Genomic DNA, 144,179 nt, shown 5'->3' with positions numbered 1-144,179 from the left:
CACCTCCCTTCCACCCACAGTTACTTTCTGATAACCCTCTGCCTATTAACTCAGAAAATGGGCATTTTGATTTGACAAATTTTGGCTCCCATTGACCTCAATACGGATTGGGTTTGGCATCCAAACTCCTTTGAAGTTGAACCGAACACAGGACAGTTAAGATCATCTCTAGTGCTCCATAGTCACTACAATATTTTGTACACTTTAATACACTTTAATATTAGGTTTTTTTTGTCTTAAATGCTAGCTGATGCCGGTCTTGTTGAAAAAGTGTCCATGTCAAAGATTTTAAAGACTATGCATGTTCAGTGTTCAGTGAATAATTACACTCTAATGCTGATTGTCAACAAGATCCACACTAGCTAGCAATCGATATGAAAAAAAACCCGAAGTGTCCTAGTAGAAATGTTTAAGAACTGCACATGTACTCACTATAATATTTTGGAAGTCTTTTCCAGTGAAGTAAATATATTTTAATTTTTTTTTATCAAAAGTTGGCCATTGTGTATCCTTTTGAAAAAGTGGCCTAGTCAATGTATTTAAAGACTGTGCACATACCCAGTACAACATTTAAGAGTCTTTATTCAGTCTTCAATAAATAAATTTAAATATTTATGTTTTTATTGAAAGCAGGCCGGTGTAGGTCCTGTTTAATAAGCCGCCTAGTGAATGTGTTTAACTGCCTCCCACCCGCCATATAGTACAATGACCGGCTCAAGGCGGTTCTCTTGTTCTGGGAGGACGTCATATGACGTCCTCCCATTCTAACTGCACATGCGCGGCTCCAGGAGCTCGCGGCTCCGGGAGCGTGCAGCGCGGCGATCTGCGGTGTGCTGTGTCCCACACAGCGGATCACTGGTCAAAGAAAAGAGCCGAAGATGTTGGCTCATTCGCATGTAAATAGGGAAATGCCGGTTATTGGCATTTCTCTCCTCACGATTTGTTTTGCTCATGAGAGGAGAGCCGGTAATCGGCATCCCTCAGAGGAGACATGTACACTGATCATCAGGGCACTGATGATCAGTGTGCCCTGATGATCTGTGTAGCCCCAGCAGTGTCACCTGTCAGTGTCCATCAGTGCTCATCCATGCCACCTGCCAGTGCCCATCAGTGCCACATCAATGCCACATTTCAGTGCCTACCAGTGCACATCAATGCCACATATCAGTGCCCATCTGAACTGCCTTTCAGTGTCACCCATCAGTGCCAGTCAGTGCCACCTATCAATGCCAGTCAGTGCCACCTATCAGTGCTGCCAATCAGTGCCACCTATCAGTGCCTGTCAGTGCCGCCTATCAGCGACAGTCAGTGCCACCTATCAGTGTGCATCAGTGCCGCATATCAGTGCCCGTCAGTGTTGCCTATCAGTGGCGCCTAACAGTGCCAGTCAGTGCCACCTATCAGTGCCATATATGAGTGCTGCCTTTCAGTGCCCCTCAGTGATGTCTGTCAATGCCCATCAGTGCCACCTACCAGTGCCTCCTCACCAGTGCCCATCAGTGCCGCCTATCAGTGTCCATCAGTGCAGCCTATCAGTGTCCATCACTGCAGCCTCATTAGCGCACATCAGTGAACGAGAAAAATCACTTATTTACAAACGTTTATAACAAAAACTAAGAAAAACCTTTTTTTTTCAAAATTTTCAGTGGTTTTTGGTTTGTTTAAGAAAAAATAAAAAACCCAGAGGTGATTAAATACCACCAAAATAAAGCTCTATCTGTCATAAAAAAGATGATAAAAAGTTCATATGGGTACAGTGTTGCATGACCGGGCAATTGTCATTCAAAGTGCAAAAGCGCTGAAAGCTGGAAATTGGCCTGGGCAGAAATGGGGTATAAGTGCCCTGTAGGCTAGTGGTTAAAGACTGGGCATACAGTCACTACAATATTTTAAATACATTCAAATGTTGTTTTTTTACATTAAAAGCTGGCTAGTGTCTACACTGTTAAAAATTGTAAAAGTGATGAAATGCTGTGCATGTACTCACTACAGGATTTTTTTTAATTAAGTAAATATATTCTGATGTTGATTTTTTATTAAAAGTTTGCTGATCTGGGTCCTGAAAGTGGTTTAGTCAAAGTGTTTTAAACTCCCTGGAGGTATTCCCGAGTGTAGCTCGGGGTAAAGTTTCAGCACTACAAGCGGTAACCCCGAGCTACACTCGGGAATACCTTGCAGCGCTGCTCCAGGATCTCTTCAGCACTTACCTTGTCCTGCAATCCCGCGATGTCCCTCCTGCAGTGTCCCCTGCAATGTCCTCCGGCCGATGCCGGCATCTGTCTTCTGGATTCCATTCCCTGTGACGTCACGACGTACGGGGACAGAACGGAGGGAAAAAAAAAATGTGAAAAAGTGACATTCACTAAATACACTAAAATCACATAGTAAACCATTATTGTATCAAACCATTTCACATACATTTTGTCCCGAGTGCCCTGCCTGCATTTTTTTACTGTTCTTTCTGCCTGGAAACTGAGAAATGTCCATGGCGTTCAAAAAGCATCCCTTTAGTTCAAAAGCGGTTTTAAACCAGCTAAAGAACAGCGATAGTAAATTAGAACTACTTGCAGAATTGAGTGATAATGATTTGTGGGGAAATTCATCATCAGAGACTGAAAACGATTTTGGGACTTTGCTCAGTGATGTGCGAACTTGGTGCTATATTTCAAATTTCAGTGTTTTTGGTTTGATTATATTATTGAATTAAATTTATTATTATATTATTAATTTGTATGATTATTTATTAAATTATAAGTTATTATTTCGTTTTTCAAATTTTAACATACCCAGGATGTTTACTAGACTCTTGTTCGGACAGATTTCAGTGAGTTATTCCTAAAAATTACAGGCCTACAATAAAAAAAATACATATTTCCATGCAAAAAAATTTACTGCTTTGAGCACAGAAATACTGACATAATCAGAGCACTAGGGGGGCTACGACTATGCATGTACTCTATGCAACATTTTTTGTGGGGCTCTTGTTATTAAAATAAATACACTCTAATGCAGATTTTTTTAAATTTTTTTTTATAAAAACTGGTTTAGGTCTATTTGGCTATTTGGCCTTATAAGGGTTCCTGTTGGGTAACAATGTGTTCTTGTTAATGTTCATATATTCACAACAGGAACAACCTCCACATGTAAATGTACCAGAGTTTAAACTTGCCAAGAAACTCACTTATACAGTATCTATGTGGCATTGGTTGGGGGACAGATGATACATGCTCTCCCCATATTGTTGATAATTCCATACTTTAAGCTTCCTACACTGACTTTTTTTCTTGGTATATTCGACTCACAGATATACTGTACATTTAACGCTTGAATCTTGTGGTTTTATAATATATTGATTTGGAAGTGGGTCCCTTTCTTCACAGAATAATCTGCCTTATTTGTAAATGGATAATGTTTAGTATTTTTAAAATCCTATACATTTTGATTGTATGTTCCCTTTTTTAAGGCATTTAATATCCCTTGTCTTTTGAGTAGGATTATGCCTCTGATAATATTGTGCTTTAATGTACCTCTGGAAATATTGTATATTTAATTTCATTAACACTACTACAAGACAGTCCTGTGTCTATACTTTAATTGTTCTTTTTGTTTTTTTACCCCATAGTGGGTTGGGATCCTTTTCCCCCTTGCTTGCTCTAACATTCTATCTGATATGGCTGCACCTGATCCAAATGTATATAATCCATAATACATTTTGCTCTTTCTATGCAAACTAGTATATGTATGTGCTAATGCCTTATTTATGTACACTTATAATATGTATTCACATTATAGAGCATACCATCCTCCAAAATAGTGAACCCTGATGAGCAATCTGAAACGCATCGGGTATTTTACTGATGATATTCCATTAAGATAAATAGGACTTCTTATCCTTAATAGGCTGGTTATACTGGATCTTTCTAACAATTGTAGACATGCAATATGATATCATTTTGTCTTTTGATTGTTATCAATGACAACATTGTGTGTCTTTTAGATATTGTAATAAATGTTTGTCATATTTTACCTTAGTAATCTGTTTTTGAGGTACACTTACTATAGTGCTTGGGGATGTAGGTAACAATCTGGAGGCTTCGGATGTATTATATTTAGTGCTTGTATTCCTATGCTGCTGCTTGGTGTTAGCATCTCTGCTGCTATAGCTACTGGTCTCTAAGCCTGACACCTGACCATGACAACCCCCTGAACCATACCAGGCCACATGACCCCAACATAGGGAAGGTACCTTGCCCAGGGGGAAACCCCCTAGAAAAGCATCTTGTCCCCATGTTGATGAGTACAAGAGCCTCTCCCCCAATACCCTGGCCTGAGATTTGTGGGATCTGCAGGTGGTAGTTTATCAGAATTTGTAAGCCCCTTTTTCAAAAATATCGTGGCTATATTTGGTCAATGGCATCACCTGGAAGAACCTGCCTCTTTACTTTAACCCCAGGACCAGATACTATTTGGTGGGAATGAAGCCAAGGGATTGACAGTCTGTGGGTTTCTTTCTACTGGAAACAGCAGCATGGATCTGAACTGGACAACATGAATGATGATTGATTTACATTTTTAATAACTTGTCAAAAACAGTGCATGTGTGCTTATTTACAAAAGTAATTTAGTTAGATTGAAAAAAAAAGACAAAAGACCACCTAGTTTAACCAATAAAAATAATAAATAAAAACCTCCATCCTATAGCCACAACTTACTTTTTTACATTTTTGGGGGAATGAGTAAGGATACTATTTACCTTTTATTAATTTAGTAGGGGGGGATCTAGGGGCCCTATTATTTTTAAAGTGGGCTTTGAGATTTCAATAAGCTCCCTGCTGCAGATCCCCACAACCACTGGGCCAGAGTTGTGGGGAAGAGACCCTTGTCCTCCGCAACACAAGGTGCTTTGCAAAGGTGGTCCCCTCTGGCAAAGTACCCCCCCACCCCATTTGAGAGCATATGGTCTGGTATAGTTCAGAAAAGGGGAATGAGTGCACACTTGTCCACCCTTGCTGCGTGCTTGGATATGGGTTTGGTATATATAATAGATGGATGAACGAGCGCAACCCAATATAAATTATATAGAGATAAATGAAAACGATGGGGAGCTGCTAGCATATAAAGGCAATCCTCAACACTTCAGAAGCAAATGGTAAAATCCTTCAATTTGACGCCCTAGAATCTATATGAGCCTGTGAGGAAAGCCTGATGGCCATTCATTTTATATTCATGTGAGTGCAATATAGTATATTTTGGATACTTTACTTTCAATAAAGCAATACTACACTATTGGTACTATTTTGCCCCCTGGCTCGTTACTTTGCGAGCCTTTCAAGGTGGAGCACTTTGAAGAGCATCATCAGGAGTCTGGACGGCGCTGGACCTGCCGGTGAATCTGAGGTGACCCCCAAGTGTGGATCACATCATTCCTGAGAGTCTGCCAAAACACCGGATGTCACCATAACCGATGACCAGACCCGGATGCCACTATGGATTATATATACATACAACGCTCAGATTGTATGTACTTCTGGTAAGTGCATTATTGTACTACAACTTCACACCAGCAATTTTTCATCACGGAACATCAAGTGCTATTTTGCATTACTTGGTCCTTTGACTGTCGCAACACTGTCAGTTTTGGAGTAACAAGCACATTATCAACTCTTACCTTTTTGTGGACATCATTACGTTATTTGGCATTTGTATCAGTCAACATTCATAGTTTTCATTTATCTATATCTAGCGCTGCATATCTGTTTTTACCATGGGTTTGGTATATATGTTTCTTTTTTTTATTTCAAATGTTTTTATTGAAAGATTTTAATACAATACAAAACAATATATATCAATGCGGTTCACAATTGGGTACATCAATACTTCATATGAAAAGGATTCCCCACCATTTGGCTGGGGGTTATATGAACAAATATCAGGTGTCTCAAAAGGTATTGATTGTTTAATGTGAACCAGTTAGGTGTGAAACGTTGTATAAGGTGGTGCGGAACGGGGGGGGGGGGGGCACCAGTCTAGGACATAGGGTTGCAGTATTGTTTATTTATATATATATATTATCATTTTATAGAGCAGTTGGGGTTTTGTAGCCATTGAGACTATTGGTTATTGAATTTGTGATGGGAAGATTTGTTAAGGGCTGATCTTCTTTCCATGTCGCATTGGAAATTGAGGTCCGTTATAAGGGCAGAGAGAGAAGGAGTTTTGGAAGATTTCCATAATTTAGTGATGTTAATTTTTGCAGCTGCTAATATGTGGATAATGAGGGTGCGGGATTCGTTAGTGAATTTGTCGATTCCTATATGGAGAAGTGCGAGAGCTGGATTTGGAGCCACTTGGGCTCCAACAACTGATGAGATCAACTGGAAGATGCTGTTCCAGTACGATCTTTGAGATTTGCAGGTCCAAAGTATATGTAGGGTTGATCCTGTTTCTCCGCATTGTCTTCAGCAAGCAGATGAGTGGTGAGGGTAATATAAAGAGAGTATTGTATTGGTTGTGAGAGAAGTTTCTCCCAGTTAGATAGAGAGGTGGATTGTAGGGTAAACAGTGACCTGGTTATAAGCGTGTAAAAGGTCGAAATCCCTTTCTTGGGGTATTGCGCTTTATTAAGAAAGTGGTATGCGGCTGTAGGAACCTTCAAAAGATGCGGAACATTCATCTCTTGTAGGGAGTGAGCTATCCTTATGTATGTGAAGATTTCACTATCAGGGAGATGAAATTTCTCTTGGAGGGATGGGAAGGAATCTAGTTTGCAGTTTGTATAGAGGTCTTGTATACAGAATATACCTTGATTTTCCCAATGTAGGAGGTTCAAAGAAGGAGTAAGAAAGTGTAGGACGGTGATCGGGGTAGGTATTGTTTTGGAGTCTGGTGGGTTAGATGATAAAAGGTCATACCAGGCTTGTAGGGAAACCCGGATGCAAGGATGTTTGGGTAGGTTTCTGGGTTGAAAAGGTTGTGGTAGGAACAGAATGTCACATAGTGTTGGCGGAAGGTGAGGGAGTGTTTCCATGGTAGTCCACATTTTTGTCGATAGTTGGGTGCCACCAAAAGTAGAGTTGGTCTATAAGTACGGCATTATAGTATGATTTTAAGTGCGGGAGACCTGCCCCTCCTCTAGAGGTTGGGCGTATGAGGAGGTTTGTAGTACATCTGGGTTTCTTTGAGTTCCAGAGGAATTTGGCAAGTATAGCTTGTAGTTTGGAGAAGAAAGCATTGGGGATGGGGAGTGTGCGGAAGAAATAAAGGATTTTGGGTAGTATGCACATTTTTATAGCAGCTACTCTTCCCAATTTTGATAATGTAGACGTGCGTAGGTTTTTAAGTTCTTTAGGGATGGATTCGAGTAATTGTTTATGATTTGAGACGTAAAGTTGATCTGTTGAGGTGGTGAGTTTAATTCCCAGATAAGGGATGCTGTGGTGTTCACAGGAGAAGGGAAAGCATTTGAGAAGTATTTCCTGGAGCTTAGTAGGTATATTAAGATTTAAGATAGAGGATTTGGGCGCATTGAGTTTGTAGTATGATACTTCTGAATATTTTTGAAGATGTGTCTGGATCGTTTGGAGCGACTTGTGTGGATTGGTAATCATTAGTATGATGTCATCTGCAAATAGGCTAATTTTGTGTTCTCTTTTGAGATGGGTGATTCCTGTGAATGCTGGGCCAGCTCTGAGTTTTGAGGCTAATGGTTCAATGAGTAGAGTGAAAATTATGGGGGATAGGGGACAGCCTTGTCTGGTACCGTTGGAGATGTGGAAAATCTGTGAGAGAGTGCCGTTGGTTAGCACGCTCGCCGAGGGGTTGGAATAAAGGGCAAGGATTGTCGATAGCATCCAGTCTGTGATTCCAAACCTTTGAAGCATGCCAATGTATTCGGTCAAATGCTTTTTCAGCGTCAAGGGATAAGAGTAGGGAGGGTTGTTTAGTGGTTTCTAATGTGTGTAAGAGGGAAATGAGTCTTCTAGTTGCATCCGGCGCTTGGCGACCAGGGACAAATCCTACTTGGTCTGGGTGGATTAGAGTAGGTAGGTGGGGAAGCAATCTTTGGTCTATTAATTTGGAGTAAAGTTTTATATCTGTATTTAGTAGTGAAATCGGTCTGTAATTCTGTGATCTTGTTTTTGAACTTGGTAGTAATTTGGGCAAGTGATGATGTTAGGTCGCTGTGCAGCGTCTGCCTGAGTGAGAGAAGCATGTTTTTCATGCAGATTTCGGAGATAGGTTGGTCAGAGACAGGGAACGACTCTATCACTGGAAAATCATTGGCATGTTGAGGGGATGAATGGATGAGGGTCTGGTAGGCAGATGTAGTGTCTGTGTCCAGACATGGTCTGGATTTGGCTGGGCTACTTGTTGTGGGGGACAGGGGAGGAGATGACTCACCAGGGTCCCCTGGGTAGAGCTGGTACTGCAGCCTGGGATCCGTTTGCTGGATTGTGTCATCCTCCTCAGATCTGCTTGCTCTGTTATTACAGATAGCGCCATCTTGGATCCCTGCATGAACAGCAGGGAAGAAATGGGTTAATTTCCCTGGCTGTCCAGGGGTTTTGCAGCGGCGGGGCATCGCTGGGGAGGGTTGTAGACCTCTTCCCTTGCTGACTGCGTTGTTTAGATCCCTTGGGGCCGGTGTGTGCTGTGTCTGGTCTGGCTGGAGCGGGATTCACTGCACGTGCATTCAGGAGCAGGCCGCACATGCAACCCCCTCTTTCTTTTTTTTACATGTGGTTCACCATTAAAATCCAAAACAGAGCTGAAAGGCCAGACCTGAAAGAGAGAAAATGTGCCAGGTGAGGATAAGTCATCATTTTTAAGATCCTGGAGGGTGTCATCTCCCTCATAACAAGGAGCCCTAAGCAGTATACTGTCACATTTAAGCAGATATAGTAATACCCCTGTTAAATGTTTCACTTAGCACTGCAGCTGGAGAATCATTCTCACACAAACCTCATATTATTCCCTCTTTCTGGTCAAATGTTCTTGGTCTTAGTCTATTTTCAGTTAAATGTTCTTTAACTCCTCTGGTCAAGTGTTCTTAAGCAGTATTAAACCCAAAAACAAACATTTACTTTATGGCAGCTTACCATTTTTAAATGTGATTCCTGAATTAAAATTTACAAGGCTTTCTTTTTTTTTTCTATTTTCACCTGGTGATCCAGCCAGTAAGCCTGTTGTTTTTAAAAAGAACCAGCTCTCCTGCAGGATATACCAGTTACAGAAAGAAGACAAACTACTTAACACTGGCAGGGGTGATTACAATGATCAGCTTTTATTTATTTATGTAAAACCATTATACCTTTTTTATCCCAAAAGCAAAAAAAAGTTTTTGTAATGGTTTATAAAGTGTGAGTTGGAGTTTTGCGTCAATTTGTTAGTGTATTTACTTCTGCTAGTACACCTAACACTCCCCTTCCTCCAGACTAACAATGTTGCTGTTCAAAGGTACCCATGAGCGCCTTCATCCAGAGTGAGGGCACTCTAATACAACAGTTGGGTTACTGGCATCATTGAAAAGTAGTTAAACATTTTACAGTATCAGTGATTAAGACTGTTGCAACTTTGTGCAAAATTCCTACAAGAAGGTGTTTCTTCTAAAGGGGGAATACCCTCTTTTGAGGCCAAGGGTGATATTTTTTTTGCACAGCACACTATTACATCTAACCTGAATTTGAAAAAAAAAATAATAAAAAAATAAATAAATTATCCTTGTGTGTTTATTGAAATATATCTCCTCTATCAATGAGCCTTGAGTCAAGATCTAATTGTTCAAATATGTTAAAAAAGTCAGCATTTCTCAATGGTATACTGTTTAATTTTTTCATGGAATCTTACAAGCTTAATTACTTACTTTTGGTTCACACTGTGCATCCTGGTTGTGGATATCATTGCAGTTTCCGAAACCGCAACCACCTGCAGCCGAATCATGCTACTCTTGCGATACACGTAGGGCTGTCTTTCATTCTGAATGGCAACTCCGCACATCTCAGCCCGCAGTGAGATCGTGGATGTGGGACCCACAGGGAAACCACATGGTCAAAAATACCATGTGGGTTTCCTGTGTCTGTGTTTTTAAAATGGTGCATGCACCTTTTTTGTGCGGTTTATGCAGCACAGCAGCCCATTCAAATGAATGCCCCAGTAAACACAGGCTGCACAGCCCACACTAGTGTAAACCAGGCCTAAAACCTAACTCTGGGCTTTGGACTGCCACCCTTACTTTTATGCAAAAAAACAGGTGCACATGCCCTAAATAATTAAATAAATACAGTGGAGGAAATAATTATTTGATCCCTTGCTGAGTTTGAATGTTTTTCCACTCACAAAGAAATGATCAGTCTAAAATTCGAATGGTAGGTGTATTGTAACACTGAGAGATCGAATAGCAACAACAATTTCAAAAGAAATACATGTCTAACAAATTATGCACTGATTTGCATGTTCATGAGGGAAATAAGTATTTGATCCCCTTCACAAAACACAACTTAGTACTTGGTGGCAAATCCCTTCTTGGCAATCACAGAGGTCAGACGTTTTCTGTAGTTGGCCACCAGGTTTGCACACATCTCAGGAGGGATTTTGGCCCACTCCTCTTGGCAGATCCTCTCCAAGTCATTAAGGTTTGGTGGCTGACGTTTGGCAACTTGAACTTTCAGCTCCCTCCACAGATTTTCAATCAGATTAAGGTCTGGAGACTGACTAGGCCACTCCAGGACCTTAATGTGCTTCTTCTTGGGCCACTCCTTTGTTGCCTTGGCCGTGTGTTTTGGGTCATTGTCATGCTGGAACACCCATCCATGACCCATTTTCAATGCCCTGGCTGAGGGAAGAAGGTTCTCAGCCAAGATTTGACAGTACATTGCCCCGTCCATGGTCCCTTTAATGCGGTGCAGTTGTCCTGTCCCAGTAGCAGAAAAACACCCCCAAAGCAGAATGTTTCTACCACCATGTTTGACAGTTGGGATGGTGTTCTTGGGGTCATAGGCAGCATTCCTCCTCCTCCAAACACGGCGAGTTGAGTTGATGCCAAAGAGCTCGATTTTGGTCTCATCTGACCACAACACTTTCAACCAGTCCTCCTCTGCATCATTCAGATGTTCAGTGGCAAACTTCAGATGGGCCTGGACATGTGCTTTCTTGAGCAGAGGGACCTTGCGGGCACTGCAGGATTTTGATCCTTGTCGGCGTAGTGTGTTACCAACTGTTTTCTTGGTAACTGTGGTCCCAGCTGCCTGGAGATCATTGACAAGATTCTCACTTGTAGTTCTGGGATAACTCCTCACTGTTCTCATGATCATTGACACACCACGAGGTGAGATCTTGCATGGTACACCAGACCTAGGGAGACTGACAGTTGTTTTGTGTTTCTTCCATTTGCAAATGATTGCACCAACTGTTGTCACCTTCTCACAAAGCTGCTTGGCGATAATTTGGTAGCCCAGTCCAGCCTTATGTAGGTCTACAATCTTGTCCCTGACATCCTTGGACAGCTCTTTGAACTTTGCCATGGTGGAGAGTTTGGAATCTGATTGTTTTATTGCTCCTGTGGACAGGTGTCTTTTAAACAGGTAACAAAATGAGATTAGCAGCACTCCCTTTAAGAGACTACTTCTAATCTCAGTTTGTTACCTGTATGAAATACACTTGGTAGCCAGAAATCCTGCTTAATGAAAGGGGATCAAATACTTATTTCCCTCATGAACATGCAAATCAGTGCATAATTTGTTAGATATGCATTTCTTTAGAATTTTTTGTTGCTATTCTGTCTCTCAGTGTTACAGTACACCTACCATTCGATTTTTGACTGATCATTTTTTTGTGAGTAGGCAAACATTCAAAATCAGCAGGGGATCAAATACTTATTTCCTTCACTGTACATTTATTTAATCAGTGTTGCCCAATTAATGTATTTTTACAAAAAAAGGGCCATGTGATCAGTAAACATAAATAAATAAGAACAGTCCAAACTTCATGTATTGCTTAATGAATAATTCCAATTCTATCAGCAATATTCCACCTGGTGAGATAAATATACTCAATTTATCCATGTGACCTAATAGATGTACTGTATATCTGCAGCCACAAAATTAATATATTAAATGAACATAAAAATAAATAAATAAATCCACAATTCATGTGTAGCTTAACAAATAGTCCCAATTCTGTCAGCAATATGGCACCAGGTGACAAAAGAGCTTTCAGTGACACCAGAAATCAACCACAAAGTACTCCAGTGATCACTGCTGACCCACATGCCAAGCCTCTTACTGAGCCATGAGATCTCAAACTAAGAAGATGTGAAAGTACTTTAGGTAGATATGCAAATGTCATCATCAGCCGTATTCAGAATTACCATCAAATAAAACACAGGAGAAGCCTCATAGTGCAGTAAAATATTAAATAATTTAATAAAAGAATTATGCACTTACAAGCAGAGAGAGATCAAACTTTGTTTGCAATGCTGTGGGACTGCCGGTGTGCGTGATGAAGACACAGAACAGCTCCATACATACTTTTATACTTACTTTTTCTGATGTCTTTAGGTCAGTCACATGATGCCACAGGGTTTATCTTCACCTCTTCTTTGGGCTGGGTGGTCTGATTCCACGAGATTCTGGTGATCCCCCCTAACGAAGGTTATGTGGCATAATTCCACCTGGAAGAGAACATCTTATGGTCAGGAAGAGTTACTGGGAGAAACAGCTGTGTATTAAAGGTAAGTGTTGCAGCCAGATCATTTTTGGCCGTGGACCATTTTTAAAAATGAAAAGTTTAGCTTGAGTTGGGCTACAAGGTGATTAATAAACCAAAGTTGTTCACCAAAAGTGACTCTCTAGAAATAGAATGATCCTGCCAGATTACAAATATGGGAGCTGGCATTACTGACATTTTTAGAGCTGCTTGCTCCAGGGATGTTCCCCACTTTATTTAGTTACTGACCTGGGCCATAGGTTTGCATATCTGAAGTTGTAAAGTAAAGATAAAGGTGACATACACCTTCAAGCACAAATAAGCAAAGGCATATCCCCCCCCCCTATATTTTTATCCTAGCAGGGTTCCTTTAACCACTTCCGTCCAGCCAATGTATATATAATGGCCAGATGGGAGCAGTGCCAATGCAGGTGGACGTACCCGTACATCTCCCCACATCAGAGGCTTGTATGCAGCTCCCAAAGTGTGCACCTGCGAGCCTGGTGATTGATGTGTCCCCCAGACACAGTGGATCACATGACCTGGTACATGACAAATAAAATTGGTCCTGTCCCATGTGATTGCTGTGTCATAGTGATCACGTTTATAAACATAGAAAGTGAAAGTAAAGATCAATTCTCTCTCCTCCCACAGAGATTGCCTGAGAGAGAAACAGCCTTTGAGTGTAATCAGCCTGTCACACTACATGTAACACACCAAACACCAGTGCCAGTCTGCCCACAGTTTCCCTGATCAATAGCTCCCAGTGTAATGTAAATAAACAGTGCATCCATCACCTGTCACACCAGTCCCAGTGTCCCCAGTCCTGCCAGTAACAGTGTACCTTATTACTAGCTACACCGTCACTGTCAGTAGAACATTGCTGCCAACCAGTGTCCTTGATTGCAGTGATGCCAGACTGCTATACCTCATAACAGCATTCTGATCACCGCTATACCTCATACCAGTGTCCTGATCACTGCCATACACCACAAAAGCAACCTGATCACCCCCTGTTTGCTTTCCAAAATGTGGTAATTTTTCCTCTGTCCTAGTGCTCCAGGACCTGAAAAAATGTCATTGAATTTTGGACCTCTCTATGTGGCTAGGCTGTAAGAAAGTCCCACATATGTGATATCGCCAGACTCAGGAGGAGTAGCAAAATGTGTTTTGGGGTGTAATTACTGTATAGGTAAGCCTATGCTGTATGTGAGATTTAATTTTGTGAAAAGAAAACACATTTTACGTACTTTATTTATTTTTCAAAGAATTTTGGCAAAAAAATTACAACTTAAAAAAACTCACAATTTCTCTTATTAAATACCTCAGACTGTGTACTTTCCAAAAAGTGGTTCTTTGGGGGGTATTTGTACTGACCTTAAATTTGAGGGCCTCAAGAAATGAGCTAGGCAGTCAGAATATAAGGCTTGATCAATTTTCAAATACAGATACCATGGTTTATAGACACTGTATCTTTCACACAGACTAAATTATTCACACCTGCTTGTTTTTTCATCAAAGTAATGTAGAATACTTTCTGGCCTAAATTTGTGAAGAAATATTATTTATTTGCAAAGTTGTATAACAGAAACTAAGAAAAATGTGTTTTTTAAAAATTTTCTGTATTTTTCTGCTTATATAACAACATTACAAAAGATAAAAAACCTAGTGATGATTAACTCCTTCCTACCTGTACAATGATCGGGAACCCTATTATCCTGGGAGGATGTCATATGACGTCCTCCCAGGATCGGGCCATGCTCCTGTGCGATCCGTCACCGGCTGTGTCCACGTTGCCAGAGTCATGTGAACGCTGTGACTAATCACAGCAGATCACATGACAATTGTAAACAATGAATAGCTTCCTTTAATGCCATTCACTGATTACAACTGTCCTGTGATAGGTCACAGTGATCACATGTACAGACAGGGTCAATCACAGCCCATCTGTAGTATGTGATCAGCTATGGCCAATCACAGCTGATCAAAATAAAAACTACTGAATAAATCAGTTTCATTCAGTAAAAATGATTGCTTATACCAATGCAATTTGCTGATATAAGCAATCATAATATGTAAAAAAAAAAAAAAAAACAATCTTGATCACTTGCTCAGAGTAGTACAATGTTACTATGGTAACATTGTATTGCTAAGGTCACAGGAGCAGTAAAAATGTTAATAAATGGAATAAGATATATATTTTTTTAATTATAAATAATATATTATTTTTACATACTGTCTCCAGTCAGTGTCCCTGATCACTGCCACATCAGTTTTATGATGATGCTGTGCTACATTGGTGACAGTATGTAAAAACAAATTGTGAAAAAATGTTATCATGTCTTCATTTTCCATAAAATTATTACAAAAAATGACAACTTCAAAAAACTAGCCATGCCTCTTACTAAATACCTCAGACTGTTTACTTTCTGAAAAGTGGTCATTTTGAGGGTATTTGTACTGTCTAGCCTAGCCATTGATATTTTTGGGCCTCAAGAAATTGGATCAGCCGTTCATCAGGATTTATTAATTTTTAGATATATACCATAGTTTGTGGACTCTATAACTTTCCTACCAACTAAATAATAAATACTGATTTGGGTTATTTTCACCGAAGACATGTAGTAGAATATATTTTGGCCTAAATTTGTGTAGAAAGATTATTTATTTGCAAAATGTTATAACAGAAACGAAAAAAAATGCATTTTTTTCAAAAATGTTTTAATTCATAGCGCAAAAAATTAAAAACTCTGTGGTGAATAAATACCACCAAAAGAAATCTCTACTTGTGTGAAAAAATGTATAAAAATGTCATATGGGTGCAGTGTTGCATAACAGCGCATTTAAAGTGCAACAGCGCTAAACGATGAAAATTGGCCTGCGCAGGAAGGGGGTAAAAGTGACCTGTAGGCAAGTGGTTAAATACCACCAAAAGCAAACCCTGTCTCAAAAAATGGCATAAAATTCATTTGGGTACAGAGTTGTATGGTTGAGTAATTGTCATTCAAAGTGTGATAGTGCTGAAATCTGAAAGTGGCCTGGGCAGGAAAGGGCTGAATGTGTCTGGACTTGAAATGGTTAATAAACAGGCTTTCAACCACCATGCAAGTAGAGGGGATAGCAATTTTTGGTGGAAACTTGATGCTTTTGTGATTTGCACATGAACAAACATAGCATTACAAAGGGATAATACCCTAATTGTAGCTTTACAATTTTGTAGACTCTTTATCTTTAATCAATAATTAGGTCATCTCCAGTAGAGATGAGCGAAGAAATGAAAAATTCGATTCGACTGATTCGGCGAATTCGTGGACAATATTCGATTCGAGTCGAATAAATTTGCTGTGAATTTAACTTAAAAAAGGGTGTTTCTAGGCTTCAGAGAGACTTAATATTAGTGCAGAACACTGTACCTTTAATTTAAATGCCCTTGGAGTCTGCTGGGGAAGAGAAATAATACTGTCACTCAGTATGACATGCAGATGAGTGCCGTCGATCTTAGAATCACCGCACACTTCACTCATTTGGCCAGTCACGGGGCCAAAACCAGTGTTTGGAGCCACAGTGTGGCGGTGGAGGCAGCAGCAATGGGAGGCCATACAGCAACCTATGACAAAATGGAAACCAGCAGGAGTGTGAGGAGACCTGAAAGTGGCACATGGCAGAGTGGGAGCAATGGGAGGCGGTACAGGGACCCAGGTCACACTGTGGGCCCAGCAGCAGCGTGACCAGGCGGTTCGGGGGTCCATGGCAGATTTGGGGCCTGGCAGCACCTATGGGAGGCCTGTAATCTGCCAGCACCCTATGACAAAATGGAACCCTGGGCTGGGGCAGGCAGAACCGCCGTATCTTTATCACGGTTTTCCCAGGCCACCGAATGGCGACGCTGCATATGCTGACGCAACGCTGTAGTCCCAACATGGGCCCCCTGGCCACGCTTGACTTTCTGGCCACATAGTCGACATACGGCTACGTTTACTTCCTCGGGCGGCTTGACGAAAAATTGCCACACCGCAGAGTAGGAAACTTTGCCTCCTCTACTCCTCACTGGCTGACTGCTACTTCCTCCGTGCACACCGGCACCACTACTGGCCGTGGTGGTAGGCTGCAGTGGAGCTGTTGCTCTACTCCGTGGCCGTTTGCCTCCACTGACACTGCTGCGACCCTGCTGCCTCCTGGCAGCAGCAATGGGAGGCCGTACAGGGACCCATGAGAGACTCTGGACTTGGCAGCAGCATGAGGAGGCGGTATATAGGTGCCCATGGCAGATTAGGGGCCTGGCAGCAGCTATGGGAGGCCCGTAATCTGCAAGCACCCTATGTCAAAAAATTCAACACACCAGCAGTGTGAAAAGACCTGAATGTGGCACATGGCAGAGTGTGGCGATGGAAACAGCAGCAATGGGAGGCCGTACAGGGACCCATGAGAGACTCTGGACTTGGCAGCAGCATGAGGAGGCGGTATATAGGGGCCCATGGCAGATTAGGGGCCTGGCAGTAGCTATGGGAGGCCCGTAATCTGCCAGCACCCTATGTCAAAAAATTCAACACAACAGCAGTGTGTGAGGAGACCTGAAAGTGGCACATGGCAGAGTGTGGCGATGGAGACAGCAGCAATGGGAGGCCGTACAGGGACCCATGAGAGACTCTGGACTTGGCAGCAGCATGAGGAGGCGGTATATAGGGGCCCATGGCAGATTAGGGGCCTGGCAGCAGCTATGGGAGGCCCGTAATCTGCCAGCACCCTATGTCAAAAAATTCAACACACCAGCAGTGTGAAGAGACCTGAATGTGGCACATGGCAGAGTGTGGCGATGGAAACAGCAGCAATGGGAGGCCGTACAGGGACCCATGAGAGACTCTGGACTTGGCAGCAGCATGAGGAGGCGGTATATAGGGGCCCATGGCAGATTAGGGGCCTGGCAGCAGCTATGTAAGGCCCGTAATCTGCCAGCACCCTATGTCAAAAAATTCAACACAACAGCAGTGTGTGAGGAGACCTGAAAGTGGCACATGGCAGAGTGTGGCGATGGAGACAGCAGCAATGGGAGGCCGTACAGGGACCCATGAGAGACTCTGGACTTGGCAGCAGCATGAGGAGGTGGTATATAGGGGCCCATGGCAGATTAGGGGCCTGGCAGCAGCTATGGGAAGCCCGTAATCTGCCAGCACCCTATGTCAAAAAATTGAAAACACAAGCAGTGTGAAGAGACCTGAATGTGGCACATGGCAGAGTGTGGCGATGGAGAGAGCAGCAATGGGAGGCCGTACAGGGACCCATGAGAGACTCTGGACTTGGCAGCAGCATGAGGAGGCGGTATATAGGGGCCCATGGCAGATTAGGGGCCTGGCAGCAGCTATGGGAGGCCCGTAATCTGCCAGCACCCTATGTCAAAAAATTCAACACAACAGCAGTGTGTGAGGAGACCTGAAAGTGGCACATGGCAGAGTGTGGCGATGGAGACAGCAGCAATGGGAGGCCGTACAGGGACCCATGAGAGACTCTGGACTTGGCAGCAGCATGAGGAGGCGGTATATAGGGGCCCATGGCAGATTAGGGGCCTGGCAGCAGCTATGGGAGGCCCGTAATCTGCCAGCACCCTATGTCAAAAAATTGAAAACACAAGCAGTGTGAAGAGACCTGAATGTGGCACATGGCAGAGTGTGGCGATGGAGACAGCAGCAATGGGAGGCCGTACAGGGACCCATGAGAGACTCTGGACTTGGCAGCAGCATGAGGAGGCGGTATATAGGGGCCCATGGCAGATTAGGGGCCTGGCAGCAGCTATGGGAGGCCCGTAATCTGCCAGCACCCTATGTCAAAAAATTCAACACAACAGCAGTGTGTGAGGAGACCTGAAAGTGGCACATGGCAGAGTGTGGCGATGGAGACAGCAGCAATGGGAGGCCGTACAGGGACCCATGAGAGACTCTGGACTTGGCAGCAGCATGAGGAGGCGGTATATAGGGGCCCATGGCAGATTAGGGGCCTGGCAGCAGCTATGGGAGGCCCGTAATCTGCCAGCACCCTATGTCAAAAAATTGAAAACACAAGCAGTGTGAAGAGACCTGAATGTGGCACATGGCAGAGTGTGGCGATGGAGACAGCAGCAATGGGAGGCCGTACAGGGACCCATGAGAGACTCTGGACTTGGCAGCAGCATGAGGAGGCGGTATATAGGGGCCCATGGCAGATTAGGGGCCTGGCAGCAGCTATGGGAGGCCCGTAATCTGCCAGCACCCTATGTCAAAAAATTGAAAACACAAGCAGTGTGAAGAGACCTGAATGTGGCACATGGCAGAGTGTGGCGATGGAGACAGCAGCAATGGGAGGCCGTACAGGGACCCATGAGAGACTCTGGACTTGGCAGCAGCATGAGGAGGCGGTATATAGGGGCCCATGGCAGATTAGGGGCCTGGCAGCAGCTATGGGAGGCCCGTAATCTGCCAGCACCCTATGTCAAAAAATTGAAAACACAAGCAGTGTGAAGAGACCTGAATGTGGCACATGGCAGAGTGTGGCGATGGAGACAGCAGCAATGGGAGGCCGTACAGGGACCCATGAGAGACTCTGGACTTGGCAGCAGCATGAGGAGGTGGTATATAGGGGCCCATGGCAGATTAGGGGCCTGGCAGCAGCTATGGGAGGCCCGTAATCTGCCAGCACCCTATGTCAAAAAATTGAAAACACAAGCAGTGTGAAGAGACCTGAATGTGGCACATGGCAGAGTGTGGCGATGGAGACAGCAGCAATGGGAGGCCGTACAGGGACCCATGAGAGACTCTGGACTTGGCAGCAGCATGAGGAGGCGGTATATAGGGGCCCATGGCAGATTAGGGGCCTGGCAGCAGCTATGGGAGGCCCGTAATCTGCCAGCACCCTATGTCAAAAAATTGAAAACACAAGCAGTGTGAAGAGACCTGAATGTGGCACATGGCAGAGTGTGGCGATGGAGACAGCAGCAATGGGAGGCCGTACAGGGACCCATGAGAGCCTCTGGACTTGGCAGCAGCATGAGGAGGCGGTATATAGGGGCCCATGGCAGATTAGGGGCCTGGCAGCAGCTATGGGAGGCCCGTAATCTGCCAGCACCCTATGTCAAAAAATTCAACACAACAGCAGTGTGTGAGGAGACCTGAAAGTGGCACATGGCAGAGTGTGGCGATGGAGACAGCAGCAATGGGAGGCCGTACAGGGACCCATGAGAGACTCTGGACTTGGCAGCAGCATGAGGAGGCGGTATATAGGGGCCCATGGCAGATTAGGGGCCTGGCAGCAGCTATGGGAGGCCCGTAATCTGCCAGCACCCTATGTCAAAAAATTGAAAACACAAGCAGTGTGAAGAGACCTGAATGTGGCACATGGCAGAGTGTGGCGATGGAGACAGCAGCAATGGGAGGCTGTACAGGGACCCATGAGAGACTCTGGACTTGGCAGCAGCATGAAGAGGCGGTATATAGGGGCCCATGGCAGATTAGGGGCCTGGCAGCAGCTATGGGAGGCCCGTAATCTGCCAGCACCCTATGTCAAAAAATTCAACACACCAGCAGTGTGTGAGGAGACCTGAAAGTGGCACATGGCAGAGTGTGGCGATGGAGACAGCAGCAATGGGAGGCCGTACAGGGACCCATGAGAGACTCTGGACTTGGCAGCAGCATGAGGAGGCGGTATATAGGGGCCCATGGCAGATTAGGGGCCTGGCAGCAGCTATGGGAGGCCCGTAATCTGCCAGCACCCTATGTCAAAAAATTGAAAACACAAGCAGTGTGAAGAGACCTGAATGTGGCACATGGCAGAGTGTGGCGATGGAGACAGCAGCAATGGGAGGATGTACAGGGACCCATGAGAGACTCTGGACTTGGCAGCAGCATGAGGAGGCGGTATATAGGGGCCCATGGCAGATTAGGGGCCTGGCAGCAGCTATGGGAGGCCCGTAATCTGCCAGCACCCTATGTCAAAAAATTCAACACACCAGCAGTGTGTGAGGAGACCTGAAAGTGGCACATGGCAGAGTGTGGCGATGGAGACAGCAGCAATGGGAGGCCGTACAGGGACCCATGAGAGACTCTGGACTTGGCAGCAGCATGAGGAGGCGGTATATAGGGGCCCATGGCAGATTAGGGGCCTGGCAGCAGCTATGGGAGGCCCGTAATCTGCCAGCACCCTATGTCAAAAAATTCAACACAACAGCAGTGTGTGAGGAGACCTGAAAGTGGCACATGGCAGAGTGTGGCGATGGAGACAGCAGCAATGGGAGGCCGTACAGGGACCCATGAGAGACTCTGGACTTGGCAGCAGCATGAGGAGGCGGTATATAGGAGCCCATGGCAGATTAGGGGCCTGGCAGCAGCTATAGGAGGCCCGTAATCTGCCAGCACCCTATGTCAAAAAATTGAAAACACAAGCAGTGTGAAGAGACCTGAATGTGGCACATGGCAGAGTGTGGCGATGGAGACAGCAGCAATGGGAGGCTGTACAGGGACCCATGAGAGACTCTGGACTTGGCAGCAGCATGAGGAGGCGGTATATAGGGGCCCATGGCAGATTAGGGGCCTGGCAGCAGCTATAGGAGGCCCGTAATCTGCCAGCACCCTATGTCAAAAAATTCAACACACCAGCAGTGTGTGAGGAGACCTGAAAGTGGCACATGGCAGAGTGTGGCGATGGAGACAGCAGCAATGGGAGGCCGTACAAGGACCCATGAGAGACTCTGGACTTGGCAGCAGCATGAGGAGGCGGTATATAGGGGCCCATGGCAGATTAGGGGCCTGGCAGCAGCTATAGGAGGCCCGTAATCTGCCAGCACCCTATGTCAAAAAATTCAACACACCAGCAGTGTGTGAGGAGACCTGAAAGTGGCACATGGCAGAGTGTGGCGATGGAGACAGCAGCAATGGGAGGCCGTACAGGGACCCATGAGAGACTCTGGACTTGGCAGCAGCATGAGGAGGTGGTATATAGGGGCCCATGGCAGATTAGGGGCCTGGCAGCAGCTATGGGAAGCCCGTAATCTGCCAGCACCCTATGTCAAAAAATTGAAAACACAAGCAGTGTGAAGAGACCTGAATGTGGCACATGGCAGAGTGTGGCGATGGAGACAGCAGCAATGGGAGGCCGTACAGGGATCCATGAGAGACTCTGGACTTGGCAGCAGCATGAGGAGGCGGTATATAGGGGCCCATGGCAGATTAGGGGCCTGGCAGCAGCTATGGGAGGCCCGTAATCTGCCAGCACCCTATGTCAAAAAATTCAACACAACAGCAGTGTGTGAGGAGACCTGAAAGTGGCACATGGCAGAGTGTGGCGATGGAGACAGCAGCAATGGGAGGCCGTACAGGGACCCATGAGAGACTCTGGACTTGGCAGCAGCATGAGGAGGCGGTATATAGGGGCCCATGGCAGATTAGGGGCCTGGCAGCAGCTATGGGAGGCCCGTAATCTGCCAGCACCCTATGTCAAAAAATTGAAAACACAAGCAGTGTGAAGAGACCTGAATGTGGCACATGGCAGAGTGTGGCGATGGAGACAGCAGCAATGGGAGGCCGTACAGGGACCCATGAGAGACTCTGGACTTGGCAGCAGCATGAGGAGGCGGTATATAGGGGCCCATGGCAGATTAGGGGCCTGGCAGCAGCTATGGGAGGCCCGTAATCTGCCAGCACCCTATGTCAAAAAATTCAACACAACAGCAGTGTGTGAGGAGACCTGAAAGTGGCACATGGCAGAGTGTGGCGATGGAGACAGCAGCAATGGGAGGCCGTACAGGGACCCATGAGAGACTCTGGACTTGGCAGCAGCATGAGGAGGCGGTATATAGGGGCCCATGGCAGATTAGGGGCCTGGCAGCAGCTATGGGAGGCCCGTAATCTGCCAGCACCCTATGTCAAAAAATTGAAAACACAAGCAGTGTGAAGAGACCTGAATGTGGCACATGGCAGAGTGTGGCGATGGAGACAGCAGCAATGGGAGGCCGTACAGGGACCCATGAGAGACTCTGGACTTGGCAGCAGCATGAGGAGGCGGTATATAGGGGCCCATGGCAGATTAGGGGCCTGGCAGCAGCTATGGGAGGCCCGTAATCTGCCAGCACCCTATGTCAAAAAATTGAAAACACAAGCAGTGTGAAGAGACCTGAATGTGGCACATGGCAGAGTGTGGCGATGGAGACAGCAGCAATGGGAGGCCGTACAGGGACCCATGAGAGACTCTGGACTTGGCAGCAGCATGAGGAGGCGGTATATAGGGGCCCATGGCAGATTAGGGGCCTGGCAGCAGCTATGGGAGGCCCGTAATCTGCCAGCACCCTATGTCAAAAAATTGAAAACACAAGCAGTGTGAAGAGACCTGAATGTGGCACATGGCAGAGTGTGGCGATGGAGACAGCAGCAATGGGAGGCCGTACAGGGACCCATGAGAGACTCTGGACTTGGCAGCAGCATGAGGAGGTGGTATATAGGGGCCCATGGCAGATTAGGGGCCTGGCAGCAGCTATGGGAGGCCCGTAATCTGCCAGCACCCTATGTCAAAAAATTGAAAACACAAGCAGTGTGAAGAGACCTGAATGTGGCACATGGCAGAGTGTGGCGATGGAGACAGCAGCAATGGGAGGCCGTACAGGGACCCATGAGAGACTCTGGACTTGGCAGCAGCATGAGGAGGCGGTATATAGGGGCCCATGGCAGATTAGGGGCCTGGCAGCAGCTATGGGAGGCCCGTAATCTGCCAGCACCCTATGTCAAAAAATTGAAAACACAAGCAGTGTGAAGAGACCTGAATGTGGCACATGGCAGAGTGTGGCGATGGAGACAGCAGCAATGGGAGGCCGTACAGGGACCCATGAGAGACTCTGGACTTGGCAGCAGCATGAGGAGGCGGTATATAGGGGCCCATGGCAGATTAGGGGCCTGGCAGCAGCTATGGGAGGCCCGTAATCTGCCAGCACCCTATGTCAAAAAATTCAACACAACAGCAGTGTGTGAGGAGACCTGAAAGTGGCACATGGCAGAGTGTGGCGATGGAGACAGCAGCAATGGGAGGCCGTACAGGGACCCATGAGAGACTCTGGACTTGGCAGCAGCATGAGGAGGCGGTATATAGGGGCCCATGGCAGATTAGGGGCCTGGCAGCAGCTATGGGAGGCCCGTAATCTGCCAGCACCCTATGTCAAAAAATTGAAAACACAAGCAGTGTGAAGAGACCTGAATGTGGCACATGGCAGAGTGTGGCGATGGAGACAGCAGCAATGGGAGGCTGTACAGGGACCCATGAGAGACTCTGGACTTGGCAGCAGCATGAAGAGGCGGTATATAGGGGCCCATGGCAGATTAGGGGCCTGGCAGCAGCTATGGGAGGCCCGTAATCTGCCAGCACCCTATGTCAAAAAATTCAACACACCAGCAGTGTGTGAGGAGACCTGAAAGTGGCACATGGCAGAGTGTGGCGATGGAGACAGCAGCAATGGGAGGCCGTACAGGGACCCATGAGAGACTCTGGACTTGGCAGCAGCATGAGGAGGCGGTATATAGGGGCCCATGGCAGATTAGGGGCCTGGCAGCAGCTATGGGAGGCCCGTAATCTGCCAGCACCCTATGTCAAAAAATTGAAAACACAAGCAGTGTGAAGAGACCTGAATGTGGCACATGGCAGAGTGTGGCGATGGAGACAGCAGCAATGGGAGGCTGTACAGGGACCCATGAGAGACTCTGGACTTGGCAGCAGCATGAGGAGGCGGTATATAGGGGCCCATGGCAGATTAGGGGCCTGGCAGCAGCTATGGGAGGCCCGTAATCTGCCAGCACCCTATGTCAAAAAATTCAACACACCAGCAGTGTGTGAGGAGACCTGAAAGTGGCACATGGCAGAGTGTGGCGATGGAGACAGCAGCAATGGGAGGCCGTACAGGGACCCATGAGAGACTCTGGACTTGGCAGCAGCATGAGGAGGCGGTATATAGGGGCCCATGGCAGATTAGGGGCCTGGCAGCAGCTATGGGAGGCCCGTAATCTGCCAGCACCCTATGTCAAAAAATTCAACACAACAGCAGTGTGTGAGGAGACCTGAAAGTGGCACATGGCAGAGTGTGGCGATGGAGACAGCAGCAATGGGAGGCCGTACAGGGACCCATGAGAGACTCTGGACTTGGCAGCAGCATGAGGAGGCGGTATATAGGGGCCCATGGCAGATTAGGGGCCTGGCAGCAGCTATAGGAGGCCCGTAATCTGCCAGCACCCTATGTCAAAAAATTCAACACACCAGCAGTGTGTGAGGAGACCTGAAAGTGGCACATGGCAGAGTGTGGCGATGGAGACAGCAGCAATGGGAGGCCGTACAAGGACCCATGAGAGACTCTGGACTTGGCAGCAGCATGAGGAGGCGGTATATAGGGGCCCATGGCAGATTAGGGGCCTGGCAGCAGCTATGGGAGGCCCGTAATCTGCCAGCACCCTATGTCAAAAAATTGAAAACACAAGCAGTGTGAAGAGACCTGAATGTGGCACATGGCAGAGTGTGGCGATGGAGACAGCAGCAATGGGAGGCTGTACAGGGACCCATGAGAGACTCTGGACTTGGCAGCAGCATGAGGAGGCGGTATATAGGGGCCCATGGCAGATTAGGGGCCTGGCAGCAGCTATAGGAGGCCCGTAATCTGCCAGCACCCTATGTCAAAAAATTCAACACACCAGCAGTGTGTGAGGAGACCTGAAAGTGGCACATGGCAGAGTGTGGCGATGGAGACAGCAGCAATGGGAGGCCGTACAAGGACCCATGAGAGACTCTGGACTTGGCAGCAGCATGAGGAGGCGGTATATAGGGGCCCATGGCAGATTAGGGGCCTGGCAGCAGCTATAGGAGGCCCGTAATCTGCCAGCACCCTATGTCAAAAAATTCAACACACCAGCAGTGTGTGAGGAGACCTGAAAGTGGCACATGGCAGAGTGTGGCGATGGAGACAGCAGCAATGGGAGGCCGTACAAGGACCCATGAGAGACTCTGGACTTGGCAGCAGCATGAGGAGGCGGTATATAGGGGCCCATGGCAGATTAGGGGCCTGGCAGCAGCTATGGGAGGCCCGTAATCTGCCAGCACCCTATGTCAAAAAATTCAACACAACAGCAGTGTGTGAGGAGACCTGAAAGTGGCACATGGCAGAGTGTGGCGATGGAGACAGCAGCAATGGGAGGCCATACAGGGACCCATGAGAGACTCTGGACTTGGCAGCAGCATGAGGAGGCGGTATATAGGGGCCCATGGCAGATTAGGGGCCTGGCAGCAGCTATGGGAGGCCCGTAATCTGCCAGCACCCTATGTCAAAAAATTGAAAACACAAGCAGTGTGAAGAGACCTGAATGTGGCACATGGCAGAGTGTGGCGATGGAGACAGCAGCAATGGGAGGCCGTACAGGGACCCATGAGAGACTCTGGACTTGGCAGCAGCATGAGGAGGCGGTATATAGGGGCCCATGGCAGATTAGGGGCCTGGCAGCAGCTATGGGAGGCCCGTAGTCTGCCAGCACCCTATGTCAAAAAATTGAAAACACAAGCAGTGTGAAGAGACATGAATGTGGCACATGGCAGAGTGTGGCGATGGAAACAGCAGCAATGGGAGGCTGTACAGGGACCCATGAGAGACTCTGGACTTGGCAGCAGCATGAGGAGGCGGTATATAGGGGCCTATGGCAGATTAGGGGCCTGGCAGCAGCTATAGGAGGCCCGTAATCTGCCAGCACCCTATGTCAAAAAATTCTACACACCAGCAGTGTGAAGAGACCTGAATGTGGCACATGGCAGAGTGTGGCGATGGAAACAGCAGCAATGGGAGGCCGTACAGGGACCCATGAGAGACTCTGGACCTAGCAGCAGCATGAGGAGGCGGTATATAGGGGCCTATGGCAGATTAGGGGCCTGGCAGCAGCTATAGGAGGCCCGTAATCTGCCAGCACCCTATGTCAAAAAATTCAACACACCAGCAGTGTGTGAGGAGACCTGAAAGTGGCACATGTTTGAGGTATGATTCATGGCGGATTTAGTCAGTTGTGTCAGGAACTGGTGGTTTGAAATCCAGACTAATCCACGCCTGATTCATTTTCACAAACGTGAGTCTCTCCACACTTTGGGTGGACAGTCGTGTCCTCCGCGGAGTTGCAATACCTCCTGCCGCACTAAACACGCGCTCCGATGCCACGCTACTGGCCGGGCATGACAGCCTTTCAAGGGCAAATTCAGCTAGTTGGGGCCAAAGGTCAAGTTTCGTTGCCCAGTAGTCAAGGGGATTGTCTACCTCGGTTGGCAGGGTGCTGTCCAAGTAGGCCCAAGCCTGTTGTTTGAGCTCCTGCTCCAGGTCCACCTGATGCTGCTGCTGCTGCTGCGGCTGGTTAGTAGTTTCCTCACTGCGCTGGTGAAGAAAGCTACTCATCATCGACTGCAGACTGAGGCAGCCGCTGCTGGTGGAGCTGCCACTGCTCCTACCACCCCACCCCTCCCCTGCTGCCATGCCAGCGGAACGCGAGCGCACAGGGCCCACAGTGTCTGAGGATGGACGTTGGCGCACAAAGGCAGAGACCAACTGACTACATAGGTGGTTTTTATAGTACGTAATTTTGGCCTCCCTCTCAGCAGGTGTGAAAAAGGCCACCATTTTGGACCGGTAGCGAGGGTCCAACAAGGTGGACAGCCAAAAGTCATCCCTCTGTCTGATGGTTATTATTCGGCTGTCGCTACGCAAGCAAGCGAGCATGCTATGGGCCATTTGTGCCAAGGAATGCGAGGGACTCCCTGCCTCCATCTCCACAGCATACTGCCACGGTGCGTCTGGGTCCTCTGTCTCCTCCTCCTCCTCCTCTACCAGATGCTCCTGCTCCTCCACTCCTGTCCGCTGAGTGGAAAAACCACCCATTTCACTCAATAATTCCTGAGCACCAATGTCCTCCTCTACCTCCTCCTCTTCTTCCTGTCCTGCCCCCACAGGGGTCATGTGGCGTTGAGATCTGTGCGCCACGTCTACCGCACCCTGACCAGCCATTGTTAACAGCATTTGTTCCAGGACGTGCAACAGAGGAATGACGTCGTTCATCCCATAGTCCTGCCGACTCACGAATAGCGTGGCCTCCTCAAAGGGCCTGAGCAAGCGGCAGGTGTCACGCATGAGCTGCCAATGGCTGACATCTAAGTTACACAGGGAGTACCTTTATCCGCTTTTAACATCAGGAAATCTGTGATGGCCTTTCGCTGTTCGTAAAGGCGGTCTAACATATGTAGGGTTGAATTCCACCTTGTTGCAACGTCACAGCATGAGGAGTCGGTACGGGGGCCCATGGCAGATTACGTGCCTGGCAGCAGCAATGGGAGGCCCGTAATCTGGCAGCACCCTATGTCAAAAAATTGAACACACCAGCAGTGTGAGGAGACCTGAAAGTGGCACATGGCAGAGTGTGGCGATGGAGACAGCAGCAATGGGAGGCCGTACAGGGACCCATGAGAGACTCTGGACTTGGCAGCAGCATGAGGAGGCGGTATATAGGGGCCCATGGCAGATTAGGGGCCTGGCAGCAGCTATGGGAGGCCCGTAATCTGCCAGCACCCTATGTCAAAAAATTCAACACAACAGCAGTGTGTGAGGAGACCTGAAAGTGGCACATGGCAGAGTGTGGCGATGGAGACAGCAGCAATGGGAGGCCGTACAGGGACCCATGAGAGACTCTGGACTTGGCAGCAGCATGAGGAGGCGGTATATAGGGGCCCATGGCAGATTAGGGGCCTGGCAGCAGCTATAGGAGGCCCGTAATCTGCCAGCACCCTATGTCAAAAAATTCAACACACCAGCAGTGTGTGAGGAGACCTGAAAGTGGCACATGGCAGAGTGTGGCGATGGAGACAGCAGCAATGGGAGGCCGTACAGGGACCCATGAGAGACTCTGGACTTGGCAGCAGCATGAGGAGGCGGTATATAGGGGCCCATGGCAGATTAGGGGCCTGGCAGCAGCTATAGGGGGCCCGTAATCTGCCAGCACCCTATGTCAAAAAATTCTACACACCAGCAGTGTGTGAGGAGACCTGAAAGTGGCACATGGCAGAGTGTGGCGATGGAGACAGCAGCAATGGGAGGCCGTACAGGGACCCATGAGAGACTCTGGAACTGGCAGCAGCATGAGGAGGCGGTATATAGGGGCCCATGGCAGATTAGGGGCCTGGCAGCAGCTATAGGGGGCCCGTAATCTGCCAGCACCCTATGTCAAAAAATTCTGCACACCAGCAGTGTGTGAGGAGACCTGAAAGTGGCACATGGCAGAGTGTGGCGATGGAGACAGCAGCAATGGGAGGCCGTACAGGGACCCATGAGAGACTCTGGACTTGGCAGCAGCATGAGGAGGCGGTATATAGGGGCCCATGGCAGATTAGGGGCCTGGCAGCAGCTATGGGAGGCCCGTAATCTGCCAGCACCCTATGTCACTCTCCTCGCCAGTACTTCTTCGCCTGGCACCTGAAAAGGCCGATGTCTCCCCCCGTTCCTGACCGCCCTCTGTTAGCTCTTCCTCACTGTACAGTGGGGCTGAGCCCACAGCATGCGATACTTCGCTTGGTGAGGGAACAGCAAAGGACAGGGGCAGGTAGAGGACATGTGATTTCAGTGGGCTTGCTCCCGGGCCATGCCAACTAACGGTTGTGTCTGACGTACCCACCGACCGTTGGCTGTAGGTGTCAGAGGTGACCTGGGAAGAGGAAGACGACCGAGCCAACCAATCAATGACGGCAGGGTTGTCGGTGGAGACACGACCGCTGGATGACACCGGAAGCACTGGCCTCTGGCTGCGAATAGTGCTGCCTCGACCCCTTCCTCTGCTGCCACGTCTGCTCGCTCCTAAAAAATTGCCTCCTCTGCCACTCCTCTGCATGTTGTCTGACATACTCTTTAATTCAACGATTATGTGTCCCTGAGTAACAATTCTCTGGCACTCAGTAACAATTCTGTCTGTCCCTGAGTAAAAATTCTGTGGCCCTAATTAAAGTTTCTGTGGCCCTGAGTAACAATTCTCTGGCACTCCGTAACAATTCTGTCTGTCCCTGAGTAAAAATTCTGTGGCCCTAAGTAAAGTTTCTGTGGCCCTGAGTAACAATTCTCTGGCACTCAGTAACAATTCTGTCTGTCCCTGAGTAACAATTCTCTGGCACTCAGTAACAATTCTGTCTGTCCCTGAGTAAAAATTCTGTGGCCCTAAGTAAAGTTTCTGTGGCCCTGAGTAACAATTCTCTGGCACTCCGTAACAATTCTGTCTGTCCCTGAGTAAAAATTCTGTGGCCCTAATTAAAGTTTCTGTGGCCCTGAGTAGCAATTCTCTGGCACTCCGTAACAATTCTGTCTGTCCCTGAGTATGAATTCTGTGGCCCTAACTAGCGTTTCTTTGTCCCTAAGTAACAGTTCTGTGGCCCTGAGTAACAATTCTGTGTCTGTGCGAGTAACAATTCTGTGGCCCTAAGTAACAGTTCTGTGGCCCTCAGTAACAGTTCTGTGTCTGTGCGAGTAACAATTCTGTGTCTGTGCGAGTAACAATTCTGTGGCCCTAAGTAAAAGTTCTGTGGCCTTCAGTAACAATTCTGTGTCTGTGCGAGTAACAATTCTGTGTCTGTGCGAGTAACAATTCTGTGGCCCTAAGTAAAGTTTCTGTGGCCCTAAGTAACAATTCTCTGGCACTCAGTAACAATTCTGTCTGTCCCTGAGTAACAATTCTCTGGCACTCAGTAACAATTCTGTCTGTCCCTGAGTAAAAATTCTGTGGCCCTAAGTAAAGTTTCTGGGGCCCTGAGTAACAATTCTCTGGCACTCAGTAACAATTCTGTCTGTCCCTGAGTAAAAATTCTGTGGCCCTAAGTAAAGTTTCTGTGGCCCTGAGTAACAATTCTCTGGCACTCCGTAACAATTGTGTCTGTCCCTGAGTAACAATTCTCTGGCACTCAGTAACAATTCTGTCTGTCCCTGAGTAAAAATTCTGTGGCCCTAAGTAAAGTTTCTGTGGCCCTGAGTAACAATTCTCTGGCACTCCGTAACAATTCTGTCTGTCCCTGAGTATGAATTCTGTGGCCCTAACTAGCGTTTCTTTGTCCCTAAGTAACAGTTCTGTGGCCCTGAGTAACAATTCTGTGTCTGTGCGAGTAACAATTCTGTGGCCCTAAGTAACAGTTCTGTGGCCCTCAGTAACAGTTCTGTGTCTGTGCGAGTAACAATTCTGTGTCTGTGCGAGTAACAATTCTGTGGCCCTAAGTAACAGTTCTGTGGCCTTCAGTAACAATTCTGTGTCTGTGCGAGTAACAATTCTGTGTCTGTGCGAGTAACAATTCTGTGGCCCTAAGTAAAGTTTCTGTGGCCCTAAGTAACAATTCTCTGGCACTCAGTAACAATTCTGTCTGTCCCTGAGTAACAATTCTCTGGCACTCAGTAACAATTCTGTCTGTCCCTGAGTAAAAATTCTGTGGCCCTAAGTAAAGTTTCTGTGGCCCTGAGTAACAATTCTCTGGCACTCCGTAACAATTGTGTCTGTCCCTGAGTAACAATTCTCTGGCACTCAGTAACAATTCTGTCTGTCCCTGAGTAAAAATTCTGTGGCCCTAATTAAAGTTTCTGTGGCCCTAAGTAACAATTCTCTGGCACTCCGTAACAATTCTGTCTGTCCCTGAGTAACAATTCTCTGGCACTCAGTAACAATTCTGTCTGTCCCTGAGTAACAATTCTCTGGCACTCAGTAACAATTCTGTCTGTCCCTGAGTAAAAATTCTGTGGCCCTAAGTAAAGTTTCTGTGGCCCTGAGTAACAATTCTCTGGCACTCCGTAACAATTGTGTCTGTCCCTGAGTAACAATTCTCTGGCACTCAGTAACAATTCTGTCTGTCCCTGAGTAAAAATTCTGTGGCCCTAAGTAAAGTTTCTGTGGCCCTGAGTAACAATTCTCTGGCACTCCGTAACAATTCTGTCTGTCCCTGAGTATGAATTCTGTGGCCCTAACTAGCGTTTCTTTGTCCCTAAGTAACAGTTCTGTGGCCCTGAGTAACAATTCTGTGTCTGTGCGAGTAACAATTCTGTGGCCCTAAGTAACAGTTCTGTGGCCCTCAGTAACAGTTCTGTGTCTGTGCGAGTAACAATTCTTTGTCTGTGCGAGTAACAATTCTGTGGCCCTAAGTAAAGTTTCTGTGGCCCTCAGTAACAGTTCTGTGTCTGTGCGAGTAACAATTCTGTGTCTGTGCGAGTAACAATTCTGTGGCCCTAAGTAAAGTTTCTGTGGCCCTAAGTAACAATTCTCTGGCACTCAGTAACAATTCTGTCTGTCCCTGAGTAACAATTCTCTGGCACTCAGTAACAATTCTACCTGTCCCTGAGTAAAAATTCTGTGGCCCTAAGTAAAGTTTCTGTGGCCCTGAGTAACAATTCTCTGGCACTCCGTAACAATTCTGTCTGTCCCTGAGTAACAATTCTCTGGCACTCAGTAACAATTCTGTCTGTCCCTGAGTAAAAATTCTGTGGCCCTAAGTAAAGTTTCTGTGGCCCTGAGTAACAATTCTCTGGCACTCCGTAACAATTCTGTCTGTCCCTGAGTATGAATTCTGTGGCCCTAACTAGCGTTTCTTTGTCCCTAAGTAACAGTTCTGTGGCCCTGAGTAACAATTCTGTGTCTGTGCGAGTAACAATTCTGTGGCCCTAAGTAACAGTTCTGTGGCCCTCAGTAACAGTTCTGTGTCTGTGCGAGTAACAATTCTGTGTCTGTGCGATTAACAATTCTGTGGCCCTAAGTAACAGTTCTGTGGCCTTCAGTAACAATTCTGTGTCTGTGCGAGTAACAATTCTGTGTCTGTGCGAGTAACAATTCTGTGGCCCTAAGTAAAGTTTCTGTGGCCCTAAGTAACAATTCTCTGGCACTCAGTAACAATTCTGTCTGTCCCTGAGTAACAATTCTCTGGCACTCAGTAACAATTCTGTCTGTCCCTGAGTAAAAATTCTGTGGCCCTAAGTAAAGTTTCTGTGGCCCTAAGTAACAATTCTCTGGCACTCAGTAACAATTCTGTCTGTCCCTGAGTAACAATTCTCTGGCACTCAGTAACAATTCTGTCTGTCCCTGAGTAAAAATTCTGTGGCCCTAATTAAAGTTTCTGTGGCCCTAAGTAACAATTCTCTGGCACTCAGTAACAATTCTGTCTGTCCCTGAGTAACAATTCTCTGGCACTCAGTAACAATTCTGTCTGTCCCTGAGTAAAAATTCTGTGGCCCTAATAACGTTTCTGTGGCCCTAAGTAACAATTCTCTGGCACTGAGTAACAATTCTGTCTGTCCCTGAGTATGAATTCTGTGGCCCTAACTAGCGTTTCTTTGTCCCTAAATAACGATTCTGTGGCCCTCATTAACAAGTCTGTGTCCCTGAGTAATGGTTCTCTGTCCCTAAGTAACTTTTCTCTGTCCCCAATTATCGTTTCTGTGGCCCTAACTCTGTCCCTGTCCCTAGTACAGAGCGGTCTGCCTCTGTTCAATAACTGCAGGCAAATGAAGAATTCCAAAATGGCCGCTATTTATAGCTCGACCATTACACAGTGCTGGCTGGCTGGCTGCTGATTGGCTGATGCGATCACATGTAGTTGAGGAATGCATTATGGGTCAGCGCGCCTTGTCTACGCGCCTTCCCAGACATCCCCGCTCCGTCGCCGCACATGTCAGCCGCCATTTTCTGAAAAATTTCGATTCGCGCGTCCGAATTAGGCTATTTTTCGGATTCAGCACGAATCGAAATTTTTCCGATATTCGACTCGAATTCCACTTCGGATACTTCGATTCGCTCATCTCTAATCTCCAGCAATCAGAATGAAAGTGTAAATAAGGGTGGGAAGAGGAGCAACACTTATAGTCAGAATTAATGGTAACAATACCAGTCTAGCATTACATTTGGACCAACAAAAGCAGGACTATCTGGGTGACAAAAACAAATGTAGCTAACATTGACTTAAGCCTAACTGTGCATTAGCAGATGTGACACCAGGAATTAATTTAAAACTGCAGTACAATTATTTAAATTTGCTCATTTTCAAGAAGTAATATATAATGGTTTACGTTCACTTGACACATTAAAATATCACATGCCCGCATGTAAGACCTTATAGTGATAAATATCTTAAACTACAAATTGCTGAAGGTGTCATTTCAAAGCCCTGCATACCTTGAGGCTAGGCAGGTGGTAGATGCATGCTTTTGTTTATCCCTTGCTGGAATATGTAGCCTGCGGGCCAACAAAGAAACAATTGCAATCAGGTCAGCTGCTGGTCAAAAAGCAAAAAGGAAGAAAAGACCGCTGTTTTAAGAGACATGGTGCCTAATTTTAGTGCAGCTGACACCTGCTACTGGTACACAGCAGGAGGGTTAAAGGTCAAAGAGGCAGTTGTTCAGAATTCACTAGCAGCTCAAAGGGGCATGTCAATTAATCTATTTCATTGTGGTTTGTTTATTAGATAGCAATTGTAAGAGTTTATTTCATGCCTTTTAAATCAGTCAAGAAGCCAATTTCACTTCATAATCAAAAGTGTCACTAATAATGAGCTGGGGGAACTACTTTCAGACAGCAATGTGGTGTTTTTTGTAGTTGTTTTACTTAATATATTCTTAGTAGTATTGTTAATATAGAGAGAGAGAGAGAGAGAGAGAGAGAGAGAGATTTTATATATAGATAGATATACTGAATATTTTTTTTTCTATTTACAAAAAAATATTTATAGTGTATTATAGATATACTAATATACTTGTATCCCCTTATTGCCTGTAACACAACTGAAATCGTAGTCTACAAACAATATTGAAATGAAGTAATTGAAGTAATATTAAACTAAAAAAAATAAAGATATGTTTTTACTGAAAAAAAATGTATTCTTCAATCTGAAATTATTTTCAGTTTAAGGCTGGATTCCCTCCTATGCATGATGTTAACATGCTGTAACATACAATCGGTGATGCCATGCATTGCTATGCCATTTATTTTGGATTGTACTCCAACACACCCTGCCAAATGCATCCAAACCCACATACACAATATTGCCAAAAGTATTGAGACACCCCTTCAAATCATTGGATTCAGGTGTTCCATTCACCGTCATGGCCACAGGTGTGTAAAATAAAGTACCTAGCCATGCAGATTGCTTCTACAAACATTTGTGAAAGAATGGGGAGCTGAGTGAATTCCAGCATGGTACCATGATAGGTTGCCACCTGGCCATCCGTGCAATTTCCTTGCTACTAAATGTTACATGGTCAAATGTTAGTGGTATAGTAATAAAATGGAAGCAATGGGGAACAACAGCAACTCAACCATGAAGTGGTAGGCCATATAAAGTGACTGTGCTTCAGCATGAGCTGACCCTGCTCTCAGTGTGCATAAGTCACCAACTGTCTGCAGAGTCAATAGCTAAAGACCTTCAAACTTCATGTGGCCTTCAGATTAGCACAACAGTGCGTAGAGAACTTCATGGAATGGGTTTCCATTATCAAGCAGCTGCATCCAAACCTTACATCACAAAGTGCAATGCAAAGCGTCGGATGCAGTAGATGTAAGGCAGGCCTTGAAATTTCCACTTGCATACTGGCATTTGGCGAGTGGAAATAATGTGGGGGTGAGTGTGTGCTGACTGTCAGGGTTCTGTCTATGGCAGAAGTTCTGAAAGATCTGGCATTTCTGCCAGTACTCTGCATGGCCGCAGAAGCACATGTCAGCCTCAGTTTGGTGCCAGACGGCCTTTATAAGGAGGCGTATCACTTCCTCAAGTTGCTGGATGATCTCTAGCTCCCCGTGCCCTGTTCCTCTTTCCTGTGATTGTGACCTGTGATTTCCTGTTACCAACTCGGCTTGCTCCTAGACCTGTCTACTCTGCTTTACCCCTGATCTGACCTTGGCTTGGCTTACGGATATTCTCTCTCTCGCTCCTCTGTGTATAACCTCTGCTATCCCGTCTGACTATATCTGCTCTGATTCCCACCAGGTATATGACCTTGGCTTGAACCGACTACCCAGTAAACATCTAAATCCTGGAAGGGCTTACATACCACGCACAGGCACCTCCTGTCTGCAGACCTATCTCTGTGCACCATCGGTGCTTCTGAGTGGACCACCAACCAGCACTCCTACAGGCGACCTGTGGAACTTTGGGCCTGACTCCCACTGTCCCACTCTCAGGGGAGTCCGGAACTTAGCCGCAAGGGAAGCCCTCTCTCCATTGGCCTCCATCACCAGGATACTGACACTCTGCACAAGACAGGAGACAGGAAGCGGCACGCTGGGCTGTATATTATTCCACAGTGAGGAAGAAGCAGGCGAGCCATGAGCTCCACTTACACTCTGACCAATTCTAGAGCAGTGGGTGGGTTCCACTCCGGTGTACGGGGACAAGATAGGTGTGACTTGGCATGCAGTGACCACTCTGATCCCGAGAATCGGACGCCGGGACCCCAGCATTTCACCCCGCATGGCACTGCTGTTCCTGGAGCTGAAGGAGGGATGAGGAGCCCAGGTACTCAGGGAGAGGACGGAGGACACTCCACTCGGATGGATGACAGCCACTGACAACACAAGTAAGAACCTCTCCAGGGCCCCGAAATGTGGATCTTTGTGCCGGGACAAACCATCATTGTGTGGGGATTCAGCATTTGTATCAGTGGTTGAATTGTACCCTATCATCGGTATCAGTAAAAGGGACAATGCCCCATGCTTGGTATCAATGGGAGGAATGGTGCCCCATCATTGGTGTCAGTGGGAGGAATGGTGCCACGCCATTGGTGTCAGTGGGAGGAATGATGCCACGTCATTGGTGTCAGTGGGAGGAATGATGCCACGTCATTGGTGTCAGTGGGAGAAATAGTGTCCCATTGTTGGTGTCAGTGGGAGAAATAGTGCCCCATCATTTGTGTCAGTGTTAGGAATAGTGCCCCATCGTTGGCATCAGTGGAAGGAATAGTGCCCCATTGTTGGTGTCAGTGGGAGGAACAGTGCCCCTTTGTTGGTGTCAGTGGGAGGAATAGTGTTCCATCGTTGGTGTCAGTGGGAGGAATAGTGCCTCATTGTTGGTGTCAGTGGGAGGAATAGTGCCCCATCGTTGGTGTCAGTGGGAGGAATAGTGCCCCATTGTTGGTGTCAGTGGGAGGAATAGTGCCCCATTGTTGGTGTCAGTGAGAGGAATAGTACCTCATTGTTGGCCTCAGCTTTGGTATCACTAGGAGAATTAGTGCCTCAGCATTTGTGACCCTATGTCCATTTAATAGTGTAATTTAACCGTTTCCCGCCACCCTATAGCAGAAATCCTGCTACAGGGCAGCAGGAGTGCGCAAAATCACGTATATGTACAGTACGTGATTTTGCATTTACGGGTAGGGGGCATGCATGGGACGCACGCGCTCCCTACCTTCAGCACCATTCGCTGTCAATCACTTTACTCGCCGGCACATGGTGATTGCCAAGTATTACAAATGGGGGAGAGAACTGTATGTAAACCACACAGATCTCTCCCCTGTCAGCATAGCAGAGCCATACAAAGCTGTGTACTTACAGTGCAAAGCACACACACAGCCCCATAATAAAACACACACAGCACACAGTTAACCCTTTGATTGCCCCAGATGTTAGCCCCTTCCTGCCCAGTGCCATTAGTATAGTGTCAGTGCTTTTTTTAGCACTGATCACTGTATTGGTGTCTCTGTGGAAGTCAGTTCCCCCCAGTGTCAGAATGCCCGCAGCAGTCCCGCTATATGTCGCTGATCGCCGCCATTACTAGTATAAATAAAATTAAAAGAAAAAAATTCCAGTATCTATACCGCCATTTGAAAATGCTATAACTTGTATGTAGCAGAATACAATTTGGTGTAAATTTATTTGATTTTTTTAATTTTTTACTGGACATGTTTAATAGCAAGTCAAAAATGTTTTCAAAATTGTCAGTCTTTTTTTGTTTTTAAATTGACATATTAAAGCTATGTTATAATTGCAATTTTTTATATTTTGGACTCTTTATTCTAAAGAAAAATGTATTTTTGTAAGCTTTAAGGGGGCGTGGTTGGGAGCAGGGCTGGGAGCAGGGTTGGGGGATGGGTCGGGGGTGGGGTTGGACCTGGGCAAGGTTGGGTGGGGCAACTGGTGAAGAGTAAGGTTTGTGCCTGGCTAGTAGTTCTAGACTCGAAATTGTAAGCTCTGGTGTAAGACACACTACCACTGGACTCTAGAGCAGTGAAGACATGTTCTCTGGAGTAACAAATCTTGCTTCTCTGGCAATCCGATGGACGTGTCTGAGTTTGGTGGTTGCCAGGAGAACAGTACTTGCCCGACTGCACTGTGTCAAATGTAAAGTTTGGTGGTGGTGGGGGATTATGGTGTGGGGTTGTTTTTCAGGGGTTTGTCTTGGCCCCTTAGTTCCAGTGAAGGGAACTCTTAAGGCATCAGCATACCAAGACATTTTGGACAATTTCATGCTCCCAACTTTGTGGGAACAGTTTGGGGATGGCCCCTTCCTACTCCAACATGACTGCACACCAGTGCACAAAGCAAGGTACATAAAGACATGGATGAGCGAGTTTGGAGTGGAGGAACTTGACTGGCTTGCACAGAGACCTGAGTAACTGACCTCACAAATGCGCTTCTAGAAGAAAGGTCAAACATTCTCATAGGCGCTCTCTTTAAACCTTGTGAACAGCCTTCCCAAAAGAGTTGAAGCTGTTATAGCTGCAAAGGGTGTGCCAACTCAATATTGAACCCTATGGATTAAGACTGGGATGCCATTAAAGTTCATCTATGTGTAAGGCAGGCGTCCCAATACTTTTGGCAATATAGTGTACACTGCAATACAATAAAATGCACAGATGGGAACTATAAATGTATTTTTTAGATTTGAATAGAGTGGTGGAGATTTCGAGTTACTGTCATGTTTCATTGTTATGTAATGTCTGTGACCCTGATTTTCCTGATCATCAATGTAAAAGGGAGGGTAAATTTTAAAATTTTGAATTGCTGCAAGAACAGGAATGGAGTGCAAATCTTCCAGTAAGGACACTTGTTTCCATGGCAAATGTCATAGGGGATTTTTATTCATAATTGCTATTGTGATCTGCTACGTCAAATTTAAAGGCCCTCTACCTCAGTAAGTATAACCATTGCTGCATTTATTCTCATGGACAATATGTTTAAGTTACTACAAGAAAACCTATGCAGCTTACTTATAACATTAAGCATAATCAACAAGAAAGGGCCATTTAAAAAATATAAAACTGAATGGACACATTCATCATTTGAAAGTTAAAAACAATGCAAGAAAGCTTATTCTCTCTTGAGAAGGGTGAGCATAATCACCATATATAAATACATAGGTGGTCCATATAGTTAACTTGTTATAGACTTATTCACTTTCAGGCCATTACAAAGGACAACAGGGCACTCTTTATGTCTGGAGGAAATTTAACCTCCACATACATAAAGGTTTCTTCACAGTAAGAGCTGTGAAAATGTGGAATAGACTCCCTCAAGAACTAGTTCCTCCCTCCCACAAGAACTAGCTCCTTCCTCCTGCTGGTGACCCCTCTAGTGATGTGAAGCTTAGAGCTAGTCTTCACCCAGTTGCTACAGAACTGTAAGTTTATCTTTATTGGTAGGAAAGATACTGTATGTGAGTATTTGCTAAAGAACTACATACAAGAGTTTCTAGAAAAAATATATTTAACATCAGACAGCAAGGATTTATGAAATATCTAAATCTATTATCTTATTGATGAGGAAGTAATTAGAAATATAAGCAGGCCGTAGATGGATTAAACCTCGGTCTGTCCCTGATGAACCAGTCAAGATTTGATCCATCTTTGGACAGGCTTGTTTTACCCAAATCAATCCATCAATCGACTTTGGTACAACCAGCCTGTTGGATTTTTTTACATATGATTATTACTGGTGGCTATTGCTCCTAGCAGTAATCAATGTAGGAACCTTTCCTGTCAGCAGAACACAATAGCGCTGTGGGAAGGATTCCCCCATCAACACGGACTGTATTGATGAGGGAATCGGGAAAATTGAATCATATATGGTCTTAGCTTTAGACTAACAAGTGGTTGCAGATATAGTATACTTGGGCTATGCTAAAGGGATTGACACAGTTGGTCTATATGTAGATTAGATCTAATGCTTAGAGAACATTTAATCTGTAAACAGATAGAAAACCAGCTTAATGACAATCAGAGCATAAAGAGTAATAATCAGACAATCAGAGCATGAGATTTATACTATGAGTGGTTCCAGATTTGTTAATAAGTGTAAAGTTGTATACTACTTGGATAAAAAATAAATGCATCATACAATCTGAAAAAGGGGTATTGGGTGAATCCACTATGGAAATGGATCCGGGTTTCATTGCTGATCAGATTTTAAAAAATAAAAGAATGCAATGAAAATCTGCTGCTTCTAGAGTGAGTCTTATACTTTGTTAAGGGTACATTTTTACATTTAACCATTGAGGCAATGTTCCTGAGAAGCATATTTTACCACCTGTTACTTTAACAGGCATAAAAGCATTTGTTTAACTATGGTGCCTTTCATGATGAACAGTGCCCCAATGCACTGTAAGGTAATGGTCAATGCCCTGCAGCGTGCCACACCAAACCACATAAATCTGAATGGACAGAATTCAAAAAGAGAGACATAATCTTGCCCCCAAACAAAGCTTTACAAAACCTTTATCCTGAATATGATTGTCCCTGCCCCACAGCTTTCTCAAACACCCCAGAAATATATCATTCTATACATTAATTGCTCCATGGCTGAACTATCCTCATTTTTACCTACAAAAGTGAAGCTAGAGTTCATGTTTTCCTATCTCGAATGCATGCTAAACTCTAAACTCTCAGCTATGAGAAGCAAACACACAGATTACGTACCCAAGCAGAGGATGTTGAATCTCACTTAGACAAATATGACTTCAAAATGTAATCTTACAAATCTGCATCGGCCATTGCATGCTGCCTTATAAAAAATTGAAGATCAAGAAAACTAAAACTGTGGGCAATGCAATACTGTCTATTTCCAAAGCTTACCAGAGGACATAGGGGTCAAAGAACAGAGAAATATTTAAAGAGGATCAGAGGAATATTCAATGTCATCCTCAGTAAACCAGTCACCTCTCCCCTTTAATTTAGCCTACTTAGCAATCCAACTCAGACAATCCACACAGCTTTTATTTGCAGGTTCCACTATTATGAAGAAAAATAGGCTGTTATGCAAAAACATAGAGATGCTAATAACATCAAAATTGATGGTGCTACCACTGAAGTCTTCCCAGACCTATCCAAGGAAACTCTGGATCAGGGGCGGACTGACCATTTGGAAACTCTGGCACTGCCAGAGGGCCCGGGGTCAGTAAGGGGCCCCATGAGATGCCCCTGGTACCTTTTTCATAGGCTTTTTTGAGTTTGGGCAAGGACACAGGGGCTCCATGATCCCCTATTGCCCCATGAGTTGTCAGTCCGCCCCTGCTCTGGATCATTGTCGAGCCTTTGCCCACTCCCTAAACTCCTAAGAGCAGCAAACATATCATGCTGATGGGCAATCCCTACATGTCTGATAGCTTGAAGAAAAGGAAGATCTGCAACACTAAGAATCCCGGAGAGCTTATTCACCCTATTCCATGTCTAGCAGATCCCAAAACTTAATGGTTTGGCAATAGGAGATCCCTTCTCCACTACAACTACCATAATATCCCTGGCAACATGTGAACCAGAAATGGCAATCCAGTGGTGGATCTTAAAGACTTAGCAATCTTTTGTTGAGATATTTACTTGATATTATTCACTCACAATGTCATCTTATCCCTCTTTTCAATTAGAAATATTGGCTGCTCATCTTACATGTTTTCTTCATAACTCAAGAACGGAACTCATCTAACTAGTTAATTCTATTCACAACTACATCTGACTACATTTCTATTATCACCTTGGAATATAGATTTTCTCTGATGAAATGTATAGACCCTTTACTATTAGGCCAATCCACCACCTTTACCCTCTCAAATCCACCTGTTTAAAAATATTTTTCAAATGTAAAGTTTCCACTGATAGTTTTTTGTTTTATGATGTTATAAGTTTCTGCATAATGTGTACGTTGTCCAAGGGCCTTTATATGATTCTCATGGAGCATTTGCCAATCACAGCTCCCAGACAACTTTGAAAAACAAAGAAAATATGAGTGTCATAATATCACTAATACCAGAGAGCCCACTTTGGGGGTCAAATTATTGCACTTTATGTTAATGCTCTCTCATTCCCTTTCCTGCTCCTTTTTTTTTAAGTACCCCATCCTTCTAGGTTCTCCTTTTCTGCCCTTCCAAATGTGCACTAATTTCTCAGATTTGTTTGTGTCATTATTTCCACTGCTCATTGTGATGGAATTCTTAAAAGTCATGTCTATTAATGTCAGACGGCTGAACTTCCCATACAGTCTTTAAGGAACTTAAAAGCTAAGTTCAACTTTACATTAAAAAATGAAAAGGTGAACTAACTTGCAGAACACTCCCAAATCCACCAGTTCCTGCTACACCTTTCCATTATAATCACCTTCACCTGCCACCTACTACAGCTGGTGTAACGGTCTGCACAATTGCAAATTTCACTATGAAGCCTCAGAGGTTGTGTATCATCATCATGGATGCAATCAGCAGCTGTCATTTATCAATAGGGCCACATTGCCAAAATGTTGGCTCAGAAGAGATTCACATGACCGTGCTGACCACTATGCTGGCTGGGGTGGGTTGAGAGGGAAAGTAATCAGGGGGTTAAGGAGGATGCTGTGAACTAGTTTACCTTTGTATTTTGTATGAAAAGGTATACTCAGCCTTTAGTCACAATGACATATCAATTGCATTTCTTCAAGAAACACACCCTTCAAATCAATCAGTTTTCATCAATGGTTCTATAGTTTCTATAGCAACAAAATATCTAAAGATAATGCTTTCGGGCTGAGCAAGGGAATCCCATTCAACGTTACAGACAACATGTCAAACTCGGATGGTTGATTCCTGTTTGTAAAATGTACCATAAATGGCTGTAAATACACCCTAGCCACTCCACACTGTCCCAAACAAAAACCACTGATCCTTCCTTCAATGGGTCCTATCTAAACATATTAACGTTATAGAAGATACTCTCATATTTGCTGAGAATTTCTTGGAACCCCTACATGACTTATCCCCTGATCCCTCAGCAATTCCTTTCAAACATCTCAGCACCATTATGAAACACCTACACCAGACACAACTAGTAGATATATGGCAGATTCTACACCCAAAGGAAAGGGATTACTAATATTGCTCCCCCACACAACTCCTATTTTAAGATTGATTTGCCTTTTATAAGCCACTATCACTTGGAATGTTTTCAAGTGGCTTTACTAGCATCCACATTATCAGACCAGGAAACAGTCACTACTCTTTATCTCACTTTGTTTGGAGCTTCTAAATATATTAATTCAAAATGAAATGATTCTCTCCTAAAAGACTCCATTGTCTGCAGATCTCTAGCTAAAGATTTTAAATTATTCTTCAAGAACAATGCCTCTTCAGACATCTCTGGTGCAGTGTTATGAAAATTTCATAAGGCATTTATCTGAGAAAGAAAATAGAAAGGAATGGTAAAATCTCTGAACTAATGAACCAAATTTGTCATTTCAAATGTATCTGTAATGCTCACCCCAAAAGAGCCACTTGATGTGTTTGGCCCTCTGTTCTTGTACCCACGACCCTGCAAACAGCTCTGTATTCTCTGACACACCTGGCTAAACCAAGGATATAGAGGCAGACACCTGTGTGTATGTAGGCATATGTAAATCCCCAAACACAGTAATGGGTATACACCAAAAAATTACACCAAACTGTTTGAGTAGTGGCAATGTCTATTGGAACAGGTGTAAGTAAGAAAAAGATATACAGTGATAAATCAGCAAAGAAAGGCTATACTGGATTGAGTTACAGTCAAACGCTATAACATAGCAATCAACAATTAAACAGCAAATATTATTATTGTGTAAGTTAACCAATATAACAAACAGGCTGAAAACAATGAATACTTAACAGTTCACCTCTTTCTCGAACCTAACCTATCTAAGGGAAAGTCCTATAGGATCACTGCAGCAGCAGTTGTCAATCAGTAGTACTAGAAATCCTGGAAGAACCCTCTGCACACTGCTATATACTCTTTCCAGCAAACTTTGCAATGTAAAATAGCGATTTTTAGTTCACACATATTGCAATACATGTTTAAACTGACCAACTGCATCAAAGTAATCCTGTTTGGCCAGTTCTACTGAGTCAGTAGTACACATGTGTTAAACCTTCTGATGGTCAGCTCGTGGGGGTCCAAAACCTTGCATTGGAGTTCTCGGGGGAGTGTCCCTTTAACCACCCCAATACTGGACACTTTCACCCCCTTCTGTCCCAGGCCAGTTTTTCATTTTTTTGAATGCTCTCATGCTTTAAATGACAGTTACTCAGTCATGTAACACTGTACCGAAATACTCAATACAGAGCTTTCTTTTGGTGGTATTTTTTTTTTTTTATTATAAATATTTATTAGTTTATCAGTTTAAATACAAATCACTTTCACATTTCTATTAAAATGATATTCAAACAATATTTTTCTATTTGCATAAATTATTTAAATCCCTCATCTCCACCCTCCCTCTTTCCCCTCCCTCCTTCCTCAGCCTCCCACTCCCCTCCTGCCCCCCTCCCTCTCCCACTCTACGTTTTCTCTCTTCTCCTTTACAACATACATTTCTATTATTTCTAAATCCATTTCTAGGGGTATTATATCCTCATATATTTCACTCTTCCCATTTTTTCCATTTTATGTTATACATCTCCATCTTATCTATATGCATGTAATACAATTTTTCTGTCCCACAGATCTGATTCATTCTGCCCATCCAATCCTCCTCAGTTGGCACCTCTTTATTTTTCCAAAACCTAGGTATCAAGCTCTTCGCTGCACTCAAATAATGCCATATCCCCGAGACCTTATAAAATTTCACTGGGCACTCTGTGATATGGAGAAGACATAACTCTGGGTCTAATCCTATATTCATTTTAGTGATTTTCCTTATTAAATAAACAATTTTCCGCCAAAACACCTGTATTCTTGAACACTCCCACCATACATGATACCACGTGCCCACCTCTCCACAACCTCTCCAACATAACCGTGAAATTTCCCCATTCACGAGACAGGGCTGCCCTCTGTCCCCCTTGCTCTTCGCTCTGGCTATAGAGCCTCTGGCCCTCTTAATCAGAGCTAATCCGGATGTCAGGGGACTCGAGATAGGGGGCACACATCATAAGTTATGTCTCTTTGCGGATGACGTCTTGCTCTTCCTCACATCCCCACTGACTTCTTCTCCTTCCCTACTCCGGCTTCTCGAGGCGTTTGGCTCGCTCTCTGGTTTAATAATAAATCCTAATAAATCAACTGCTCTTAACATTTCTCTCCCCCCTACAGAGCTGGCACATCTGAAGCAGATCCTACCATTCCCTTGGTCACAGTGTCATATTCCCTTCTTAGGAATCAAGCTGACACCTAAGTTATCAGACCTTTACACAGCTAATTACCTACCGATGCTAAACCATCTTTCTGCTCTTCTGACTAAATGGTCTTCCCTTCCCCTCGCATGGCTAGGCAGAATAACAGTTATTAAGATGTCAATTCTCCCAAAAATCCTATACCTATTTAGAGTCCTCCTAGTCCCAGTCCCCCCTCACTACCTCCGCACATTGCAGCGTCGCATCTTTTCCTACGTATGGGGCAATACCCGTCCTCGTATACCTCGCTCCACCCTATATCGCCCTAAGCTTAATGGAGGTCTAGGCCTACCTGACATTAGCAAGTACTATCAAGCAGCGCATTTAGCTCAGTTACCTAAGTATCATGCAACCTCTGAAATCCCTTAATGGGTTGCCCTCGAATCGATAGAGTGCGACCCCCTATCTACAGCTAACTTGCTCTGGTTGAGGCCAATAGACCGCCATTCTATAACCAACCCCATCACCTCCCACTTCTTATCCTTATGGGACAAACTGAAAGCCCGTTATCTCCTCCAATCGCCACATAATCCCATGCTCTCGTTTCTCCGAAACCCAGCTTTTCCCCCAGCCTGGCAGACACCCCTATTATTCAAAGCCTGGACCTCTGCAAACCTGCTCCGTACACATCATTTCCTACAGAGGAATAAGTTTAAATCCTTTGCCTCGCTGCGGGAAACACATAGTCTTCCAGCTTCTGAGATATTCAGATACTTACAACTACAACATTTCTACGCCCCTTACGCAACAGTAACCAATCAACCAGATGCCATGTCTTTATTTGAACGGGCGTGTTGTAAAGACCCTCACAGACGTGGTCTTATTTCATGCCTATACTCACTCTTCACTACTTCGGTTACTGCGCCCCCCCATCCCTACACCCATAGGTGGGGAAAGGATTTAGGTAAGGGACTCGACTCATCAGATTGGGACCACATTTGGGCCAATACAAAATCATCTTCGCAGAACATCATAGCATTAGAAACGAACTATAAAGTCTTAACTCGCTGGCAAGAATTGCAAAATTTACCCCTAGCTATTCACCCAACTGTTTCAGAGGCTGTGCGGACCCAGGAAAGCATTATCACATTTGGTGGGACTGCCCAGTAGCCCAAATCTTTTGGGCTGAAATTTTCACCATACTATCCACACTCAGTACTATCACTCTACGACCTGATCCAACAACAGCCCTACTCAATCAACGCCCCCATGGCATCTCCAATTCGCAATTCAAGCTCCTTATGCAAGTCACGATGGCGGCTAAGCAGGTTATAGCGAAATCCTGGAAATCCCCCACTCTAAGTGTTGCGGCTGTCAAAACCAAATTAACACAAGCCATGATACATGCAAAGGTGGAAGCCACAATTCTTGACAGGATCCCTAAATTCTTATGCATATGGACTCCCTGGGTAGAGCGCTTCCTTCCACCTAACTTTGACGAATCACTCCTCCTCCCTTGATTTGTGTGCTATGCCCCATGGGTATTGTTAATAGCCCTTCATACATAGCTCATAGGGGCTGTCGTACACTCGATAAAGTTCATGGAGTCATTGTTGCTATTCCTTCTCCCTTGCCCCCTTCCCCTGTTTGACCCCCCTCTAAACTTCCCTCTCTCTTTAATGCCCATGTGAGCCATTACCCTGATTGACCAAAGATATAATGTTATTTGTCATAAATTCTTAACTACCTGTTTTTGTCGGAAATATATAGACATTTGTACCGTGATCTTCACTTCTTCTGTTTTGCTATCACTACAATGTCCAATGTATAATGGTAATGTCTCCCAGTTTATGTTACTCTGGTTTACTATTAATAAAAATTGTTTGAACAAGAAATTTCCCCATTCAATTTATGCTCTACATTAGGTGTGATGTGCCATCTCATCAAACACTTATAATTTATTTCCACCTCCCTCATACTAATGTTTTCGTGAATTAATCTAAGCATTTTCCTTTGCTCCTCCTCAACTATTTCTCTTCCCATGTCTCTTTCCCATTTCTCTATGTGTATTAGTTTTGTGTCGGTGTCTAATTCTATTAATATCTTGTGTATTTTTGCGATTCCGTGTCTCCCGTTTCCCCGTGTCTCCAATAGTCTCTCCAATGGATTCCACTCTTTTCTATTTCTTATAGGGTTTGGGAGACTCTCAAAAAAGTGTTTCAATTGGTAATATCGTAATCTATGTATCTTATTGAAAACTTCTCCCTTTTTTTTCTCCATCTCTCTATATGATCCTAATTCTTCCCCAACCATTATATCTCTCAGTTGCGCCTCTTGTTTTATAATCCATTTCCCTGCGATACTTTCCTGTCCAGGGGTAAAATATTTTGTGTTCCTTAGTGGCATTAACTGTGAATTAAAAACCCATCCCTTTTGTCTGTGTAACATTTCCCACACTCTTAAAACAATAAAAGTATACGTGCTTGTGCTCTCCTCTAATCCCCTATATTGTGCAGGTACCCATATAATCTTACTTAAAATTGTTCCACTCAGTGTATTTTCAATTTTGACCCAACTTTTCTCTGGATTATGAGTCCAATTGAAAGTTCTCGCAATTATCACCACTTTATAGTATCTCTTAAAGTCTGGTACATCCAATCCCCCTCTTTCTTTACGTCTAGTCAGCGTTTCATAGCGTATTCTAGGCTTTTTATTTCTCCATATATATTTTATTATCATTTTTTTAAGTTCTTTAAAATATGCCTCTGGAAGTTTGATTGGAATCATTTGAAATTTATATAATACTTTGGGCACAATTACCATCTTTATCAGGTTTATGAGACCTATCCACGATGGGTTTCCAGCTCCCACTCTCTTCAGCTCCTCCTTAATCTCGTTTAATAATGAAATATAGTTAGCTTTATACAGGTTCTTAATTGAGGCTGATAGTTTTATCCCCAGGTACTTTAATTCTTTATCTCTCCAGACAAAAGGGAATTTGTCTTGTATTTTTTCTTTTTCACTATTTTTAAGGTTTATATTTAAGATTTCGGTTTTTGTCGGATTAATTTTTAAATTTGATAGTTCCCCATATTCTTTCAGTATTTTCATTAGATTTGAAAGTGACGTTCTAGGATTTCCAACATAGAACATCAAATCATCCGCATAAGCAGCTACCTTATGTTCTCTATCTCCTATCCTTATTCCTTTTATATCTATGTTCTTCCTAATCGTAGACAATAATGGCCCCAATGATAAAACATATAACAGTAGGGATAGTGGACATCCCTGTCTTGTACCGTTTGACATCTTGAAAAGCTCCGATCTTCCTCCATTTACCATGATGGCGGCAGTAGGCCCTCTGTATAACCCTCCAATCCACTTTCTCATTCTGTCTCCCAGCCCCAACACTTCCAAGGTGTCCATCATGAAACCCCAACTCACTCTATCAAATGCTTTCTCAGCATCAATCGACATCAGTATCATTGGGGTTTTCCTTTTTTTACCTTCCTGTATGAGCAACAGTGATCTCAAACCATTGTCTCTACCCTCTCTCCCTGGGACAAACCCCACCTGATCTCCGTGTATCCACTCCGGCATCAGATCTTTCAGTCTATTTGCCAAAACCTTTGCATATAGTTTAGTATCTACATTCAACAGCGCTATTGGTCTATAACTTGCACATTGCGAGGGGTCTTTATCTTCCTTCTGAATTAAAGCTATGTTAGCCTGTAAGGATTCTTCCCTTATCTCCATCCCATTTCCCAGAGCGTTCATATACAGTATGTCTTCAGCTTCGTTATTAGTAGCTCTTTATATTTTTTATAATATTTTACCATATACCCATCTGGACCTGGGCTTTTCCCCACCGCAGTGCCTTTTAACGCTATAAAAGTATGTCCTTCTTTTTTCTCTATTTACTGTTTCCGTTTTATTTAATATATCCTGAGGTGTAATATTATATAACTGATTATAGTAATCTTTAAATACTTTAGCGATGTCTTTAGTTGAGTGTACAAATTCCCCCTTGGGATTTCTTATTTTCTCTATATAATTCCTATTTTTCTTTTTTCTTAAAGTTCTCATTAAATATTTTCCCGGCCTATCTCCCCATCTATACCTTTCACTTATTACTTTGTTAAAGACTCGTTTTTTTTCCTCCTCCATTACATTCTCTAGTTCTTCTTTCTTCTTTATTATTTTCTGCATTATCTCCTTAGATATTTCCCTTTTATGGGCCTGTTCAAGATCATATATTTCATTTAGCAATCTATTAATCTTTTCTCTCCTTTCTTTTTTCCTTTTTTGCCCCTATTGCAATGAGTAGTCCTCTAATGTAGGCTTTGTGGGCTTCCCATACTGTTGCAACCGACACATCCCCTGTTTCATTCTCCTTAAAAAACCATTTAATTTCCCTCTCGATTTTTCGATCGATCTCTTCATCCATAAGGAGTGCCTCATTCATCCACCAGACATAACCTTCTCTCTCCTCTCTACCCCATCTTGACTTCATTGCAACAGGGGCATGATCTGACAAAGTACTTCCTCCAATTTTTACTTCTACTACAGACTCTATAAATCGATGTTCTACTAATATGTAATCCAATCTAGAGTAAGTCTCATGTACATGTGAAAAAAAAGTATAGTCTATCTTTCATATTCCTAATTCTCCATATATCCACTAATTGACACTCATGCATCAGTTTCTTTAGTAGTCCTAGGGACCTACTCTCCTCCCTCCTCACACAGGAAGTAGTATCCATCCGCGTGTCCATACAGACATTAAAGTCTCCAGCTATTATCATACACCCCCTTTTGAAGTCCATTAATCTCTTCAGTACTCCTCTCAAAAATGTCTCCGGCTTCTTATTTGGACAATATATGCTGGCTATTGTACATTCAATTCCCTGTAGTTTACCTCTCAAAAAAAAAAACCTTCCCTCTGGGTCCGTTATTCTCTTCTCCACCTCAAACCTTATATTCTTTGCAAAACCTATAGCAACCCCTTTTGCTCTTTTAATTGGTGAGTCCGCATAATACCATATCGGAAAATATCTAGTCTTCATGTTCTATATTGTAGTTCTTTAAATAACCTGAATCTCTTCCCAGGGCAACACAACCCCTTTACATTATAGATTATAAATTGGATTTCTTCCATCTTACCCTACTCCTCTTAACTCCTTCCTTCCTCCTTTCCTTCCTCTTTCTTGTTTCTCTTATCCCGTAGAGTGTCCTTTCCTTTCCTCTACTACTTCTCTCATAACTCCTCTTAGTTAGCAGAGTGTTACCCCTAATACCCCCCTCCCTCCTCTCTCTCCCCCACCCTCCCACTCCACCCACCCATACCCTCCCCCCCTCATTCTCCATCTTTTTAGGCTTAAAATTTGCCTACTAATCATTTGTGGGCCAAAACCCGCCTTTGATTTAATTTCGTGGGGTTGAACTCCGTCCATATACGGCTCTCCCTTTCCCAACCCCCCCTGTCACTTTATCTATTTAATTCAATAACTTCTCACTGCCACTTAAGAATGAGAACAGCATTTGAACAGAGAAATCATGGAAAGAAGAGAGGAAAAAAAAAAAGAAAAAACCCCTCTCTCCTTTCAACCATTCCCGTCCCTACCTTCCCCCTCCTACTAACTGCCAATCCTCTTTCCCCGTATCCTCTATATCTCTTCCTTCTTCTTTCCATCCTGGCAACCTTATTCTTTGTAAGTCAAGTCTATCACAAAAGTCTCTCAAGTCTTCAGGAAATCTCAAAGTTGCCGTGAGTCCGTTTTTCCATCCAATTAGGCTTGCTTGGGCTCCCCATCTATACTGCACATTCTGTTTTCTCATCAAGTCCACTAGGGGTTTTAAAGATCTCTTTCTCCATAATGTCTCTGGTGCTAAGTCCGCAAAAATTTGAATATTTATTTCTTCATTCTTGATGTTTGTTCTTCCCTTAATTTTCTTCCAAATCTCTTCTTTATCACTCATCCTGTGAAATTGGATAATTATATCTCTTGATCTTTCTCTATCTTTCCCTTGTTGGACTTTCCCTATTCTAAATACACCGTTCAATTTAAACATTTCTGAGGTAGGTTTATCCATTATGGAGTTTAAGATTTTATTCGTTAACCCTTTCAAATCCTCTCCCTGTGGACTCTCTGGGATTCCTCGTATCCTGAGATTACTCCTTCTATCCCTGTTTTTCTGGGCCTCTATTTTGTAAAGCCATTTCTTTTGATTTTTTCTGATTTCCAGAGTCCGTTTCTTAAGTTTTAAGATATCTTGGGCCTGATTTTTAAGTTTTCCCTCCGTTTCTTCCACTCTGCATTATAATTGCCCCAAATCATTCCGTATTGTTACTATATCTTGCTTTATTGACCTTTCCAGATTTATAAACATTTCTGCTATCTCTTTCTTATTCGGAACTTGCAATTCCCTTTCAAGTTCTCTTCCTTCCCTATTTTCTAGCATATGTTGACTGCCATTGTCCATTCCTAGGGATAGTCTAGGGCTTTTTTCCAAACTAATTTCCAGTTCGCTCTTTTCATTTATCCCCAGGGGTCTTTCTGGGGTTAGATTTCCCTGAGACGTATACTTTTTAATAGAGCCGGTCTGAGCTCCCTTGGCCCCGCTTCCTTTAACATTTTTGTTCTTCATATCTCCTGAAAAATTGACCCCTTATCAGCTGCCAGGGAGAACTCACGTAGACACAGGGAGGAGATTTACCCTATTATTTTAGTGTCCACTTTATCTTTTACTTATTCCACTTTCTCTTCCACGTCTCCAATTTCCCTGAGAATCCCCTGGGAATCCCCCTTCTCCACTTCACACACTGCTCAGCTAAGCAATATACAATAGTCAGGGGATGCTCTCACTCACCCTTTTCTTCCTTGCTTGCTCTATGAGATGGCTCCAGCTTCTCCTGTTAGGTTCTCCAGGCACTCCTCCTCTCTTTCAGGGGGGATTCCTCAGGGTGTCTCGGAGTCCTTAGGTGACTGGCAGGGCACCCGCTCGTCCACCAGCATAGGATCCTTGAGACTAGCCAGGGAGCAAATTGGGAAGAATGCCGCTTCTCTCTCTTCCAAACGCCGGCCGGATTCTCTTCCTCCCAGTGCTCCCTTGCGGCGTCCACGTGGTTCACTTCGCCTGCTCAGCAACCCGCCACTCTCTCCTAGTTCCTCACTGCTGCTCACACTCAGTGTCTCCGAGGAAGCAACAGCCGGTTCCACTCTCCTCTCCCGGACATCATCCCACCTTCACGGCCGAGACCCCATCTCTCACCAGTAGGTCTAGGGATAGATGGCAGACAGTACTAAGCTGTGGGGGGATTTTTGAGTCAGGAATTTTCAGAGAGCACTTACATCGTGCTCTCTGACGCCGCCATGTTCAGGCCCCTCCCCCTCTCCTTTGGTGGTATTTATTCACCACTGTTTTTTTTTTTTTTTTATATATATATACTGTATAAACAAAAAAAGACAGAAAAGTTTGAAAAAAAAACATGTTTTTCTTAGTTTCTGTTACAAAATTTTGTAAATAAATCATCGCTTTTCATAAATTTAGGCCAATTTATTCTGCTACATTTCTTTGGTAAAAATAAGCCAAATCAGTGTACATTTAGTCTGGGTAATGTTATCTAGTCTTTTTACACAAAGATATTTCTAATACACAGCATGAACATACTAAGAAATACAACCCAAAATACATTCTGCTATTCCTCCTGAGTATGGCGATACCACACGTGTGAGACTTTTTCACAGTCTAGCCACATAGAGAGGCCCAACATCCAAGTAGCACCTTCAGGCTTTTTAGGGGCATAAATTACACACATGATTTCCTGATTACCTATCACATTTTTAGAGGTCCTGGAGCACTTAGACAATGGAAACACCCACAAAACGGCCATATGCATTTTCACAATGAGTCTTTTACATATCATTTTTTGCTCCAAGTTTTTTGGAAATGTGGGAAGAAAATAAATTTTTTTTTTTTCTAAGATGTTTCTAACACACAGCATGAACATGCTAAGAAATGCACTCGAAGATACATTTTGTTACTTCTCCTGAGTTTGGTGACAGCACATGTGGTATAGGCCCTAATTCTTTGTGGTGGACATGACACCCCACTACTAGTAACTGGCCTATCATCTGAGTGTACTGCACTGCTAGTGATTGCCACTTCCCCAGGGTGTACAGTGCTGCTGGTGGTTGCCTACTCAGATCACCTGAATCTTTTTGTTAGAATCCTTTTCCCCTCTGAATGCGTTACTGACCTCCACAGATGTGGAGAGCACTGGGACACCAACAGATATTGATGGTCCAATGGTACACCAACAGATGTTGGTGTGCACTGGGGATTCTGACAGATGTTGTGCACTGGGACACTGACAGATGTACATGGTCCACTTCGACATCAATGGATGTTGATGGGCCCCCTTGGACACCAATAGATGTTAATGTCCACTGGGGATACAGACAAATGTTGATGTGCACCAGTACACTATTGAAGATGTCCTGCACTGGGACACTGACAGATGTTGATGGCCCATTGGGACTTTGACAAATGTTGATGTGCATTGGGATATGATGTTGGAATTGGACACTGACAGGTGTTGATGTTGCAATGGGACACTATTGCAGATGTTGATGGGACTCTAATGCACTGTGACAGGTGTTGATGGTCCACTGGGACACAAACAGATGTTGACGGTCCACTAGGAACACCAACAGATTTTGATGGTCCCCTGGGACACCAATAAATGTTGACAGCCCACTAGGGATGTCGACAAATGGTGTCATCCTCTCAGCTTGTCCCACCATACATAAATGGCAGTTAAAAACAGTTAAGAGTCTATGCATGTAATGGTAAAGTTTTCCTAGCTGGAAAATCTGTCCCAATGCTAGTAACTGCAGTGTATGGTTGGCCAGCAACCAATCACCAGTCATATGTAAGCAGAGGCTTTCAATTCAAGTGCCAAAGGGCTTCTCTCACTTTCTCTGGTGCTGTCTTGCATGGCAGGCACCCCAAAGTCCAGAATAGCGTCCACTCTGCCTCCACTGCTCTCAGATAGGGATTACCCATTTACTGTCTTCACTGTGCTCAGGTGGGTTACAGTCTGTCTCAGCACTGGTCTCTCAAAAGAAAAATACTCTTCTTATTCTTTCAGCCCAGTAAAATTACTCCAGCTCTTCCCCTTTATTGTCCCTCTCTTGGGAATTGTAGTTTCCAGCCAACCAGTTTCTTCAGAAAACTACAGTCTCCACAATCCTCTTTAATTTTTCTCAGACTCCCTATAAACCATGTCCCCTGCTCACCCTCTAGTGGATGGAGGGAAGCATTAACACTGGCAGTAACAATTCCACAGTAAACATCTGTGTTATGACTGTGCCTGTGTATTGTGTTTGATTTATTCTGACGTTAGAAGCTGATTTGTCACTATGCACTGCTGCACCAGATTCTGTGTGTACCAGTTTTAGAAAATCTTCCCCAGTGTTTGATTATTAATATATGCACAATCTGTTGTGTAATGCACACTATTGAGATGTATTTTACCTTCTATTAGGTGTACGCGGTTAGAGCTGCACATTACATATACGTATATGCTAATGATATCTTCTTGTTTATACTGTTTTACAACTACAAGTTTCACTAGATAACATTTTAGAGTGACTTATGGTCAACTCTCTAACTTTAAAATAAATCTGACCAAATCAGAAATCCTAAATGTTTGCCTTTCTCCAGTAAAAGTTGCATCTGTCTACCCACATTTTCCCTTTAAAGAAAGGTGGCCTGGGATTCCCCCCTCCCAATGTGAATGACTTATATAGTTACTCTGGTTGAAAAAAGATAAAAGTCCATATAGTTCAACTCACATAAAAAAAATAAAACACCTCCATATACGCAATTCTATATCCACAGTGGATATTCCCCGGATCAACTTTACCTATAAATACACTGCTCAAAAAAATTAAAGGAACGCTTTGAAAGCACATCAGATCTCAATGGGGAAATATATCATGCTGGATATTTATACTGATATGGACTGGGTAATGTGTTAAGAATGTAAGGATGCCCCATCATTCGATGGAAATGAAAACCATCAACCTACAGAGGACTGAATTCAAAGACACTCCAAAAATCAAAGTGAAAAATTGATACAGCAGGCTAGTCTGTTTTGCTCAAATTTCATTGCAGCAACTCAAAATGGTACTCAGTAGTTTGTATGGCCCCAAGTGCTTGTATGTATGCCTGACAATGTCAGGGCATGCTTCTGATGAGACAAGGGATGGTGTCCTGGCGTATTTCCTCCCAGATCTGGACCTGGGCATCACTGAGCTAATGAACAGTCTGAGGTGCCACTTGGCAGTGTCAGATGGACCAAAACATGATATCCCCAATCCTGGAAGTTAAAGCGGTTTTAAACACGAAACCCAAAAATGCAATATATTGCAGCTTACCAATCATTAGATGCGATGGCCGCATTAGTTTGCCTTTTTTAGGCTGTTGATCCTGCCAGTAACACCTCCTGTATTAGCTTACACTCTGGATGAAGGAGCAATAGAAACACTTTTGCATTGTCAGTCTGGGGAAAGGGGAGTGTTAGATGCACTAGTAGATATAGATACACTAACACATTGAAGCCAAAACTCCAGCTAACACTTTTTAAGCAGTTACAGCAACATAAATAAATAAAAGCCGATCAATGTAAGCATCCTGTCAGTGGTAAATGGTTTGTCTCAACCTTCTATCTACTACTTTATCTGGACAGAATGTTCTGTTGAAAAACAACAGACTTGCTGGCAGGATCAACAGGTAAAAATAAAAGAAAGCCTAAAAATAAAACTAATAAAAACTATGTGGCCACCACATCTAAGAAGCTGCAATTTAATAAATGTTTGCTTTTGAGGTTAATATTGCTTTAAAAATGAAGATGCTGCTGATAATAGAATGTACATACAGTAGATGTGTATACAGGAGCCCAGACCTCATCTACAAATGAGTGTTCAGAGAAACTTAAAAAAGTACTATTTCCTTGAGCAAAGATGATGATCAAAAGTGTGAAACTGCAAAAGTATGTGGGAGGAACTACACAAAGTGCATAAAAGAGCAATTCTTAGCAAAAAAGTTACTTAAAGTGAATCTTCACCAGAAGTGAAATCCATCTCCCAGGTGGCTATGCCCCCCTTTGGGTGCCACCATTATGGTACATGCGCAGATGTACCCATGGGCTTTGCTCAGCCTTTGGGTCCTGGCAGAGCCTGTGGGTACATCTGCACAGATGATTTACAGCACGCTTGCAAAGACAGGGACGTTTTCAGACTTTCCTAGTCACAGCCTTTGCGCATGCTGGAGTTATTTGTGCATGAGCAGATACCTGGGGGATGATGTGCATGCGCAGTGTGCAGCAGGGCTCTCTCAGTACCCAGGCCCTGTGACATATCTGTGCATGCACAGGGGACAAGGTACATTTCTTGCTCAGGAGAGAACTGTGGAAGTGCTGCTTTGAAACATAAATAAAGCTTTTGTAAGCGAGGGAGGGAGAGGAGGCAGGTCAGCCCAATATGCCCTTTAGGGCGACGATCCACTTTTATTAGAAAGTTATACTAGACTAAGCTGATGGAGGTCATGAGAAAGAATGCAAAAGCTACATGTTCAAGAAAAGCAAAAGGGGATTAAAGCTGCTGATGACGGGGATGACATTTCTTTAGCAACTTTAAGCTTGAAAAAATGTAGGAATATCTCAAGGCAAGCTTGAAAGTTTATGCACATGGGGTTTTAAAGCAACTATAAGTCTGAAGGTAAAGTTCATAGATACAATGAAAGTTTAGTTAGAAAGAGATACTGCCAAATGTACGTTGAGGACTATGATGCCACTTTTGCTCCAGTTGCAAAAAAAAGGACTTTTAGAACTTTGCCATCTATAGTGGCCCAACAGATTATGATTGTGAAACATTATGCCATTAAAACAGCCTTTTTCAATGGCGACCAGAAGGATATATAAAAGCTGAGAAGAACATCTTGCTTGTAAGTTACATACTCACCGTCCACTTTATTAAGTATTCCTTGCTAATGCCAAGAAAATATCCTGCACCCTATTACACCGCCACCAGCCTGAACCATTGATACAAGGCAAGATGGATCCATGCTTTCATGTTGTTTATGTCAAATTCTGACCCTACCATCTGAATGTCACAACAACCAGTCTGTCCATTCTCCTCTGACATCAAGGCATTATCATCCACACAACTGCCTGTCACTGGTCATTTTCTCTTTTTTGGATCATTCTCTGTAAATCCTAGAAATAGTTATGTGTGAAAATCCCAGTAGATCAGCAGTTTTTTAAATACTCACACCAGCCCGTCTGGCACCAACAACCATGCCACGTTCAAAGTCATTTAAAGTTCCATTTCTAACCTATTCTGATGCCCAGTTTGAACTTCAACAAGTCGTCTTGCTGAATGCATTGAGTTGCTGCCATGTGAGTGGCAGATTAGCAATTTGTGTTACTGAGCAATTGAACAGGTGTACCTAATAAAGTGGCTGGTGAGTGTAGATCATTGTAGTGACTCAACTCAACCTTAAGTCAACTAAAGGAAGGAATTAAAAAAGAGTCTTGTCAGACAAAGGATTCACATAAGGTAAAGCTGTTCCTGGTTTATACTCATGGGGAAGGTTCACACCAGAATGCGGTGCCGGAAAGGAGTGTGCCGTGCACATTTCCCACACCGCGCTGCCTTTGTGATCTGCTTCAGGTGCCAATGCATTGTTAACGGCACTCCAAATGCAGATCACAAACACAGTGTCATGCAATTTGGTGTGGCTCATTTTCAAAAGTAGTGCATTCTGGTGCAATGTGCAGCCTATTCAAATGAATGGGTTGCCAGATCACACTGCAGGGGAACTCACATAAATCCCACAGGAAAGGGGACCCCACCAAAGTCACATTCATTACATTGGGCAATAATAAAGAGCATTAAAGCACAATTCAAGGTTTTAATGAAATTTAAACAGTTTGTTTGAACCAAGCAATTCGTGTGGAGCTGTGTATGGTTTATAAACTGTATATAGCATTAGTTACATACATTATACACCTTTGTATTGTATTGTATACTGTCTTCCTGTTCTGCTCCTAGAAAAAAATTAAATCAGATTGAGAGCTGCTAAACCATTCATATTTTATAAATATTGAAAATACAAGGCTTCCAATGATTAGCTGAGGTAGAGAGGCAGGCAGATGATGTCACAATCTCCATCTCTGTCAGTCAGAGCAAGCCTAGTATTCATTCATAAAATTCAAAGCCTCCTGTGAATGGCTGAGTAGGGCTCAGTCAGCCTCCATTTTGTTCCTGGACGTTCCTTTATGACTGCTGCACACCACCGCATACTGTATGCTGATGATGCTACATTCAATTTATACAGCGCACACAGCTGCTGCCTGTGTTTGTAAAGGAAATAGTTTGTTTTGACCTGGTCCAAATTAGACATGTGCAGAACAAAAAAATTGTTTTGTTTTGGTATACAATAAAATATCAAAACAAAACAAAATTATTTAAAATATAAATAATTTTTCTTAGTTATTTGTTTATTCATTTTTAAATTCAGTTAGAATTTTAGAATTTTCCTAATTCTATTCTGTTCTGTTTTACTGTATCCTTTTCTATTATATTTCTTTATTTCTATTATATTCTATGCTTGTTTTCTATTTCAGATGAAATTTTGTTTTGTTATTTTGGATTTGTTTAAATTTATTACTATTGTAATTCTGAAATTCAGATACATTAGAATCTCTGAATAATGAAAAATATTGTCCACATTTCAATTCCCTTTTAAACAACCCACACATGTCTAGTCCAAATGAACTATTTAAAGTTCACTAAAACCCAGAGTTAGGCTTTTATAACTCAAAATGTTTTTTATTATTGAAATATTTCTTCCTAATGTTAAAATGTGTGCATATCCTCACATGTCCTTGTATCTGCAGCTGCTGTTTTTTAGTAATTTCAGACTCTTTATAAAGATGATACATCAGCCTGCTGCTGATTTCAAAATTTCAACTTCCATGGTTCCTTGCAGTGTTCAAAGTCATTTGACTGTTGCTTCGTCTGAGCCAATGTAAAAGAACACATCCACAAGAAACCTCTTAGATATGCATGTTCCAGGGAAGGAGCTGGCCTGTAGAATTTAGCTGTGCAGTCTGCCCATCAGAAATTCACATAGAAGTGGTCAGTTCAGGTGTCAACAAATGTTTGGTCATATAGCATACATGTAATTGTTAGAGTAAAAAAGGGCTAACAGGATACTCTGTTTAATTTGTGCTAATGGTTGTTACTAGAGGTTTCTAGCATACTTCCTATGTGTTTCCTCTTGACCACTATATTGAGTATTATTCAGATCAACAAACTGTACATGTTCAGGTAAGAGACTAGAGGAAATAATTTACTGGTAATGTCTATTGTGGGATTGTGCATTTAGAAATCCTAATAAAAGGTGTCTTCCTCTTCCTATTCTGCAGCTCTTCTGTCTTTCTGCCCAGCCTTTGCTACCTATCAAGCTGCAGAACATATTACAAATGTCTCCTGTTAAACTAAATAGAAGGTTATTAAGACTTTTCATAATTCTTACTTTGTCAAACTCAGTATATGCTAACATAAACCATAACAGATCAAACTTCAGTGTGGATCACTAATTCATGCTTATATACCCTTAATATACCCATTGGTTGGGTAAAGGGTCTCATGGGCAAAAGAAAACTTTTTTTTACTAATAGCAGTCATTAATAGACTGATACCAGACTAATAGCAGGTTTGTGTCATCAAAAACCTGGATACCATGAGTTTTACATGATTCTTTCTTTGCTAGTAGCGACCTTAGGCCATTTCTGCTTCTAAACAACCACATATTTTAACTATTTGTTCTGTAAACTATGGATAATATCCATTTATATGAAGGGATGTCTGGTATAAAGATTTTTCAAATAGGTACTTGAACATATTGAGTGCTTGAATGTTAAGTGTATTGACTTTACTGATTACATCAACTGTATTTTAACCTACGCCTGTTTTTAATGGACTTTAATGTCACAAATACACTAAAGAATAATAAAAAGATTTTAAACAAACTGCCAACTGTATTTGTTTTATGAAAGAAGAGACCGTTAAAAAAAGGTGAGTTAATAAATGAAAAGTGTTTGTGAAGAATTTAAACCTCAAATATTGTGATCACTATTTCAGCAGACTGTACATATTTTTTTCAACCTATGCTGTATCTAGATATCTTATTGTTTAATGAAGGCACCTATCCATTAAATTGTAACCAAAATTATTTAAGCCGCATGTAATTAATTTAATACAGAATTATTTATCCCTTTTATTTTGTTTTATTATCTAAACTCTAAAAATATGCAAGCAGCTATAATTCTAAGAAATTATATAGTCCAGCATATCAACAATAGCAATTGGGAAAATGTAAAATACCTCACACAAACATAATATATTGTATAAGCCAATACAATATAATAGACTATGTCATGTCTAATATAATATAATTGCTTCTATGTTATGGTTTATTCTATCATTTGTAGTGTTATTGATATACAGGATATTTAACACATAATTATAGGGTTATGTTGTATACCCTTAATCCAAACTGTATACATGTGCAATTTTGTAGCTATGGGGGTGAATTACAATTATAAGTTTTTAATTTTCTAGATAAATAAACTTGGTTGATTTACTAACACTAGAGAGTACAAATTCTGGAGCAGCTGTGCATGGTAGCCAATCAGCTTCTAACTTCAGCTTCTTCAATTAGATAAGATTAGGATAAGTTCACCTTTTGGACAAAAATAATGAATGCACAATTTTTGTCAAGTAAAAAAAAATGTGCATTTATTATTTTTGCCCAAAGGAGCCTGGAACGTATTGCACCAGCGATCAGTAGATCACTGATGCCATGCAGGTCTCCTGAAGACCTGTCAGAATATCCGCTTGTCGTATGGGATTTACAGCCAAGCAGATATTCTGACAGGAAGTTTCAAAGAACTATCACAGTGCTCCAAAGTGCAGTGGTAGTTCATTGAAAACTACAAGCCAATAGCTGCTAAGGCTGTCGGAACTTGCAGTTCATTCATCCATGGAAGTCTGTGAATGAATGACACGTCCGTGTGGGCAGAGCTCTGCACGGCCGTGCTTTTTTCAAATCGGACAGATACTATGGGGAAACTTCTCCCTGTATTATCTGTGAGAGGGAGGGAGGTGGTGGGCGTGGCTGTGGCTATGGCTATGGGAACATATTACATGTTCCCAAAGGTGAATGTATCCTTTAAGGACCCCTACTCTTTCATACATGCAGGATGTTTGTAGGTAAATAGCATTTGCATAACACATATTAGGTTTCACTTCTGAAGCCAGAGTAAGAGAGTTAATTGTAGGGCTATTAAAGTGGAACTTTAGTTAGAAAATTAAGTCCTGCTACACTCCTAATAGCAGATGTAACATGTTCCCAAAGGTGAACTTATCCTTTAAGCTTACACCAAAAAAAAAAAAAAAAAAAACCTTGGAAGCTGATTGGTTTCTATGCAAAGCGAAATCAGATTTTACACTCTCCAGTTTTAGTAAACTCCAGTGTGTATTTATTTTTTTTCAACCCCAGTGTGTATTTATTTTTTCACAATTGCTGTTGTTGATACTATTGGACTATCCCAGAACCTCACGGTTTGTTTGATTATTTCCTTTGTGATTTTAGAATGGAGCCTAGTTTACTGCACCTGCTGGATGAGCTTCAAGTCAATGAGCCCAGTGTAATCAGTTTCTGGTTGCATGATCTTTGTTATTTGTCAACCAGGCAGATTATGAATTATGACATTACATTACAATTATTACAGCACTGAGCGAACTGTTGGCGCTATATAAATACAGTATAATAATAATAATGACATGTTACTAGTTAACCGGTTGCTAGGTGCCTTCCCTAAGCATTCACTACTCTAGTGCTGAAGGGGAGATGCATGCAACAGTAGTAAATAATACAAAAATATTTATTTTTTAATTAAAGTAATGCTTAATATTTGCTCCTAGTGGTTTCTCTGCAGGGGTCAAACATGCCCCCTGCTTTGTCAAAGCTAGAGCTTTTTAATCAGCAGGGAGTGTAAACTTTTCTAATTACAAAGCTATAGATCAGACTAATCAGGGGTATGTTGGACCACTGCTTTCACATAGAGAGCAAGGATCCTTCTCTACAGCAGGGGCTTTCATTGACAGAACAAATATGTGTCAGTATCTTAACTAAACATCTATGAAGATATAACTCTTAGAATTTCCTTATTTTGGCTTAATTTCTCAGTTTTTGACATTTCTAGGTTTCAGAGGACATTTTAGTAAGCATCAACTAATGCTGAAGCTAACCTAAATTATGTTATTGCTCTTTTAAAGCTGAATACTGTGCATAAATCCACATACGCAGTTGAAATACTTATTTGAGACTTGCTGATTTATACAGCCCTGTAACAACCTGTGAACATTACAGATGCACTTTGGGTTCAGGTAGAGCATGGGTTGTGGTGAACCCAACCCATTCATTGTTTGTGGACACAGCAAACTTCTGCAACCATTTCCAGCTATAGAAATGAACTACCAATAATGCACTTCTTGGCACTTGAAATGTGACCCAGTGACTTAGAATGGGCTGATATTGGAGGTGATAAAGCCCTCACTATAATGCAGAGGCAGAAATTCTGCATACATAGCTGATAGAAACCAAGCAATTTCTGCATCTACAGGAATTTATATAGAGGCATATACACTGGAAAATATACTGGGACGGAATGAAAAGAGTCCCACAAGCCGTGATGAGAAAATTGGATGAGCTTGTCCGGCCATCACCATCAAACACTAGTTAGGTCTCCTAGGTGTCATTGGTCACACACAAGGCTCACACACCAAATAATGCAACCCTCCATATAACAGTGGTCACATGTGCATAGTGAAAGTTACCCCAGGGAAAGGGTGCTCTCTCCAACCTCACTTCATCCACAGTGATACCAGGAATTTTGCTGTCAGTTGTCCCCATATAAAACCACAATTTGCAGGGAACCTCTGCACCACTGGGAATTAGCTCAGCAGGACCGATGCACATATGATAAAAGAGACTCCACATAGTGTAAGACCACCAATAAAAAGGAATTTAAGTCTAAGCACTTACAAACATGCAGAAGTAGTTCAGAATATCACATGGTACAGCAACATTGAATTCAAGCATCAAAAATAGCCTCCATTCCTTTTGTACATGTTCAGTAGCATGTACAGTAAACAAAATAAGTATTTGATTCCCTGCTGATTTTGCATTTCACCCACTCACAAAGAAATTATAAGCCTAAAAATCGAATGGTAGGTGTATTGTAACACTGAGAGACAGAATAGCAACATAAAATTCAAAAGAAATGCACGTCTAACAAATTATGCACTGATTTGCATGTTCATGAGGGAAATAAGTATTTGATCCCCTTCACAAAACACAACTTAGTACTTGGTGGCAAATCCCTTGTTGCCATTCACAGAGGTCAGACATTTCCTGTAGTTGGCCATCAGGTTTGCACACGTCTCAGGGAGGATTTTGGCCCACTCCTCTTGGCAGATCCTCTCCAAGCCATTAAGGTTTGGTGGCTGACATTTGGCAACTCGAACTTTCAGCTCCCTCCACAGATGTTCAATCTGAGGGAAGAAAGGTCTCACCCAAGATTTGATGGTACATTGCCCTATCCATCGTCCCTTTGATGCGGTGCAGTTGTCCTGTCCCCTTAGCAGAAAAACACCCCCAAAGCAGAATGTTTCCACCAACATGTTTGACAGTTGGGATGGTGTTCTTGGGGTCATAGGCAGCATTCCTCCTCGGGTTGAGTTGATGACAAAGAGCTCAATTTTGGTCTCATGTGACCACAACACTTTCAACCAGTCCTCCTCTGCATCATTCAGATGTTCAATGGCAATCTTCAGACGGGCCTGGACAAGTGCTTTATTGAGCAGAGGGACCTTGCGGGCACTGCAGGATTTCAATCCTTGTCGGCGTAGTGTGTTACCAATTGTTTTCTTGGTGACTGTGGTCCCATCTGCCTGGAGATCATTGACAAGATCCTCACGTGTAGTTCTGGGATTATTCCTCACTGTTCTCATGATCATTGACACTCCACGAGGTGAGATCTTGCATATTGCAGCAGACCTAGGGAGACTGACAGTTGTTTTGTGTTTCTTCCATTTGCGAAAGATTGCACTGTTGACACCTTCTCACCAAGCTGCTTGGCGATAGTTTTGTAGCCCAGTCCAGCCTTTTTGTAGGTCTACAATCTTGTCCCTGACATTCTTGGACAGCTCTTTGGTCTTTGCCATGGTGGAGAGTTTGGAATCTGATTGTTTAACTGCACTTGTGGACAGGTGTCTTTTATACAGGTAACAAAATTAGATTAGCAGCACTCCCTTTAAGAGACTGTTTCTAATCGCAGCTTGTTACCTGTATGAAAGACACCTGGTAGCCAGAAAACCTGCTGAACATGCAAATCAGTGCAGAATTTGTTAGACATGCATTTCTTTTGACATTTTTTTTGCTGCTATTCTGTCTCTCAGTGTTACAGTACACCTACCATTCGATTTGTAGACAGATCATTTCTTTGGAAGTGGGCAAACATTCAAAATCAGCAGGGGATCAAATACGTATTTCCTTCACTGTATCTGGGAACTATCTATAACAATATGTTGCTTTTGTGGGTCTTGTGTATCTGAAAGTTTCTTTCTCTCCCTTGCATATTTTTTAGACTGTTTGCTCTTGGATGACAGATTTGGTTAATCAATTACTGGGGCTTTCTTTCTATAATATTGGCTAGGATGTGTTCCATTGGTTACTATTTTGGTTAGAATGTGATTTATTTTCTGTATTCCAACACTTGCGAGTTTTAGGCTTTTGATATACATGATAATTTATATGACTTGCAGGTTACATGGTGGTACCATGTTCTTAGAAAGTGGTCTCTTGAGTGAAAATGTGGATGGCGGCTCTCCCTTTGTTAGGTGAGTGCCAATGCCCTAGGCAATTAGATGGTATGTTTGTTTGCTTGGCTATATGTTAGACATGTTTTCCTGACTTGCGCTATTATGCAACCATATTCAGCGTATTCTCACCCTTGCTGTGGATAGGTCTTTGGGCCTACTGTGGGCTCAATGGTATGTTAATATGGATATTTTTATTGGTATTGATATACATATTGATACAGATCTTATATTTATACTCATGCATACTGATGTAGATTTCATACTTATACCTATGCATTGTATTTATGCTTATCTTTTTTATTTATATATTACATTTTTTATACACAAAGCACCTGTCTTATGTGAATATGAAGTCCTGAGGAAGCAGAATTAACCACGAAATCTGTCGATAACTTGACCTGTGAAAGGAGCCATTGACAGTTTATGTCCTTTTCTCTATTGTAATACTATTCAATATAGTAATTGTCTGGGTATTTTAAGACTTTTTGTAATAAACTATGGTATCTTTTTAATTTTGGTGTGGTGTATAGTGAAAATATTGTTTGGTCATCCTTGAACATCCTTTTTTTTCCAGTTTGTGTATTGCTACCCACGGTGACCATATCTTATCAAAAAAGTTTGGGCACCCCATAGCTTCATAAATTAGTTTCCATAAAGGTAAAGTCTGATTACCAAGTGAACCTCTCACAATACACACTTTCTACCTAGGAAATTCAGGTACTGACTAAAGGTCTTAGCTTTTGCCCAGATCAAAAGAACACTTACAACAAAAATCCACAGTTGATAAACACGATGAGGCTCTTGATAACTTGATAGCTCTTTTAAATGAAGAACAGCGGATCGAATTTGATCAATCAGTTTGACTTTGAGACCCTATTGAACCAACAAATTGACACTGTGAACCCTGAACCCAAACCCTTCACACTCAGAAAGAAATCTGACAAGTTTCCATCCCCTAATACAAACCCAAACATAGCAAAATTTCTAGCTTTAATGATGAAAGAGAGAAACATAATTAAAACCTCCAATTCGTCCCATAAATTTATGGAAACTGAACTGACAATTAAACCATCAGACAAGGGTGGCAACATAGTCATTATGAGCAATAAACAAAACAAGCAAATGAACCTTAAAGTTCTATGTAATCGTGACTGATACCGACCAATACCTCAGCGGTTGAAAAGTTCAACTGGGAATTTTAATTATGGGTGGATGATGCTTACCTCAATTGGGTTATCCCTAAGACACTATGGGGATTTGTCCACACCAGCTACACTTAGCCACCCATGGGGCTAAGAATATGCATGCATCATACATACTAGGGGGGAGTACAACTGGGGGAATCAATGGTGGAGAAGGATCTGGGAGTTATGGTAGATCACAAGCTTAATTAAAAGAGGTATAGACTCCAGAGAGGGAGATATCATTTTACCCTGGTACAGATCATTAATAAGACCTCATCTCAAATATGCAGTTCAGTTCAGTTGAGAAGAGGAGATTAAGGTGGGATATGATCAACATGTATAAATACATCAGTGGTTCATATAATGAGCTTGGTGTAGAGTTATTCACCTTGAGGTCATCACAGAGGACAGCGGGGCAATCTTTACGTCTAGAGGAAAAGAAATGTAATCTCCAAACACAGAAAGGTTTCTTCACAGTAAGACCTGTGGAATAGATTCCCTCAAGAGTTGGTTCTGGCAAGCTCAGTGGATTGCTTTAAAAAAAGGCCTGGATTCTTTCTTGGATACACAGTATATAACTGGATACTAACATTTATAGGTAAAGTTGATCCAGGGAATATCCAATTGCCTCTCGGGGGATCAGGAAGGAATTTTTTCCCCTGCAGGAGCAAATTGGCTCATGCTTTGCTGGGTTTTTTGCCTTCCTCTGGATCAACTGTGGGTGTAGGATTATAACTTTTTTTTTATAATGGTTGAACTAGATGGACTTGTCTTTTTTCAGCCAGACTAACTATGTAACTAGTAACCTTGGAATTAATGCTAGACCATTGAGCAATTTGAGAAAACCGAGCCGACAAGAAGTATAGCCAAAAGTTAGGGAGGCCGAGGCCTCCTGTACATTGCGATTTATACAGGACTAAAGAGGTAAAATGGGGATGTTTATCATTCCAGATAAAGTTATTGACAAATCATTGGAAATTATCATGGAACGATTTTGGAACATTTATAGGGAGTGCTCTAAATAAGTAGAGGAGCTTGGGCAAAATGATCATCTTAACTGCCATGACTCTACCCAAAAATGACATAGGTTACTTATGCCAAATTTTGAGCAAGGTATGAAGAAGAGACACACATGGAGGATAATTAGCTGCAAATAGATCAGAATCCCTGGGCATAAGATAAATACCTGAATAAGGAATTTGATCCATGGCCCACTGGAATGGAAATGAATCATGGAGTGACTCCCATAGGTGTTGTGTGACATTGATGGGTAGTGCAACCGATTTTGATACATTGACTGTGAAACATGAGATGGATGCAAAATTAGATAAGTGATAACAGATTGGGCACAGATATTGAAGGGTTAAAAAAAGCATAACATCATCAGCATACATACACATGGGAGGCTAATAGAGGATATCCTAAAATGTTGTGGTGTACACAATATGCATGTAAACAATATGGACGAAAGTAGGCACCCTTGACGGGTGCCCCTGCCCAAAGTAAAAAAATCTGAATTACAACCCGGCAGCCTAATCCGCGTCTGAGTAGAGGTATACAAGGCCTGCACACCAGCTACAAACTCACTCTGAAAACCCATACACTGCAAAAGTGAAAAAAGGTATGGCCAAAGAACACTGTCAAAGGCTTTATTAATATCTAGGCTTAACAGTAGCACCTCCTTGGAGTGTAAATTGGCATCCTGTATCACATCTAGCGTAAGTCTGACGTTGTCTGTGATAAGTTTATTCGGGATAAATCCCGACTGGTCTGTGGAGACCAGGGAAGATATCACAGGAGCCAATCTATCCGCCAAAACATGGCTGAAAATCTTTAAATAGTTATTAATAACAGAAATGGGCCTATAATTCTGTGGCAACAGGTGATCCTTCAGGGGTCATCCAGGAACTTATTACCCTGTAGGACCCAGTTAAACAATTCCACTAGGTATGGTGGTAAAAATGGTGTAAAATGCTTATAATAGCTGGCAGAAAAACCGTCCTGACCAGGTACAGTAGATCGTTTCAGAGTATTAATTACATGAAGAACTTCCTCCAGCGTGCAAGGGGCATTAAGAGCAGAAAGCTGAGAAGGGGTCAATGACGAGTGCTGTATGGAATCAAACAATGACCATGCAGCTGAGGAAGGAGACGAATGGGAGGGGGCCAGTATGGTGGAATAAAAGTTTTTAAAAATATCTAAAACCTCATGAGGTAATGACGAGACATGTTCCCTGTCATTACACAGTTTATACAGATGGAGAGGACATAACGACTGACCAAGCTTGCAGGCAAACATAGTGGAGGCTGAGTTACTATGCAGTAAAAAGTTAGCCTTTGACCATCGAAGTGCCTTTTCAGTTTTGTGGAACAGAAGTGTATTTAGCCCAAGACGTTTTTTGGCAATTAATTGTCTATTTAATAGGGACGGGTTACCGGCATGACTCCTTTAGTGGGATTCTAATTCTTTCATAAGTGTTTGAATGTGTCGCCAGCACTCTCTGGTTATAGTGGCAGTCATAAAGATCAGGCGGCCACGGAGGACCGCCTTGTGTGCCACCCACAACAAGGCGGAAGAGGTATCAGGATTGTTATTGAGCCAAAAGTACTCTTGAATGGACGTAGGTACCTCCTGTCGAGGGGCAAGGTCAGCGAGCAGAAAGTCATTTAACCACCAGGAATAAGGGGTAGTGACTAGGCATATAAAGAAAATGGACAAAGATACAATATTATGATCTGACCAGGGACACACATGGATCCTGGCATCTGTGGAGTTAGCCAAAATAATTGGGGTACAATAAAGATAATCTAATCTGGCATATGAATCATGGGGATGGGAATAAAAAGTATAATCTTTGGCCCCAGTGTTGTGTGCCCACCAAGAGTCCGTCAGTTGAAAAGAAAACAAGCATTTTGTAAGAGACTTTGGAAAGGCAAAACAGAAAGGGTAAAAAGTAGTCCTATCTACCAGGGGATTGCTCACCAGGTTGAAGTTCCCACCCACATACATATGGGAGGAGGAGGAGTTTTCTAAAACTTCGAAAAAAGCGGAGAAAAAGTGGCTTGAGCTGAGTTAGGTGCATATACATTAGCTATAGTAATTTATCAACCTAAAATAGTACCCTTAACAACAATAAACCTACTCTACAGGTCCCTGGAGACCTGTGTCACCTCCATCGGGAAAGAATTATGGAAAAAGATAGCCACCGCTCTACTCTTAGAGGAGTTCAAGGTATAATAAGCTTGTTTGCATGATTGATAAAAAAAAGTGGAATGTTTATCCACCACAAAGTGAACTTCCTGCAACAAAAAAGTCTTAGCCCCTAGCCGGCTATACAGTAAGAGAGAAAATATATTTTTTTGTTTATTTGGTGAGTTAAAGTCCTGGACATTATGAAAAATGCAGCAAATTATCATTATCATGGAAAAAGTTAGAGGAAACAAAAAGTTCCTCCCAGCAAAAAAAAAAGAAAAAAATGGCCCAGGCTCTAATTCGGGTAGCCATGACCATAGCCAAGTCAGTCAGCAGTACCACAGCTTGCACATAAGAATGAGACCAGAACAATCATGCTTCAGACCAATAACAACCAATAAAAATACAAACAGAAACAAGTAGAAATTACAAGAGAGCAGGAAAAGTGACAAACAAAACTACACATATCAAGAACCATGGATCAGGTAGTCCAACAGACAAACCTGAAAAAAAAATAGTACCATAATTTCCAGGGGCCATAATGCCCCAAACCCCGCCGCTAAGAGACATGGGGATACCAGGAACAGCTCCTCAAAAGGGGAGCTGCATATCTATCCATAAATAGCAACGGGGTGGGGTAGCATTGCACCGGCCTCCACGGACCCGACCTGCAAGCAAAAAGTGAGATATAATATAGAGTATCAACAGACCATGCACATCAAGGCACAAGCGGACCACTTATATAAAAGGGACTCCACCCAAAATAGCTGTAGGGCATCGCAGATGGCAACACTATATTGGGAGGACAGGAACCTCATATAGACAAGTTCACCATCACCCCGTTTGATGTCTGAAGCGTCTTCTATCGTGATGAGGGGACGGAGTGTTCCAAATGGGGGATATCCGAGAAGTGAAAGGAGGGCATTGGGGCACATCCACTTCAGCCAGGTCCAGCTTCACCAGGATCTCCTGACCTTCCAAAGAAGTAGCAGCCACGTAAGTGGTTCCATTATGTGGACAATCAATTTAAAGGGGAATCCTCATTTATATCTGATACGAGAAGAGGACAGGGCAGCAGTAACATCTTTCATTTTGCGTCTGTTCTCCAGGGTGGCTTGAGATACATCTGGAAATATCTGCAGGGGTGAACCATCAAGGGGTATCACCAAGGTGTTATGCGCAGATTGAAGAACTTCTTCCTTGAGCAGAAAATCTTTCATACACAGGACAATATCTCGGGGGGGGGGGGGGTTATCAGCAGTCGACATAGGATGCAAAGACCTATGGATTCAGTCACAGGCAAACCACATGTGGTTCTTTATCAGGCAGTAGGGACCCAAACAGTTTAAGTATAGCAGGAAAAAGATCAGTGACAGTTTCAGGAACCCCGTGAACACGCAGGTTGTTTTTACGGTTATGATTGTCCAAATCCTCTACCTGTGCTTGCAGCTGATTAAAGGCTGTATGTAACAGCTCATGATCTTTGGAAAGCTTGCTATAGGCCATACCAAGTTCATCGTGCTTAGCTTCTAAACGGTCCATACAGGCCCCCAACGCAGCAATTTCCTGAGATAGGACATTAGTACTCTTATGAAGCTCCGATTGAAATTTTGCAGCCAATTTAGTGTACATGGAATCCAGGCTTCTGTCTAAATCCCCCTTAGTAAGGTGTGAAGTATACTCACTGTCCATTGCAGGAGTTGTGGCTGCAGTATCCTGTGATAAGTGTGATGGGGTAGAACAGCCAGCGCCATCTTAAGACATGTTGCACCGCTCCTGAGTCCGCAACAAGTAGTTTGTGAGAGACTTTTGAGCAGGCCCTTTACTCTTTTTCTGAGTAGACGGCATGCACCAGGCTGTCCCAGGGGTGATAAAAAGATTTGTGTCTGAAAATCCTGAAAATCTGGCCCCAGGTAGCAGATGGAGAAGAAGGCAGTAGCGGAGCTCTCTTCACATGCAGCTGGTCCAGGGGAAGCCGCGCATGCGCCCCATTGGAATATATCTTGATCCACAATGTTTTCATTTTTGAGGGTTCCTACTTCCTGCAGATGCAGGGCATAGAAACATACCCCATGCTACCCCAATCTGTACCTGGGGGAGTGGGAACATTCATTTTTGGCTGATGAAAAATTGGGGTCACCAACAAATCAAATTATGATATGGTATCGCTTTATAGACGATATTTTCCTCATCTGGGAGGGACCCTTTGATTTACTCTTTCAGTGTGTTCAGGCGATGAATTAGAACATCTTCAATTTGCATTTTAAAATGACACACAATTCCACCATGATTACCTTTCTAGACATAACTATCAAAAAGGAACAGAACAGAGGCCTGTCGAGCGACTTATGCTGTAAGTCCTCTGCAGGCAATACCATCCTGCACGCCCAGAACTCACACTCCCGTTTGCTTATCTCATCCATCCCTTATAGTCAATACTAGAGATGAGCGAATCGAAGTATCCGAAGTGGAATTCGAGTCGAATATCGGAAAAATTTAGATTCGTGCCGAATCCGAAAAATAGCCTAATTCGGACGCGCGAATCGAAATTTTTCAGAAAATGGCGGCTGACATGTGCGGCGACGGAGCGGGGATGTCTGGGAAGGCGCGCAGAAAAGGCGCGCTGACCCATAATGCATTCCTCAACTACATGTGATCGCATCAGCCTATCAGCAGCCAGCCAGCCAGCACTGTGTAATGGTCGAGCTATAAATAGCGGCCATTTTGGAATTCTTCATTTGCCTGCAGTTATTGAACAGAGGCAGACCGCTCTGTACTAGGGACAGGGACAGAGTTAGGGCCACAGAAACGATAATTGGGGACAGAGAAAAGTTACTTAGGGACAGAGAACCATTACTCAGGGACACAGACTTGTTAATGAGGGCCACAGAATCGTTATTTAGGGACAAAGAAACGCTAGTTAGGGCCACAGAATTCATAATCAGGGACAGACAGAATTGTTACTCAGTGCCAGAGAATTGTTACTTAGGGCCACAGAAACGTTATTAGGGCCACAGAATTGTTACTCAGGGACAGACAGAATTGTTACTGAGTGCCAGAGAATTGTTACTCAGGGACAGACAGAATTGTTACTGAGTGCCAGAGAATTGTTACTTAGGGCCACAGAAACTTTAATTAGGGCCACAGAATTTTTACTCAGGGACAGACAGAATTGTTACTCAGTGCCAGAGAATTGTTACTCAGGGACAGACAGAATTGTTACTGAGTGCCAGAGAATTGTTACTTAGGGCCACAGAAACTTTACTTAGGGCCACAGAATTTTTACTCAGGGACAGACAGAATTGTTACTGAGTGCCAGAGAATTGTTACTCAGGGACAGACAGAATTGTTACTGAGTGCCAGAGAATTGTTACTTAGGGCCACAGAAACTTTACTTAGGGCCACAGAATTGTTACTCGCACAGACACAGAATTGTTACTCGCACAGACACAGAATTGTTACTGAAGGCCACAGAACTGTTACTTAGGGCCACAGAATTGTTACTCGCACAGACACAGAATTGTTACTCGCACAGACACAGAACTGTTACTGAGGGCCACAGAACTGTTACTTAGGGCCACAGAATTGTTACTCGCACAGACACAGAATTGTTACTCAGGGCCACAGAACTGTTACTTAGGGACAAAGAAACGCTAGTTAGGGCCACAGAATTCATACTCAGGGACAGACAGAATTGTTACGGAGTGCCAGAGAATTGTTACTGTGGGCCACAGAAACTTTACTTAGGGCCACAGAATTTTTACTCAGGGACAGACAGAATTGTTACTGAGTGCCAGAGAATTGTTACTCAGGGACAGACAGAATTGTTACGGAGTGCCAGAGAATTGTTACTCAGGGCCCCAGAAACTTTACTTAGGGCCACAGAATTTTTACTCAGGGACAGACAGAATTGTTACTGAGTGCCAGAGAATTGTTACTCAGGGACAGACAGAATTGTTACTGAGTGCCAGAGAATTGTTACTTAGGGCCACAGAAACTTTACTTAGGGCCACAGAATTGTTACTCGCACAGACACAGAATTGTTACTCGCACAGACACAGAATTGTTACTGAAGGCCACAGAACTGTTACTTAGGGCCACAGAATTGTTACTCGCACAGACACAGAATTGTTACTCGCACAGACACAGAACTGTTACTGAGGGCCACAGAACTGTTACTTAGGGCCACAGAATTGTTACTCGCACAGACACAGAATTGTTACTCAGGGCCACAGAACTGTTACTTAGGGACAAAGAAACGCTAGTTAGGGCCACAGAATTCATACTCAGGGACAGACAGAATTGTTACGGAGTGCTAGAGAATTGTTACTCTGGGCCACAGAAACTTTACTTAGGGCCACAGAATTTTTACTCAGGGACAGACAGAATTGTTACTGAGTGCCAGAGAATTGTTACTCAGGGACAGACAGAATTGTTACGGAGTGCCAGAGAATTGTTACTCAGGGCCACAGAAACTTTACTTAGGGCCACAGAATTTTTACTCAGGGACAGACAGAATTGTTACTGAGTGCCAGAGAATTGTTACTCAGGGACAGACAGAATTGTTACGGAGTGCCAGAGAATTGTTACTTAGGGCCACAGAAACTTTACTTAGGGCCACAGAATTGTTACTCGCACAGACACAGAATTGTTACTCGCACAGACACAGAACTGTTACTGAGGGCCACAGAAACTTTACTTAGGGACAAAGAAACGCTAGTTAGGGCCACGGAATTCATACTCAGGGACAGACAGAATTGTTACGGAGGGCCAGAGAATTGTTACTCAGGGCCACAGAAACTTTACTTAGGGCCACAGAATTTTTACTCAGGGACAGACAGAATTGTTACTGAGTGCCAGAGAATTGTTACTCAGGGACAGACAGAATTGTTACGGAGTGCCAGAGAATTGTTACTCAGGGACAGACAGAATTGTTACTGAGTGCCAGAGAATTGTTACTTAGGGCCACAGAAACTTTAATTAGGGCCACAGAATTTTTACTCAGGGACAGACAGAATTGTTACTGAGTGCCAGAGAATTGTTACTCAGGGACAGACAGAATTGTTACGGAGTGCCAGAGAATTGTTACTCAGGGACAGACAGAATTGTTACTGAGTGCCAGAGAATTGTTACTTAGGGCCACAGAAACTTTAATTAGGGCCACAGAATTTTTACTCAGGGACAGACAGAATTGTTACTGAGTGCCAGAGAATTGTTACTCAGGGACAGACAGAATTGTTACGGAGTGCCAGAGAATTGTTACTCAGGGCCACAGAAACTTTACTTAGGGCCACAGAATTTTTACTCAGGGACAGACAGAATTGTTACTGAGTGCCAGAGAATTGTTACTCAGGGACAGACAGAATTGTTACCGAGTGCCAGAGAATTGTTACTCAGGGACAGACAGAATTGTTACTGAGTGCCAGAGAATTGTTACTTAGGGCCACAGAAACTTTAATTAGGGCCACAGAATTTTTACTCAGGGACAGACAGAATTGTTACTGAGTGCCAGAGAATTGTTACTCAGGGACAGACAGAATTGTTACCGAGTGCCAGAGAATTGTTACTCAGGGACAGACAGAATTGTTACTGAGTGCCAGAGAATTGTTACTTAGGGCCACAGAAACTTTAATTAGGGCCACAGAATTTTTACTCAGGGACAGACAGAATTGTTACTGAGTGCAAGAGAATTGTTACTCAGGGACAGACAGAATTGTTACGGAGTGCCAGAGAATTGTTACTCAGGGCCACAGAAACTTTACTTAGGGCCAGAGAATTTTTACTCAGGGACAGACAGAATTGTTACTGAGTGCCAGAGAATTGTTACTCAGGGACAGACAGAATTGTTACTGAGTGCCAGATAATTGTTACTCAGGGCCCCAGAAACTTTACTTAGGGCCAGAGAATTTTTACTCAGGGACAGACAGAATTGTTACTGAGTGCCAGAGAATTGTTACTCAGGGACAGACAGAATTGTTACTGAGTGCCAGATAATTGTTACTCAGGGCCCCAGAAACTTTACTTAGGGCCACAGAATTTTTACTCAGGGACAGACAGAATTGTTACTGAGTGCCAGAGAATTGTTACTCAGGGACAGACAGAATTGTTACTGAGTGCCAGAGAATTGTTACTTAGGGCCACAGAATTGTTACTCGCACAGACACAGAATTGTTACTCGCACAGACACAGAATTGTTACTGAGGGCCACAGAACTGTTACTTGGGGCCACAGAAACGTTAATCAGGGACACAGAATTGTTACTGAGGGCCACAGAACTGTTACTTAGAGCCACAGAATTGTTACTCGCACAGACACAGAATTGTTACTCAGGGACACAGAATTGTTACTCAGGGACACATAATCGTTTAATTAAAGAGTATGTCAGACAACATGCAGAGGAGTGGCAGAGGAGGCAATGTTTTAGGAGCGAGCAGACGTGGCAGCAGAGGAAGGGGTCGAGGCAGCACTATTCGCAGCCAGAGGCCAGTGCTCCCGGTGTCATCCAGCGGTCGTGTCTCCACCGACAACCCTGCCGTCGTCGATTGGTTGGCTCGGTCGTCTTCCTCTTCCCAGGTCACCTCTGACACCTACAGCCAACGGTCGGTGGGTACGTCAGACACAACCGTTAGTTGGCATGGCCCGGGATCAAGCCCACTGAAATCACGTGTCCTCTACCTGCCCCTGTCCTTTGGTGTTCCCTCACCAAGCGAAGTATCGCATGCTGTGGGCTCAGCCCCACTGTACAGTGAGGAAGAGCTAACAGAGGGCGGTCAGGAACGGGGGGAGACATCCGCCTTTTCAGCAGCCAGGCGAAGAAGTAGTGGCGAGGAGAGTGGCTCGGTAGCCGGTCTAGAGACAGGTCTGTCTCCTGACCCAGACGCAGCCGAGGGGGCTAGTAGTGAGGCGGAGACCCTACTTGATGATGAGGAGGTTGATCGCACTTGGCAGCCTCGTCGTCATCAGGCAATTTCTTCCGCATCATCAGGAGAAGAGGGTGGCAGCTTGGCAGCGAGCAAAACAGTCGGTGGGTTGCCCAGGAGACAGCAGCAGGGTCGCAGCAGTGTCAGTGGAGCCAAACGTCCACGGAGTAGAGCACCAGCTCCACTGCAGCCTACCACCACGGCCAGTAGTGGTGCCGGTGTGCACGGAGGAAGCAGCAGTCAGCCAGTGAGGAGTATCGGGGGCAAAGTTTCCTACTCGGCGGTGTGGCAATTTTTTGTCAAGCCGCCCGAGGAAGTAAACGTAGCCGTATGTCGACTATGTGGCCAGAAAGTCAAGCGTGGCCAGGGGGCCCATGTTGGGACTACAGCGTTGCGGCAGCATATGCAGCGTCGCCATTTGGTGGCCTGGGAAAACCGTGATAAAGATACGGCGGTTCTGCCCGCCCCAGCCCCCGCTCCATCACCCGCTCCGTTACTTGCTCCGTCACCCGACGTCAATCGCCCTCCATCAGCCAGTCAAGGCTCCAACACCTCTGCTGAGGGGAGTTGTCGCTCGTTGGCATCTTCCGCTCGTTCAGATGCTCCTTCTCCTGCTACTCCTCTTCACGGATTCCGTCAGCAGTCTTTCTTGGAATCCGTTTCCAAGAGACAACAGTTTGCGAGCACGCACCCGACGGTGCAAAAGCTGAACGTCCTCCTGTCCAAGTTGCTGGTGCTGCAGTCCCTCCCTTTCCAAGTGGTGGACTCAGCACCTTTCAGAGAAATGATGGCTTGTGCCGCGCCGCGGTGGAGAGTGCCAAGCCGTCATTTCTTCGCCAAAAAGGCAGTGCCAGCCCTGCATTCACATGTAGAAGACATGGTGGGACAGTCTTTGAGCATGTCGGTCTCTGCCAAAGTGCACGGCAGCGCCGACGTGTGGAGCTGTAACTATGGTCAGGGACAGTACATGTCATTTACGGCCCACTGGGTGAACGTGGTGCCGTCACAGCCGCACCAGCAACTTGGACAGGTCACGCCGCTTTTGCCTCCACGTTTGCACGTCCTTGGTCCGGCAAAGATGTCCGCCTCTACCACCTCTTCTTCCGCCGTGTCCTCAGCCGCCACCCCCGTGCCAAGTCCCATTACCCGACCGGCATATCACATGTGCAGGGCGCAACGGTGTCACGCTGTTCTGCACCTGGTATGCCTTGGCGAACGTAGTCACACAGGGGAGGAACTTCTGAGTGTAATGAACAGAGAAATCGACAGATGGCTGTCTCCGCGCAAACTGAAAATCGGAACCATGTTGACCGACAACGGAAAGAACATGGTGTCTGCTCTGCGTCAAGGAAGGTTGTGCCATGCGCCATGCATGGCTCACGTGTTCAATCTGGTTGTCAAGCGGTTCTTAAAATCCACCATCCCACTGCAAGACATCCTTAAAATGTCACGTAAACTTTGCATGCATTTCAGCCATTCCTACACCGCAAAGCACACCCTCCTTGAGCTGCAGCGGCAGAACGGAATTCCACAGCATCGCCTGATCTGCGACGTTGCAACAAGGTGGAATTCAACCCTACACATGTTAGACCGCCTTTACGAACAGCGAAAGGCCATCACCGATTTCCTGATGTTACAAGCGGATAAAGGTACTCCCCTGTGTAACTTCGATGTCAGCCATTGGCAGCTCATGCGTGACACCTGCCGCTTGCTCAGGCCCTTTGAGGAGGCCACGCTATTCGTGAGTCGGCAGGACTATGGGATGAACGACGTCATTCCTCTGTTGCACGTCCTTGAACAAATGCTGTTAACAATGGCTGGTCAGGGTGCGGTAGACGTGGCGCACAGATCTCAACGCCACATGACCCCTGTGGGGGCAGGACAGGAAGAAGAGGAGGAGGTAGAGGAGGACATTTGTGCTCAGGAATTATTGAGTGAAATGGGTGGTTTTTCCACTCAGCGGACAGGAGTGGAGGAGCAGGAGCATCTGGTAGAGGAGGAGGAGGAGACAGAGGACCCAGACGCACCGTGGCAGTATGCTGTGGAGATGGAGGCAGGGAGTCCCTCGCATTCCTTGGCACAAATGGCCCATAGCATGCTCGGTTGCTTGCGTAGCGACAGCCGAATAATAACCATCAGACAGAGGGATGACTTTTGGCTGTCCACCTTGTTGGACCCTCGCTACCGTTCCAAAATGGTGGCCTTTTTCACACCTGCTGAGAGGGAGGCCAAAATAACGTACTATAAAAACCACCTATGTAGTCAGTTGGTCTCTGCCTTTGTGCACCAACGTCCATCCTCAGACACTGTGGGCCCTGTGCGCTCGCGTTCCGCTGCCATGGCAGCAGGGGAGGGGTGGGGTGGTAGGAGCAGTGGCAGCTCCACCAGCAGCAGCTGCCTCAGTCTGCAGTCGATGATGAGTAGCTTTCTTCACCAGCGCAGTGAGGAAACTACTAACCAGCCGCAGCAGCAGCAGTAGCATCAGGTGGACCTGGAGCAGGAGCTCAAACAACAGGCTTGGGCCTACTTGGACAGCACCCTGCCAACCGAGGTAGACAATCCCCTTGACTACTGGGCAACGAAACTTGACCTTTGGCCCCAACTAGCTGAATTTGCCCTTGAAAGGCTGTTATGCCCGGCCAGTAGCGTGGCATCGGAGCGCGTGTTTAGTGCGGCAGGAGGTATTGTAACTCCGTGGAGGACACGACTGTCCACCCAAAGTGTGGAGAGACTCACGTTTGTGAAAATGAATCAGGCGTGGATTAGTCTGGATTTCAAACCACCAGTTCCTGACACAACTGACTAAATCCGCCATGAATCATGCCTCAAACATGTGCCACTTTGAGGTCTCCTCACACACTGCTGGTGTGTAGAATTTTTTGACATAGGGTGCTGGCAGATTATGGGCCTCCCATAGCTGCTGCCAGGCCCCTAATCTGCCATAGGCCCCTATATACCGCTTCCTCATGCTGCTGCCAGGTCCAGAGTCTCTCATGGGTCCCTGTACGGCCTCCCATTGCTGCTGTCTCCATCGCCACACTCTGCCATGTGCCACTTTCAGGTCTCCTCACACACTGCTGCTGTGTAGAATTTTTTGACATAGGGTGCTGGCAGATTATGGGCCTCCCATAGCTGCTGCCAGGCCCCTAATCTGCCACAGGCCCCTATATACCGCCTCCTCATGCTGCTGCCAGGTCCAGAGTCTGTCATGGGTCCCTGTACGGCCTCCCATTGCTGCTGTCTCCATCGCCACACTCTGCCATGTGCCACTTTCAGGTCTCCTCACACACTGCTGCTGTGTAGAATTTTTTGACATAGGGTGCTGGCAGATTATGGGCCTCCCATAGCTGCTGCCAGGCCCCTAATCTGCCATAGGCCCCTATATACCGCTTCCTCATGCTGCTGCCAGGTCCAGAGTCTCTCATGGGTCCCTGTACGGCCTCCCATTGCTGCTGTCTCCATCGCCACACTCTGCCATGTGCCACTTTCAGGTCTCCTCACACACTGCTGCTGTGTAGAATTTTTTGACATAGGGTGCTGGCAGATTATGGGCCTCCCATAGCTGCTGCCAGGCCCCTAATCTGCCACAGGCCCCTATATACCGCCTCCTCATGCTGCTGCCAGGTCCAGAGTCTGTCATGGGTCCCTGTACGGCCTCCCATTGCTGCTGTCTCCATCGCCACACTCTGCCATGTGCCACTTTCAGGTCTCCTCACACACTGCTGCTGTGTAGAATTTTTTGACATAGGGTGCTGGCAGATTATGGGCCTCCCATAGCTGCTGCCAGGCCCCTAATCTGCCATAGGCCCCTATATACCGCTTCCTCATGCTGCTGCCAGGTCCAGAGTCTCTCATGGGTCCCTGTACGGCCTCCCATTGCTGCTGTCTCCATCGCCACACTCTGCCATGTGCCACTTTCAGGTCTCCTCACACACTGCTGGTGTGTAGAATTTTTTGACATAGGGTGCTGGCAGATTACGGGCCTCCCATAGCTGCTGCCAGGCCCCTAATCTGCCATAGGCCCCTATATACCGCTTCCTCATGCTGCTGCCAGGTCCAGAGTCTCTCATGGGTCCCTGTACGGCCTCCCATTGCTGCTGTCTCCATCGCCACACTCTGCCATGTGCCACTTTCAGGTCTCCTCACACACTGCTGGTGTGTAGAATTTTTTGACATAGGGTGCTGGCAGATTACGGGCCTCCCATAGCTGCTGCCAGGCCCCTAATCTGCCATAGGCCCCTATATACCGCCTCCTCATGCTGCTGCCAGGTCCAGAGTCTGTCATGGGTCCCTGTACGGCCTCCCATTGCTGCTGTCTCCATCGCCACACTCTGCCATGTGCCACTTTCAGGTCTCCTCACACACTGCTGGTGTGTAGAATTTTTTGACATAGGGTGCTGGCAGATTACGGGCCTCCCATAGCTGCTGCCAGGCCCCTAATCTGCCATAGGCCCCTGTTGTCGCTTGTTGGCATATTCCGCTCGTTCAGATGCTCCTTCTCCTGCTACTCCTCTTCACGGAGTCCGTCAGCAGTCTTTCTTGGAATCCGTTTCCAAGAGACAACAGTTTGCGAGCACGCACCAGACAGTGCAGAAACTGAACGTCCTCCTGTCCAAGTTGCTGCTGCCAGGCTCGTAATCTGTCATGCGCCCCTGTACCGCCTCCTCATGCTGCTGCCAGGTCCAGAGTGTGTCATGGGCCCCCGTACCGACTCCAAATGCTGCTGCCAGGCCCGTAATCTGTCATGGGCCCCTGTACCGCCTCCCCATGCTGCTGCCACGTCCAGATTGTGTCATGGGTCCCTGTACGGCCTCCCATTGCTGCTGCCAGGCCTGTAATCTGCCATGGGCCCCCGTACCGACTCCTCATGCTGCTGCCAGGCCCGTAATCTGCCATGGGCCCCTGTACCGCCTCCTCATGCTGCTGCCAGGTCCAGAGTGTGTCATGGGTCCCTGTACGGCCTCCCATTGCTGCTGTCTCTATCGCCACACTCTGCCATGTGCCACTTTCAGGTCTCCTCACACTGCTGGTGGTTTCCATTTTTGTCATAGGGTGCTGTATGGCCTCCCATTGCTGCTGCCTCCACCGCCACACTGTGGCTCCACACTCTGGTTTTGGCCCCGTGACTGCCCAAATGAGTGAAGTGTGCGGTGATTCTAAGATCGACGGCACTCATCTGCATGTCATACTGCCTGACAGTATTATTTCTCTTCCCCAGCAGACTCCAAGGGCATTTAAATTAAAGGTACAGTGTTCAGCACTAATATTAAGTCTCTCTGAAGCCTAGAAACACCCTTTTTTAAGTTAAATTCACAGCGAATATATTCGACTCGAATCGAAATTTTTCTACGAATTCGCCGAATCAGTCGAATCGAATTTTTGAATACTTCGCTCATCTCTAGTCAATACCTTTTGAATTAAACACAGCTGCTCAGATGAAAACAATTTCCTAGAGGAAGCAGCAAAACTGAGGGAAAGACAAAAATCAAGACATGACCTCCTGTTTTTCAATAAAGAAGCAAAAAAAGAGAAAATTAGATGGCACCTCTTACCATTAAATCGAACTCTCAGGCCCCACATTACAGAAACCCCCTTGATAACATATTGTTGGGCTAAATCTATAAGAGATCACCTAGTACATAGGGAATTTGCAGGCAATTCTAGAAAAGATCCTTGTAAGAATCTGGACACCTTCAAATGTGGGGGATGCCTCTATTGTCAATACATGAATACAGAAAAAGATGTTATACTACCCAATGGATGTTATACTACCCAATGGATCCCTACAGGCCCAGACATTTTTCCAATTGTAAAACTATAGGGGGTCATATACTTACTGAGATGTGACTGTGGAGGCTTTTATGAGGGGAAAACCAAACAAGAGTTGTGCTAATGAGCGTAACGCCATATCCTAAGTATTGTCTGTCAACCCTAACTTACCTTTAGGATGTCACAATAGGAATATAGACGGAAGCAGACTCCCTAAAATCTATTTCCTCATCCTGGACCAGATCCATCCATGCAGTAGAGGGGGAGATTGGAACAAAGTGTAGCTCCAACATGAAAAAAGATGGATTGTTCTCCTAAATGCTACCACCCCACCACCACCCAATTCCCCCCCGGTTCAGTGACACACTGAGCTTTAAAACATTATTGAATGGATTTGCAACAGGAGAGTGGGAAAAATAAATGTAATAACAAGTGTTTACATGTTATGAGATTCTTCCTCCTGTTTTTTACATATGGATATATATATATATATATATATATATATATATAGTGAATGAAATAAGTGATTAATCCCCTGCTGATTTTGAATGTTTGCGACTCACAAATGAAATCTACAACAGTATGCATTAGTATAAATATAAGATCTGTATCAATATGTATGTCAACATCAATAAAAATATCCATATTAGCATACCATTATGTCCACAGTAGGCCCAAAGACCTATCCACAGCAAGGGCTAGAATACGCTGAATATGGTTGCATAATAGCGTAAGTCAGGAAAACATGTCTAACATATAGCCAAACAAACAAATATACTATCTAATTGCCTAGGGCGATGGCACTCACCTAACAAAGGGAGAGCCGCCATCCACATTTTCACTCAAGAGACCACTTTCTAAGCACATGATACCACCATGTAACCTGCAAGTCATATAAATTATCATGTATATCAACTGACCATCAGAAAACAGCCTAAAACTCGCAAGTGTTGGAAAACAGAAAATAAATCACATACCAACCAAAATAGTAACCAATGGAACACATCCTAGCCAATATTATAGTAAGAAAGCCCCAGTAATTGATTAACCAAATCTGTCATCCAAGAGCAAACAGTCTAAAAAATATGCAAGGGAGAGAAAGAAACTTTCAGATACACAAGACCCACAAAAGCAACATAATGTTATAGATAGTTCCCAGATACATTATGTGTGTGTGTGTATATATATATATATCCTTTGATCCCGATTTTAAAAATCTTAAAAAGTGGGGGGTCTTGAAGAAGGAGCTTTCCGCATGCTCCAAAACACGTCACCGTTCCACGCCCATTTCTAACCCACGTCACTTCCAGTTGCTGTCTTCTGGACAGCGTGCGCTCCAGCGATCCGAAAACTTGTGGTGACCATCTTGGACATCTTATCATTAGCTCCCCCTGCAGCTGCTGGCCGGCACAGTGGGTTCTTGCATGGTGGATTGAGCCTCTGCATTCTGACGATTTTATTGAGCCTGTTTTAACCACGAGTTTGTAAGTGTTTCTGACCGTCATTATTAAAGATTATTCTGGATATACTGCACTTAGAAACACCTTCTTGCCCTACCCTATTTTTTATTATGGTGTGTTGCGATAAAAGTCCTATTACATGTTTGAGAAAAATATTTCTTACCAAGTGAATGTCAATTAGAGATATTGGGTGGATCTGGAAATTTCCACTGCAGAGCAATGCATTTATTTGAATAAAAGTTCAATAAATGGTTAAGAAGCTTAGAGTGTGTAGACAGATCAGGATAATCCTGGAACACATCTTGAGGGATTACAAATGTTGGGTACATTCATGATAGTGGCTATAAATTCCGTAACCTCAGACCAAAATTTTCTTATTTTGGAGCATGCACAAATACGCATATGAAAGAAACATTCTTAACACAAGCACTTTTGACAGATGGGGAGGTCAATTTTCCCACTTTGTACAACCTGGAAGGCATATGGTGTATCCAGTGAAAAATATTTAAAACGGAACTTTACCCATAACAGCTTTATAAAAAATAATGTTCTTTAGCAAAGAACATACATTCCACATTAATATTTATGCTACCAAAATTAATGTGTTGTATATTACCTCCACCTCCAGAAGCCCGTGGTTTTGCTGAAGCCCAGAGTCTACGAGCAGAAGTAAATCTTTAGCCTGCCAGCAGATCAGCCTCTATATTTGGCTCTGATTTTCAGCACAGTGGCAAAAAATAGAGAGCAACTGAGCATGTGCAGAGCAGGGTGAGAGAGTGTTTTTGATTTACCAAAACTAGGGAGTGCAAAACCTGGTGCAGCAGTGCATTGTAGCCAATCATTTTCTAACTGCAGCTTGCTGAAATACTCTTTGATGAAAAAAAACCTGCATGCTGTTTGGTTTCTATGCAGAGCTGCACCAGATTTTGCACTTTTCAGTTTTAGTAAATCAGCCCCAGTGTATTTCTGGATTTTATACAGTATAGGCACTTATTTTTAATATTTTACATATCTATACCCGCAAAACGGGCCAGCCTGAAGTGATCTAGTAGGACTTCATTTTCTCACAAAAGTTCTACTTTAAGCTGATTAAGTTTATCTCTAGAGGAGATAACTGAAGTGAAATAGGTATCAAAAATATCTGGCCAAGCATCCTCTTGTAGAATCAAATTGGCTTACCAAAGATTTTGTATGTGGGTCAATCTTTTCATTTTCTAGTTGTATGAAAATGAAATAATAGGTAGAGATCAGTTTTTGATTGTTTTATTTTGGAGAAATAGAAGACCACTTGACTCAGTCCCAGTTGAGCACATGCAGTACATCTAAGCGTATTGATATACTTATCCAGTGACTCCAGATCTAAGTATGGAGTTTTGCAGTCCCTCTTTTTGGTTGTTTTAAAATGAGCATTTATAATGCATTGCATGGTAAAATGTGTTTTAGGTCTACAAATGACTTAAAACTTCAAAATATTATATATTTTCTGTTGATTAGAAAAGATGGTAGTTTTACATTTCTATGTAACACGGTATTTGCACAACCTGCAATATGTTTCCAGCAAAAAATAGACTAAAATAATTTTAGTATGCACATACACAATATAATTCACATTTTCTGGGTGAAATTTAAAAGCAGAGTAAATGACAATGTCATGACAATAACGAAGTATTTAATCCTATTTTATCTAATCTTATCTTGGATATGTTGAACCTTAAAATTATAAACACCCAAATGGTGAAAAATTACTATACTCAAAGAAGTCTATAGACAATGTGTTCAAAATCTATACAGCTCCTCATTCTAAAGTTAACTGTAATTAAAGCAGACCTTTACCCATAACAACTTAATAAAAATGATGTTATTTTTCAAGGAACATAATTTTAACATTAATATTTATATTACGTAAATGAGTGTGTGCTGTAAAATATGTGACGGTTGCGGCATCAGACCCCCAGCCCTTCTCACCAACTCGTGACCGAAGGACTAGCCAATCTAAAACAGTGCTGTCACGTGCATAAAAATGCCACGCTCAGCTTCACCCTGCACAAAGATTTTCCAGCTAATGGACCACAATCTATGTACCTGCAGCCTGAGAGCGATTGTTACTGGGTCAGGTTAATTATGCAATTAACCCTTCACACTGCCACCATTGCCTTTTTGTAGAGAAAAGGAGGAAACTCGCCAATATTAGCAATAACACTATGAGATATATAGGGGTTTAAAAACACACAGTAGCGCTCTTCAGAGACAGGGATTCTAAGTTTGCATTAAAGAGCTTTAGAAACAGTTCAACACTTTTCAGATAAAAGGATTTATTACTAAAAAGGTCAAAATGGTGCAATAAAAATATTTACAGAAAAAGATGTATATATATATATATATATATATATATATATATATATATATATATATAAATACAGAGGGCAATAACACAACAGGGAGATAACAGAAAGTTAGAGAGGTAGAATACTTGCTGTCAGCCTTGGTTTAAGCAGATCAAGTTTCCTGAACAAAAGGGTACCGTCTCCCAAGTTGGTTCCTGATGTTAAAAGGGGAGAATTCTTCAACTTACTGCTCCAAGCATAACAGCCACTTTTCTAGGAACTCAGCAGGGTGTCTCCTTAAAGCAGAGAACCAATCGCCTCATTTGGGGTCAGGTGTTTTAGGCGGGAACTCAGGCTATGACCAAATCCCTTTCAGTTTATACCATTGTCAATAACCTTCCCTAGGTGCATGTAGCAGCCTAGCCACTTGTAGATTAATATGCAGAATGATATCCTGAACAATCAGACATCAATTATGCCATACCTTACTATTTCAGCTAGAACTATATGGCTCTCTGCTCTCCTGTAGACTTTAACTAGGAGGTGTAAGATATCAGGCGACTCGCATTAAACTGAGCTATCCGAATATATGCTTTGCTTCCTGGTAATTATTTACTAGCTTAAGATAGGGAATTATATGGAAAAGTGATTTTTAAAATGTGATGTCTGTTTTACGGCTATCGTGGTTGGTTCGAATCCCAACCACGGCACCACCTGACTGGTGTTTGCATGTTCTCCCTGTGCCTGCGTGGGTTTCCTCCCACACTCCAAAGACATGCTGGTAGGTTAATTGGCTCCTGTCTAAATTGGCCCTAGTATGTATGAATGTGAGTCAGGGACCTTAGATTGTACATCCCTTGAGGGTTAGGGACTGATGTGAATGTATAACATATATGTAAAGCGCTGCGTAAATTGACGGCGCTATATAAGTACCATGAATAAATAAATTGCCTCTAACATTGTTCCCATTTCTTGTTGCCAGAGGCTGCCCATTTGCTTAAGCCTAAAGCCCCTGAACAGAAGTAAATCTTTAAGCTGTAAGGAGATCGACCTCTAATGGCACAGTTTTTTTGCACAGTGCAAAAAGTAGAGGGCAACCGAGCATGTGCAGAGCAGGGTGAGACTGGAGTTTAAACAGTATAGGCACTTATTTTTAATGTTTTATATATCTACTGTATACCTGCAAAAGGGGCCAGCGTATAGTGATCTAGCAGGACTTTATTTTCTAACTAAAGTTCCACTTTAATAGCCCTATAATTATTCCTCTTATTCTGGCTTCATAAGTGAAACCCAATATGTGTTATGCAAATTATATTTACCTACAAACATCCTAGGAATGTGTATGTGTGTATATGTGCATGCGTGAAAGAGCAGGGGTCATTAACGGATAAGTTCCCCTTTGGGAACATACTACTTGTTCCACCCGTTTTAAGGTGGAACATATAACATGATCCCATAGCCGCAGCTGTGCCCGCTGTCCCCCCTCCCTCTGACAGATAGTATGGGGAGAAAATTCCCTGTACTATCTGTCAGATTAGAAAACAGAGTGGCCCTGTGGGGCTCCACCCACATGGCTGCATCATTTATTCACAGACGTCCGTGAATGAATGAACTGCACGTCCTGACAGCCTTAGCGGCTATTGGCTTGTAGTTTTTAATTAACTACAATGGCGCCGTGGTAGTTCATTGAAGCTTCCTGTCAGAATATCTGCTTTCTCGTACATCCCATACGGCTAGCAGATACTCTGACAGGTCTGCAGGAGACCTGCATGGCATTAGCGATCTACTGATCCCTGGTGCAATGCTTTCCAGGTTCCAGTAGACAAAAATAATACATGCACATTTTTTTACCTGCAAAAAAATGTGCATTTACTATTTTTGTCTATAAGGTGAACTTATCCTTTAATGTTTGTTTTTGTAAATAACATTTTTACTTTCACAAAGGGGTGCTGCAATGTCCCAGTGGGGGGGGGGGAGATTTCTCCATCAACATCATTTGTGAGGATAAACCAATATAGTTCAGGTTGGGTTGCTTCTGCTGTATGTAAGCAAAGATTACTATACAAGACAAAATTAATTTTACTGACAAATATGCACTGCCAGAGTATATAGCCTTTGAGTCAGTCTGTTATCGCTGTTTGTTATTAACCCCACAAATAGACTGAACTGATTATCAATGTTCATCCCACCCCCCACATATTCATCAGTGGAGTTCATTGAACATTTTGGATTTTTCAGAATTCTGAGGACATTTGGTGAATCAATGGCCACACAAATTTGTCCATCTCTAGTCAGGAGACCATGTCAAAATATTGTCACTGCCATTCCTCACTTATTGGACACATTTGAAAAAAGTGTGCTTAAACAAAAAACCTGTTTTCAATTAGTATTATGACACTTACAAGAAATCAGTATGTGGCAGAATGTTTTCATTTTTATGTGCTTGCTGTTCTAAATCTAATTACTATACTTGAAAAATCTCCCTTCGGTCTTCATAAGTATATGATAAAATGTGCTGTGCAAATATGTCAGCCTAGGCAGTCCATATATTTTATTAGTTGAAGCTGGCATATTATTTATAAAACCATGACGTATAATCTGCCTGCATAAGTAATTATAGCTTATAAACTATATTTGAAAAGCAATAATATGTACCATTTGTTATCATCAAATTTAATTTGATAGAAATAATTTGTTGCAAACAAAAATTGGTGCAAAATAAGAGATGGGCCTCCTTCATATGGTGAGCAGTGGAAGAAGTACCCCCTTACACTGGTTTGTCAGTAGAAAAAATACTCTGCTGCATTGGTGGTCAGAGGAAAGAATTCCCTGTCAGATTAGTGGCCAGTGGAAAGAATGCCTCTTACTTCAGTGGAAATGGGAATATATTCCCCTGCAATAGTGGTTAGCATAGAGTCCCCTTACTTTGATATTCAGGGGTAGGAATACTTCTTACTTTGATGGTCAGATAGCCATCCTACAGCTAAAAAGATAATTGGCTCCACCAATCCTATTCCTCTAGCTTTACTGAGTGACATTGCTTCATAATGTTGCTTGCCCCATCAGGCAGTAGTTTAATCTGTCAGGTACTGTTTACTGCTCAAGGAACCCCTTGCAACATGTAGAGGAACCCTTGGGCTCCACTAAAGACTGATTGAGAAAGGCTGCTGAAAAATACAAAGTCTAAAAAAGCAAGATGGGGGCACATGCGCGGCCGGCTCCTGCATGGACGTGCAGTGAAACCCGCTCCGTCCATCTGCCAGACCCGACACGGCTCACACCGGCCCCAAGGGAGCTAAACACATCAGAGAGCAAGGGCAGAGGTGCACAACCCTCCCCAGCTATGCCCCGCCACCGAAAAACCCCGGAACAGCTGGGGAAGCTAACACATTTCTTCCCTGCTGTTCAGGCAGGGAACCAAGATGGCGCCGGCTCTGTGAATGGAGCAAGCAGATCTGGGGAGGATGACAGGAGCCAGCATACAGATCCCAGGCTGCAGTACCCGCTCTACCCAGGGGACCCTGGTGAGTCATCTCCTCCCCTGTCCCCCACAACAAGTAGCCCAGCCAAATCCCATCCACGTCTGGACACAGACGCTACATCTGCTTACCAGACCCTCATCCATCCATCCCCTCAGCATGCCAATGATTTTCCAGTGATAGAGACGTTCCCTGTGTCTGACCAACCTATCTCTGAAATCTGCATGAAAAACATGCTTCTCTCACTCAGGCAGATGCTGCACAGCGACCTAACATCATCATTTGCCCAAATTACTACCGTGATTCAAAAACAGGACCACAGATTACGCCACATTGAGACAAAGATGGAGGAAATTGTTATAGCCCACAATGACCTGATTGACGCACATGTTGACCACACTTCTGACATCGAACAAATCAATTTGAAACTAACGGATCTGGAGGATCATTCCAGACGCAACAACATCAAATTTAGGGGTATTCCTGAAAATATCACCAACAAGGCACTGCTACCCCACATCCAACAATATATGAAACACCTTATCCCGTCTCTCTCAGTTGTTGAGCTCGCCAGAAACCCCCCTCCATTACCATCATCACATGCTAACATCAAGTTATACGCGGACCTTTCAAAAGCTACGCTTCTTAATCGTAAAGTGGTTACCATCACCAAAGCCTTACAAAACCATGGCATTGCTTACCAATGGAGCTTCCCCACAAAAATTACTGTCAGACACCAGAGCACAATTCACACAATTAGAAACCTAGCGGGGTTAGATTTACTGAAGACAAGGAACATATTACCTGCAGACCCCCAACAATCCACCTCTCCTACTACGCAACAGATGGAAGCAGAATAATTTTTATACCTCCAATCCGCTTCAAATGCCGCACCTCTGGCGCTCTACTCCACTATATTCCATCCACTCAACTAAGATCTGGCGATCAGCCCGATTAAAAATGTTCTTGTTACAAAACACTGTTTGACATGACCTTGTCTAAGGTCAATGCTTGTTCGCACCCCCCAGTTTTGAAGTAGCGTACCAAGCTACTCATGTTTCTTGCGTTTTACGCAAGCCTTTTTTACCCCTGTCCTCATCCCTCACTTCCTGCACCTCCAGTCAACCAAACACTTCAACAGTTCAATTAAGTCTTCCAAATGAACATGGAACACGGCTTCTGACTCTCCGATCGAGCCATTTCCGCATGGCCCAGGCTAAAAAATTCTCCTCCTCACACCCGTATCCGTCCAATCTGGTTCAACGCCTCAAACACCAACTCTACTACTCCACAAACCATACCAAGGATCCACATTATGATTAACATAACATCTCTAAATGTTCGTGGCTTAAACTCCCCTTTCAAAAGATCGATGCTCCAAAAGGAAACTTGGACATCTCATGCGGACATTCTTTTCATACAGGAAACACATTTCGCAATATCCAAGACCCCCAAACTACAACTACATCGATTCTCCCACATCTACATGGCCACCAATCCTAAGAAACTTAATGGTGAACTTACAGCTATAAAGGACACTATAAAGTTCCGTTATATATCAGAAACAGTTGACCCTCAAGGTTGCTATCACATATTGATCTGCGAACTTAACGACAACCTCTACACCCTAGTGAATGTTTACGGTCCAAACAACAATCAGACCCAATTTCATCAGAAACTCCACACCATTATCTCTTCCCAAAAACAAGGCAGACTTATCATCGGCAGAGACTTCAACGTCATCGGCAACCCACTCCTAGACTCGTTCTCCAACAAAATATCCCTCAAACAAAATTTCAATCGTTTCCTGCATGATCACGACCTTTACGACATCTGGAGATGCCAGCACAGTACCGAAAAGGACTACACCTACTACTCCCCTTCTCACCTATCCTACTCCAGAATTGATTTCTTTATTACAGATAAATGGACTCTACAACACGTAACATCATCCAACATCGGCACCATCACATGGTCAGACCACTCTCCAATCAACATAATCCTGGACGACTCTCAACGCTCAGCACTCCCCCCCATATGGAGACTGAATTCTACTATATTGAAGAACCCAGAGAATCAAAAACATTTATTAGGAGCCCATAACTTATTTTTTGACCTGAATACTACACCTGATATCTCTATAACCACACTTTGGCCTGCTTACAAAGCTTATATGCGACCAACTTCTAGCTTCCATAAAACTAAACGAGGAAATTAACAAACAAAACCCCAATACCTCCACATCTGCATCCCTCACCTCAGACAGGAACCAGCTCCGAACCCTTTTACTATATAAATATGACCTCAACCTCCAAAAAACTAAATCACAATTTTACTCCCTAGCTAATAAAGCAAACTCACTTTTAACAAAAATAATCAAAGACGCCTCAAATCTAAATTTTCCTCAATTTTACACCCAACTACCCACACTTCGCTTACAAATCCAAAGGACATTGCTGACGCCTTTGCAACTTGCTACTAAACCTTGTACAATATCAAAGATGACCCAGATACGCCCCAACCAATGACACTGTCCATACAAAACTTCTTAACTACCACTAGTCTACTCCATTACAACTCACCTCTATATCTATCCCATTCTCTCCCATGGAGATAGAAAATACTATAAAAACCTTACCCCTTAATAAATCTCCAGGGAACGATGGCTTTACAAACAAATTTTATAAAACATTTGCCCCTAACCTTACACCACACCCAACTGCTTTCTTTAACCATGCTGCATCTACCATGCCTAATGAAATGTTGCAATCCATAATCACAACTATCCCAAAACCCGGCAAAGACCCCCAACTTGTTCAGAATTACAGACCGATTTCACTACTTAATACAGATATAAAACTTTACGCCAAACTAATAGCCCAAAGATTGCTTCCCCATCTACCCACACTAATCCACCCAGACCAAGTAGGATTTGTTCCTGGTCGCCAAGCAGTGGATGCAACGAGGAGACTCATTTCTCTTCTACATACATTAGAAACCACTAAACGACCCTCCTTACTTTTCTCTCTTGACGCTGAAAAAGCATTTGACCGAATTCACTGACACTTTATGAAACTCACGCTTCAAAAGTTTGGAATCACAGACTGGATGCTATCAGCAATCCTTGCCCTTTATTCAACCCTTCAGCGAGAGTGCTAACCAACGGTACTCTATCACAGATTTTTCACATCTCCAATGGTACCAGACAAGGTGCCCCCTATCCCTCATAATCTTCACCCTACTTATTGAACCATTAGCCTCAAAACTCAGAGATGACCCAGCATTCACAGGAATCTCCCATCTCAAAAGAGAACACAAAATTAGCCTATTTGCAGATGACATCATACTAATGATTACCAATCCACACAAATCACTTGAAACGATCCAAACACATCTTCAAAAATACTCAGAAGTATCATACTACAAACTCAATGCACCCAAATCCTCTATCTTAAATCTTAATATACCTACTAAGCTCCAGAAAATACTCCTCAAACACTTTCCCTTCTCTTGGGAACACCACAGCATCCCTTATCTGGGAATTAAACTCACCACCTCGACAGACCAACTTTACATCTCAAATCATGAACGACTACTCAAATCCATCCATCAAGAACTTAAAAACCTACGCACGTCCACATTATCGAAATTGGGAAGAGTAGCTGCTCTAAAAATGTACATACTGCCCAAAATCCTTTACATCTTTCGCACACTTCCTATACCCGTCCCCAATGCTTTCTTCTCCAAACTACAAGCAATACTTGCCAAATTCCTCTGGAACTCAAAGAAACCCAGATGTACAACAAACCTCCTATGCCCAACCTCTAGAGGAAGGGCAGGTCTTCCACACTTAAAATCATACTATAATTCCGTGCTTATAGACCAGCTCTACTTTTGGTGGCACCCAACTATCGAAAAAACATGGACCACTATGGAAACACTTCTCCATCTTCCGTCACCACTACGCAACATTCTGTTCCTACCACAACCTTCTCAACCCAGAAATCTACCCAAACACCCTTGCATCCAGGCTTTCATACAAGTCTGGTATGACCTCTTATTATCTAACTCACCAGATTCGAAAACAATACCTACCCTGATCACCGTGCTTACACTTTCTTACCCCTTCTTTGAACATCTTACATTGGGAAAATTAAGGTATATTCTGTATACAAGACCTTTATACAAACCACAAAATAGACTCCTTCCCGATCATCCAAGAGAAGTTTCACCTCCCTGACAGTGAAATCTTCACATACTTAAGGATAGCTCATTCCTTACAAGAGATGAATTCTTTCGCATCATTTGAAGGTTCCTACTACCGCGTACCTCTTTCTTAATATAGCGCAATACCCTAAGAAAGGAATTTCGACCTTTTACACGCTTATATCCAGGTCTCTGTTTACCCTACAATCCACCTCTCTATCTAACTGGGAGAAAATTCTCTCACAATCAATTCAACCCCACACATGGGAAAACACCTTCAACATCACACATAGAGCATCTAGATGTAGCTCCCACTGGGATTTGTACATGAAAATCTTACACCAGTGGTATTTTACACCTGTCAAACTCTCTTTATATTACCCCCACCACTCATCCGCTTGCTGGAGACAATGCGGAGAAATAGGATCAACCCTACATATACTTTGGACCTGCAAACCTCTAAGATCATACTGGAACAGTATCTTCCACTTGATCTCATCAGTTGATGAAGCCCAAGCAGCTCCAAATCCTGCTCTCGCACTTCTCCATATAGGAATCGACAAATTCAGTACCAAATCCCGTACCATCATTATCCACATATTAGCAGCTGCAAAACTTAACATCACTAAACTATGGAAATCTTCCACAACTCCTTTTCTCTCTGCCCTTATAGCGGACCTGAATTTCCAATGCGATATGGAAAGAATATCGGCCCTCAATAATTCCTCCCATTACAAATTCAATACCTATTGGTCTCGATGGCTACAAAACCCCAACTGCTCTATAAAATGATAATATATATATAAATATGTAATACTGTGACCCTTTTGTCCTAGACTGGTGTCCCCCTTTCCCCCCCACCCTCCCTCCCCTGTCCTGCTCCACCTTTTACAATGTTTCACACCTAATGGGTTCATACTTAACAAACAACACCTTTTGAGACACTTGATATTTGCTCATATATCCCCAGCCAATTGGTGGGGAATTTCTTTTTCATTTGAAGTATATATGTACCCAATTGTGAACCGCACTGATATATACTGTTTTGTATTGTATTAAAATCTCTCAATAAAAACATGTGAAATAAAAAAGCAAGATGTACACATGTATACTTTTAAGCAAAGCAAAGCCATTCTAGTCCTGGATTCAATACTGAGAATATAGACTATAAGTTTAGTACATTTAATATCACTCCATTAATTAGTGCAACATTTTTTATGTAAAAAAAATTGTATTTTATATCTTTTATATTATTGTTTATATATGTTTATATTATTTTTTAATAAACCTGTCAAACAGGATGCATTCACGTCATGTTTTCTAAAGAGAAATTATGTCAGTATAATTTTTGCTTCTCTGCTCCTTCTCTGCAATTTAAGTTCTGTACAGTAGGTGAGCGAGTCACTCCTTTGACTCATTCAGCTGTAGCTAAGCTTAAGCTATTTAGCTTTGCCAACAAAGAGCCTTTTCCTTCAAACAGTTAAGATAATCCTTATAAAAATTTGTAAAGTAGCCTATAGCTCTGTCTGCTGGGTTGAAACCATAAATATGTAATATAAATATGCCATATCTCACTTATCTGGCAAAAAAATTAAAAAATGTTTTTTGTTTTTTAGTCCAAATTATAAAAAAAAATTAAGTATGCACAAAAACACTACACATTCTATTTAACAGGACCTCAAAGATGTGCTGTGTTTTCAATCTGAAATTAAATCCCATGAACTTAAAGGATTTCTATTTTATGCTTCATACTGGAATCTCAAACTCATTCCATTCAGACTGTAGAGCTATTCAAAACCTTTATAGCCTGAAGATTACACAACTGTTAATATTGTTTATCAAGAAGGTTGCCTTCAATGGTTATATTTACCAGCCAATAAAGACAACAGTATCTGCAGGGTACTATTCTGAGTTGTGTTAGTAATCCATCCCTTTAAGGTTTCTTCTTTTCATTAACAGCCTTTGACTGATGACTTACATTTACCTACTCATTACAGAAACTAGTACAATTCATAGTTATTTTTTTTATATTTGTAGTAAACATAAAGGGATAAAAAGTACTAATGAGCTTTACAAGTATTACAAGTGCAAATCAACATTTTTACAAATGCATGCAACTTTAAAAAACAAATAATAGACACAGATAAATCTGTAGAAAAAATATCCAATTGACCATAAGCAAAAGTACTGACCATGGTCGTAAATGCAAGCCCATATGTTGGCAGTGGCATATACCTGGCTACACAACATAGTATAATGATTGCTCCTGTATCAGTAATGCATGCAGTACAGGGACAGCCTTGTTGGAGAAATAGCCATGACTTAGTAGCCAACCCACAACAAGGCAAAATGCAGTCCATACATTTGTGAAAGGAGCTTGAATCAGTAATAGGAAGGTGTAAAAATACAATAAAAGGGAGGGAGCCATTTCCGCTAACTGTTAATAATGACCAAATGTAGCAGATTTTGTTTTTCCAGCATCTGTCACTCCCTCATCATCGGAATGGGCACCATCAGCACTAGTAGATTGTAGGTAGGTTGCCTATGTTAGTCAGCTAGTATGGCTGCCCAAGTGGGAGGGAAAGGGTTAATTCTTTTGCTGCCACTCACAGAGTGGGCTTTTTAGATAAGAACTACTGATCCTGTGGCATTATAAAAGCAGCAAGGGACTGGATCCCAAGGGGGAGTGTGTATTGGCATTCTCGAGTGCTCGGATTTGCCTGTTCTCTGCATGGGCCAAGTCAGGCACTAAAAACACCAGTATCTGGATTCTGCCATGATGGACTATGCCAAGAATGGACTCTTACCTGTGCAGGTATGCTTGGGCAGCTGCTGTTGTAGTTTCAGTTAGGAAAAACTGTTTGCTCTCTTGAACTGGTATGCTGAAGTTTCGTTAGTAAAGCATTGAAACATTTTGATGCTCTGTCTTCAAATTATTCAAAGGGGTGTATGAAAGTAGCCAGCATAGTACAGAAGGTGAGTTATTTAACAAAGCTAGGAAAGCAAAATTTGGTTCAGCTCTGCAGAGAAAACCGTTAGCTTCCAGGTTTTATTGCCAAAGCTTAACTGAAAAAAACTAATGCTATAAACTGATTGGTTACCATGCACAACTGTACTAGATTCTGAGTGCACCAGTTTTAGTAAATCTCCCCCATAGTCTTCTGCAGCTTGGGTTAGTTAAAGTGCATTGGGGTGTGAAAACAGCTCACCAAGAGTAACATGGTGCTGCATACAAGAAGTAGTTGCCACAATAGCAGAAGTCTAGTAACCAGTACAAGCAGCCTGTTGAGAAGTGTGGTACTAGTGATAAGCAGGGTGTCCTGTAGCAGAGAGGGGTTGTTTCTGAGGCTTCCTCCCTAAGCTGTCCATCTCCCTTAGCAACAGGAGCAGATCTGTGCTGCAGAGCTCCTCGGCCTGACCATTAGTTATGGAAGAGGAAGAGTTACCTAAGTGCACCCATGAGGTCTCTATTAGGTGCATGGAGGGACCCCATTCTGTTACTGGGAGAGAGGTGACAGAGATACACTGTAAAGATGGAGTGGGCATAGGCACAGCGTGTCCCTCCTAAATACAACAGTTAAGATTCAGGTGTGCGGTTCACAGGGGACCAGAGAATTAACTAGAGTCCAGTTTATATGCTCAGTGAATATGGTGTACAGCCATCTCTAAGCCTTAAGGTTGAATCTCCCTGAAAGCGGTCCCCACCAAGGTATTAATGAAAGTAATCCCAACCTTGTTCCAAGGTAGTAATGACTACTACACAGCAAATGGTACCCCATAAGCAAGTAGTACAGTGCCTGGTATAGCACACAAGAAGCACCCTCCAGGGTAGATCTCTCTGTGTCATCCTACAATTTGGCTCACAAGAGGATGATGCCAATTATATATTTTGGGTACAGAAAGAGACGGATAAGGAGATCATCACTGGCCAATTTTTCCTCTTATCTTCTTTGTTTGCAGCTTTGCATACAGCAGTAGATATGTTGTCAGGTGTTGTAGAATAAATGTCAGTAATGCTTCTGAAACTTCCATAGCAAGGGGCAACAGTCAAATTATGGGTGCCAGAGCTGACCAGCTAAAGAAGTAGAGCTGACTCCAGGCAATTTTTAAAAGACACTATCACCCTGCCTAATTAGTACAAAGTGACAGCTCCTGACTGACTCCTAACACTAACCTTTCAAGTGCTTCCCACAGCATCCAAAAATACTAGGTTCTCCCTAGTATGGGAGGGTGCATGTGACCTCCTCCGGTCAAAGTGCATGACCAAGGGAATGATGTTACTACTCCTCTTAGCATCTGACACCAGCTAACACTTTAAACTCCAGGAAGGAGTTGAAGTAAAAGATCTTACAAGCTTTGTTGAGACCACTTGGCAAAAGCCAGTTGATGTCTGCAGAGAATTAGGCCTAATATCTAATGCTCTCATGCCAAAAAAAAAATATTTTCTGGCTTGTGAAGAATATGAATGTGGGTATAGGTATAACTTTTTTTTTCTGGTTGAACTGGATAGACTTTTGTCTTTTTTCAGCCAGACTAACTTGTAATCATGATTGTATCCATGCAGATAATAACTTCAATGCTTATCAGGATGTTTTCTGGACGATTAAGTGCTAAGTAGTGTTACAATAATAGTTTGTAATTTAGAGGGAAACATGCCCCAAAAAAGTGGAGGCTAGATCAGCAAAAGTGGTTAAAGAGGTTTTGTATATTTGTATATTTATAAATGTAGATATAGCAACATTAAAACACACTATCACAGTGTTATGTGGCAATTAAGACAGATGTGCAAAACACTGAACAAAATATATGTAAAACAATATTTGCAAATAAAAGTATAATCGATATTAAAGTAAACATGTGGCATACAAACTATTAGCAGTAATAGTCATTGCTTCTATTTGAGGTATGTGAAAACTTAGATAAAACTATTTTTGTTACAAGCTAGGTAAATAAATAAGTATAAATAATTTGTTTATATAAATACCAATAGGAGATCCCAGCGGTGCTTGTTTTGTATTACTCTATGGTTTCTACACATTGTGTAAGTGTTTTTGCTAAATAAAGGAAGCGGTTTTATAAGATACTACACTATGGCAGTAACATCTGTCTTTTAAACTTTTTTGCTGAGAGCATTCATCCAGGACCTGTAAGATACTTTTCAAAAACCAGATTGTGTGATGCTGCAGGGCAACAAGGTGTCGAATGATCTCTGTGTGGGATGCAATGTTTTGGTATGGAGTCCATTAACCCATTGTTGGAGTGATCCTGTGGCACCCTCTCTCTCTTATGGCACTTCAGCTCTGTGTGTTACACTCAGAAGCAGGCCATTTTGTGGGGACTTTTTCACAAATTCAGATTTTTCTTATGAAATTGGACTTTTTATTTTATTTATGGCATAAAAATGTAACACAAACTAAAATGACAGGTGCCGCTCAAGGCTCCACTGGGTTTCCTTATGTAACAACCACTAGGAGTGCAGACAAGGACAGAGCTCATCCCAGCTCTAGCCATCTAACGAAAAAGGGAGAAGTCCTGGAAGTCACATATCTCTCCAAAACCTTGTAAGAAGGTGTATGACAACCTCATCCCGGGCTCCAACCAGGCCACACTCCAACACATTTCACTCTGCCCATGAAGCTTAGTCATGGGGAAACTAATAGCTAATCCTCCATTGGTGGACTAAAACCCGTTGGGGGTGTAGCCTGGTTGGTTGAGGATGTCATACACCTTCTTACAGGATTTTGCAGAGATGTGCGACTTCCAGGACTTTTCCGTTAGATGAAAATGTATTTTTTATTTAAAAACAGGAACTATACCTAAGGGCCTGGTGGTCCCCTTTACTAAAAACAGCAGAAAACAAAACCAATCTCCAATATAAGGTTTCCCATGCAGGGGATCTTCCCCAGCTTCAGCAGCCTACAAACACTGGAAAATACCGAGCCACCTGGCTCATAACCTCACTCGGCTTTAATTGCAGTACCATGCTGTACCTCTTATCAGTCTCTCAAACTGTGTTGTCCAATTCTCATGGATACTTGGCTCTCCAGCCTTTAGTCATAGGACCCTGCTTGCGTGACCCACCTCTAGCCAAGAAAATTCTCCAACAACATCCTTGAATACTTTCCAAATGATTCTCTTTGGTTCCACTAGCAGATCTATAAACCGCTTGTAGTTTGTAACATACCTGATCTGTGGACCAACAAAAAAGCCTTCCTTAATCTTGGTATCAGTTTTTCTTGGAAACATCTGTCTCAAATAACAAAAAGCTTCACCTTCCTTGTTCATTGCTTTTACTAAGTTTTCATCAGTCCAAATTTATGTAAAGTGGAAGCAAACATATATTTGTTGAATCAATAAATGGTTCATGTTCTCATGTTTTCTTTCTTGTAACCAAATTCTTTTGAAGTGGTCTTTTTTTCAATGTAATAGGACTCTTTTGCACAGCTGTCCCATTTGTATATGTAACAACAGTAGTTGATATATCCAAGCTTCATTTCAAGCAGCAGAGCCACTACTTTTAGATCTTCACAAATATTCCAGTTGTAATTGATGTACTGCAAGTGCTTCAACAATAGGTCTATGAGTTCATATGTTTCTTTCATGTGTGCAGCATAGCCAACAGGTATAGAATGGTGTACTTTGCCATAGTGAACAAGACAGCCTTGAGACTTACCACTGATTAATCAATAAAGAGATGTCATTCTTTTAGGTCATGCTTACAACCCAAAGCTGTGAACAAACCATCATTGTCAGTACAGAAATTGAGGTTTGTTAAATAATCTTGACAACTTTGAAAGACCGAAATTTCCATGCCTGATGATAGCAAATAGAGATGAGCGAAGTATTCAAAAATTCGATTCGACTGATTCGGCGAATTCGTGGAAAAATTTCGATTCGAGTCGAATATATTCGCTGCGAATTTAACTTATAACAGGGTGTTTCTAGGCTTCAGAGAGCCTTTATATTAGTGCAGAACACTGTACCTTTAATTTAAATGCCCTTGGAGTCTGCTGGGGAAGAGAAATAATACTGACAGTCAGTATGACATGCAGATGAGTGCCGTCGATCTTAGAATCACCGCACACTTCACTCATTTGGGCAGTCACGGGGCCAAAACCAGAGTGTGGAGCCACAGTGTGGCGGTGGAGGCAGCAGCAATGGGAGGCCATACAGCACCCTATGACAAAAATGGAAACCACCAGCAGTGTGAGGAGACCTGAAAGTGGCACATGGCAGAGTGTGGCGATGGAGACAGCAGCAATGGGAGGGCGTACAGGGACCCATGACACACTCTGGACCTGGCAGCAGCATGAGGAGGCGGTACAGGGGCCCATGACAGATTACGGGCCTGGCAGCAGCATGAGGAGTTGGTACGGGGGCCCATGGCAGATTACAGGCCTGGCAGCAGCAATGGGAGGCCGTACAGGGACCCATGACACACTCTGGACCTGGCAGCAGCATGGGGAGGCGGTACAGGGGCCCATGACAGATTACGGGCCTGGCAGCAGCATGAGGAGTCGGTACGGGGCCCATGGCAGATTAGGGGCCTGGCAGCAGCTATGGGAGGCCCGTAATCTGCCAGCACCCTATGACAAAAAATGTAACACACCAGCAGTGTGAGGAGACCTGAAAGTGGCACATGGCAGAGTGTGGCGATGGAGACAGCAACAATGGGAGGCCGTACAGGGACCCATGAGAGACTCTGGACCTGGCAGCAGCATGAAGAGGCGGTATAGGGGCCCATGGCAGATTAGGGGCCTGGCAGCAGCTATGGGAGGCCCGTAATCTGCCAGCACCCTATGACAAAAAATGGAACACACCAGCAGTGTGAGGAGACCTGAAAGTGGCACATGGCAGAGTGTGGCGATGGAGACAGCAGCAATGGGAGGCCGTACAGGGACCCATGAGAGACTCTGGACTTGGCAGCAGCATGAGGAGGCGGTATAGGGGCCCATGGCAGATTAGGGGCCTGGCAGCAGCTATGGGAGGCCCGTAATCTGCCAGCACCCTATGACAAAAAATGGAACACACCAGCAGTGTGAGGAGACCTGAAAGTGGCACATGTTTGGGGCATGATTCATGGCGGATTTAGTCAGTTGTGTCAGGAACTGGTGGTTTGAAATCCAGACTAATCCACGCCTGATTCATTTTCACAAACGTGAGTCTCTCCACACTTTGGGTGGACAGTCGTGTCCTCCGCGGAGTTGCAATACCTCCTGCCGCACTAAACACGCGCTCCGATACCACGCTACTGGCCGGGCATGACAGCCTTTCAAGGGCAAATTCAGCTAGTTGGGGCCAAAGGTCAAGTTTCGTTGCCCAGTAGTCAAGGGGATTGTCTACCTCGGTTGGCAGGGTGCTGTCCAAGTAGGCCTAAGCCTGTTGTTTGAGGTCCTGCTCCAGGTCCACCTGATGCTGCTGCTGCTGCTGCTGCTACTGGTTAGTAGTTTCCTCACTGCGCTGGTGAAGAAAGCTACTCATCATCGACTGCAGACTGAGGCAGCTGCTGCTGGTGGAGCTGCCACTGCTCCTACCACCCCACCCCTCCCCTGCTGCCATGGCAGCGGAACGCGAGCGCACAGGGCCCACAGTGTCTGAGGATGGACGTTGGCGCAGACAGGCAGAGACCAGCTGACTACATAGGTGGTTTTTATAGTACGTTATTTTGGCCTCCCTCTCAGCAGGTGTGAAAAAGGCCACCATTTTTGAACGGTAGCGAGGGTCCAACAAGGTGGACAGCCAAAAGTCATCCCTCTGTCTGATGGTTATTATTCGGCTGTCGGTACGCAAGCAAGCGAGCATGCTATGGGCCATTTGTGCCAAGGAATGCGAGGGACTCCCTGCCTCCATCTCCACAGCATACTGCCACGGTGCGTCTGGGTCCTCTGTCTCCTCTTCCTCCTCCTCTACCAGATGCTCCTGCTCCTCCACTCCTGTCCGCTGAGTGGAAAAACCACCCATTTCACTCAATAATTCCTGAGCACCAATGTCCTCCTCTACCTCCTCCTCTTCTTCCTGTCCTGCCCCCACAGGGGTCATGTGGCGTTGAGATCTGTGTGCCACGTCTACCGCACCCTGACCAGCCATTGTTAACAGCATTTGTTCCAGGACGTGCAACAGAGGAATGACGTCGTTCATCCCATAGTCCTGCCGACTCACGAATAGCGTGGCCTCCTCAAAGGGCCTGAGCAAGCGCAGGTGTCACGCATGAGCTGCCAATGGCTGACATCTAAGTTACACAGGGAGTACCTTTATCCGCTTTTAACATCAGGAAATCTGTGATGGCCTTTTGCTGTTCGTAAAGGCGGTCTAACATATGTAGGGTTGAATTCCACCATGTTGCAACGTCACAGCATGAGGAGTCGGTACAGGGGCCCATGGCAGATTACGGGCCTGGCAGCAGCAATGGGAGGCCCGTAATCTGCCAGCACCCTATGTCAAAAAATTCAACACACCAGCAGTGTGTGAGGAGACCTGAAAGTGGCACATGGCAGAGTGTGGCGATGGAGACAGCAGCAATGGGAGGCCGTACAGGGACCCATGAGAGACTCTGGACCTGGCAGCAGCATGAGGAGGCGCTATAGGGGCCCATGGCAGATTAGGGGCCTGGCAGCAGCTATGGGAGGCCCGTAATCTGCCAGCACCCTATGTCAAAAAATGGAACACACCAGCAGTGTGTGAGGAGACCTGAAATTGGCACATGGCAGAGTGTGGCGATGGAGACAGCAGCAATGGGAGGCCGTACAGGGACCCATGAGAGACTCTGGATTCGCAGCAGCATGAGGAGGCGGTATAGGGGCCCATGGCAGATTAGGGGCCTGGCAGCAGCTATGGGAGGCCCGTAATCTGCCAGCACCCTATGTCAAAAAAATTGAACACACCAGCAGTGTGAGGAGACCTGAAAGTGGCACATGGCAGAGTGTGGCGATGGAGACAGCAGCAATGGGAGGCCGTACAGGGACCCATGAGAGACTCTGGACTTCGCAGCAGCATGAGGAGGCGGTATAGGGGCCCATGGCAGATTAGGGGCCTGGCAGCAGCTATGGGAGGCCCGTAATCTGCCAGCACCCTATGTCAAAAAAATTGAACACACCAGCAGTGTGTGAGGAGACCTGAAAGTGGCACATGGCAGAGTGTGGCGATGGAGACAGCAGCAATGGGAGGCCGTACAGGGACCCATGAGAGACTCTGGACTTCGCAGCAGCATGAGGAGGCGGTATAGGGGCCCATGGCAGATTAGGAGCCTGGCAGCAGCTATGGGAGGCCCGTAATCTGCCAGCACCCTATGACAAAAAATGGAACACACCAGCAGTGTGAGGAGACCTGAAAGTGGCACATGGCATGAGACACTGTGGACCTGGCAGCAGCATGAGGAGGCGGTACAGGGGCCCATGGCAGATTAGGGGCCTGGCAGCAGCTATGAGAGGCCCGTAATCTGCCAGCACCCTATGACAAAAAATGGAACACACCAGCAGTGTGAGGAGACCTGAAAGTGGCACATGGCATGAGACACTGTGGACCTGGCAGCAGCATGAGGAGGCGGTACAGGGGCCCATGGCAGATTAGGGGCCTGGCAGCAGCTATGGGAGGCCCGTAATCTGCCAGCACCCTATGACAAAAAATGGAACACACCAGCAGTGTGAGGAGACCTGAAAGTGGCACATGGCAGAGTGTGGCGATGGAGACAGCAGCAATGGGAGGCCGTACAGGGACCCATGAGACACTCTGGACCTGGCAGCAGCATGAGGAGGCACTATAGGGGCCCATGGCAGATTAGGGGCCTGGCAGCAGCTATGGGAGGCCCGTAATCTGCCAGCACCCTATGTCAAAAAATGGAACACACCAGCAGTGTGTGAGGAGACCTGAAATTGGCACATGGCAGAGTGTGGCGATGGAGACAGCAGCAATGGGAGGCCGTACAGGGACCCATGAGAGACTCTGGACTTCGCAGCAGCATGAGGAGGTGGTACAGGGGCCCATGGCAGATTAGGGGCCTGGCAGCAGCTATGGGAGGCTCGTAATCTGCCAGCACCCTATGTCAAAAAAATTGAACACACCAGCAGTGTGTGAGGAGACCTGAAAGTGGCACATGGCAGAGTGTGGCGATGGAGACAGCAGCAATGGGAGGCCGTACAGGGACCCATGAGAGACTCTGGACTTCGCAGCAGCATGAGGAGGCGGTATAGGGGCCCATGGCAGATTAGGGGCCTGGCAGCAGCTATGGGAGGCCCGTAATCTGCCAGCACCCTATGACAAAAAATGGAACACACCAGCAGTGTGAGGAGACCTGAAAGTGGCACATGGCATGAGACACTATGGACCTGGCAGCAGCATGAGGAGGCGGTACAGGGGCCCATGGCAGATTAGGGGCCTGGCAGCAGCTATGGGAGGCCCGTAATCTGCCAGCACCCTATGACAAAAAATGGAACACACCAGCAGTGTGTGAGGAGACCTGAAAGTGGCACATGGCAGAGTGTGGCGATGGAGACAACCCACCGACTGTTTTGCTCGCTGCCAAGCTGCCACCCTCTTCTCCTGATGATGCGGAAGCAATAGCCTGATGACGACGAGGCTGCCAAGTGCGATCAGCCTCATCATCATCAATTAGGGTCTCCGCCTCACTACTAGCCCCCTCGGCTGCGTGTGGGTCAGGAGACAGACCTGTCTCTAGACCGGCTACCGAGCCACTCTCCTCGCCACTACTTCTTCGCCTGGCTGCTGAAGAGGAGGATGTCTCCCCCCGTTCCTGACCGCCCTCTGTTAGCTCTTCCTCACTGTACTGGATGACACCGGGAGCACTGGCCTCTGGCTGCGAATAGTGCTGCCTCGACCCCTTCCTCTGCTGCCACGTCTGCTCGCTCCTAAAACATTGCCTCCTCTGCCACTCCTCTGCATGTTGTCTGACATACTCTTTAATTCAACGATTTTGTGTCCCGGAGTAACAATTCTGTGTCTGTCCCTGAGTAACAATTCTGTGTCCCTGAGTAACGTTTCTGTGGCCCTAAGTAACAGTTCTGTGGCCCTCAGTAACAATTCTGTGTCCCTCAGTAACAATTCTGTGTCCCTCAGTAACAATTCTGTGTCCCTCAGTAACAATTCTGTGTCTGTCCCTGAGTAACAATTCTGTGTCCCTGAGTAACAATTCTGTGTCCCTCAGTAACAATTCTGTGTCCCTCAGTAACAATTCTGTGTCCCTCAGTAACAATTCTGTGTCTGTCCCTGAGTAAGAATTCTGTGTCTGTCCCTGAGTAACAATTCTGTGTCCCTAAGTAACGTTTCTGTTGCCCTAAGTAACGTTTCTGTGGCCCTAAGTAACGTTTCTGTGGCCCTAAGTAACGATTCTGTGGCCCTCAGTAACAATTCTGTGTCCCTCAGTAACAATTCTGTGTCCCTGAGTAACAATTCTGTGTCTGTCCCTGAGTAAGAATTCTGTGTCTGTCCCTGATTAACAATTCTGTGTCCCTGAGTAACGTTTCTGTGGCCCTAAGTAACAGTTCTGTGTCCCTCAGTAACAATTCTGTGTCCCTCAGTAACAATTCTGTGTCCCTCAGTAACAATTCTGTGTCTGTCCCTGAGTAACAATTCTGTGTCTGTCCCTGAGTAACAATTCTGTGTCCCTGAGTAACGTTTCTGTGGCCCTAAGTAACAGTTCTGTGGCCCTCAGTAACAATTCTGTGTCCCTCAGTAACAATTCTGTGTCTGTCCCTGAGTAACAATTCTGTGTCCCTCAGTAACAATTCTGTGTCCCTCAGTAACAATTCTGTGTCCCTGAGTAACAATTCTGTGTCCCTGAGTAACAATTCTGTGTCTGTCCCTGAGTAAGAATTCTGTGTCTGTCCCTGAGTAACAATTCTGTGTCCCTAAGTAACGTTTCTGTTGCCCTAAGTAACGTTTCTGTGGCCCTAAGTAACGTTTCTGTGGCCCTAAGTAACGATTCTGTGGCCCTCAGTAACAATTCTGTGTCCCTGAGTAACAATTCTGTGTCTGTCCCTGAGTAAGAATTCTGTGTCTGTCCCTGAGTAAGAATTCTGTGTCTGTCCCTGATTAACAATTCTGTGTCCCTGAGTAACAATTCTGTGTCCCTGAGTAACAATTCTGTGTCCCTCAGTAACAATTCTGTGTCCCTCAGTAACAATTCTGTGTCCCTGAGTAACAATTCTGTGTCTGTCCCTGAGTAAGAATTCTGTGTCTGTCCCTGAGTAACAATTCTGTGGCCCTAAGTAACGTTTCTGTGGCCCTAAGTAACGTTTCTGTGGCCCTAAGTAACAATTCTGTGGCCCTAAATAACGTTTCTGTGGCCCTAAGTAGCGTTTCTGTGGCCCTAAGTAACGGTTCTGTGGCCCTAAGTAACGTTTCTGTGGCCCTAAGTAACGTTTCTGTGGCCCTAAGTAACGGTTCTGTGTCCCTCAGTAACAATTCTGTATCCCTCAGTAACAATTCTGTGTCTGTCCCTAAGTAACAATTCTGTGGCCCTAAGTAATGTTTCTGTGGCCCTAAGTAACGTTTCTGTGGCCCTAAGTAACGGTTCTGTGGCCCTAAGTAACGTTTCTGTGGCCCTAAGTAACGGTTCTGTGTCCCTCAGTAACAATTCTGTATCCCTCAGTAACAATTCTGTGTCTGTCCCTAAGTAACAATTCTGTGGCCCTAAGTAAAGTTTCTGTGGCCCTAAGTAACGTTTCTGTGGCCCTAAGTAACGATTCTGTGGCCCTAAGTAACGTTTCTGTAGCCCTAAGTAACGTTTCTGTGGCCCTAAGTAACGTTTCTGTGGCCCTAAGTAACGGTTCTGTGGCCCTCAGTAACAATTCTGTGGCCCTCAGTAACAATTCTGTGTCTGTCCCTAAGTAACAATTCTGTGGCCCTAAGTAATGTTTCTGTGGCCCTAAGTAACGTTTCTGTGGCCCTAAGTAACGATTCTGTGGCCCTAAGTAACGTTTCTGTGGCCCTAAGTAACGTTTCTGTGGCCCTAAGTAACGGTTCTGTGTCCCTCAGTAACAATTCTGTGTCTGTCCCTAAGTAACAATTCTGTGGCCCTAAGTAAAGTTTCTGTGGCCCTAAGTAACGTTTCTGTGTCCCTAAGTAATGATTCTGTGGCCCTAAGTAACGATTCTGTGGCCCTAAGTAACGTTTCTGTAGCCCTAAGTAACGTTTCTGTGGCCCTATGTAACGTTTCTGTGGCCCTAAGTAACGGTTCTGTGGCCCTCAGTAACAATTCTGTGGCCCTCAGTAACAATTCTGTGTCTGTCCCTAAGTAACAATTCTGTGGCCCTAAGTAACGTTTCTGTGGCCCTAAGTAACGATTCTGTGGCCCTAAGTAACGTTTCTGTGGCCCTCAGTAACAAATCTGTGTCCCTCAGTAACAATTCTGTGTCTGTCCCTAAGTAACGTTTCTGTGGCCCTAAGTAACGGTTCTGTGGCCCTAAGTAACGGTTCTGTGGCCCTCAGTAACAATTCTGTGTCCCTCAATAACAATTCTGTGTCTGTCCCTAAGTAACAATTCTATGGCCCTAAGTAACGTTTCTGTGGCCCTAAGTAACGATTCTGTGGCCCTAAGTAACGTTTCTGTGGCCCTAAGTAACGTTTCTGTGGCCCTCAGTAACAATTCTGTGTCCCTCAATAACAATTCTGTGTCTGTCCCTAAGTAACAATTCTGTGGCCCTAAGTAACGTTTCTGTGGCCCTAAGTAACGGTTCTGTGGCCCTCAGTAACAATTCTGTGTCCCTCAATAACAATTCTGTGTCTGTCCCTAAGTAACAATTCTGTGGCTCTAAGTAACGTTTCTGTGGCCCTAAGTAACGATTCTGTGGCCCTCAGTAACAAATCTGTGTCCCTCACTAACAATTCTGTGTCTGTCCCTAAGTAACAATTCTGTGGCCCTAAGTAACGATTCTGTGGCCCTCAGTAACAATTCTGTGTCTGTCCCTAAGTAACAATTCTGTGGCCCTAAGTAACGTTTCTGTGGCCCTAAGTAACGATTCTGTGGCCCTCAGTAACAAATCTGTGTCCCTCAGTAACAATTCTGTGTCTGTCCCTAAGTAACAATTCTGTGGCCCTAAGTAACGATTCTGTGGCCCTCAGTAACAAATCTGTGTCCCTCAGTAACAATTCTGTGTCTGTCCCTAAGTAACAATTCTGTGGCCCTAAGTAACGTTTCTGTGGCCCTAAGTAACGATTCTGTGGCCCTCAGTAACAATTCTGTATCCCTCAGTAACAATTCTGTCTGTCCCTGAGTAACAATTCTGTGTCCCTAAGTAACGTTTCTGTGGCCCTAACTAACGATTCTGTGGCCCTAAGTAAACGTTTCTGTGGCCCTATGTAACGTTTCTATGGCCCTAAGTAACGATTCTGTGGCCCTAACTAACGTTTCTCTGTCCCTAACTCTCTCCCTGCATACATCCAGGTCTGCCTCTGTTGAATGACTGGCGGCAAATGGAGAATTCTAAAATGGCCGCCATTTATAGCTCGACCATTACACTGTGCTGGCTGGCTGGCTGGCTGCTGATTGGCTAATGCGATCACATGTCATGAATGAATGCATTATGGGTCAGCGCGCCTTGTCTGCGCGCCTTCCCAGACATCCCCGCTCCGTCGCCGCACATGTCGCCGCCATTTTAGGAAAAATTTCGATTCGCGCATCCGAAGTCTGCTTATTTTCGGATTCGACGCGAATCTAAATTTTCCTAATATTCGAAACGAATTCCACTTCGCCTACTTCGATTCGCTCATCTTTATAGCAAACTACATCCTTGCTGTCTTGAACACAGGAGTTCTGCTTTTGATTTTGACCAGATCATTTAGTTCTGTTATGAGATGATGCTCACCACACATACACAGTTCAATATCCTGATCAGTGTTGTGCAAGTGAAAATTATTAAAATATGTATAATAAAAATTTGCAAAAAGAGAAGATTTCTATAAAACAATATGGGGTAGGTTAAATTACAGGTTATTTTCACGATTGGCACTCAACAATCTAAAAGATACACCAAAAATGCTCAGGAAGCAATATCTTTGTTATTTGTAATAAGTTTCTATTTAGGTTAGCCAGAAGTGCATGAGCTATAGAAGTGCTCTAAGTTAGTGATCCTTTTCATTCATCGCTTACCACCCTGCCACAGTACATTTACAGCAGTGGGGAAGCACGTGCAGGCTCAATCACATATATATACATGATAGTGCCTGCTGGGGTTTAGGAACATGGAATGCCCCCCCCCTTTCATCGATCTGGCCACCAGACACAGATCGTTGTTACCAGTATCATGTGATCACTATTATTAGTCATAGTGATCACATGATAACAATGTAAACAACCTGTCAAGAATGGTTTTTCATTCAACAGCTGGCTTACTTTTCTGATCTGTGATTGGCCCACAGTAATCACATGGTACCTGGCTACCTGTACCATGTGATTACCTGTAGCCAATCACAGATCACAACCATACTGGGAAACCCATTCATGACAGCTAAAGCTATTGTTTATATTGTACAGTGATCATCACTTTATAACCAAAAGCAGGGTAAAAAAATCCCTGATCACCCCTATGATGACACTGAGCTACACAGATGACAGGATGATAAAAAGAAAAACATGTTTAACAAATTAAACAAAACACTTTTCTTTTACCAAAAACATGCAGCAGAATACAGTTTGGACTACATTTGTCAAGAAATTTGATAATTATTGGATATATTTTATAACAGAAAGTAAAAAATAATTTTTTTGTTTTTCAAAATTGTTGTGGTCAAATACCACAAAAAAGAAAGCTCTGTTTTGATTTGGGTACAGCATTGCATGACTGTGAAATTGCTACTTAAAGTAACACAGTGCAAAATAACAAAAAATGGCCTGGTCATGAAGGGGGTAAAACCATCCAGAGCTCAAGTGGTTAAAGAGGAAGTAGAGCCAAACTTCTTTTGGCCATACTTCTGTGTATCGCAAAAGTGCACTTAGTTTTTCACTTCTGTAACCCAGATTCAGCTGACAGCGGACTAAAGTCCACTGTCGGCTGACGTCAATCAGCCAGTCTATACTCTGGAAGGTTCCCAACTTTAATATTGGGATCCACCCATATGCCTGACTGGCAGCTGGCTCAGCTTCTCAGCATGCTGCTGAAAGCCTGAGCCAGCTGTTCCCACCCCTCCCCGTCCCCAGGCTGGCACTCCAGTTAGTGCTGGAGGGGCAGAGCACAGAGAGGTGAATAATAGCCACCTGAGAGAACTGAGCAATCACCGGTCTTCGATCACTCAGTTCTCAGTCTTAGAGAACAGATGGAGTGTATACATTTCTGATACCTAGTTTATTTTTAGGCCTATCATATGCAGGGTCACTTCAGGGACCAGAGAGCACAGATAATTATCATTGAATGCAAAGATTTCATTATCATTTATTATCATATCCTGGACATCTATGAAGAATGTATGAGTGTGTTGTTCATTGGGTGTGTGAACCAATATTGTTGCAGTTAGTATTTTAGTGCTTCCCATATTAAGAATCAGACATTGAGAAATTGTTTAAATTCCAAAACAGTGATAGCCTTCCACTGATATGGTGTAATATAACTGGAATCTGGAGTACTGAACTTTTAGGTGTGAAGGCTACATTGTTCTACAATTAAAGGATAAGTTCACCTTTCACCAAAATTCAAGTATAACGTGTAACCTGCTCCAGACCGGCCCCCCGCACCCTGGGATCCCCCCTCTTTCTGACAGCAGGCGGGGCATCTTCTCCCTTCTGTCATATTTTTAAAATAGCACACAACCCCACACAGAGAGAACTACATGTACAGTTAGCCATTGAGGCTGATGGTTTGTAATTCTCAATGAACTGTGAGGGCACTGATGAGCGCTCTCATAGTTCATTCAGTGCCCTACAGCTTGTAAATAGTCAGCCCTTATCAGAGGTATGGGCTGAAAATTTCAGGGCTTGTCTGCAGGAGCAAGACATTGCACCCTTGATCCACTGATCACGGGTGCAATAATAAATGCACTTTTTTCCAGCAAAAAATATGTGCATTTATTATTATTTCCCAAAAGGTGAACCTAGCCATTTTATCTATTTGTTCTTCAGCAAAAAACAAACAACAAAATGAATGCGTGTAAAATTTTCAGTTTCCACTTTAATAGCTGTTTGGGCTGTAAATGGGAGGATGACAGGAGCTACTAATTTAGAGGGTAGCCCCAAAGGATTTGACAATGTCTCTGAGATTTAAAGTGGAACTCCAGTCTCATGTAAAAGAAATAAAAGCCAGCAGCTACAAAGACTGTAGCTACTGACTTTTAAAAACAGCCACTTACCTGTTCTAGGATCCAGCGGTGTCTTCACCATAGCCAGGTTCACTGGTCATCCTGTGTCCCTGGTGCCGGCATTTTAAGTGTGGGCACCTGACTGTGATAGCTTGCGCCTTCACAGCAAGGTGCCCACTGCGCATGCATGAGTGGCGCTGCGCATTGTGAATGGTCCCACGGTCCTCTGGGACCTGTTACATGTCCCAAAAGACTGCAGAGGGAGAAGGGGGGAAGGGGCAGGATAACTTCTGCTTCCGATTGCCTAGGCGCTCGCAGCAGAAGTGGGAGCAGGTACCTGTCAAAATCGGGTACCCACAAAGGTTCCAATCCTTAACACGGAGTGGGAGACGAGGCCTTAAAGTAGAACTTCTCCTTTCAGGTAGAGCTCCACTTTAAGTGCGTGCCCTCTTTGTGTTGCTTTAATTCTTCATGATTGATGTTGCAAGGGTACAACACAAGCAACACTGCTGGCACTTGCCTTGTACTCTTTTCACAGGGAACCTTTCATCATCTAAATCAAATCAGAGGTGGGTGTTAGCACACTAATCCTCCCACTTGTTCATAGTCTGAATCCAACTTGGAAGTCTGGTCGCTGCCCTCGTGTGTCATACAAACAATTTTGTATGCCTTCTAACTATTGTATATTTTTTGGACATTGGAGCAGCAAAAAACATGCACAAAAGGGAACAACTGACACTGTCAGTGATCAGCAAAATTGGAAAGTCAGAGTGCTCTATGACCATGTGCTGGTACTGGCTGTAAACAGGAACAAGTTATGACGGTAAGCAGCAAATGATACTGGCTGTAGTAATGTTGATAAATGTAAGGTTGTGCACTTGGGGGCTAAGAATATGCATGCATCATACATACTAGGGGGGTACAACTGGGGGAATCAATGGTGGAGAAGGATCTGGGAGCTCTGGTAGTTCACAAGGTTAATAATGGCATGCAATGATAAGCTGCGGTTTCTAAAGCGAGCAAAATCTTCTCTTGTATTAAAAGAGGTATAGATTCCAGAGAGGGAGATATCATTTTACCCCTGTACAAATCATTAGTAAGACCTTATCTGGACTATGCAGTTCAGTTTTGGGCACCAATTCACAAAAAGAACATTGGGGAACTGGAGAAAGTACAGAGAAGGGCAACCAAACTGATAAGAGGCATAGTGGAGCTCAACTATGAGGAAAGATTAGAGGAACTGAATTTATTTTCTCTTGAGAAGAGTAGATTAAGGGGGAATATGATCAACATGTATAACTACATTAGTGGTTCATTTAGTGAACTCAGTGTAGAGCTATTCAACCTGAAGTCATCACAAGGGGACACTGTTTACGTCTGGAGGAAAAGAAATGTAATCTCCAAACACGGAAAGGTTTCTTCACAGTGAGAGTTGTGAAAATGTAGAATAGACTCCCTCAAGAGTTGATTCTGGCAAGCTCAGTGGATTGCCTTAAAAAAAGGCCTGGATTCTTTCTTCGATACACAGAATATAACTGAATACTAACATTTATAGGTAAAGTTGATCCAGGGAATATCCTCTCGCCTCTTGGGGGATCAGGAAGGAATTTTTTTCCCTGCAGGAGCAAATTGCATCATGCTTTGCTGGGTTTTTTTGCCTTCCTCTGGATCAACTGTGGGTATAGGATTATAACTTTTTTTTTTTTTAATGGTTGAACTGGATGGACGTTTGTCTTTTTTCAGCCAGACTAACTATGTACTAAAGCACTGGTACAGCTGTAATCAGGCACTTGTACTGACTGTAATCAGACACTGGTAATGACTGTAATTAGTCACCAGTACCAGCTGTAATCGGGCACCTGCCCTGGGTGTGATCAGGCACTGGTACTGGCTGAAACGAGTCCTTGGTACAGACTGTAATCAGGCACTAGCACACACTGGAACACTGGACTGATAGTGTGGGGTGAGTTAAATTTTTTATTGCAGGTATTGCCCTCATTGGGGAGATTTCCTTTCACATCCTGCCCCAGAAACAAAACAGAAAGCAAAAGAGTGTACCTCCAAAGTCAGAGGAAATCCCAGCTTTGACAGCTATCACCCAAAAAGGAGTCCATTAGAAGATTTTTTTTGCTTTAATGACTGACTTTTACATTTTAGATTTCTTCACTTCCTTTCCTTTGGACACTGGTCACCAGAACAGAATATGACAGTGAATATTTCCCAAAAGGACACAGAGAACAATAACATCCAGTTCTAACCCTTTCCTATTCTTTCTAAATGTTGAGAAATATTTTTGGCTAGAGTCACAGTAAGATTTATTATGCCCAACATATGATACCCCATTGCATAGGTATAGTAAGTAGAGACTGGTTATATTTCAGCTACTATATTCATGTAGAGGTGGACTGCTTTGAACATCTCCAGATATGATGATTTCTCCACAGATATAGAAATAACATTTTGTGTACTGACCATAAAATGATCTTCTCATTAAGTTCCTTATGGACCATATATGTCACTAGCAAACACAGTTGGATGCCAGCACAATACAGAATTTGAAGCCTTACTTGCTCCACATATTTATTACAAAGATGACATTTTGGTGCCTAATAGAATATTTATGTAGATCTGAAGCATACTTGGAATTATATCTTGCAAGTTGTTTCCCCGCTTGTTCGTTTGATTGTGTGCTGGCATCTACAGTCTCTGTGTTTCCTTATGTGTTGAGCCTTGTAACTCTTCACCTAACTCTGATCAGTGGCCTGCTTGTTCTGGAGCTGTAAATAGTAGCTGTTCAGGAAGTGGAACAGTGGAGTGGAACAAGGTAGCCAAGAAAAAAAGTATAAATTCTGCCCGGTTCACTTGGGGATACAGTTCCCATCTTTGGTTTCTAACATGGTGCAACATGTATTTTTTTGTTGTTCCTAAATCTAATTTTTAATTTGAACTTAAATTTTCTCCTTCTAGTCTTCTGGAAGAGGTAGTGCATCAGCTTTACTCAAAGTGTTACTAAACCCACAACAATAAAATCAGTCGGTATATGCAGTAAAGCATGCTTGTTATACTCACTGTGGATCCTAAGGGCTTAATCCTCTGCATTGTATAAAAAGGCTGTTTGATCCTTTCTTCTATGTTCCTCCCCTTTTTCAAGTGACCAACTCTTATCTCCAGACTGAACCATAGGCATGCACATGCTCATTGCTGTGTATTGCTAGAGAGGTTTTTTTCTTTCTTGGGAGAGTGCATGTGATCAGCACAGGACCAGCGGCAGACTGACCATTCGAGCACTCTGGCACTGCCTGAGGGCCCGGGGTCAGTAGGGGGCCCCATGAAATGCCCGTGGTACCTTTTCTAGGCTTTTTTGGGTGTGCTTTGAATGTGGGCAAGGACACAGGGGCCCCATGATCCCCTATTGCCCGGGGGCCCCATGCGTTGTCAGTCCGCCCCTGCACAGGACCAATCATTACTGTCCAGACAGAGGTCAGGGGATTTCCATCCTCCTAGAGCAGAAAGGAAATTCCTCCTACAAGCTTAAGCTAGTGGTGGGTTGGACACAGATATAAGTCACAAGACTGCTCTAACTGCTGATGAGAAAAGGTATTTAGCAGTTTATATTTACTAAAATAATTGCACTTCCATGTTTTGTGGTTTTGTGTACTATGGGAGACCAGATATAGTGAATGCAGGGTCATGGGTTTAGTAACACTTTAATATTGAATTGCCTGTAGATATTGCATATACAATGATTTGTAATTGTAGCGGGGCCATTGATGTTTCCCTTTTAAAGAACTGTTTCCTTTTTAAGACTGCATGTTGTCAGAAAGGGTTTGATTGGCTCAGCTCTGAGCAGTACTGAAGTGTTTGTGGGAATTGCAGTTTCATCACAGAGGCAGACAATGTAACTTTATACTGCGCAGGACTACAGGACCAAGATGCTTTGCAAGGAGGAGGGGGGTAGGTGAGCAATGCGTGCCTTTGCAGAGGACATGTGGGAACTAGTCTGCAGCCCCTACTGTTGAAGTACACCTACACTGTTTCCAGATCAGCAGAGGTTGCTAAGGACAACGGTTATCTACAGCAGCTGAAGTCAGCAGCAACTGTGATCATTGGTACCAGTCACCGGCGGCAGTTACCGACAGCAACGACATCTCCCACCGCAGAAAGAGGTCAGAGTGTTGTAAATCGCAGAGAAGGCATGTGACCAGCCCAGGTGAGGCACCTGACAACAGGAAACACTAGTCAGAGAGAGAGCCACACTCATCGTCCCTTCAAGGAGTTAACCCCTGGAGACTGTTCTTCTTGGATGTGGTGAGAAACTGCTAATAAGTGACATGTCCACGCTTAAGAGCGCTGCACCAATTCACTAACACAGGACTGTGCAACACATAGACTCACACATTGTTACAATCCCACAGTATACAAGTGAATTTGGGACTGAGCCTAAAGAGATGTCAGTTTAGCTGGGGACATATTGCTGCTGTAGTTGCAGAGGGTTAATACTGATCTATAGCTATATTGGTATATACATATAAACATTAATGTGTTTATTGATGTTATTGTGCCAATTCTAGAAGGTTTGTGTATTCAGTGCATTTAACTGCTATTTTCCAAGTTACCGTATTTTTCGCTCAATAAGACGCAAATAAGGGGGGAAAATGTCACTGCATCTTATGAAGCGAATATGGAGCGGCCGGTCCAGTATTTCCGCCACCTACACCATGTCAGAATACTGTGCCGGCCGCTCAGTTCTTCTCTGCAGCAGGACCTTACCTCGGTCCAGCGCTGTACGGTTTTCTCGCACCGGCATCTTTAGTGTCGGAACACTGTCACAGCCGGGTGCCCACTGCGCATGCGCGAGAAGCGCTGCACTTTGGGAATGGCCCGGTGTCTTCTGGGACCTGTCATGTCAGAAGTGCCCGTTCATTCCAGAGGCTTCTTCGGCGGTGAGCATTACATAATCTTGGATTTTCCTATCAAAACAGCAAGAAAAGGGTTTTATGGTGAGTATAAAAATTCCTATTGCAGTCATGTTTGTTGAACTTGTGAATAACAGCCTACTATAAGTTCACATAGATGAAGATCTTGCATTTTATTTGACATCTAGAAGAGCCTGATATTAAACTAGATTTAATGACTATATGCAATTTTAAACACCAACTAGCTACCCATTAACCATAAAAAGTATGACTATGGAACTAGCTCTATAACAATTAAGATAGATTACAGCACAACACATATTATTTTGTAACATATAAAGGGAAACTCCACTTTTGAAGTATGCAAAAGAAGAAGGGAGCAGCCAGCACTAAGATCAGTGATACCAAATCTTCAAAACTGTTGTACAAAACTGCAGTGCTATAGCACATACATATTTAAATATACATTGTGAACAAAGAAAAATAAAATATTATCTATAAGTGTCCATATATAAGAACAAAATTTAACCACTTGCTGCCCAGCCACTGTAGAAATACGGCGGCAGGGCGGCGCGGCTGGGCAAAACCACGTTTTAAAACGTGTGTTTGCAAAACAGGTAGGGGGCACGCGCAATGCGCGCCACCGCCCTACCTGTCCCGCCGATCACGGCCGCGGATGTCAGTCCCCGGGTCACAGCCGTTCATTACCGGCTGTGTCCCGCCGATTAGCGGCAATCACTGACACAGAGCAGGGCTGCAGTAGTTCTGCTTTCTGTCAGTTCCCTAACAGCTCCTGACATACTGATCGGGAGAGAACAGTTTATCTCTCCCGATCAGCGTCTCCCTATGCAGTACACACCCCCGCCCCCTAGTAAAACGCTCCCCTCACACAGTTAACCCTTTCAGTATATAAAAAAGTTAACCCCTTCCTCCCCAGTGCCATTAGTACAGTGTCAGTGGGGTTTTTTTGCACTGATCACTGTATTGGTGTCACTGGGGATGTCAGTGACCCCAAGTCAGCTCCCCCCCGGTGTCAGAATGTCCGCTGCAGTCCCGCACTCCTGCCATAAGTCGCTGATCACTGCCATAAGTCACTGATCGCCACCATAAGTCGCGGATCGCCGCCATTATTAGTATAAAAAAAAATTAAAAATCCCAGTATCTTTCCCGCCATTTGTAAACGCTATAACTTTCACGTAAACCAATTAATTTACACGTATTGTTTTTTTTTTAGCAAAGACATGTCGCAGAATGCATTTTGGTCAAAAGTTATGATGAAATTCGATTTTTAAATTTTTTTTACTGGACATGATTTATAGCAAAAAGTCCAAAATATTGTTTTTTTTCCTCAAAATTGTCAGCCTTTTTTTTTATAGCGCAAAAAAATAAAAAAAACATATAGGCGATCAAATACCACCGAAAGAAAGCTCTATTTGTGTGAAAAAAAGGACATAAATTTCTTTTATGTACCGTATTGCATGACCGCGCAATTGTCCGTTAAACTAGCACAGCACTGTATAGCAAAAAAATGGCGTAAATTGCAGTATCTATACCATAGTTTGTAGACACTATAACTTTCACACAAAGCAATCAATATACACTTATTGGGATTTTTTTTACCAAAAACATGTAGCAGAATACATTTTGGCCTAAATTTATAATTAACTTTGAGTTTACTATATATTTTTTATAGCTGAAAGTAAAAAATACTGTTTTTCTTCAAAATTTTTGGTCTTTTTATGTTTATAGCGTGAAAAATAAAAAGCGCACAGGTGATCAAATACTACTGAAAGAAAGCTCTATTTGTGTGAAAAAAAGGACGTAAATTTCGTTTGGATGCAGCATTGCATCACCACGCAATTATCAGTTGAATTAGTGCAGCGCCGAGTAGCAAAAAGAGGCCTGGTCATTAAGAAGGGTAAATGCTCAGAAGGATTTCTCAAAAAATCCTCAAAAAGTACAATCAAGAAAGAAAGTCCATAAGTCCATTTGGATGGTTGCAGCAGCTCAGGTGTTTTTAATATTTTTTGATAATTTACATTTGATATCTTATCCTGAGTTTGGTAGATAGATTAGTAACAGCACAGGAGTTTTTTGGTTAATCTTTAAATATAAATAATATATTTTCCTCTTAACAAACCCTTTTTTATTTATTTATTTTTTTAATAGTAGTCGATTATGCGTTTTTTCAACTAAACCTTTTGTTCTAGGATGCCTCAGGGAATTGCTGTTTTTTTTTCATTTGTATTGTTGCACTGAACACATACTAAAAATCTGCATTACATTTTGTTTAGCATGTTCCACTAGATCTCAGAACACTGTTTTTTTGCAAATATTTTTTTCAGTGCTGGCACAACACAGCAGCCTGGGCGAAAAAATGCAAAAGCAAAGGAAAAGCTAAAAAATTGCTGGGACTACATACTACTATGAAAAAAGATAAAAGCAACAAAACGCCCTACAAAAACAAAAGCTAGAAATGGGGAACAGCAGCAACATGGCTGCACAAGTTGTTGCTGGCACACACAAAAATAAGCTGCTGTGCCTCTTCACAGTGTATACAGGTGGGGTAATACTCCACTCTCCCCAGCCCCACAAATTGCATTTCACTGTAATGTACCAATGGCAACATACAGTGATGAATATTGTTTCGCATGTAGCACTGTATAGTTCTGTGGTAGCATCCTTGCATAGTTCAATAGTACAAAACTCAGCCTAAAATCAATTTCAGCTTTTTCTTGCTACTAACTTCAGCACCGTGGAAAAGGGCTGCCGGGAAAATTAACTTTTAGGGCTAGTTCACACCAGAACCTTGCTCTCAATCATGCCAGTTCACACTTTCCAAATTGTGGTGGTGTGCACTAATGAAAGGCCAGCAGTAGTACTTTTTTCAGCATTGCATGTTTCGATGCCATCCTTTGCATTACACCACACTATGGTCAAAAGGACTGAATCCAATTTCACTTTATGACGTTTCAATAAAGTAAAAGAAAATACTGTGTAATGTGTTGTCTACAGTGTGATGGGCTGTTTACAGCCCATCTGCAACATTGTCTTCATCAGCAGTCATACAGGGTTGAACAGTGAACATGTACAGTACAGACAAGACTTACACTATATTGCCAAAAGTATTGGGACACCTGCCTTTACACACAGATGAACTTTAATGGCGTCCCAGTCTTAATCCGTAAGGTTCAATATTAAGTTGGCCCACCCTTTGCAGCTATAACAGCTTCAACTCTTCTGGGAAGGCTATCCACAAGATTTAGGAGTGTGTCAATGGGAATATTTGATCATTGTTCCAGAAGCACATTGTGAGGTCAAGCACTGATATCGGATGAGAAGGCTTGGCTCACAGTCTCGATCTCCCTCACCCCAAACTCGCTCATCCATGTCTTTATGGAGCTTGCTTTGTGCTCTCGTTCATAGTCATTTGGAACAGGAAGGGGCCATCCCCAAACTGTTCCCACAAAGCTGGGAACATGAAATTGTCCAAATTTACTTGGTATGCTGACGCCTTAAGCGTTCCCTTCAGTGGAACTAAGGGACCAAGCCCACCCCTAAAAAACAACCCCACACCATAATCCCACAACGCAGTCAGGCAAGTACCGTTCTCCTGGCAACCGCTAAACAGACACATCCAGCAGATTGCCAGACAGAGAAGCCTGATTCATCACTCCAGAGAACATGTCTTCAGTGGTGGCGTGCTTTACACCACTGCTTCCGACGCTTTGCATTGCACTTGGTGATGTAAGGGTTTGATGCAGCTGCTCGGCCATGGAAACCTTTTTGATGAAGCTCTCTATACACTGTTGTGCTAATCTGAAGGCCACATGAAGTTTGGAGGTCTTTAGCTATTGACTTTGCAGACAGTTGGTGACTTATGCACACTGTGTGCTTCAGCATTCGCTGACCCTGCTCTGTCATTTTACGTGGCCTCCCACTTCGTGACTGAGTTGCTATTGGTTGTTCCCAGTTGCTTCCACTTTGTTATAATACCACTAACAGTTGACCGTGGAATATTTAGAAGCAAGGAAATTTCACGGATGGACTTATTGCACAGGTGGCAACCTATCACAGTACCACTCTTGAATTCCTGAGAACGACCCATTCTTTCACAAATGTTTGTAGAAGCAGTCTGCATGCCTGGGTGCTTGATTTTACACATCTTTGGCCATGGAGGTGATTGGAACACCTGAAACCAATGATTGGAGTGGTGTCCCAATACTTTTGGCAATATAGTGTATGTTCAGTTCAAATTGAACCTCTTCAGTGTTCAGTTACATTGTGGTTTACAAAAAACTAGTGCAGTACCATAATTCCATGCTGTTGTCTGCATGAATGAATGCATTATAAAAGGTAACGTGCCTGTATTACTGCCACTCTCATGTTGTTGTTACCAAGGTTTGCTAAGTCAACTGATTGGGCCAGTGTGAACCCATTGCATTAACAACCAGCAACTATGTGTGCGTTACAGCAGTTTAGGAAGCGGTAATCAACAAGGGAAGCTGTGATGCCTTAATTGACATGAGAGAAAACTAACAAAGTTAGTATCCATTTATCTTTGCATGAGGGTGTGCCACAAGATCGTGAGAGCAGTAAATGAAAGCTATGGCATTACAATTAGTAAACTTAAAAAAAGAAATTGCAAAACAAAAAGGCATGTGGAATAGCAACACTGAATAGTTTAACAATCATGTCTACCAAAGTTTATATGGCAAGAAATGTTATAGCTGTAGTAAACACTGCAATAAAAAGAAAAACCTTCTCCCTGCAAGTTATGGAAATAATATGGATAGGGTGCATCACATGCTAGCACATTATGAAAGACTGACCTTAAAACAAAGCCCTGTAACAGCGCTGTCACTGCTGACAGGGCTTCTATCTTCACCCAATCTTCCTTCCGAGTCAACTTAAAGTGTTGACCAGCAGCTTGCCTTACAAACTCTGCAGATACTGATGGTTCCAGAATGCCTTCCCTGAGCATATAAAGAGTTTTACATTCTTCTTAATAAAATTAGTGCAATATTGATTGTAACCCTTTTATTTACAATTATATCTACACTTGGATGGTGGCTCCCCCTTGTGTGTTTTACTTCAAATTGTTTCCTTGGTGGTGGCATACTTACATGTCTGTAGAGAAGTGACATGGAAGCTCCTATATCTGGATGTGAAGTTGTTGCTCTGTATAAAAGTGCCCTCACTGCCTCTCTGTACTGTCCTTTGTTGGGTAGAAGATCTTCTCTTTAAGTAAGAAGTGTACTTATTTGGCAAGATATTTATTGGGTTTATCTGGAACTTCATCATAGCTGTGAACCAGGTAGAATACAGTATACCTGAAGTAGTCAAAGAATGTGAGAAAAATAGGATTTTTGTCAGGAGAAATCAATACTGACAATAAAAAAGTAATTGGCCAGCACAGGATAAACTCACCGACAGCCATCATGCCACTCAATTGATTCCAAAAAATGCTTTATTGTTAGAACAAAATTCCTTACTTTCTTTTTCATGAATTGAAGGACACAAGCATATTTTGGAATTCTAAGACTGTCAGGACATTCAAACACAGTTTATCAGAGGGGCAGGTAAGACAGCAACAAAAGATGAAGGCCCAGAAAAAAACAACAGAAGACTAGGGGCTGCCTGTAACTGAAGGACCCCACTGAAGGGCTCAACACCAAAGCTAGTGAGAGATGATGTCTGAACATCCACCTGGCAGTGAAGGAAGAGGCCGTCAGTAGGAAAATAGACAAATGCCTCTGACTCTACAAATGAGGGTATCCCATCTTACTATAAAAGCAAAGAGAAACCATGTTGTTGATTAAATAGATTCACTCTGGAGAAGAAGTGCTTAAGAGGGGATATCATTACAGTGTACAAATATAGCAAAGGTGGCTTAAGTAACTGTAGTTCATAGTTTATTATAATGACCTCGAAGAAGACACATGGCCATGATTTGATGATAGAAGAAGAGGTTTAACCTTAAATTGCAGAAAGGGTTCTTTACTGTTAGAGCAGTAAAAATGTGTAACTCCTTCCCCAAGTTTTATTTTTAAGTCTACTATTATCAATTCTAATGGATAGATCAAGGAATGCAATCTTAAAAGGATCAACTGTATAGGTCAACTTAATGTTACGATTGTTGTTACCGAGTTCCTCCATAAAATTTTTAGTTCGTCCAGTGTGCCATTCCATAGCATTAGTACATCGTCTATGTACCTCAGCCATAAATGTGAGTGGCTAGGATACATTGACGAGGCATATACAGTCTCCTTTTCCCACCACCCGAGATGGAAGCAGGCATAGGCTGGGGCCCAGGGGGCCCCCATTGACGTACCTCTAATCTGCTGATAATATTAGCCATTAAATTGAAAGTAATTCTGATTAAGTGCCATATCAAGTAATTCAATTATGAATTAATTTTGGGCCCCCATATTAGGGAACGAGACATCCAAAAAGTGAGAGACTGCCACTATCCTCCATTCATGTGGTATTGACCTATACCTGTTGTCAGATTTAATGGGCTGTAGCCCCCCCTTTTTTTAACTGTACACCATTGACATTGTTGTCTACAGTTGTCCATTGAAGTTGGATTTTACTATCAATGTTCATACAATCTGTGATCAGGTTCCGTGGGTCACTGGCTGAACTGACCAAAAGCTTCCAACTATTTAACATCTAGCTGTGAGCCTCGGCACAATTGCTCACATTCAGCTTATCTCTGTGGTTAACGGGGAATTTATCCCCTAGTAGATGTGATTGGCCTCTATGGCTCTATATTAATATTGGGCTAAACTGTGAGCCCTCTGTCCAACTGTTGTTAATATTTGTGTGTGCTGCACATGATAAGTGGATTATGTTCTGGTTGGAGAGTCCATTTTCCAGAGCCCTTTTGGCTCAATGTTGGGTCCTTGCCCTTTTGGCTCAATGTGGGTGATCCCACTGCATGAGACTCTGGTTGCTATTGACTCACAACCAGTGTTCATATAAGACATAAGGTTGTTGTATTATATCAATACTCACATTTTGTGTGGGCCGAGTCATTTTATAGTGATAACGTTATCTATTTTATTCATGTGAATAGAGGATGTTCTTGGCCTAATAGGTCTATTACCATTTTGTGAAACTTAATAAAGCTGTTGGTTTTATATTACACCGCTGTTGGTTCTCTTTTAAACTTCTATCCTTGAGGGGATCCCTCTGACCCCTGGTGTTCATTACTGTGCTTGTGTTTTGAGGACCCCACCATAACTCACTGATGAGTCGGTAATGACCATAGCAATCCGTTTCTGGGCTCCTTAATTAGGGAGAGGTAATAATAATAAAAATATTCTGATTTTATTTATTGATTATTCTATATAACTATGTAACCATTAATTAATCCCACAAAGGAGGTTATCCTGGGTTACACTAGGAGGAGTTAGTGCTGACAAACCTAGCGATGTTGACCAAATTGTATAAAATGTTTGAGGGTGCCTATTGTGTGAGTTTTTCTTTATCCAAATGAGAGTTGAATGAGGTTTTCAGTTGGTCAAATGTCAGTGCTATGTATGACAGACATTTTTGGCAAATGGTTTAATAATATTTTAGTCAGGGATTGTCAAATATGTTCTGGGACTATGTTTTTAGGCAATATGTCCAAGATTATTTTTATTATTATACAGTATTTATATAGTGCCAAAAAGTTTGCTCAGCGCTGTCCCTGAGCAAGATACGTATTTTGGGATTAACTGGTACAGAGAAAGAGAACAGTGATTTAATAATTTAAAATATATCATCCCAATACCTAAAGAGTTTTGAAACTCTTCATATCATATGAGTAAGAGTTCTTGTGTCCCTATCACAGATGTCTGCAAAAAGTATCAACACCAAGGCAAAAAGAGGTGAAGGGTGACCCTTTCATGTTTCCCTGTGTACAGTAAAGGGTACTGACAACATATTATTAACTTTAATATGAGCAATAGAATAGATGAATACTCACGTAAGCCCCCTCTTGATCCAGCGATGTGCACTGGGGTCTCGGCTATCCGAGGACTCCCTCTCCTCATTGGCTGAGACAGAAGCATGAGTCATTGGCTCCCACTGCTGTCAATCACAGCCAGTGAGCCAATGAGAAGAGAGAGGGGGTGGGGCCAAGCTGCTGCTCCATGTGTGAATGGATACAGGGAGCAGCAGGTGCCCCACAACAAGCTGCTTGCTGTGGGGGCACCCAACAGGAGGGAGGGGCCAGGTGCGCCGGCGGAGTACCCAGGATGAAGAGGATGACCCAGGCTGCTCTGTGCAAAACCATTGCACACAGCAGGTAAGTGTAGACTGTTTTGTTGGTCTACCTACCCACACTTATTTACTTGATCCTATACAGATTATAAACGTAATAAGTGATTATAACCTTTTGTCTATACCTGAATTTAGCCAATAGTGTTAATATTAAAAGATAACCACTGTGCAAAAAATAAAGATCTAATTTATTTACACAGCAAGGAAGCTTTCTATTAATCAAATACAAGAAAAATATAATACAGAATGTTATCAATACAAAGGCTACAAGATAGAGATAGTTAAAAGAAAAAGACAGAGCACTGGTGATACATTACAGCCATCCTGATGTTCTGAGGTCTGTGCTGTGGAAGGCACATGGCACAAAAGGGAGGCTTCTCCTTTGTCCAAGGTGTTTTATGCACTTTCCAAAAGACCATCCCTAAACCCACCCACCCAAGTAAATCACACCTCAAATGGGTGGGCTTCAGAGCAATGATCAGTTTAAATAAAAGAAAGAACAGGAAATTCAAGTTGCCTTCCATCCCCCTCAGCTCCATTGAGTCTTTTGTAGTGTAATCCCCCAACAGTCAATAACCTTCATGAAGATGTGGGCCCAAAATTGCCATTACATTTCCCCCTCAAGTTCATTGGAGAACTTATGCCCTCCCTCAATGATTTTGTACCCACCCATGACCACCCAGAAGGCCCAACCCCCCACCACCACTGCGGCCTCCTCTTCTTTCTTGATCACGAAGGAACTGCTTAACCTGGTGCCTCCGAGATCTCACATTCGCACCATGAATGCCTGTGCTGTGTGCTGCGATGTTTCCTCGCCCCTCTGCCTTGGAAGGACGGAACTCCAACATCGATGGCGGGATCCTGGTATCTTTAGTTCCGTAGCTTAGGAACACTGTGCGATGTTTGCAAAGATTGGATCAGACCGCCAAAACAAATGGTGCCCCGTGTGAGGATAAATTAGATCTTTATTTTTTGCACAGTGGTTATCTTTTAATATTAACACTATTTGCTAAATTCAGGTATAGACAAAGGGTTATAATCACTTATTATATTTATAATCTGTATAGAACCAAGTAAATAAGTGTGGGTAGGAAAACCGCCAAAACAGACTTAATAAGCCTTTAAAATCACTTCAAATAGTCTTACTCATTTATGTCGAAAGCTTAGTGACTGTATGGCTGTGCTACCAACATTTTGTTCAGGGGGAAGATGCTAATTTGGATAGAGCCAGAGAAGATTCATAACAGCAGAGCATGTTGTAAGGAACCTGCTTGTCTGGAGTGAACAATTTGTGAAAACAAACAAGTCTACCAGCCAGTACTGTTAACATCTGAAGTTTAAAGGGAAATCAGGCAATAGGATTCACGAGATGGGGAATCTTTACCCAGTTTAGGGAGGGCAATGACTGCCACCTTATTAATGGATTCAAGGAATTGCCTCATTTATAACATTTAAAAGGTGAAGTATAGCCAAAGCTATTTTGGCTATACTTCTCCTGGGGATTACAGGAGTGCAGTTTGTTCAGCACTCCTGTGACACATTTTTAGCCATCAGCAGGCTAAAGCCCTCTGTCGACGGACGTCACTCAGCCAGTCTGGACTGAAAAGATCCTGACCATATAATCAGGATCCACTAAAATGCCTGGACTGGTAGCTAGCTCAGTTTCTCAGTGAGCCATTGAGAGCCTAGGTGTCATGAAGGGCACACTTTGGAGCACAAAACATTGATTTGCAGCCAGCTCACAAGTGCACATGCACGCAGGAGTTTGAATGGGTGCGGGAGCGCACACAAACACCAGATGTGCTATTTAAACTGCAGTGTAATCTGAGGTCCTTGTTGTTTGGTCTATTACGTTCCCTAAAGTATCTGATACCTGTTCCTGTGTTGACTTCCTGTTACCGACTTGATCTGCTCCTGACCCTGACTGAAAGCTGCCTGTACTAACCCCTTGCTTGTCTTTGGATTTTTGTCTCTGTCTGCTCCTTCTGCTTATCCGCTCATCTGCCTACTGTTACCGACCCTGGCCTGACCTTGTATATTCTTCTGTCTGCTGTATTGTATCTTGATCTGCCCTCCAGTTGCCGACCCAGACTGCCTGCCTCCTGCTTCGATCTTCCTCGAGCACAGCCTGTTCTTCAGCAACGCAACACATGCTCTTCAGCAACCCACAGCCTGCTTATCAGCAATGCATGCACTGCTGTCCAGCATCCCGCAATGGAAGACCAGTCAGGCACTCGTGCCCACTCTGTGCTCAGGAGCTCCTGTCACTTTACCAGGGTTCCTGATCAGGAGGTGTAAGAGAAGCCTACCTCCACATGCCAGGCTCTACCACCAGATGTGTTACACTGAGTCAGCCACTCCTGCCCCCTTCACAGCTCGGTGCTCCAGTGAGCAATGAAGGGGCAGAGCAGAGAGAGGTGGTGGCTGACAGTTACCATCTCTTTGCTCACTGATGGCTGAGAACTGAGTGATCAGTGGTATTTGATCACTCAGCTCTCAGTCTTAGAGCTGGCAAAGAACAAATGCAGCATAAGACCAAAACCATACTGATCATTTAGGCAATTCTGGGAAAAGGGCCAGAAATAACTGTTTATGAGGGAAGTTTCTGAGGGAACTCTATCTGCATCAGCTATTGTATATATAGGAGCCTTGCCAAAGACTTCAAATAATTCCCCAAAAATGATAGGGAATCAAAAAAGGCCCTATTTGCCTCAGACAGGGTTGTGAGTGTGACCGGCTGAACTGAGGCAAGGGGTCCTGTGCATAGGGTCTGAATAAAAATGTTTGGAAACTTGCTAGCATGCCATTACATTAGAATGGGGATGCTATTTGGCCATCATTATTATACAGAGCACTGCCTGGTTCAATAGGCTGCTGGGAGTTGGCTATTGTAGCTATTCCATATGCTCTCAATCTCAGGGAATTGAAAAGGAACTTTTCTCTGCTTTTGACGAGAGAGATTTATAAAGATGTTGGTATTCTAGTCAGGTTGCATGTGTTTTAGGCATGGGATTGGAGAGAAACACAGTTTAAGTCTGCTGAATGCAGACCTTTAACGTAAATCCATATCACCTAGGAGGAAACTGTAATTTTAAAAAAGGCTTGAAGTTCTGCAACTATTTTTTCTTGATCTGTAGTAAGTTCTAACCATTGTGGGTTAATTTTCCAAATAGAAAAAAGCAAAAGCAGCGTTCGCAGGAGAACACACCTTAAACTAAGAGGTGGAATCCAAATACGGGTGCTCAGGCTCTATGGTGACCTTCAGCCACTGGATACAATATATCCAATGTAGAAAGCTGATGGCATATAACCTGTATTTTTTTTTACTTCTTAAACACCTATCTTTCAGTAGACAAGCTTTTTGGAATAATGAAAATGCTTATGTCTGTAATTCTGTTTTCCTTTTACCCTATTTATTTATTTTATTTATTTTTACAAGTTATATGCCATCAGCTTCCTATTTGTATTCTTGCCTGTGGATGTGATACAGATTTTTAATATATAGCTGTTCGATACATGATGCATACATTTTACTATTGGAGTTCTTTATTGTAATCTCTATCACTAAAGCATCACTGCCATGTTTATTTTTCTTTTCCCTTTTCGTGATTTTAATTGTGTAATTGTATAATTGTTAAATTGTTTGATTGTTTGATTATATATATTGTGAGAGCCAACCCTTGTTTTGGGTGGAGCATATGCATTTGTATTTGTCTGTTTTTTTGTATGAAGTATTATGCTGTGAACAAGGTTGTTTGCCAAAACGTGTCAGCTTGGTTTCATGTCACTACTGTATAACTAATAAAAATTTTCATATGGATTTCAGAGTTGCCCTCTCTCAGCTTTTATACCTTAATTTTCCAAAGCCTTGGAATACTGGTGGTATGAAATGTTCTAATAGCCCTTGAGCTGTTTATTGTAAATAATTAGAAGGATAGCTTCCTGTAGCTAAGGTATTAGCCAGTGCATTCCAATGAGCAACAAACATAAAAGAGCTAAGGTTTAAACTTGGGTGGCTAAACTGTAACATAAAATCTTTATAAAAGTGATAGAAAATGGCTTTTGAAAAAATATAAAGGTGAGTGGTCATGTCAGCAGTCCAACACTACAAGGAATGCAATAAGAAGTGTAAGAATGCAATCAGGGCAGCTAAAATAGACTATGGAGCAGAGAAAAAAAAAAGGCCATGAAATTTTTAAATATATTAACTGTAAGAAAGAGCATATTGGCCCAATAAAAGATGATCAGAGGAAGTTGGTTAGACAAGGAAAAGGCACCTGTAGTAAATTAATTCTTCTCCTCAGCTTTTACAAAGAAAAAGGAGGGGTATAGCAACCATGATTGTACTGTTAGTAACACATCAGAGAATGTATCCCTGTGGCTAACAAGCCAGTGTCTGAAATAGACTTGAAAAACAACGCAAATCGGATGGCTTACACCTGAGAGTCCTTAAAGAACTTAGGCAGGTTATAGTCAGATCACTATTCCTATATTTTATGGACAGCGTAAGGACTGGAATGGTACCAGCTAATTCGCAAAAGGCAAACGTGGTACCAATATTTAAAAAAAGGACAGAGGTATATACCAGGAAACTATAGGCCAGTCAGTCTAACATTAATAACATGTAAACTACTCCTCGACCTCTCTGCAGCTTTCGACACGGTCGACCAGCCCCTCCTCCTCAAAAAACTATACTCTTTTGGCCTCAGAGACTCCGCTCTCTCGTGGCTCTCTTCCTATCTATCACAATGCTCCTTCAGTTAATGAATATAAAATGATGCAGTGCTAGAAAATAAAAAACTCTATATATGAACAGAATACAGCATCAAAATATATAAATATATATAAATGACCCAAATCCACAGGGGGATACGGAAGGAACAATAGCCCTTAATATACAAATGACAGTGGTTTAGTGCAAAATAAAGTGTCCATAGTTCATATATCTAAGAAGTGCAGGTGAATCACAGCACACTGCAAACGTGATCCCAGGCAGTCTTGCTGCAATGGCCTCTCACCTCCACTCTATGACCCCACAGGGCCATAAAGCATAGTGTAGATCACCTCAGGACCCTCCAATTCAGTAGCTCCTTAGATAAGATGGCATCACATGAACAGGGACAATATTCATCCAGACCAGTGGGCAAACGGAAAGCTCTCCTCCGATGTCACAACCGCTCATAGGCTCATAAATGAGGAGATAAACACAATCCTCATAGTGTATTACCGCTTTAATGGCAAATGGGCAGCAAACAACCGAGAAGAAGGAGATAATCCACTTACATAGCAACAGCCTGTGTACGGATGGTATCAATATGCTGGGTGTACAGCAAGATCACAAAGGTGCACCAAGATGGCGTCACGCCGGAAGTACGTCACCACGCTAATGCCGTCGACGCGTTGCGTCACGTAACTCGTGACTTCATCAGGACAGCGTGATTGGCCAGCAGTACTTCCTTATAAAGGCCAGAAACCGCACCAATCCAAACTAATGGGCGGTGCGATCGTGGCCATGTTCTAGTGGTCCAGTATGCAAAGACCTATACAGCCATGTTAATGTGGTCCAATATATACAGACCTTCTCCCATTAGGTCTAGCGATCCCAATAGTGTAACAAAGCTTAAAATGAAAGGCACCACACAACTAATATATCTCAATAGTGAGCACATTAATCGTGGGAAGACTAATTAAAATTAGATGTGGAAAACCACATACTTTAATAAAAAATATGAAGATAAAATCATACGAGCATGTCCATATAATTATATATAACATGCCCTATATTAATAGATAATAAAATATCATAAAAGGTCATACAGTAATATATAAAAATATATGTATATGAACCAAAATTTTTTAAAAAGCTCCTTTGTAATCATGCATGAACTCTATACTTCAAATACTATAACACACAATACACCAACATAGGGAATTTATCGGTCGCTGATAAAACAGTTCAAGTCGAACTCAATATTGAGTCCCATAGGAACAAATGTATCCATAAGAAAAATATATTTAGATTCTGTCTGACTCAAAGATCTCACTTTATGGGTCCCTCTCCAGTGTTTCTTGTATTTTTCAACTCCCCAGAATTTAAGACCAGAAGGGTCTTGATTATGGTACAGCCGAAAATGGTTGGATAAACAATGTTTCGGGAAACCCTTCTTTATATTCTGGACATGTTCTCTCAGCCGGACCCACAAAGGTCTTTTTGTCCTTCCCACATATTGCAAGCCACATCCACATTGAAGGACATATACGACCCCCTCCGTCCTACAAGATATAAAATCCTTAATCTGGAAGGACCTACCATTGCTAGTAGCTGTAAAAGAACTCAATCTAGTGTTCGAACCCCTTGTGGCTCTACAGGCATAGCAAATCTTGCACGGGAAAAACCCTTTCTGATCAAGAAACGTAGCCTTGGAACTCTTGGTAGGGGGGTCCAGTACGCTACGAACCAATTTGGACCTAAGGGAAGGGGCCTTCCTATATATAAATTTGGGTGTAACCGGTAACAATTTTGAGAGAATGGGGTCAGTTTTTAGAATCGGCCAGTATCGTCTAAAGACATTTTCTATCTGTTTATAGTTACTAGTAAAGTCCAGAATAATTGCCATATGGTCCCCCGAGTCTTCTATTTTGGGTTTATCCATAAGGAAATTACTCCTCATCATCGATCCCACTTCGGCGATCTTGTTTTTTATTATTTCTCTAGAGTACCCTTTACTGCAGAATCTCTCTTCCACAATATTAGCTTGCTCATAGTATTCCTTAATATCTGTACAGTTCCTTCTAAGTCTAACCAGTTGTCCTTTCGGGATATTCATCAGCCAAGGAGGAAAATGGCAACTATCTAATGGGATGTATCCGTTACGATCTACTTTTTTAAAAAAAAGTTTTAGTATGGAGATTATTATCCTTCACAGAGATGCACAAATCCAAAAAATTAACAGATGTACCACTTATTTCCCACGAGAGCTTAATACATTTATCATTACTGTTTAACTGATTTAAAAAAGACAATAAGTCAGATTCTAATCCATCCACTCTCCCCTCCCTCCTAGATTGTAAGCTCCAAGGAGCAACGCCCTTGAACCCCTGGTGTATTGTATTGTTACTGTATTGTCTCATGTACTGTCTCCCACTATAATGTACAGCGCTGAGCAAACATTTTGGCGCTATATAAATACTGTATAATATAAATAATAATAATAAATAAACTATCATAGGGGATGACAAGGGATGATATCCAAAAATTTCCAGATGACAATGGTATCATTAGTAGCAAGCAGCATGGATTTATGAAAATTCATTCTTGCCAGACCAACCTGTTAACATTCTACAAGGAAGTGAGCTGCCATCTAGATAAGGGGAGGCCTGAGAATAGGGTCTATCTGGATTTTGCAAAAGAATTCGATACAGTTTCCCATAAATGCCTAATTTGCAAACTGAGGTCTGTAGGCATGGACTATAGGGTTTGTACATGAATAGAAAACTGGTTACAAGGGTGCATAAAAAGGGTAGTAATAAACAGCGTGTACTCATAATGGTCTGAAGTGGTAAGTGGGGTACACCAAGGCTCTGTCCTGGGACCTATTCTGTTTACATTATTCATAAATGATATAGTGGTTGGCATAAAGAGCTCAATCTCAGTGTTTTCTGATGATACAAAGCAAAGCAGGGAAAAAACTTCAGAGCAGGATACAGAAACCTTTAAGGAGTGTGACAACTGTAAAAAATAGTGTAGCGCTTAAAACTAAGAATGAATATTACTGTGCAAAAAATCAAAAACAAAATAATACAATCACTAATGTGACTAGTGAAAGTGATGACAATATATACATTTATCTCAGTGACAAACAATAGTGATGGGGTCACCTTAGTGACCTATAAATGCGACAAACACAAAAAATGAATAAATTGAGGAAACGTGATAGTGTCACTTCAAATCTCATAAACAATCAAAACAAACACTCTATTAGTCCATAAATTGCAATAATATGTGTTTCTCAAAAAAATGCAACGTGCAATGCGTGATAAATTCGTGCAAGTGCCAGCACACACTTTTTCCACTCCAGCTGTAGTGCCTCCTCACCTCCTTTATATGACCACAAAGGGCCAAAAAGCATTCAGGATCACCCTGGATCCTTCACATCACCGGCTAGTAGCTCTCCTCTTTCAATAAATCTCCGGAAAGCCTTCAGGATCACCTAAGGTCCCCTGCTAATGATCCTCCTCCAATACCTCCTCCAGGACCCTCTGTATAGGTACTCTGCAGAGTGTATTACTCACCATACCAGTGAGCAATAAATGAGATCCTCCATAGTGCAGTCATTTTGAGCAAGACAGTCTTTTTATCAAATTAGAAGTACACTCACATTTCAAATGCAGTCCCTTCCTCCTGCTGTGTGTGGGTATGCTGCATCCATGCGGTACTTCCTTGGTATACTAAGATGACGTCCTACTCCGGAAGTGCGTCACCTCACACCGGAAACTGCGTGTCGGCGTACCTATGCGTTACATCACGTGGTCTCGTGACTTTCTTGCACAAATTTATCATGCATTGCACGTTGCATGCTTTTGAGAAACACATATTATTGCAATTTATGGACTAATAGAGTGTTTGTTTTGATTGTTTATGAGATTTGAAGTGACACTATCACGTTTTTTTGTGTCACTTTTATAGGTCACTAAGGTGACCCCATCACTATTGTTTGTCACTGAGTTAAATGTATATATTGTCATCACTTTCACTAGTCACATTAGTGATTGTATTATTTTGTTTTTGATTTTTTGCACAGTAATATTCATTCTTAGTTTTAAGCGCTACACTATTTTTTACAGTTGTCACACTGATTGGGTATCAGATTTGGGTGTTAGCTGCTAGTGATCAGGGCCCACTTCCATATCAGCGCAGGAGGATTTTCTGTTTACAGAAACCTTTAAGGAAGACCTCAATAAAATAAAGTAGTGGGAAATTACATGGAAACTGAGACTTAAAGTTGAAAAATGGAAAGTACTGCACTTGCGGTCCAAAAATATGAATGTAAGTTACTCACTAGGAGAGTCATTGGGGGATTCCAGGATATAAAAAGATCTGGGGTTTTAGTAGATCACAGGTTCAGCAACAGCATGCAATGCCAAGCTGCAGCAAGCAGAATATGAGCATGCATTAAAAAGGGGATTTACTCAAGAGATAAGACTATAATTCTACTACTTTCCAAAACTCTGGTTTGGCCACATCATGAGTATGCCATCCAGTTATGGCCACCAATCCTTAGGAAGGATGTGCTGGAACTGGAGAGAGTCCACAGAAGGGTGGCAAAGCAAATAAGAGGACTGGAGGCCCTCAGTTATGAGGAAAAACTAAAAAAAACTAAAATTATTTTCCCTGGAGAAGAGATGCTTGAGAGAAATTATGATGGTGCTTTACAAATACCTCAATGGTGATTCCAGCATAGAGAGAAAACTATTCAGTTTCAGGGAGCTTAAGAAGGCATGTGGACACTCCATGAAATTGGAGGATAAGCCTTTCAACTTTAAGCTGTGTAAGGGTTCTGTTGGAGCGGTAAGGATGTGGAACTCCCTTCCACAAGCATTGGTGTCAGCGGGAAGTATCAATAGTTTCAAAAAACTCTTAGATGGGTTTCCTATTGAATGTAATATACAGGGATACGGGAAATTATTTTTACATAAACACACACATAAAAACACTCACACAGGTTGTACTGGATGGACTGGTGTCTTTATTCAGCCTTACCAACTATATAACTATGTAGCTATAGAGTGCTAGTGGGGTCCTTGAAAAACAGGAATATTGCCTATCTGTAGGATAATAGAGTATCCATACATCAACCAGGCGAATTTCTTGAATATAACTAACAGGTGATGATTCAATCTGTGTCTTATACACCATACTGTATTTATCTAGGAAGGGATCCAAATATCAGCTGAAACCTCCCATGAAAACTATTAATATACTCAGGTGTAAATCCAAAAAATTATTTGAGAGCTAACAGAGAGAAAGAAGATGGTATACATACATAGGTTATGATTAGAGATGAGCGAATTATTCAAAAATTCGGTTCGGCTGATTCGCCGAATTTGCCGAATAAATTCGCTTCGAGCCGAATATATTCGCTGCGAATTTAACTTATAAAAAGGGTGTTTCTAGGCTTCAGAGAGCCTTTATATTAGTGCAGAACACTGTACCTTTAATTTAAATGCCCTTGGAGTCTGCTGGGGAAGAGAAATAATACTGTCAGTCAGTATGACATGCAGATGAGTGCCGTCGATCTTAGAATCACCGCACACTTCACTCATTTGGGCAGTCACGGGGCCAAAACCAGAGTGTGGAGCCACAGTGTGGCGGTGGAGGCAGCAGCAATGGGAGGCCATACAGCACCCTATGACAAAATGGAACCCACCAGCAGTGTGAGGAGACCTGAAAGTGGCACATGGCAGAGTGTGGCGATGGAGACAGCAGCAATGGGAGGCCGTACAGGGACCCATGACACACTCTGGACCTGGCAGCAGCATGAGGAGGCGGTACAGGGGCCCATGACAGATTACGGGCCTGGCAGCAGCATGAGGAGTCGGTACGGGGGCCCATGGCAGATTACGGGCCTGGCAGCAGCATGAGGAGGCGGTACAGGGGCCCATGGCAGAGTGGCGGAGCGTAAGCAGCTAAAATTGAAGGCCATACAGAGGCCTATGTTAAAAAGTCCCCCCAGCAGCAGCGTGGGGAGACGACTATCAAGAGTCCAATGGCAGAGTGGCGGAGCAGAAGCAGCTTCAATTGAAGGCCATACACAGGCCTAGGTTTAAAAGTCCCTCACAGTTAATTCCAATAACGAACTCTACTCCTCCGTGCAATCTACTTACGAGACCCTGGGCAGGTCTGGGTCCAATTTGTGGTAGAGACTGGTTTTGTTCAGCCATGCTTGAGCGAGTAATAACAGGTCTGTGCTGCCCTTTGCTGTCTGGCTTAATGCGCACAACACTGAACGTCCCAGCGTTTGTCAACGATTTGCCGTTAAGTGATGCAAACCCGCTGAACCACGTTCATGAGGAGCCGGTACAGGGGGCCATGAATCAGTATGGACCTGGCAGCAGCATGAGCAGACGACAGAGGCACATGGCGCAGGGTGGCGGTGTAGGCAGCATTATTCTGAAGCCATACACAGGCCTAGGTTAAAAAGCGGAAGCCGTCAGCAGCGTGAGCAGACGACAGAGACACATGGCGCAGGGTGGCGGTGGATGCAGCAGTATTCGGAAGCCAAACACAGGCCTCGGTTAAAAAGCGGAAGCCGTCAGCAGTGTGAGCAGACGACAGAGGCACATGGCGCAGGGTGGCGGTGGAGGCAGCAGCAATGGAAGGCCATACAGCACCCTATCACAAAATGGAACCCACCAACAGTGTAAGGAGACCTGAAAGTGGCACATGGCAGAGTCTGGCGATGAAGTCAGCAGCAATTGGAGGCCGTACAGGGACCCATGACACACTCTGGACCTGGCAGCAGCAAGAGGAGGCGGTACAGGGGCCCATGGCAGAGTGGCGAAGCGTAAGCAGCTTAAATTGAAGGCCATACAGAGGCCTATGTTAAAAAGTCCCCCCAGCAGCAGTGTGGGGAGACGACTATCAAGAGTCCAATGGCAGAGTGGCGGAGCAGAAGCAGCTAAAATTGAAGGCCATACACAGGCCTAGGTTAAAAAGTCCCCCCAGCAGCAGCGTGGGGAGACGACTATCAAGAGTCCAATGGCAGAGTGGCGGAGCGGAAGCAGCTTCAATTGAAGGCCATACACAGGCCTAGGTTAAAAAGTCCCCCCAGCAGCAGTGTGGGGAGACGACTATCAAGAGTCCAATGGCTGAGTGGCGATCCGGGAAGTCAGCGTTGTGATTGCAGATGCAATGCAGAGATTCTATGAGGTGATGCCGTGGGTGCGAAGAAGATCATATACCGTCGTACTTCCATCCATAAGACGGAACAACCTGCGAACCGGGAGCTTTATTGCCCTGACCCGCTGAGCAGCTTCTGGGATACCCAAGAGTTTGGCTTCTGAGGGGAATATGGTTGAAAACTGAAACTTAAAGGCATGTTGACGGAAGGGCACCAGTGTCAGTGCTCCGGAGGGAATATAGCTTCAAAGCTGACACTTAAAGGTATATCGACGGTCAGAGACCACAGGAAGTGGAGCTTGCGTCTTAAATCGACTGAATGTGGCAGACGTGAAACGTCTACGGGCCGTATATGAAACGGGTTGTTCCTCTTTCTGGAATAAGTGTTGGAAATGGCCACTCTTTTTGGTGTGGCGTTTTGTCTATTTAATTCCGATAACGGACTCTACTCCTCCGTGCAATCTAGTTACGAGACCCTGGACAGGTCTGGGTCCAATTTGTGGTAGAGACTGGTTTTGTTCAGCCATGCTTGAGCGAGTAATAACAGGTCTGTGCTGCCCTTTGGTGTCTGGCTTAATGCGCACAACACTGAACGTCCCAGCATTTGTCAACGATTTGCCGTTAAGTGATGCAAACCCGCTGAACCACGTTCATGAGGAGCCGGTACAGGGGGCCATGAATCAGTATGGACCTGGCAGCAGTGTGAGGAGACCCGAAAGTGGCACATGGCGCAGGGTGGCGGTGGAGGCAGCAGTATTAGGAAGACATACACAGGACTAGTTTAAAAAGCGGAAGCCGTCAGCAGCGTGAGCAGACGACAGAGGCACATGGCGCAGGGTGGCGGTGGAGGCAGCAGTATTCGGAAGCCATACACAGGCCTAGGTTAAAAAGCAGAAGCCGTCAGCAGCGTGAGCAGATGACAGAGGCACATGGCGCAGGGTGGCGGTGGAGGCAGCAGTATTCGGAAGCCATACACAGGCCTAGGTTTAAAACTGGAACCCAGCAGCGTGAGCAGACGACAAAGACGCACATGGCAGAGGATGGATCTGGCAGCAGTATGAGAAGGCGGTACAGGGGCCCGTGGCACAGTGTGGTGATGGGGGCTACAGCAACTGGATGCCAGAAAGTGGCCGATAGGGCTATATACTGCATGGAGATATAAAGTTGTAAAGACAGCGGCCTATAAGGCTATACACACTATAACAATCATGACTTGATTGACCATTGGCCTATAAGGCTATACACAGCATGAATATCATGACTTATTCTGAGAGTGGTTTGGAAGGCTATATACAAAAAGTAATTCATGAGCTGTCCGGACAGCGGACAATAAGTACATATATACAAATCAATTCATCAGCTGTCCAGCCAGCGGCCTCAAAGGTGACACATATAGAAAGCAATTCATGAGCTGTTCAGACAGCGGCCTCTAAGGCGACAGATATACAAAGCAATTCCCGAGGTGTTCAGGGAGCGGCCTGAACGGCTAGGTTATTACTAAATATATTTTTGTGGCCAAACATCGGCCTATAAATAGATGTCTACACAGTGACAAAAAATTATGTCGCCAGACAGCGGCCCCTAAGGCGACAGCTATACAAAGCAATTCCCGAGGTGTTCAGTGAGCGGCTTGAACGGCTAGGTTATTACTAAATATATCTTTCTGGCCAAACATCGGCCTATAAATAGATGTCTACACAGTGACAAAAAAGTAGGTCGCCTTACAGCGGCGTATCCTACAAATTGACATTATAAGAAATGGTTTAGACCAAAAAAAAAAAAAAAAAACTTTGATGCGATGCTATACCTTAGTAGATTGTGGAAAGTCGACAAGTCAAGCGTAACTGTGTACATTACAGAAAATCTTAACAAGACAACCAAACATGTGGCCAAACCGTGACCGATACAACAAGTTAACAATGTAAGAAACAGGAGGGGGCCAAACCGTGGCCAATAAATAAACAGTCCACCTTATTGATGAGATGGACAACACGTGTCAAATAAATATTTTAAAAAATTGCTATTCCATCGGTCTGGAACTGGTCGACTATAAATAATTAAAAAGTTTAAATTCATGTGACAGTCGTCCAGCGACGTATAAATAATTTAAAAACACCAATTCATGAGGGGCCCGACCAGCAGAGTATAAGTCATTAAAAAGGTTCAATTCATGTGACGGTCGTCCAGCGAAGTATAAATAATTAAAAAACCCCAATTCATGAGGGGCCCGACCTGCAGAGTATAAGTCATTAAAAATGTGCAAAACATGAGTCGGCCGACCAGCAGCCTCTCAATAAAATATATATACAAATGTACGGATCAGGTGGAGGTCTTCCATTTGTCCCTAATAACATGTTTGGGGCATGATTCATGGCGGATTTAGTCAGTTGTGTCAGGAACTGGTGGTTTGAAATCCAGACTAATCCACGCCTGATTCATTTTCACAAACGTGAGTCTCTCCACACTTTGGGTGGACAGTCGTGTCCTCCGCGGAGTTACAATACCTCCTGCCACACTAAACACGCGCTCCGATGCCACGCTACTGGCCGGGCATGACAGCCTTTCAAGGGCAAATTCAGCTAGTTGGGGCCAAAGGTCAAGTTTCGTTGCCCAGTAGTCAAGGGGATTGTCTACCTCGGTTGGCAGGGTGCTGTCCAAGTAGGCCCAAGCCTGTTGTTTGAGGTCCTGCTCCAGGTCCACCTGATGCTGCTGCTGCTGCGGCTGGTTAGTAGTTTCCTCACTGCGCTTGTGAAGAAAGCTACTCATCATCGACTGCAGACTGAGGCAGCCGCTGCTGGTGGAGCTGCCACTGCTCCTACCACTCCACCCCTCCCCTGCTGCCATGGCAGCGGAACGCGAGCGCACAGGGCCCACAGTGTCTGAGGATGGACGTTGGCGCACAAAGGCAGAGACCAACTGACTACATAGGTGGTTTTTATAGTACTTTATTTTGGCCTCCCTCTCAGCAGGTGTGAAAAAGGCCACCATTTTTGAACGGTAGTGAGGGTCCAACAAGGTGGACAGCCAAAAGTCATCCCTCTGTCTGATGGTTATTATTCAGCTGTTGCTACGCAAGCAACCGAGCATGCTATGGGCCATTTGTGCCAAGGAATGCGAGGGACTCCCTGCCTCCATCTCCACAGCATACTGCCACGGTGCGTCTGGGTCCTCTGTCTCCTCCTCTACCAGATGCTCCTGCTCCTCCACTCCTGTCCGCTGAGTGGAAAAACCACCCATTTCACTCAATAATTCCTGAGCACCAATGTCCTCCTCTACCTCCTCCTCTTCTTCCTGTCCTGCCCCCACAGGGGTCATGTGGCGTTGAGATCTGTGCGCCACGTCTACCGCACCCTGACCAGCCATTGTTAACAGCATTTGTTCCAGGACGTGCAACAGAGGAATGACGTCGTTCATCCCATAGTCCTGCCGACTCACGAATAGCGTGGCCTCCTCAAAGGGCCTGAGCAAGCGGCAGGTGTCACGCATGAGCTGCCAATGGCTGACATCTAAGTTACACAGGGGAGTACCTTTATCCGCTTGTAACATCAGGAAATCGGTGATGGCCTTTCGCTGTTCGTAAAGGCGGTCTAACATATGTAGGGTTGAATTCCACCTTGTTGCAACGTCGCAGATCAGGCGATGCTGTGGAATTCCGTTCTGCCGCTGCAGCTCAAGGAGGGTGTGCTTTGCGGTGTAGGAATGGCTGAAATGCATGCAAAGTTTACGTGACATTTTAAGGATCTCTTGCAGTGGGATGGTGGATTTTAGGAACCGCTTGACAACCAGATTGAACACGTGAGCCATGCATGGCGCATGGCACAACCTTCCTTGACGCAGAGCAGACACCATGTTCTTTCCGTTGTCGGTCAACATGGTTCCGATTTTCAGTTTGCGCGGAGACAGCCATCTGTCGATTTCTCTGTTCATTACACTCAGAAGTTCCTCCCCTGTGTGACTACGTTCGCCAAGGCATACCAGGTGCAGCACAGCGTGACACCGTTGCGCCCTGCACATGTGATATGCCGGTCGGGTAATGGGACTTGGCACGGGGGTGGCGGCTGAGGACACGGCGGAAGAAGAGGTGGTAGAGGCGGACATCTTTGCTGGACCAAGGACGTGCAAACGTGGAGGCAAAAGCGGCGTGACCTGTCCAAGTTGCTGGTGCGGCTGTGCCGGCACCACGTTCACCCAGTGGGCCGTAAATGACATGTACTGTCCCTGACCGTAGTTACAGCTCCACACGTCGGCGCTGCCGTGCACTTTGGCAGAGACCGACATGCTCAAAGACTGGCCCACCATCTCTTCTACATGAATGCAGGGCTGGCACTGCCTTTTTGGCGAAGAAATGCCGGCTTGGCACTCTCCACCGCGGCGCGGCACAAGCCATCATTTCTCGGAAAGGTGCTGAGTCCACCACTTGGAAAGGGAGGGACTGCAGCACCAGCAACTTGGACAGGAGGACGTTCAGCTTCTGCACCATCGGGTGCGTGCTCGCAAACTGTTGTCTCTTGGAAACGGATTCCAAGAAAGACTGCTGACAGAATCCGTGAAGAGGAGTAGCAGGAGAAGGAGCATCTGAACGAGCGGAAGATGCCAACGAGCGACAACTCCCCTCAGCAGAGGTGTTGGAGCCTTGACTGGCTGATAGAGGGCGATTGACGTCGGGTGACGGAGCAAGTAACGGAGCGGGTGATGGAGCGGGGGCTGGGGCAGGCAGAACCGCCGTATCTTTATCACGGTTTTCCCAGGCCACCGAATGGCGACGCTGCATATGCTGACGCAACGCTGTAGTCCCAACATTGGCCCCCTGGCCACGCTTGACTTTCTGGCCACATAGTCGACATACGGCTATGTTTACTTCCTCGGGCGGCTTGACGAAAAATTGCCACACCGCCGAGTAGGAAACTTTGCCCCCGATACTCCTCACTGGCTGACTGCTACTTCCTCCGTGCACACCGGCACCACTACTGGCCGTGGTGGTAGGCTGCAGTGGAGCTGGTGCTCTACTCCGTGGCCGTTTGGCTCCACTGACACTGCTGCGACCCTGCTGCTGTCTCCTGGGCAACCCACCGACTGTTTTGCTCGCTGGCAAGCTGGCACCCTCTTCTCCTGATGATACGGAAGCAATAGCCTGATGACGACGAGGCTGCCAAGTGCGATCAGCCTCATCATCATCAATTAGGGTCTTCGCGTCACTACGAGCCCCCTCGGCTGCGTGTGGGTCAGGAGACAGACCTGTCTCTAGACCGGCTACCGAGCCACTCTCCTATGCCAGTACTTCTTCGCCTGGCTGCTGAAGAGGTGGATGTCTCCCCCCGTTCCTGACCGCCCTCTGTTAGCTCTTCCTCACTGTACAGTGGGGCTGAGCCCACAGCATGTGATACTTCGCTTGGTGAGGGAACACCAAAGGACAGGGGCAGGTCGAGGACACGTGATTTCAGTGGGCTTGCTCCCGGGCCATGCCAACTAACGGTTGTGTCTGACGTACCCACCGACCGTTGGCTGTAGGTGTTAGAGGTGACCTGGGAAGAGGAAGACAACCGAGTCAACCAATCGATGACGGCAGGGTTGTCGGTGGAGACATGACCGCTGGATGACACCGGGAGCACTGGCCTCTGGCTGTGACTAGTGCTGCCTCGACCCCTTCCTCTGCTGCCACGTCTGCTCGCTCCTGAAACATTGCCTCCTCTGCCACTCCTCTGCGTGTTGTCTGACATACTCTTTAATTGAATAAGCACCCCAAAAATAAAACCGGATTTAACTCTTTGAACGTACAATAGTGGTTGTGAAGCAGAAAGTCAGTTTATTGTACACAATCGGTCAATTGCAGCTTGCCGTTGGCTGGAAACTGTACGTTTATGTCACTGGAATGCACTAATCACCCAAAAAATATTACCGCCAGCCGGCGTGTAAATGGATTTAACTCTTTGAACGTACAATAGTGGTTGTGAAGCAGAAAGTCAGTTTATTTAGCACAATCGGTCAATTGCAGCTTGCCGTTGGCTGGAAACTGTACGTTTATGTCACTGGAATGCACTAATCACCCAAAAAATATTACCGCCAGCCGGCGTGTAAATGGATTTAACTCTTTGAACGTACAATAGTGGTTGTGAAGCAGAAAGTCAGTTTATTTAGCACAATCGGTCAATTGCAGCTTGCCGTTGGCTGGAAACTGTACGTTTATGTCACTGGAATGCACTAATCACCCAAAAAATATTACCGCCAGCCGGCGTTTAAATGGATTTAACTCTTTGAACGTACAATAGTGGTTGTGAAGCAGAAAGTCAGTTTATTGTACACAATCGGTCAATTGCAGCTTGCCGTTAGCTGGAAACTGTACGTTTATGTCACTGGAATGCACTAATCACCCAAAAAATATTACCGCCACCCGGCGTGTAAATGGATCTAACTCTTTGAACGTACAATAGTGGTTGTGAAGCAGAAAGTCAGTTTATTTAGCACAATCGGTCAATTGCAGCTTGCCGTTGGCTGGAAACTGTACGTTTATGTCACTGGAATGCACTAATCACCCAAAAAATATTACCGCCAGCCGGCGTTTAAATGGATTTAACTCTTTGAACGTACAATAGTGGTTGTGAAGCAGAAAGTCAGTTTATTGTACACAATCGGTCAATTGCAGCTTGCCGTTAGCTGGAAACTGTACGTTTATGTCACTGGAATGCACTAATCACCCAAAAAATATTACCGCCACCCGGCGTGTAAATGGATCTAACTCTTTGAACGTACAATAGTGGTTGTGAAGCAGAAAGTCAGTTTATTTAGCACAATCGGTCAATTGCAGCTTGCCGTTGGCTGGAAACTGTACGTTTATGTCACTGGAATGCACTAATCACCCAAAAAATATTACCGCCACCCGGCGTGTATATGGATTTAACTCTTTGAACGTACAATAGTGGTTGTGAAGCAGAAAGTCAGTTTATTTAGCACAATCGGTCAATTGCAGCTTGCCGTTGGCTGTAAACTGTACGTTTATGTCACTGGAATGCACTAATCACCCAAAAAATATTACCGCCACCCGGCGTGTATATGGA

Source organism: Staurois parvus, unplaced genomic scaffold, assembly GCF_062004578.1.
Source record: "Staurois parvus isolate SC_StPar_1 unplaced genomic scaffold, SC_StPar_1.0 ptg000343l, whole genome shotgun sequence".
In the NCBI taxonomy this organism is placed as follows: Eukaryota; Metazoa; Chordata; class Amphibia; order Anura; family Ranidae; genus Staurois; species Staurois parvus.
This window is presented reverse-complemented; position numbering follows the sequence as displayed.